Source organism: Thamnophis sirtalis, unplaced genomic scaffold (genome assembly GCF_051295495.1).
Source record: "Thamnophis sirtalis isolate CommonGarterSnake01/CBP01778 unplaced genomic scaffold, rThaSir2_p1.2 scaffold_1, whole genome shotgun sequence".
In the NCBI taxonomy this organism is placed as follows: domain Eukaryota; kingdom Metazoa; phylum Chordata; class Lepidosauria; order Squamata; family Natricidae; genus Thamnophis; species Thamnophis sirtalis.
The window spans coordinates 171701189-171844164 of record NW_028261381.1 but is presented as its reverse complement, the minus strand read 5'-3'; the positions used below and the strand labels follow the sequence as shown (position 1 = coordinate 171844164).

General features: G+C 45.9%; 4 protein-coding genes across 5 annotated transcripts; 3 read left to right on the top strand and 1 right to left on the bottom strand.

Moving 5' to 3' along the window:
- Positions 1 to 41505: 41505 nt before the first annotated feature.
- On the top strand, positions 41506 to 52423 carry MADCAM1 (mucosal vascular addressin cell adhesion molecule 1). Its single transcript, XM_087704972.1, has 5 exons — positions 41506 to 41514; positions 43714 to 44065; positions 46455 to 46781; positions 49304 to 49639; positions 52035 to 52423. The coding sequence occupies exons 1-5, from the start codon at positions 41506 to 41508 to the stop codon at positions 52421 to 52423; spliced, it is 1413 nt and encodes a 470-aa protein (XP_087561098.1).
- A 17045-nt stretch (positions 52424 to 69468) lies between these two features.
- LOC148049849 (uncharacterized) lies at positions 69469 to 77274 on the bottom strand. The gene is made up of 2 exons (XM_087703276.1): positions 77153 to 77274; positions 69469 to 70417 (listed from the first exon to the last, which is right to left on the bottom strand). Exons 1-2 carry the CDS (start codon positions 77164 to 77166, stop codon positions 69718 to 69720), a joined length of 714 nt encoding a protein of 237 aa, XP_087559402.1. The 5' UTR covers positions 77167 to 77274; the 3' UTR covers positions 69469 to 69717.
- Positions 77275 to 77762: 488 nt separating this feature from the next.
- Positions 77763 to 93503, top strand: TPGS1 (tubulin polyglutamylase complex subunit 1). Of its 2 annotated transcripts, XM_087703304.1 has the most exons (3): positions 77763 to 78179; positions 82871 to 83419; positions 92884 to 93503. In XM_087703304.1, the coding sequence occupies exons 1-2, from the start codon at positions 77836 to 77838 to the stop codon at positions 83400 to 83402; spliced, it is 876 nt and encodes a 291-aa protein (XP_087559430.1). In that variant the 5' UTR covers positions 77763 to 77835; the 3' UTR covers positions 83403 to 83419; positions 92884 to 93503. The 2 variants fall into 2 exon arrangements, with proteins under 2 accessions (XP_087559430.1, XP_087559429.1); XM_087703303.1 differs by lacking the exon at positions 92884 to 93503 and having other exon boundaries at positions 77764 to 78179; positions 82871 to 86242.
- Positions 93504 to 94333: 830 nt separating this feature from the next.
- On the top strand, positions 94334 to 132446 carry CDC34 (cell division cycle 34, ubiquitin conjugating enzyme). The gene is made up of 5 exons (XM_087703302.1): positions 94334 to 94735; positions 120393 to 120479; positions 122289 to 122386; positions 127464 to 127598; positions 130560 to 132446. The coding sequence occupies exons 1-5, from the start codon at positions 94559 to 94561 to the stop codon at positions 130768 to 130770; spliced, it is 708 nt and encodes a 235-aa protein (XP_087559428.1). The 5' UTR covers positions 94334 to 94558; the 3' UTR covers positions 130771 to 132446.
- The last annotated feature ends 10530 nt before the right edge of the window (positions 132447 to 142976 follow it).

Here is a 142976-nt window from a genome sequence, read left to right as displayed (position 1 = left end):
TGGGGCCAGCCAGAGGTGGTTTTTGCCGGTTCTCCGAACTACTCAAAATTTCCGCTACCGGTTCTCCAGAGCCTGTTGAATACCACCTCTGGCCACCACCATCTCCGATGGACTCCTCCTTCCAAACACCCCAAACTTTTCTCTTTTCAGAAGAGAATTAAATTGAATTGGGATATTGTCTGTTTGTTACTCCTGATTTTAATACTATGTTTACTTGTGGTTTGTAAGTAACACATTAAAAATACATGTACTGGCTTAGGATAAAGGATAGGAATTGATGGTCCCATTATATATAATGCAGTAGTGTTGATTTTTCTATTGGCTTGTGGTTGCTCACCATCATGATGCTAAAAGAGAATAATTTTGTTCCTGGCCCAACAGAAGTTATAAAAAGGAGTTGGGTGGACAATCTGTATTTTGGGAGGAGTGCCGCAGTATGCAACTTTGAATCAGTCTCAACTCCTGGCAATAGACAGCACATCCCTCCAATTTTCTTGGCAAGATTTGAGAACAGGTTTGTGATTGCTTGTTTCTAGGACTGAGAGAAAGGGACTGGCCCAAAACCATCCATTTCAGCGGTCACCAACTGGTGGCCCACGAAAAAACTTTGGTGGTCTGCAGAAAAATGTTTTGCATTTTTTATATTGCACTAAATCAGGGGTCCTCAAACTACGGCCGATGGGACGGATACATGCAATGAATGTTTGTGTTGCTGCAGAGAGTCTCGCCCTTCGGGGTCTTTTTGTGTGCATCGGAGGGGGGCAAAAATTCCAAGTTGGGGTCTGCTTCAGCCTCCTGGTGGGGGGCTTTGGGCAAAGGCTGGAGGGAAGCACCCTTAGTGGCGAAGAGCCGGTGGTCCTCGTTCCAGTGGGACCGCATCATGGCCTGGAAATGGCTGACCATCTCAGCCCACTGAGCCTCTATAGCAATAGCAATAGCAGTTAGACTTATATACCGCTTCATAGGGCTTTCAGCCCTCTCTAAGCGGTTTACAGAGTCAGCATATCGCCCCCACAGTCTGGGTCCTCATTTCACCCACCTCGGAAGGATGGAAGGCTGAGTCAACCTTGAGCCGGTGAGATTAGAACCGCCGAACTGCAGCTAGCAGTCAGCTGAAGTGGCCTGCAGTACTGCACCCTAACCACTGCGCCACCTCGGCTCTAGGCGCCAATACCTGGCCTTGCACTCCCACAGGTCTTCCCTCTGCTTGGAAAGCCTATGCTCCTAGTCCTCAGTGAGATGCTTCTGCTGAGCTTCCTTCTCGGTCAGATCCAATTTGAACTGAGCTGTTTTGACAATTCTTTCTCGTGGTGGCTGCTTAGCTCCAACAGCTGCTTCCTGTTGGGGCTCTAAGGAGCCCAGGTGGGCAGGCGAGGAGTGGCTGGGAGGGGAGGGGTGAGTAGAGGCTGGCGAAGCGCCCTTCGACGTGAGTGACATAGTTGGCCACACCCACCCAGTCACATGACCACCTTGCCACCCCCACCCAGCTGGTCATTAGGCAGATCATATTAGTGGTCAGTGGGATTTAGAATTATGAATTTAGTGGTTCCTGAGGTCCGAAAGGTTGGTGACCCCTCATCCATTTGATTTCATGCCTTAAGGCAGGACTAGAATTCGCAGGCTCCTAGTTTCCCGCCTGATACCTTAACCCCTGCACCAAGTCGGCTCTCCTCTTGATGCCTTGGAGTCAATGTTAGCAATAGCAATAGCAATAGCAGTTAGACTTATATACCGCTTCATAGGGCTTTCAGCCCTCTCTAAGCGGTTTACAGAGTCAGCATATCGCCCCCACAGTCTGGGTCCTCATTTCACCCACCTCGGAAGGATGGAAGGCTGAGTCAACCCTGAGCCCGTGAGATTAGAACCGCTGAACTGCAGATAACAGTCAGCTGAAGTGGCCTGCAGTACTGCATCCTAACCACTGTGCCACCTCGGCTCTTATGACCATGATTGAGTCCAACATTTCTGTTGCTAAATGAAACATTTGTTAAGTGGTTTTTTTTTGTCTTACCACAGGTTACCAAAAGTTGTTAAATAAATCACTGTAGTTAGTAACATGGTTGTTAAGTGAATCCAGCTTCCCCACTGACTGAAAAATGGGATCATGCAACCCCAGGACACTGCAACCATCCGGAGTCAGTTGCCAAGTGTCTAAATTTTGATCATGTGACCACGGAGGTGCTGCAAGGCTCATAAGTGGGGGGAAAGGTCGTTTTTTCCACGGTGCTATTATAACTTTGGTCACTAAATAAACTGTTGTAAGTTGAGGACTACCTGTTGTGGCCCGCTGGCGGCCAGCAGTGTTGGCAGCAGAGTCAGACAGTGAGGAGGTTGGGGAGGAACATGGGCTATCCTGGGGGCCGAGGAAAGCTCAGACGAGGGCTCTGCGTCAGAGGCAGAGAGGGAGTTAGACAGCAGTGAGGCAGAGGAACAGCTGGAGCCTGTTCCCAGTGTGCGCATGCTCAGGGCTGCCAGAAGACGAGAACAATTAAGAAAGCAGGGTCAGCTTGGGAGTAAAGCCACACCTTGGAGGTGATTGGCCCCTCCCACAGGAAACAAAAGAGGAGCGAATGGGGAGGGGGCTTTTGCAGGAAACAATTCGTTCCTTCGGTCGGTTAAAGAGTGAAGAGTTCTGTTTGTGACTATTAGAGACTCTGTGCCTTGCCCTGCGTTTGGAAACTAATTATCTGGCAGCTCTCCAAGCGAGATAAGGTGCGTGCGGATAAACATTCCTCTGAAAGACTGTTTGCTAAGCCTTGCTGACTGTGAATGAAAGGAATTACACAGTCGTGTAAATAAAAGGGGCTTTGTAGGGACCGAGACTTTGATTCTTGCTTTCTAAGGAAGCAGAACATCGTCATAAACGCATGCCAGTTGCCAAGCGTCCAAATTTCGATCCCGTGATCAGGGGGATGGTGCAATGCTTGTCAGTGCAAAAATGGTCATAAGTCGTTTTTTTCAGCGCCGTTGCAACATTGAATGGTCACTAACCAAATGGTTATAAGTCACGGACAATCTGTATATGTCGCTCATGGTTGAAATGAGGGGTCCTTGGTGTTCTCCGAATTTGTTTGATGATGATGATGTTAACTTAGTTGGGTAATGAAACATCTATAAGAAAGTAACCAAGCTCAGAGAGCACCAAGGAGCCCCTCAAACTAGATTAAACCAACCCACCTAACGTGTCTATGGAGGTTCTCAGTCTTCCAGGTCATGGCTGCCCCAAAGGTGCTTTCTCCAGAGGCAACTGGGATTTCTTTGTTTTTCCTTGAAAACGTTTTGCTTCTCATCCAAGAAGCTTCTTCAGCTTTGGAGCGAAATGTCTTCAAAGAAAAACCAGAAAGTCCAGTTGCCTCTTGAAAAATTACTTTTGGGCCAATCCACCTGTCTTATAAATCAGCAGCCTCTGCTTCAAGGGCATTCCTTGGGCCTTAATAGTGGCAGAGAAACAAAGAGTGAATCTCTGAATAAAACAATGAATCCCAGTTGCAATGGATGGCTGTGAAGGTTGGACCATAAGGAAGGCTGAGCGCCAAAGAATGGAGGCCTTTGAACTCTGGTGCTGGAGAAGACTCTTGCGAGTCCCTTGGACTGCAAGGCCATCCAACCGGTCAGTCCTAGAGGAGATCAACCCTATTGCTCTTTAGAAGGCCAGATCCTGAAGAGGAAACTCAAGTACTTTGGCTGCCTAATGAGAAGGGAGGACTCCCTGGAGAAGAGCCTCATGCTGGGAATGATGGAGGGTAAAAGAAGAAGAAAGGGACGACAGAGAATGAGGGGGCTGGACGGAGTCACCAAAGCAGCAGGCGTGAGCTTAAATGGACTCCGGAGGATAGTAGAAGACGGGAAGGCCTGGAGGAACATTGTCCATGGGGTTGCGATGGGTCAGACACAACTTCGCGACTAACAGCATCAAGAGCAATTCAGGTGGAAACATCGTCAGTTCTTCCATAGCAACCATCTCAGAGCCAGCCAAAATTTGGTAAACGGCTCTACCAGACTGACCACCTGAGACAGCACTTAACCAGTTGGTTTGACCGCAGAAGATTACAGCCTGCCTTTATATATACGGCTCCGACAGCAGATGATCTGTACCTCCCCGAGACCTTGGGAAAATTCAGGATTACTCAACAGCTCCACTATATGGGCCTCTCTTAATTGACTCGGGAGCAATGGAAATAAAAGCTGCCCGGCCAAATTTCAGCAGCTCAAGCCACAGGATACTCTGGGGGCAGCTGGCAGGCCATGGATTACTTGATGTATCTCTAAGCTAAATTATTCCACTCTGTTCACGAAGCAAATTGCCTTTTGTGCATCACCTGGGGAAAGCTTTGCTTTAAAGGGAAGCTGGAGATAACTTTCAATTTATCCATCGCATTTGGTTCATCACGGACACCGTGCCGAAGAACAAGTTCAGCATGATTGGAAAAGTAAAGAGTTGTTCACTTTGATTGAAAAGAAACCCGTTCAAGATACCGGCCCTCTGCGGTTTTGGGGCTTTCCACACACTGCCAGGGTACGCTGGTTCTCGTATGCGCGAAGAGCTGAGTAGTGTGTCAGGCCTGCAGCCATCTTTTCTTTTGGGTCTTGGGCTTGCCACACTTTCTATTATTCTGCCATGCATTTTCTATTGTGGGAAAAATGGAAGGGGGGATTGTATGGAGTTAGATGATATGTAGCCATAACAACATTCTTTCTAGAAAGCCAAGGTCATCTGTTGTCTTTGCACCTGACCAGAACTGGATGGGTGGACCTGCCAGCATGGCAGTGGGAGATTGGACCATGGGATGGGCTTGTGGGTGTGCGGACTTTCAACTGGGTGGGGAAAACTGGGAAGCTTTCAGATTTGGGTTTTCCCAGATGTGCCAACATGGCTCTCTTAATCAATTGGAACTTTGAGCAATACTTTGCCTTGGATTCTGATTTACTTCTGGATGCTATTTGGAACACTGACAAAGTGATTCTTCTAGATGTGTTTGTCAAGTTGTCTTGGAGCTTGAAAAACCCACCGAGATTTCCTCTCATTAGAAAGTGCCACAGAGGACATCTCACGCACTAGAAAAACAGACTACTTGGGACCAATAAAGGGGTATTATAATTTAGGGAAGCAATTCCACAAAGAAGTTTGCTTTCATGACAAACCATTTAAACATTGTAAAGCACAGTTAAGGGCAGGGATGAAATCTACTTACCTTCGCTACCTGTTCGCAAATGTGAGAATTCACCTCCGCGCATGCGCAGGACCTTCCATGCATGCGCAGAACATCAAAAACAGGGAATGAAGACGTCTGGATGGGTGAGTGGAGCCTGATACCAAGTGCGCCTGCAAAGCTAAGTAGAACAGCAAATTGTGGGGGGGGGGGGGGTGGAATCTGCTGTGCCACTCAATTTAGATTAGCTAGAAAGCAGGGAATTCTGTTTTCTAGCTAATATTAATTGTGTGTCACAGCTGATAATCAGAAATACCGGTTTGCCAGTAGCATTCTTTTTACTATTGCTTCGGGCTAAGCAGTAGCATTTTTTTTTTACTACTGCTTCAGGCGAACCAGTAGAATCTTTTACTATTGCTTCAGGCGAACCGGTAGCATTTGTTTACTACTGCTTCGGACGAACTGGTAGCATTTTTAAACTACTGCTTTGGGTGAACCGGTAGCATTTTTTCTACTACTACTTCGGGCGAACCGGTAGCATTTTTTATACGACTGCTTTGGGCGAACCTTGTAACATTTTTTTTTTACTACTGCTTTCGGGCGAACTGGTAGCATTTTTTCTACTACTGCTTTGGGCGAACCGGTAGCATTTTTATACTATTGCTTTGGGCGAACCGGTAGCATTTTTTAATATTACTGCTTCGGTAGCATTTTTTACTACCAGTTTGGGCGAACAGGTCCAAACCAGTAGCATTTCACCCCTGGTTAAGAGCCAGTTTGGTATAGTGGTTAAAGAAGTGGTAGTCCTTGACTTACAACTATTTGTTTAATGACAGTTTGAAGTTCCAATGGCACCGAAAATGGCTATTTTTCACATTTATGACCATTGGAGCGTCCCCATGGTCACATGATCAAAACTCAGATGCTTGGCAACTGACTCATATTTATGACAGTTGCAGTCTGTCTTGATCCGCTTTTCCAACCAACCGAGAAGCAAATTGAATGGAGAAGCCAGATGTACTTAACAACTGCACTACTATCTTTAGTAGCTGCCATGATTCACTTAACAAGTGTGGCAAGAAAAAGGTTGTAAAATGAGGCAAAACTCACTTCTGCTGCTTTCCTTAGCAACAGAAATTTGGGACTCAGTTATGGTTGTAATTGTAAGTTGAGGGCTTTTTGTACCATGCCATGGAAATGTGAATTCTAGTCCTGCCTTAGGCACGAAACAAACTGGGCGGCCTAAGGCCAGTCACTTTCTCTCAATCCTAGAAAGCAAGCAATGGCAAACCACTTGTGAAAGAAAAACTTGCAGGAAAACTGCAGAGACTATTCCAAGCAGTTGCCAGGAATCAACATAAGGAGCCGAGGTGGCACAGTGGTTAGGGTGCAGTACTGCAGGCCACTTCAGCTGTAAACCGCTTAGAGAGGGCTGAAAGCCCTATGAAGCGGTATATAAGTCTAACTGCTATTGCTATAAGTTGAGGATTATCTGTATAATGGAGGAAAAGTGAATGAGAAAAAAAACCTCCAAACCCTGAACTTTAATGTTAATGCCAGACCATGCAAGAAATAAATGGAAACAATAAAAGGACAACAGAAGGAATTTTAAATTAAGAGAAAGAGATTTAATCTTTTTTTTAAAAAGTATTAAGAAAGAGAGGGGAAATATTGCAAACATTTTAAGAAATGGACAAAAAGCCTTTAACACAAACCATTAAATCTCAAAAAAGCAACTTGGTTTGCAGCATCCAAAGAGTTGGCTCAGCTATATAGCAAGAGATTTCAGAGTCCAGCTTCCAACTCAATGCAGAAACCACAAAAAAGTCAAGTAAAAGCTCTCATTTTTGCTGGGGAGGGAAATATTCTTTATATGTCCTTTTATCTATAAATGCAGAAGCCCCCCCAAAAGGGGGGGGGGGCAGTCAAGTAAAAGCTCTCATTTTTGCTGGGGAGGGAAATATTCTTTATATGTCCTTTTATCTATAAATGCAGAAGCCCCCCCAAAAGGGGGGGGGGGCTTTTAATAACCACTTTAGAAAATGTAAAATATTGTGAAAAGCAACATCCAAGCTGAGGAAATGAACAATTGATTCCACTGATTTTTGAAAAAAAAAATTTAAATTTTACATAAGTCCCAGCTGGATTAGTAACAACAGGAGTTGATTTTGGAAGTGGAAGAGTCAGTTATAAGTTGGACTGAGCCATTGTGTGATCCTTCCTAGAGTGGTCTTTGTCTGTATTGCCTCAGGAATGGCATTCTGTGTGTCTTATACTCTGAAAAATACTGTAGTTACTGCTCTGGTTTTATCCTTGTTTTTATTGTCCTGTACCGTCTGCCAGATGGTAAAAGTTCAAAAAAAAATAAAAAAGGTGCCAGATGGTAAAAGTTCAAAAAAAATAAAAAAGGTGCCCGGGATGAGATGGAATTTTAAGAATGTTTGATGATTTCTGTGCTATCTGCAGGCTGGGCAACCTGATTCCTCTCCTCCTTTTTCTCATCTTTCCTTTTTTACATCTGTTTCTTTCTCTGAGATAGTTCAGAAGCAGTTGTTCTTGCTGTAAATCTCTCCAGACCGCTAACCTTTCCTCTGTTGTCTTTTTCCCCTCCCTCCCTCCCTGTTTTATAATTTGGCCTTTTCACTGGTGAAAGTTTCTTCCTTTTGGTGTCTGAATCATCCTTTATGTGATTAAGATCTTCCATCAGTATTGGACATACTGTTCCAACAATACTGTTGGAAGAAATGTCCTTCTGGGTTCAGTTCCAAGTGGGGAGAAAGACACGGGAAACATGGTGGCTCTTTGGAAAGATGGTTTTAATGGTGGACAGGACCACATGGTTTGAGATGCTGGGGGAAAAAGGGAAGAGATGCTGAGAGTGCCCCAGTTTTATGCCCTCTCTGGGTCCCACCCAGAGGTGGGTTTCTACCGGTTCGCACCAGTTCAGTAGAACCGGTTCGTCAAATCTACCGAACCGGTTAGAAGAGGTTCCACCAGTGGACCCGGAAAGCAGGCCACTCCTACAGAAGAGGTTCCAAAAATTTTTGAAACCCACCACTGGTTTCACCTCAGTGGTGGGTTCCGGGGGGTATGGCCCAGTACAGGCATATTGGGAGTAGCTAGGAGTAGCAGCCACCGTACCGGTATGGTGGCTCGTTTGGCCCACCTGCCCGCACACAAGCCAATTGCGCAAATGCGCACAGCATGCGATGCCTGCATGACCACTGCCAAGCAGCTGGGTGTCACAGGGCGGTGGCGTGCACAGGCGCACGCAGCCGTGTGCCCAACTAGAATGCCCAACCCCATGCGCATTAAGGCCTGAGCCAGTCTATTTTTTATGTGAGCCGCCCAGAGTCCTTCGGGATTGGGCGACATACAAATCCTTTAAAATTGAAATTGAAATACCAGTTGTGAACGGGATCCGGAAACCACCTTAGAGTTTCCTGTTTCTGTGTAAGAAATGTATTCTGATTGGTGGTCGGACTCCCAGGGGGCGGAGGTCTTAGCTAACTTTGTAGGCTGTCTGTCTCCCAGGCTTGGTTGAGCCTTGCTGGCTGATGTAATGGGTGAGATGGGTAGAAGGCTAATCCTATCATGCCCTGAGGGCCATGTCTTAATCCCATCACCCTGGAGCTGAAAGTGGTAGTTCTTTGTAATGTAGAAGAAGGCTAATCCTATCATGCCCTGAGGGCCATGTCTTAATCCCATCACCCTGGAGCTGAAAGTGGTAGTTCTTTGTAATGTAGAATAGACTGGCTCGGCCCTTAATCGCCGATTGTTAAAGGTGGGGGGGATTACTTTCTGCCTCCCTTTTAGGGGAAATATTCTGCCCTTTTAATATTTCCTAAAATATCTCATTTTTCTAGGAGAGGGGTGGGTGCTTACTTCCTACAGTACAATTAAAAACCCAACTCCTAGAAAACTCCAGCCTATGCAAGCCAATTCTAGATTAGTGTTAATCAACAATTTTCTATTTGGGGAATGCAAAATTAAATTAAAGTGATAAGATTATACTTTAAAAATCCCATGTTGTGTCATTAACTTCTGTGGTTCCTGCATTCCAGCGATTGCTGATTTCTGAATCTTTGTTTATTTATGTAGCCTTGATTCCAATGAAATGTTAATTTTTACTTTAACATTTTTTGATTCATGTGGATGGTTGGATAGGATGTGCTGGGTTATTATATAAAATTGCATTCTGATTTAGCATGATCCGTGACCTGAACATCATGTTATTGCAAACATAATTTGATTCCTTTGCATCTATATATACCGTATTTTTCAGAGTATAAGACACAGTGGAGTATAAGACGCACCATGGTTTTGAAGAGGCAAATTAAAAAAACAGTTTTTGCACTCTGCAAACCTCTCAAAAACGGTCCGTTTTTTGCAAAATAAATGGGCCCGTATTTTTCCCCAAAAAAGGGCATGAGTAGCCTTTAGGAGGCTTGTAGAATGCTCCGGGAGGTGGGAGGGGCCAAAAATGAGCAAAAACCGGCCCATTTTTCATGAAAACAGGCCTGTTTTTGTCCAAAAAAGGACATGGATTGCCTTTAGGAAGTTTATAGAGTGCTTCTGGGGGCTGGGGGAGCACAAAATGGCCTGTTTTTGCTCATTTCTGCCCTCCCTAGCCCCCAGGAAGCCCTCTGAAAGCCTCCTAAAAGCTACGCATGGGCATTTTGGTGAAGGGGGCAGGGTTTCGGGAGGCAAAAAATCCTGTATTCAATGTACAAAGACGCACCCATATTTTCAGCCTCTTTTTTGAGGGAAAAGTCTTACACTCCAAAAAATACGGTACATTAAAACCTCTCACCTTTAACTGAGCAAAACTGCCCCGAGGTACTTCAAGTGGGATTATAGAATGGATCCAAAATCAGGGACCGTGACAGCTGTGGGGTTGAAATGTGGAAAAGTCGTGGCTGCTTCTGTGCGACTGGTGGGCTGCTGGCGATGCTACGGTCACATAAATCCCTCTTTTCAACATTCCGCGAAGATTTCCCAGGAATTTCCTTTTCAACCCTATGGATTTTTGAGAAGGCTTGGAAAGCTATAAAGGATGCGTAGTTATCTTCTCCCTAGGACAGTGATGGCGAACCTTTTCGGCGCCGAGTGCCCAAACCAGAACACCTGGGCATGTGTGTGCCCACCAGAGTGCTGGAAACCCGAAGACCAGATGGCCGGTACGTATGGCCAGCCAGCTGATCTTGGGGTACACATCGGCCAGCTGATCTTTGCATGCCAAAAACCCAAACAGCAGCTGGCCGGCATGCATATGCCTGTTTTTGGCCATTTTTCGGGGCGTTTTGGGGGGGGGCATTTTCCAGCACTCCAGCGCTTGCAAAGACCAGCTCGCCAGAAACCAGAAGAGTAGCTGGCGAACGACATGCGTGCCCACAGAGAAGGCTCTGCGTGCCACCTCTGGCACGCGTGCCATGGGTTCGCCATCACAGTCCTAGGACAAATTGTCCTAATAGACCACAACTTAAGTGTGAGCCAACACTGCTGTAGCTTCCAGAAAAGCCAGTGCCGTCTTGGGCTGCATCAACAGAGGGATAGCACAGCATCAAGATAATCCTGCTTATTACTGCACTGGTGAGACCACACTTAAATACAGCATCCAGTTTTAATCATCCCAATACAAAATAGATGGGGAGATCCTAGAAAAAGTGCAGAGAAGAGCAACAAAGAAGATCAGGAACCTGGAGACTAAACTGTGCAATGAGCAATTGAGGAACTAGGTATGTCTAGTCCGGGTATAGGCAACCCACGGCTCCAGAGCCACATGCGGGTCTTTTGTCTCCCTGCTGTGGCTCTCGGTCGGCTGAATCCATCACTGGCTGGCCCTGCCCCTCGCCCTCCCTTCCCAGTCACTCCTCGCCTGGCCAGAGAAGGTAAGGGTGATGGCAAGGGATGGAAACTTGCTCCATATTCCAGAGCGGGAGCAAAGCTCCCTTGTACTTGCCTCCTCTCACAGGCACTTCTTCTGGCCCTTGTTGGTGCTGCGCGCACCTCGATCACGCAGGAAGAGGCGCGACTTGCTCACCGCCCCAAGACACAGGCCCGGCCCGACTACGGCTGATGCTCCGCATCGTAATGGGCTACGGGAGGAGGAGGGGATGCCGTCTCCCCCATTGTGAAGTGCGCTAAATTTAACTGCTGCACAAGGCGCTGCAAGAGCTGCTTTCGTTGCCTCCATGGCTTGCCTGCTGCATTACAACACAGAGCATTGGAGATAGCGAGAGAGAGACAGACAGACAGACAGATAGACAGACGGGGAAAGAGAGAGGGAGGGAAAGAGAAAGAGAGGAAGAGAGAGAAAAGGAGAGGGGGAAAGAGAGAGGGAGGGAAAGAGGAAGAGAGAGAAAAGGAGAGGGGGGAAGAGAGAGGGAGGGAAAGAGAAAGAGAGGAAGGGAGAGAAAAGGAGAGGGGAAGAGAGAGGGAGGGAAAGAGAAAGAGAGGAAGAAAGAAAAGGAGAGGGGGAAAGAGAGAGGGAGGGAAAGAGAAAGAGAGGAAGAAAGAAAAGGAGAGGGGGAAAGAGAGAGGAAGGAAAGAGAAAGAGAGGAAGGGAGAGAAAAGGAGAGGGGGAAAGAGAGAGGGAGGGAAAGAGAAAGAGAGGAAGAGAGAGAAAAGGAGAGGGGGAAAGAAAGAGGGAGGGAAAGAGAAAGAGGAAGGGAGAGAAAAGGAGAGGGGGAAAGAGAGAGGGAGGAAGAAAGAAAAGGAGAGGGGGAAAGAGAGAGGGAGGGAAAGAGAAAGAGAGGAAGAGAGAGAAAAAGAGAAGGGGGGAAATAGAGAGGAGGGAAAGAGGAAGAGAGAAAAAAGGAGAGGGGGAAGAGAGAGGGAGGGAAAGAGAAAGAGGAAGAAAGAAAAGGAGAGGGGGAAAGAGAGAGGAAGGGAAAGAGAAAGAGAGGAAGGGAGAGAAAAGGAGAGGGGAAAGAAAGGGGAGGGAAAGAGAGAAAGAGAGGAAGAGAGAGAAAAGGGAGGAAGAGAGGAAGAGAGAGAAAAGGAGAGGGGAAGAGAGGGGAGGGAAAGAGAAAGAGAGGAAGGGAGAGAGAAAAGGAGAGGGGGGAAGAGACAGAGAAGGGAAAGAGAGACAGAGACAGTGATGTGACTGGCTGGGAGTGAGTGGCATCAAGTTGGCCATGGCCGCCCAGGTTTTGTGGCTCCCAGTGTTTTCTTTTCTGTGGGACACAGTCCAAATGGACCCTTTGAGTGTTTAAGGTTGCAGACTGGTTTATCTAGCCAATCAAAGAGAAGGAGTGGGCAGGGAAGCAACACTGTGATAGCTGTCTTCTAGAGCATGAGTCATTGTTACAGAGAAGAGAGGTTCAATCTATCTCCAAAGCACCTGAGAGCAGGACAAGAAGAAATCAGCAGAAGCTCATTAAAGAGGATCCAACCTAGAAACGAAGAAGAAATTTCCTGGCAGAACAATTAACCAGTGGAAGGTCTTGCCTGCAGAAGCTGTGTGTGCTCCAACACTGGAGGTTTTCAAGAAGAGACTGGAGAGACATTTAGCCAGAGTGCTATGAGGTCTCCTACTTGAGCAGAGGATTGAACTAGAAGACCTAACAGCCTTTACACAAGACAAACCAAGGCTTCTCCAAACCAAGGAACAGACTCCTTATCCCGACAAAAAACTGTTTTTGTGAAGTTACTGTGAATTCCTCTCGTTCACATTCAGCAAAGCCTTTCAAGGGTGGATTTACGGTCACAGACCTTATCTGGCTTGGAGAGCTGACAGGCCGATGATATCTGGCAGAACTTGGCAAGGAGCCTCGGAGAGTCATGAACCAATTAAGGGAACTAATTGTCTCCTGCAAACTCCACTCCCCTTTCGCTCCTCTTTTATTTCCCCTGGGAGGGGCCATTCATCATCCACCTGTGCCTTACTCCCAAGTCGACCCCTGTTTTTTAGCTCTTCCCTTCCTCTGGCAACTCTGCGCATGCGCATACTGTGAATAGGCTCCAGCTGTTCGTCTGCCTCACTGATCTCTGACTCCGAAGGCAGCTGATAACTGGCATACGGCTCTGGCCCCCTCTCTGCCTCCGACACAGAGCCCTCATCTGAGCCTTCCCCAGACTCCAGGACTGGCCCATCTTCCTCCTCAACCTCCTCACTCTTCGAATCTACCACCAGCTCTGCTGGCCACTGGTGGGCCACAACAGGATGGCCCAGCACAGGAGAAGCAACATCACAGGAATCAGCAAGTTACCTTCATTTTTAAAAATCCTGTACCTATTTTTAATGCAGTTCTTGTATCAATTCCCATGAAGATCAGGACCACTTCTCAGATTCACCAGGGAGGCCACACTTGATGACCCCCCCTAAGGACTTAGGAATATTTACATCCCAATGACTCTCTGCTTATAAATCTATCCAGAAATAAAACCTCCCCCAAGGACATCCATAGGGTCCACCCAGTGGTGGGATTCAATTTACCGGTTCTCGGGTCGCCCTCAGTAGAGGAAAATATGTAAATGCAACAAAGGTTAGACTGGGAGGAGGGAGGGGTAGTAGGAAAGACAAGATGGAGAGGAGAAAGGAGAGGAATAGGAAAAAGGGAAGGGTAGAAGAAGGGGGAAGGTTAAAAAAGGAGGAAGAGAAAGGAGAGAAGGGAAGGGAGAGGTGGAAAGGTGAAAAGAAAGAGAAGAAAGTGGGATAGGAAGGAGAGAGGAAAGAAGGCAGGGAAGCAAGGAGGGCAAGAGGGAGGGAAGGAAGGAGAGAAGGAGAGTAGATAGGAAGGAGGGAAGGAGGGAAGAAAGGAGGGAACTTAAGAGAAGAGAAAGGAAGGAGGGAAGGAGGAAAGGAGGGAGGGAAGATATGAGAGAAGGAGGGGGGAAGAAGAGAGGAAAGAGAGAGGGAAGGAAAGGTAGGATAGGAAAAGAAAGAAGGGAAGGAAGGAGGGAAGGAGAGAAGGAGGGAGGGAAGGAAGGGGAGTGGGAAAGAAGAAACAAGGGAAGGAAAGAGGGAGGGAGGGAGAAGATACCTAACTCGGATGTTATAAGGATTTTGATATTATGGGAACGTCTTGAAATGCAGTTCAAATGTTAAAGCGAAACAGTGAATGTTGTATTGTTTTTTACCAGTTATTGGTTGTTGTATTTTTCTTTTACTAATAAAAATATTTATTAAAAAAAAAAATTACCGGTTCTGTGGGCGTGGCTTTGTGGGCGTGGCATAGATTTGTGGGAGTGGCTTTGTGGGCACGGCAGGGGAAGTTTACTGCAAAAATCCCCATCCCCAGTTCTCCTGTTCAGGGCAACAAAAGAAGATCGGCTGGGGGGCAGCAGGGGCATGGCCAGCCTATTTCCCAGTTCTCCGAACTACTCAAAATTTCCACTACCAGTTCTCCAGAACTGGCTGGAAACCACCTCTGGGTCCACCCCAACCTGCTCAGACTGAAGAAGCTGCTCGAATAAGCAGCGAAACCTTTCGAACCAACAAGAAAAGCAATCCCATAGCCATATCTCAACTTCTAGATCCCAACCCAATTGTTCTATGTTCTGCAGAATTGCACAGAGTGGAGAGTGTGTCGGGCCTGCAGTTATATCCCTTTTAGGATCTTGGGCCTGCCACGCTCTCTCTTATTTCATTATGCTGTTTCATTAGCGTAGTAGTTGGGAGGGGGGGGAATAGAAAGGAGTAGAATTGTGGAATGTATTGTTGTCATTCTTTTCTAGAAGCCCAAGGTCATCTTTTGTCTCCGCACCTCTACATTTGACCGGAACCAGCTGGGTGGAGATGCCAGCGTGGAAGAAGAAGAAGATTGGACCATGTGATGGATTTGTAGCTGTGGGGACAAGATCATGAACTTTCAACTGGGTGGGAATCCTCGGTAACTCCCAGAATTGGGATTCCACAGATGTGCTAAGATGTCTGACTTATTAAATTGGAACTTTAAGGATCATTTTGCCTTGGACTCTGATTTAATTCTGCATGATACTCGGAACGCTGACAGAGTGCTGCAAAGAAAACCATTTGGAGAAAAGACATTTGACATGCCCGTTTTTTCCCCCTCAGCCGTCACTGCTTCGGCAAACCATCCCAATTAAAATGGTATCCGGTGCCTTCTCCTGATAATTGCCATGCTTGGGTTTTCATGTACCAGCCGTAAAACCTGTGGTGCTCTTGAGAGTCGCCTGTTGAGGTGAAGGCTTTCCTTCCACATCATCCCTTGGCTTGGCTCTTTTAGCTCCGCCAGCTAGCAATGAATCATGGGACTGGCCTTGCATCTCATATATGCTGTCCATTGTTGACCGAAGGCTGGGGACCTCTTCACAAGCCTGTCCAGGCTTGGCGAGGAGCGGGGGAAGCAAAATGACAACCCCTTTCCCCTTCCCAAAAGCTCCAGAGCCCTGTGACTCAAATCTCTCCCAATTAGTATTTGTCCTAGCGTTAATGGAAGGGCCTCCAGCTGGAGGAAGCATTTGGGTGATGTTCTTGTCAAGTTTTTTCTCCTCCTCCTCCTAAGCCGTTCATTAAAAGTTATAAAATACCTTGCTGGAGTGAAATGTTTTTTTCCCTGCTCCTCTTGATTTTGGCTTTGGGCCTGGAACTGCTGCCAATTTAGCTAATTGGGAGTCTCAAGGCTTGACAGGCATCTTAGATTTCCTGGTGGCATTTTTGGAAACAGCCGGCCTGATGTAGCACTTAAGGCTGTAACTTACTCCTGGTGCTACCGCTGCACATTCTGCTTCTCTTCCCCTGTCTAGATAGATAAATAGGTATCTGTTCTGACCCCACCCCCCTTCTCCGTTCAGGAACGAAAGCCACAAGCAAACGTAAATCAGAATAGTTTTAGTTTAGTTTTAGTTTCACTTTATTTGTATGCCGCCCTTTTCCCTGGGGGGACTCAGGGCGGCTCACAGTTCAAAAGGACAAACAATTTACAACATAAAAGCACTACATCATTTAAGAACTCAACAGTCATACAATTCGAGTAGGGGTTAGAGTCTTTAACCCCAGGCCAGCCGGGATAGCCAGATTTTAAGTGCGGCGCGGAAGGTCTGGAGGGTGGTGAGGGTCCGGATCTCCACGGGGAGTTCGTTCCAGAGGGTCAGAGCAGCCACCGAGAAGGCTCTCCTCCGAGTAGTTGCCACTCTACCTTGGCTGGCTGATGGAATTTGGAGGAGGCCTAATCTATGCGATCTTATCGGTCTAGTGGAGGTGATTGGCAGTAGGCGGTCTCTCAAGTACCCAGATCCAATACCATGAAGGGCTTTGTAGGTGATAAGTAGCACCTTGAAGCGCACCCGGAGATCAACAGGCAGCCAGTGCAGCTCGCGGAGGATAGGTGTTACGTGGGTGAATCGAGGTGCACCCACGATCGCTCGCGCGGCTGCATTCTGGACCAGTTGAAGTCGCCGAATACTCTTCAAGGGCAGCCCCATGTAGAGCACATTGCAGTACTCCAGCCTAGAGGTCACAAGGGCACGAGTGACTGTTGTGAGGGCCTCCCGGTTCAGGTAGGGACGCAACTGGTGCACCAGGAGAACCTGGGCAAATCCCCCCTGGTTACAGCTGAATACTTTTAATCAGTTCAGACTCTTGTTGGCTGCAAGCCTAAAATAAACAGAGATAAGTATTCTGGCAGCAAGTTAGGCAGCAAATGCAAAAACAAACTCTCACAGCAAACCACTTCTCCAAGTTGGTTTCTCTGAATCATGAACGTGAATGAGAACGTTGACTTCTGCAACCAGGGTGTGGCACCAGCAGTCTCTTTTATCAGCAGGAGGGGATCTTAATGAGCAACAGCTGCTTGTAATCACCTCCTACAATTACGCAAGTATTCCTTCTGTTGAGTAGCCCTGCGCCTGCATGCATCCTGATACAACTCCCAAATGCTTTCCTGAACATTCCCTTTGATCCAATGCTCTGCCGCCACCTGGTGGCCAACCAGTCTCTCCTCGCCCTGCTCGGAGTCTACACCCTGTCCAGGGTCCTCCACCTCCTCCAAGGCCGACTCATAAGACCCCCTCACTGTCGGAATCTGGCGGCAGCTCCAACAGCTCCTGCCAGGCCACAACAGGTATCCTTCCAAAAAAAGATGGCACATATATCACTGATTTTTTTAAAAATCAGATACAAGTCCAAAGAGGATACTCTGCACTCACACATAGTTACCTTTTGAGGCCCAGCAGGAGCCGTTGGAGCTGTCGATGGACTCCGATAGCGAGGGACCCTATGAGTCGGCTCTGGAAGATGGGCAGGGTTCAGACTCCGAGCAGGGACCAGAGAGGCTGGTTGGCCACCAGGAGGCACCTGAGGCATGGAGCAGTGGTGAAGATCAAAGGGAGTTTGTCCCTGATTCCAGGCAAAGAAGGGCGGAGAAACGGAGGCAGCAGTTACGGAGACAGACTCATAAGAGATAATCAAGCCCAGGTGGTTGTGGCTTGGCTCCTCCCAAGAGAGTATATAAGAAGAGACTTTGGGAGGAGACCTTTTGGAGGACACAACCGTTCATACCAAGCTGGAGAAGCTCTTATGTGTATTGTATCTCTTATCTGTGGGAGTCTGGGTTGCTGTCAACGTCTTGCCTGTGAGTAATTGCTGTGAATAAAGCGTGGCTAACAGTAAACTTGTGTCGGTGTTAATCACCAGACGGGGAGGGGTCAGAACAGTTATCTGTCAAAATGATTCCAATTAAAAACTAATGCCACACTATAAAGCCCTAGTAAGACCACACCTAGAGTACTGCATCCAGTTTTGGTCACCACCCTATAAAAAAAGATGTTGAGACTATAAAAAGTGCAGAGAAGAGCAACCAGGATGATTAGGGGACTGAAACATACAATGAATGGTTGAAGGAATTGGGCATGGCTAGTCTAGTGAAGAGAAGGACCAAGAGCGACAGGAGAGCAGTCTTCCAATATCTGAGAGGCTGCCACAGAGGAGGGGGACAACCTATTTTCCAAAGCACCTGAAGGCCAGAGAAGGAATCATGGATGGAAACTGACCAAGGAGAGATTCAACCTAGAAATAAGGAGGAACTTTCTGACAGTGAAAACAATCAACCCATGGAACAGAACCTTTGGAAGTTTTGGGAGCTTCATCACTTGAGACTTTCAAGAAGAGATTGGACTGCCATTTGTCAGAAATGGGGTACGGTATCCTGCTTGAGTAGATGACCTACAAGATCCCTTCCAACTCTGTTAATCTGTTAAAAGGAATATTGAGTGTCCAATTTATGTGATCCATTTCCATCCTCAAAATCTATACACTATTAAAACTCTCATTTCTGAAACCTTTAACTGGGAAAAACAATGCATAACAAGGCAATGAGAGACCGCCTGCTGCCAATTACCTCCAATAGACCGATCAGATCCCACAGATTAGGCCTCCTCCGAATTCCATCCGCCGGCCAATGCCAACTGGCGACTACCCGGAGGAGAGCCTTCTCTGTGGCTGCTCCGACCCTCTGGAACGAGCTCCCCGTGGAGATTCGAACCCTCACCACCCTCCAGGCCTTCTGCAAAGCCCTTAAAACCTGGCTGTTCCGACAGGCCTGGGGCTAAAGAGTTTTTGCCCCCCTTCTCGAATGGTATGGTTGTTGTGTGTTTTTAAATTTTGTATTGTTATGTCTTGTCTTTTTTTATCCCCCTGTCTGTACCCCCTTCCCTGATTGAATTGTGAGCCGCCCTGAGTCCCCTTCGGGGAAAAGGGCAGCATATAAATGTAATCAATCAATCAATCAATGGTTTTTGGGCCAAGTGACTCAAACAAATTCTCTTACAGAAGGTCTCCAAAGTCCAGGACCCATGACTCCCAAGGGAATGACATTTGGGGAAATTGTAGTTGCTTTTAGCACTGCCAGGTGCTGCCGTAGTCCTTTGATGCTCATTTTCAACATTCCATGACAGTTTCCCAGCCACTCTCACAATCCCTCACTCCATCCCTCATCCAGCAGCAGCCATTTACTTGCTTACTGGGAAGGGAAGAGAAGTGAAGGGAAAGGAGGAATAGGAAAGGAGGAAAGAATGGAGGGAGAGGGAGGAAGGAATTCCCACGCATCTTTCTTGGTCCACACTGTCCCACCCACATTTTCCCCCGACCCAAAGATCACCTCTTGTACACTCACACACACACACCCTTCCCAACCCACACCACCCAGTGTGCTTCCCTGATCTGTGCAGCATTTCTTGTACAACCTCATGCACCCCCATAGACCAGCCCTGGCCCACACAGCACTTCTCCCAAATTGCAGACACTCCGTTGCACCCTTCCTGCCACATTCTGCCCATCTGCGCACTCAGTTCAGTTCAGTTCAGTTCACTTTATTTGTATGCCGCCCTTTTCCCTGGGGGGACTCAGGGCGGCTCACAGTTCAAAAGGGGTGGGGGAAGGACAAACAATTTACAACATAAAAACATTACATCATTTAAGAACTCAACAGTCATACAATTCGAGTAGGGGTTAGAATCTTTAACCCCAGGCCAGCCGGGATAGCCAGATTTTAAGTGCGGCGCAGAAGGTCTGGAGGGTGGTGAGGGTCCGGATCTCCACGGGGAGTTCGTTCCAGAGGGTCGGAGCAGCCACCGAGAAGGCTCTCCTCCGAGTAGTTGCCAGTCTACACTGGCTGGCTGATGGAATTCGGAGGAGGCCTAATCTATGCGATCTTATCGGTCTAGTGGAGGTGATTGGCAGTAGGCGGTCTCTCAAGTACCCAGATCCACTCTCCCCCTCATGCCCTGGCCCACTTCTCCCAAATTGCAGACATTCCGTTGCACCCTTCCTGCCACATTCTGCCCATCTGCGCACTCTCCCCCTCCCACATGCCATCTCCCATACACCCTTTCCTACCCTTTCCACACTCAGCCTCCCCCATGTAGCCTGCCACTCAGTTCCCTACACAGCACCAGCAGCGGCAACTTACCTGCCTGCTGATCTTGGATTTTCAAATTCCTGATGGCTTTTTCACTGACTTTCTCCTAGCAAGCTTCCTATAAGCAAAATAAATGGGGGAGGTGGATGGAAGGATGGATGGATGGATGGATGGATGGATGGATGGATGGATGGATGGAAGGAAGGAAGGAAGCAAGGAAGGGATGGATGGATGGATGGATGGAAGGATGGAAGAATGGAAGGGAGGGAAGGAGGGAGGGAAGGAAGGAAGGAGGAGATGGATGGATGGAAGGATGGAAGAATGGAAGGGAGGGAAGGAGGGAGGGAAGGAAGGAAGGAAGGAACGAAGGAACGAAGGAACGAAGGAAGGAAGTGATTCACTTAACAACTATGGCAAGAAAGATCGTAAAATGGGACAAAACTCACTACACAATTCAAAAAGAGGGCTGTGAAAATATCTACATACCCCTCACATCCTGGACATAAATTGTTTCAACCCCTACCCTCAAAACGATGCTATAGGACACTGCACACCAGGACAACTAGACACAAGGACAGCTTTTTCCCAAATGCTCTGCTAAACAAATAATTCCCTCACCACTGTCAAACTATTTACTAAGTTTGCATTACTGTTACTATTAATCTTCTCATCATTCTTATCACCCATCTCCTCCCACTTATGACTGTATATCTGTAATTTTGTTGCTTGTATCCTTACGATTTATATTGATTTTTTCCCAGTATGATTTGATTGCTTATTTGTACCCTAGGACTATCATTAAGTGTTGTATCTTATGATTCATGACAGATGTTTCTTTTCTTTTATATACGTTGAGAGCTTATGCACCAAAGGCAAATTCCTTGTGTGTCCAATCACACTTGGCCAATAAAGAATTCTATTTTTTTCTATTTTGTTCTGTTCTATTCTGTTCTGTTCTATTCCATTCCATTCCATTCTATTCCTTTCCATTCCATTCCATTCTATTCTGTAATTCTATTCTATTCCATTCCATTCCATTCTATTCTGTAATTCTATTCTATTCCATTCCATTCCATTCTGTAATTCTATTCCTTTCCATTCCATTCTATTCTGTAATTCTATTCTATTCTATTCCATTCCATTCTGTAATTCTATTCCTTTCCATTCCATTCTATTCTGTAATTCTATTCTATTCCATTCCATTCCACTCCATTCTATTCTGTAATTCTATTCTATTCTATTCCATTTCATTCCATTCTGTAATTCTATTCCTTTCCATTCCATTCTATTCTGTAATTCTATTCTATTCCATTCCATTCCATTCTGTAATTCTATTCCTTTCCATTCCATTCCATTCTATTCTGTAATTCCATTCCATTCTATTCTGTAATTCTATTCTATTCCATTCCATTCCATTCTGTAATTCTATTCCTTTCCATTCCATTCTATTCTGTAATTCTATTCTATTCCATTCCATTCCATTCTATTCTGTAATTCCATTCCATTCTATTCTGTAATTCTATTCTATTCTATTTTATTCCATTCCATTCCATTCTATTCCTTTCTATTCCATTCCATTCTATTCTGTAATTCTATTCTATTCTATTTTATTCCATTCCATTCCATTCTATTCCTTTCCATTCCATTCTATTCTGTAATTCTATTCTATTCTATTCTATTCTATTCTATTCCATTCTGTAATTCTATTCCATTCCACTCCATTCTATTCTGTAATTCTATTCTATTCCATTCCATTCCATTCTATTCTGTAATTCTATTCTATTCTACTCACAGCTGTCTCACTTAGCAATGGAAATTTTGGTCAATGGTGGTCATAAATCGAATACAACCTGCATTTCCTCCCCCATCATCCAGTCATTACGGTCAATCAAAGGTAGAATAAACACAACTTTAAATGGTGCTCTTTACAATATCTTCACTCCAAGGCATGTTTGCTGGCTTTCTACACATTTCAGCAACCGTACTCCATTACGCCTTCCTTCATTGACATCAAAGTTTGGAAATTTAGGGGTTGAACCATGAGCAAATCCTGGGAATTGAGTCATTTCTTGGAAGAAAACAAAACCCCTTATTCTGAAAAGGGAAAGTTTTCTGTTCTAGATGCCAAATAATACGGGAAATCAAATGGCAAATTCACCTTCTTAACCTAATAGATAAGCAACAAGACCGGAATGGTGTAGTTTTTACGTTGGCCAAGACACTCAAGGGACAGGAAAGTGAAAATATTATCCTAAATGGGGGGAAAAGAAAAATTCCCTGGAGCCATCTAAGAATTTAAATTGCTTTGGCCTACCACTACCCTCCGTGTGCGTGGCTCAAGGCCGAATTGTATGCACAGGGCTTCCTGTTCCCGTTAGGGAAGGATTCCATAGCTAAATGATCCATAAATCAAGTTGGCATTTCCCAAAGGAAAAAATAAGATAGCGTGGCCCCCCGTTTCTTCCTCCATGGGAAATTTTATTTCTGCCCTGTTCCTTCTGAAGAGGAAGTGAGGAAACCAACGTTGTATTTCGCTTCATTCATTCAAACTCTTGAATTGGAAAAACATCCTTTTTGCTACATTCTGAAGAAACTGGAGAATAGGTGCCTTTTTTTTATAGCCCTCACAGAAAGTACCAAAAATAAAGATACATGCTGAGTAATAGCTTTGTTGATGTAGAGCAGTGTTTCTCAACCTTGGCGACTTTAAGTCCTGTGGACTTCAACTCCCAGAATTCCCCAGCCAGCCAGAGCTGGCTGGGGGATTCTGGGAGTTGAAGTCCACAGGACTTAAAGTCGCCAAGGTTGAGAAACACTGATGTAGAGTATCTGACCATTCCGGCTGATGATACCTTGATAGACTTAAAACATAGAACATAGAGTTCGAAGTCTGGATCTTAGAGGTCTTCTAGTCCAACCCTCTGCCCATAGTAGTAGACCCTATACAAGGGGTGTTCAAGCTTGGCAACTTTAAGATATTATTATTAGGGTGATGTGGTTAATCTTTGGTGATATTCACAGCCTTTGGGGCTGGTTGGTAGCTCAACAGCTCGAGTCCTAACCTAGGAACTGTTAAGGTAACGTCGGAGGATATAAGCTGTTCCAAGTAGGGTGGTTTTTTGTAGAATCAGAATGTTCAAGTCCGATAAATTTAGAATTTCCAAATAGCGAGGTAGCCCTTTGAGTATTGCTCCAAGGGCTCCAATTACAATCGGGACAACACACAATTTCTTTTTCCACAGTCGCTCAACTTCAATTTTCAAGTCCTGGTACTTTGTGATTTTTTTTCTTGCTGTTTATCTTCAATTCGTGCATCTCCAGGTATTGCAATGTCAATGAATCATGCTTTTTTCTTTTCAACTATTGTTAAGTCAGGTGTGTTGTGGGCCAAGTGCCTGTCAGTCTGAATTGCGAAGTCCCACAAGATCTTGACTTTCTCATTCTCTAAAACCTTTTCAACCTGATGGTCTCAGTGGTTTTTGCTGTACTCAAATCCAAACTTTTGGCACAATTTCCAGTGAATGATCTTAGCAACACGGTCATGGCGTTGTAGGTAGTCAGTTTGTGAAATTTTGCTGCACCCACTGATCAAGTGGTCAACTGTCTCGTCTTTCTCATTACAGAGGCGACATTTCCTGTTGGTGGTAACATGTTGAATTTTTGCCTTCATGCAGTTTGTGGCTAAGGCTTGTTCTTGAGCTGCCAAAATAAAGACTTCTGCTTCTTTTTTCAATGCTCCTGATCTTAACCAGTTCCAAGTTAGCTTTTGGTCAGCTTTCCCTTCAATATTTTTCAGGTATTGGCCTTGCATAGCTTTGTTTTTCCAATTTTCAGCCCGCTTCTCAATTACTTCTTTCTTATATTCAGCTTTTGACTTAGTTGTCTTTAAAAGGCCTCCTTTATTTACTTCCTTAATCATTGGTTCTTCACTTTTCTGGATGTAATCATTCAAGCTGCGTTTTTCTTCTTCCACAGTCTGTTTTACTTGTAGGAGTCCTCGACCACCCTCTGCTCTTGGTAGATATAATCGGTCAACGTCACTTTTAAGGTGCAAAGCATGATTCATTGTCAAAAGCTTCCTTGTTTTTCTGTCCAAATCGTCCAACTCCATCTGGGTCCAGTCAATTATTCTAATCCAATCCCCTGCTCAAGCAGGAGACCCTACATCAATTCAGATAGGTCACTGTCCAGTCTTTTCTTAAAAAACTCCAGTGATAGAGCACTCACAATGTCTTAAGGCAGGTCATTCCATTGGTTAATTGTCCTGGCTGTCAGGAAATTTCTCCTTAATTCCAGATTCATTCTCTCCTTGGTTAAAAGGTAAAGGTAATGGATCCCCTCGCACATATGTGCTAGTCATTCCAGATTCTAGGGGGCAGTGCTCATCTGCATTTCAAAGCCGAAGAGCCAGAGCTGTCTGAAGACATCTCCATGGTCATGTGGCCGGAATGGCTAAATGCTGAAGGCTCACAGAACGCTGTTAACTTCCCACCAGAGGTGGTCCCTATTTTTTCTACTCACACTTTTACAAGAGCCAAGGTGGCGCAGTGGTTAAAAGCAGCACTGCAGGCTACTGCTAGATCAGCAGGTCAGCGGTTCAAATCTCACCGGCTCAGGGTTGACTCAGCCTTCCATCCTTCCGAGGTGGGTAAAATGAGGACCCAGATTGTTGGGGGCAATATGCTGACTCTCTGTAAACCGCTTAGAGAGGCCTGAAAGGCCTATGAAGCGGTATATAAGTCTACTGCTATTGCTATTACATGCTTTCTTACTAAGTTGGCAGAAGCTGGGACAAGTAATGGGAGCTCACTCCGTTACACGGCGCTAGGGATTTGAACTGCTGAACTGCCGACCTTTCTGATCTACAAGCTCAGGGTCTTAGTCACTGAGCCACTGCATCCCCTTGACTAGTTTCCATCCATTGTTTCTTGTCCTCCCTTCAGATGGTTTGCGGAATAAGTTGAATTCCTATTCCTTGTGGCAGCCCCTCAAGTACTGGAATACTGCTATCATGTCATCCCTGGTCCTTCTTTTCTGTAGACCGGCCCAGGGGTGGGTTCCTGCCAGTTCTAACCTCTTCTATAGTAGAGGTTCCACAAATTTAGAACCGGTTCCAGCTCCCTCCCCCCGCCCATCCCCACATCATCAAGATGAAGAGCGAGAGGAGGAATTCTGGGAGTTGAAGTCCACGAGTCTTAAAGCTGTCAAGTTTGAACACCTCTGGAGGTTTTTTTTTCTAAAGGGTTAGGGCTGCAAGGGTCTTGTATCTTGACAGCTTTAAGACTTACACACTCCAATGCCAGAGTTCCTGAGCCAACATGACTGGAGGAGGAATTCTGAGTTCTTAAAGCTGTCAAGTTTGAACACCCCTGGGTGTTTTTTTCTAAGGGGTTAGGGGTGCAAGGGTCTTGTAACTTGACAGTTTAAGACTTGCGTGCTTCAAATGCCAGCGTTTCTGAGCCAACATTTTTCGTTGCTAAGCAAGAGCGTTGTTAAGTGAGTTTCACCACATTTTACAAGTTGGCCACGTCCACCCAGTCAGATGGCTGGCAAGCCACTCCCACCCAGTCACATGGCCAGCAAGCCACTCCCACCTGGTCACATGGCCAGCAAGCCACTCCCACAAAGCAGGCCACACCTACAGAAGAGGTTCTAAAAAATTTTGAAACCCACCACTGGACTGGCCATCCCCAATTCCTGCAACCGACATAAAGTTCTTAAGGTTGCTAAAGCTGGACATACCAGTCGTATACTATTACACACGAATAGCTGTCATGTAATGATGTAGCTCCCACTTAATTTTGGAGGAAATCCATTCCACTTAGTAGCCAGTCCAGTCGGCCAATCATGCAGAACGGCATCTCCCAAAATATTATCATTTTTAGGTTACAGTTCTAGTTTCCACCGAAGCAAACTGTAAGCTTTTTTTCTCTCTTCTTTGCAAAAGTGGGAAAAACACACTTGGCTCTGGGTTACCGTATTCCTTTTATCAGAAACATATTCCTTTTATTGGGAAGCAGTGGCTTGGTGGCTAAGGCACTGAGCTTGTCGACAGAAAGGGCGGCAAGTTGGCGGTTTGAATCCCTAGTGCCGCGTAATCGAGTGAGCTCCCGTTATTTGTCCCAGCTTCTGCCAACCTAGCAGTTCGAAAGCATGTAAAAATGCAAGGGTCAGGCCTGCAGCCATATTCCCTTTTGGATCTTTGGCCTGCCACACTTTCTATTATTCTACTATGCCGTTTCTATTGTGGGAAAATGGGAGGAGGGATGGTACGGAGTTAAATGCTATGTAGCCATAATAACATTCCTCTCCAGAAAGCCAAGGGCATCCTTTGTCTTTGCACCTCTGCACCTGACCGGAACTGGATGGGTGGAAGCTGCCAGCATGGCAGTGGGAGATTGGACCATGTGATGGACTTGTGGGTGTCCATTGTGGGGGCAGGATCCTGAACTTTCAACTGGGTGAGAAAACCGGGAAGCTTTCAGATTCGGGTTTTCCCAGATGTGCCAACCTGGCTCTCTTAATAAATTGGAACTTTGAGCAATACTTTGCCTTGGACTCTGATTTAATTTTGGATGCTATTTGGAACCCTGACATTAACCCGAATCTGACAGCAAGTAGGAAAATAGGAACTGCCTTTGGTGGGAAGGTAATAGCGTTGTGTGCACCTTTGGCATTTAGTCATAATGGCCACATGGCCACCAAGACGTCTTCGGACAGTGCTGGCTCTTCGGCTTTGAAATGGAGATGAGTACCGCCCCCTAGAGTCGGGAACGACTAGCACACATGTGCGTGGGGAACCTTTACCTTTATTCCTCTTATTAGAAATTCTCCATCATATAAATTGTAAATTGGGACAGGGAAAAAAACCTATAAATTTTATTAATAAATTCTTGTCTAGATATTGCTATAAAGGTATAATTTCTTTTGGGCCTGATGAGAGGAGGGGTGATATAAATAGTAAATAATTTTCAGTTAATTACAATAATAACAAGGAAATGTTGATGGATAATGTTTAATTATATATGTGTGTGTGTGTGTTGTATTAGCAAAAGCAAATTGGATATAAGCTTTAAATTGTGAGTTGGGGGGAAAGGGGGGGGAAATGCTTAGATATCTTATTAACTGATTTTGTTTCAGAATATTTTATAAAGGTGTAATGTTATTGGAGGTTTATTGAAACTGCGAATGAATGCCAGTAGGTGGTTGTGTCTTTAAATACAAATGATTTCAGATAAAAACACATTTAAATAATGGTAATTAAATGAGAATTGTGGTACAGTGATAGTAAAATACATAAAAAATTTTGATTTAAAATGTACAATTCAATTTGAATGAAGTATATGTAGTGATTGTGGAAGAAACACACGAAATGTATTTGTAACCAACCGACACGCTTTCTACAAGATGTAATGAAGCATGATTCTTTTTTTGTGTTTTTGTTTTAAAAAATCAGGTGGCCAACACATTGGAAACCAGAAGAGCAGCGGACAATGGTGTGTGCCAACAGAGAGGACTCTGCATGCCATCTCTGGCACTCATGCCATAGGTTTGCCATCACGGCCCTATTCTATAGCTGTGCACTTGATTTTTCTTGCCTAAGTGCAAAACCCACGCTGCATTCAACTACCCACAAAAGAACTACATCCCTTTGTGCATCCTACAGTTTTCCTCACCGCGTGGAAGCACCTTCTTCCAGCGCAGCGGCTCAGCTCTTGGTGAAAAGTCAGCTTTTCTGGGGAAATCTCTCCCTCTGACACACCGGTAGAAATCGTCCATCGGCACCGCACCGAAGGATGTGAGTCATAATGAGATTTTTGTTCTTTGTTTATTTAGCGTGCCCTCGGTGGTGCCTCGTTTCTGATTCTGAAGAAGTTGAGGTCAGGGGGGTTCCTTCTCCTTTCCTTTCCAGGGGACGGCGAGTGCCGGAGCCGAACGTCGGCGATCCTCTTAATGGTGCTGTTTTTGGCATTCTGCAACCTTCATCTCCGGCTCTGAAATAGCTCATCCTTCTCACTCTTGCCAGATGGCTATTGTTTGCACAAGTGGGTCTCAGATGCTCTTCCCTGGGACAGAAGTTGCCTTCCCTTCCTGTGGGATGAAGCGAGGGTGCCACATAAGCATTTTCTCCAAAAAAAAAAAGAGCTTAATCCAGACATAGTGGCAGTCCTCGACTTAATGACCACAACCGAGCCCAGTTAACCCTAAGCGAGACAGTTGTTAAGTGAGCTTTGCCCCATTTTAGAACCTTGAACTTAAGACCACAGTTGAGCCCTAAATCTCCATGGCTAAGCGAGACAGTTGCTACATGTCTTTCCCGTTTTACAACCTTTCATGGCACAGTTGTTAAGTGAATCGCTGCAGTTGTTAAGTCAGTAACACGGTTGTTAAGTGACTCTGTTTTTCTCATTGACTTCTGCTTGTCGGGAGGTTGTAAAAGATGATCACATGACACCGGGACACTGCAACCGTCATAAATACGAGTCAGTTGCCAAGCATCTGAATTGGGAACGCATGGCCATGGAGCTGCTGCAATGGTCGTAAGTGTGAAAAGCAGCCATGAGTCCCCTTTTTTGAGAGCAGTTGTGACTCCCAACGGTCACTAAATGAACTCTTGTAAGTCGAGGACAACCTGTATTCTGTTTTTACCTTTTCTGAAATAAATTGTCTCGGGGCAGTGAGGGTGAACCTATCCCCATGACGGCAAACCTATGGCATGCGTGCCACAGTTGGCATGCAGAGCCATATTTCCTGGCACATGAGCCGTCAGCTCCAGCAAGCATGTGCACCCCAGCCAGCTGGTTTCCCCCGCACTCCCAAAGGTTCGTTCCCCAACTTCCGGTTGGCCCGTTGGATCCGTTTTTCGCCCTCCCCAGACTTCAGGAAAGCCTCTGGAGCCGGGGGAAGGTGAAAACTTACCCCGCAGGTGCATGAGCGGGTGTCTTGCGCACGTGCACAGGGTCTAATGTGCATGTGCGGGGGTCTCGGGCATGTGCACAGGGTCTCGTGCACATGGGCAGGTCTCATGTGCATGCATGAGGTCTTGTGCGTGTGTGGGGGGTCTCGTGCACATGCATGGGGTCTAGTGAGCATGCGTGGGGTATTGTGCGCGTGCGTTGGGTCTCATGCTCATGTGTGGGGGTCTCATGTGCGTGCACGGGGTCTTGTGCATGTGCACAGGGACTCATGCGCATGGGTGGGGTCTCGTGCACATGGATGGGGTCTCATGTGCATGGGTGGGGTCCTGCGCACATGCATGGGGTCTTGTGAGCATGTGTGGGGTCTCATGCACATGTGTGGGGTCTTGTGAGCATGTGTGGGGTCTCATGTGCATGCATGGGGTCTCATGCACATGCGTGTGGTCCTGTGCACATGCGTGGTGTCTTGTGTGCATGTGTGGGGTCTTGTGCACATGCATGGGGTCTCATGCACATGTGCAGTGGTCTGTGCGCCAGCTGTTTTACTCACCGGCGCTGACATAGAAGGTAAGTTTTTAAGCTTCAAATGGGTGGTCTTTGAATGTGCTCCCCCAAACCAGTTGTTAAACGGGTTACATCCCACCACTGTCCTCAACGTATGACCACAGTTGAGCCCAGCAGTTCTGTTGTTAAATGAGCTTTGTCCCATTTTACCGCCATCATTGCCACAGTTGTTAAGTGAATCGGTGCAGCTGTTAAGTGAATCCTGCAGCTGTTAACAGCTGTGGTGGCGCAGGGGTTAGAATGCGGTATTGCAGGCTAATTCTGCCCGCTGCCAGGAGTTCGATCCTCACAGGCTCAGAGTTGACTCAGCTTTCCATCCTTCTGAGATTGATAAATGAGGACTTAATGTCTTAATAGCCCTCCAAAAAGCTTGTTCCAAAGGATCACGCTTTGTTTTCAACTGTGACGCCCAGAAGAGGGAACAGCAGCCAAATAGGATCCAACCAGAACGGAGCAGAATGGCACAATGACTTCCCACGTTCTGGATTCCGCGTACCTGTTAACGCATTTCAAGGTACACCATAAGCTGTGCGTTCAAATGAAAGAAAGATGTGCCTGTCTGTTTAGATAGGAAGGGACACTTCGAGAAGTGGTAATTACTTCATTATTAATCTCCTCCTTTCCACTGCCAGGATGGGAGGTCACACGGCACCCCCACTTTCTGAATGTCAATTCCATTATCCAGCCCCTCTTCCTCTTCTCTTTAGGAATTGTTTCCCTAATATTCGTATTCCGGTAATTTAGCTCTGTCCTTCGGCATCCTGCAACCTGGAACAGGTGAAATAGGGTCAGCTCTTCCCTGGTGGTGGAGAAGGCAGCCTTTATCTCCACCCTCCTCGACCTAATCGTCCCATCTCAAGCCTCCTTCACAGGGATTAGTTTACAGGGCCTTGTTCATCCACAATTGTTCATCACTGCACGTATACCTAAGGTTTGTTTTTTTAATGCAATATGTGGTTTCGAGTCAGTTTTTTGTTTTTGTTTTTACTCCTGGTGGCTACCTGGAAAAAAGTCCCTGAATTGTTCTTGGAGAGATTTCAGAAGTCGTTTGCCATTTCTTTCTTCCTAGGGCTGAGAGAAAGTCACTGGCAAAGGTCATTCAGCTGGCTTCATGCCCAAGCCAGGACTACAACTCACTGTCTCCTGGTGACTGGCCCAAAGTCACCCAACCGGTTTTGATGTCTAAGGCAGGACTAGAACTCACTGTCTCCTGGTGACTGGCCCAAAGTCACCCAACCAGTTTTGATGTCTAAGGCAGGACTAGAACTCACTGTCTCCTGGTGATTAGCCCAGTCACCCAACCGGTTTTGATGTCTAACACGGGACTAGAACTCACTGTCTCCTGGTGATTGGCCCAAAGTCACCCAACCGGTTTTGATGTCTAAGGCAGGACTAGAACTCACTGTCTCCTGGTGATTGGCCCAAAGTCACCCAATCAGTTTTGATGTCTAACACGGGACTAGAACTCACTGTCTCCTGGTGATTGGCCCAAAGTCATTCAGCTAGTTTTGTTCCTATGGTGGGATTTGAAACAATCTCCTGATTTCTCAGCTAAGCACCTTAATCATTGCACCAAACTAGCTCTCTTTTCATCTTAAGGGGAGAAGAGACCAAAGGGAGAATGGCATTTGCAGCAGCACCAGTGAGGACAGGGTTAAACAGAGATGCTGGCTGTCCCCCTAGGATTCTGATAGGCTTAGCCTATTGATTAGTCAGTTAATTTGAATACAAGTAATCCTCAATCTACAACCATTCATTTAGCGACCATGCAAAGGTACAATGACATTGAAAAAAAGGCACTGATGACCAGCCCACACCCTTAAGACTGTCACAGTATCTACACCTGTTTCCAACCTTTCTGGCTTTGCGGACTGGTGGTGGGGGAGAGGGGAGAACGAATGTTTCTGTGTGAGCAGGAGGCGAGTTTGCAGACGTGCAGTTCCCTTGGTGCAAAAGGCAGGTACACATGCCCACCAGTGGTGGGATTCAAAAAAAATTAGTACAGGTTCTGTGGGTGTGGCTTTGTGGGCGTGGCTTTGTGACAATGATGGAATTCAAATTTTTTACTACCGGTTCTGTGGGCGTAGCAGGGGAAGGATACTGCAAAATCCCCATTCCCACCCCATTCTGGGTGGCCAGGCAGAAGTGGCATTTGCCAGCTCTTCGGACTACTCAAAATTTCCGCTACCGGTTCTCTGTCAGAACTGGTTGAATTTCACCCCTGTTTTGTGGGCATGGCAGAGGAAGGTTACTGCAAAATCCCCGTTCCCTCCCCACCCCACTAACCTGCTTTCCAGCTCCATTCTCCTGTGCAGGGCAACAAAAGAAGATCAGCTGGGAGGCTGGGAGGCAGCAGGGGCATGGCCAGCCTATTTGCCAATTCTCCGGACTACTCAAAATTTCCGCTACCGGTTCTCCAGAACCTGTCAGAACTGGTTGAATTTCACCCCTGCTTTGTGGACATGGCAGAGGAAGGTTACTGCAAAATCCCCATTCCCTCCCCACCCCACTAACCTGCTTTCCAGCTCCGTTCTCCTGTGCAGGGCAACAAAAGAAGATCAGCTGGGAGGCTGGGAGGCAGCAGGGGCGTGGCCAGCCTATTTGCCAGTTCTCCAGACTACTCAAAATTTCCGCTACCGGTTCTCCAGAACCTGCCAGAACTGGCTGAATACCACCTCTGGTGCCGACCACTCACACAAATGGAACTGTGTGTGTGTATGTCTGCCATTTCCATGGCCCAGAGGTTGGGGACCCCTAATCTACACAACATCTACACCTCATTTACGATCACATAAACAAAATTCAGGTACTTGGCAACCGACGTGTATTTATGATGGGTTGCAGCATTCCAGAGTCATTTGATCCTCAATTGCGGCTTCCTGATAAGCAAAGCCAATTGGGGGGGGGGGGGTAGGTGTTTGTTTAACGATCACATGATTCACTTAATGACTCCAGTGATTTGTTTAACAACTGTGGCAGAAAGGTTGCAGAATTGGGCGTGACTCCCTTAACAACCTTGCTTGGCAATGGAAACGCTGGTCCAGATTGTGGTTGTAAGTCCATGACTCTCCTATAATATGAAAATTATATTAGTTATTTCTGAATGCCATCACTCTGCTTAACAATTAATTCCCACAACACTGTCAAATAATTTACTAAGACTGTATTAGTATTATTATTCTCTTCCTTCCTCGTATCTATCTCTCCCCACTTATGACTATAACTATGTTGCTTGTATCTTTAAAACTTAGTTTTATTTGTTTCCTAGTACGATTTGATAGCTTATTAAGTAACATTGACTATCACTAAGTCTGACATCTTTTTATTCTTATGTATTTTATTCTCCTTGAGAACAAGCTTGTTCTCAATCCGGATAAGACCAAGTGGCTGGTGTGTTTCCCTCCTACTAATTGGCCAAGTTTTCCATCTCTCAGGCTGGGGGGGTCAAACAGTACGCTCCTCAGACAGGGTTCGCAATTTGGGAGCCCTCCTGGACCCACAGCTGACTTTCGAACACCACCTGTTGGCTGTGACCAGGGGGGCATTTGCCCAGGTTCGCCTGGTGCACCAGTTGCGTCCCTACCTGAACCGGGAGACCCTCACTACAGTCACTCGTGCCCTTGTGACCTCTAGACTGGACTACTGCAACGTGCTCTACATGGGGCAGCCCTTGAAGAGCCTTGTCCAGAATGCAGCCGCGCGAGCGATCGTGGGTGCACCTCGGTTCACCCACATAACACCTATCCTCCGCGAGCTGCACTGGCTGCCTATTGGTCTTCGGATACGCTTCAAGGCGCTAGTCGTCACTTATAAAGCCCTTCATGGTATTGGACCTGGGTACTTGAGAGACCGCCTGCTGCCAATCACCTCCACTAGACCGATTAGATCCCACAGATTAGGCCTCCTCCGAATTCCATCCGCTGACCGGTGTCGACTGGCGACTACCCGGAGGAGAGCCTTCTCTGTGGCTGCTCCGACCCTTTGGAACGAACTCCCCGTGGAGATTCGTACCCTCACCACCCTCCAGGCCTTCCGCAAGGCCCTTAAAACCTGGCTGTTCCGACAGGCCTGGGGCTAAAGAGCTGTTGCCCCCATCTCGAATGGTATGACTGTTGTGAGTTTTAAATTATGTATTGTTATATATCATTTTTATTTTTTATTTTTTGTCTGTACCTCCCCCCCCCCTTCCCTGATTTGATTTGTTAGCCGCCCTGAGTCCCCTTCGGGGGGAAAGGGCGGCATATAAATATAATAAATGAATGAAAATGAATGAATGATATGTACACTGAGAGCATATGCACCAAAGATAAATTCCTTGTGTGTCCAATCACACTTGCCCAATAAAGAATTCTATTCTAAATTCTATTCTATATGAAAATCATATTTGTAACCTGCCATAACCTTCCAGGTAGAGCCAATTCAGCGTGACATTCTTGGAACATGTTGCCGCTTGAGGAAATTGTATTATTAAGTGTACTATTAATTGTACTATGAATAGTACAATTATTGTACTATCCTAATTGTACTATTAACAAAACATGGATGAAATGGATCCTCCTTATTAGCATAATCCTTTCCCCCACCCCTTCCAATGTGCTGCCTGATTAAAATAGTGAACAAATGGATAAAATCCATTTTTAAGCATTCCAACAGGAATCAAGATTGCAATTCTGGCTTCGGATGCCTGAGAAAGGCTAAAGGTCTGGGTGTAAAAAACTTTCTGCCAGAAAAGCAAGGCTGCCCGCCAAAATTAGGGGATTTCCCCCCCTCACTATTGAAAAATGTAAATGCTGGGAGCCTAGACAATAGCAGGGAATTTTGTGACATTTCTCTAATTCTATTTGTGGTTGGCTACTAAGCCTTTTCGCTTGAAATGGGCATGGAATCTTTTCGGAATCAAAACGGAGCATCCGGGAATTTGAAGTAAGGAATACTTTCAAATAACGCTTCTAAGGAAACCCCCGCAAAAGAGAAGTTCAAATATTTAGCCTGGGCAACTTTCATAGCTAATATCTGTGAATTGGCGTGCCCCCTGCTGGTGAGCTTTGGGCATGACACTCAAGAGTTCAAGATGGGACAATTTTAGCCAGCGTTTGTAGAGATTCTCCATCATCCAGGTCAGTGGTCACCAACAGGTGGTCCGTAAACCACTGGTGGTGCATGAGAAAATGTTGGGGATCCGCAGAAAAATCTTTGCATTTCTGCATTTTTTTATATTGCACTAAATCAGGGATCCTCAAACTACGGCCCCTGGGCCGGATACGGCCCGTCAAAGCAATGAATCCCGCTCGCTGATGGGATGGGGTCCTTCAGGCACTTGTTTAGTCACTTCAGCCCCTCCCTCCCTGGGAGTCCAGGCGCTTCAGCGAGCAGAGTGGGAAACTTTGGCCGGGCTCCTCAAAAGACATAGTTTGCAGGGGGCCAATCTGGCTACAAGACAAACATTCATTCTTGGCCATATTTGAGATTCCTAGCTGCAATGGGCAACACACCTAGTGTTGTCTCTCCGGGCGCTTCTCTCCGCTAACAGGCAGCCAAGCTAAGTGCCTGAAGGACCCCGTCCCATCACTAATTCATATTAGTGGTCCACGGGATTTAAAATTATGAATTTAGTGTAAGGTGGCCAGATTTTAACATTGGTAAAGCCAGACACCATTGACCGGGGGGGGGGGGAGGTGTCTTGATTTTTAAAAAGAATCGGGACTTTTTTTAAACGCCGCGGGATGCTGGACAAATTGTTAAAAATTGGGACTGTCCCGCCAAAAGCGGGACGTCTGGTCATCTTGATTTAGTGGTCCCTGAGGTCTGAAAGGTTGGTGAGCCCTGCTCCAGATCATAGTTATCTCCAAAATGTTTTTTTTCAAAAGTCAACTGGACTGTTTTGTTTTCCTTGAGGAAGAAAATAAGTTTTTTTTTCCTGAAGGGAGAGCGGGAAAAACAGTCCAGTTGTCTTTTGAAAAAGCACCTTTGAGGATTTTAGCCAGTGTTTCTCATCCTTGGCCTCTTGAAGATGGACGGACATCAGCCAGCATGGGGAATTCTGGGAGTTGACATCCACCCATCTTCAAATTGAGAAATGCTGAGTTATATGTTATACACCCCTGTTGCATCTGCACAGGTGATTCTCCCAGCCTCTTAAGGAAATTGAAGATACTGCAATGCAAGATCCATGTTAAGTCTCCATATCCTTGAATAAAACTAATAAAGAGATCTCCAGAATTCCAAAATGGTTCTATTTGGTGCCTGCCGTTTTCCCAAGGGGCAGAAGGCAATGCAGACTAAGAGATCTTTCCTTAATCTTTCCCACCCTCTTCCTTCCCCGTCTCATTTTTTATCTGCACATCAACCTTGTGAGGGAGCTTGGGATGAGGGAGGGAATCGGATCAAGGAGGAGAAGGAATTGAAATGTCCTCATTTTAGCTGCTATACATATCAATGGAAAACATTTTTATTTTCAGCGTATAGCTTCCACCAAGCCCAACCAATTGTCCTGCGCCCCCAAACATTACACCAGGCTAAAATGGGATTGGTAGCTTGGGATTCCCACATGTTGTGGGAATTTATACATACTTTTAACCTTACACGGTCTGCTGTTGACCTCGCCCCACTTCTAAGAGACATTCCATCATAAAGCACAGTCTCGTCACCGCAGGACACTGCAAATGGCATGAATGCAGGATAATTGCTGAGCACTTCCTGAGCATGTGCGAAGGCTGGGACCTGTGTGTAAAAAGGTAAAGGTTCCCCTCGCACATATATGTTAGTCGTTCTTGACTCTAGGGGGCGGTGAACATCTCCGTTTCAAAGCCGAAGAGCCAGCGCTGTCTGAAGATGTTCTCCGTGGTCATGTGGCTGGCATGACTAAATACCGAAGGCACACGGAACGCTGTTACCTTCCCACCAAAGCTGGTCCCTATTTTTCTACTTGCATTTTTTTACGTGCTTTCGAACTGCTAAGTTGGCAGAAGCTGGGACAAGTAACGGGAGCTCCCTCCGTTACGCGGCGCTAGGGATTGGAACTGCCGACCTTTCTGATCGACAAGCTCAGCGTCTTAGCCACTGAGCCACCCTGTCCTCTATATGTACTTATTTATTTAACCACTGGCACTGCCAGCAACCTACGGGGGATGTTATTACTTCGGCAGTCTGTTTTTTACATCAGGTTAATCGACAGAAGAAGAAGAAAATGGATGGCAGAACAAGCAGCAGATTGCAGCCACAAAATTAATGATGACAGTAATTAGGGAGAAAAGTAATAAATGGGGAAAAAACAAAGGGGGGGAAACTTGGAAAGTGTTGTTAAACAGCTCCAAAAATAAAATAAAAAATGTAACCATGTCGATTTCCTCGCCTTTTGTCAAAATAAGAATATTTTTCTTCAACGGGTGACAACCAACGCATATTGCCGCAGATCAAATGTAGATTTTTTTTTTCCCTTCCAAAATTGGATAACAATTAGTTTAACCTGCACTCCTTCATTCACCCTAAGGCTGAATGTGGGTTATTGCCACATTGGAAGCTGAAATGAGCAGCATTAGCAGTGCGAGTTTGCAGTCTGTTCCTGCGGGGGAATGAGGCATACGTTCTTGGCTAAATCCCTCGTACAGGCAGTCCTCGACTTACAGCAGTTCGGTTAGTGATCTGTTGTGACTCAGCAGAAACCTGTGAGTTGTTTCAGGATGCAGGATAATGAGCAGCATCTCCTGCAGATAAAAGACTGATGGTGCCCCGCCTGAGTGGCAGAAGTCAACGTCCTTCGTTTGTTTGCGAGTTCAGTTCCGTTCCTGTTTGAGTTAGTGATTCAAAGAGGCACTTGGATAAGTGATTTGCTTTCTGTAAACCTGGTTGGCTGTAAGAGTTTTGTTTTTGCATTGGCTGTGTAGCTTTTTGCCAGAGACTTTATCTATGTTTATTTTGGGCTCGCAGCCAGCTTGAGCCGGGACTGATAAAGATATTTCCTTTGAAGTTCTGTCTGGCTATCGTTGTGAACAAGCAAGGAGGGGGGTCAGAACAGTGACCATTCAAATTACAACAGCGCTGAAAATGACTGTTTTTCACACTTTAAGACCGTTGCGGCATCCTCATGGTCACATGACCAAAATCCAGACACTGGGCCACCCTGCCACCCCGCGCTCCCCCCACCCACCCCCGTGCATGCACACAACACCACCACCACTGTGCTTTGTTTTGGGCCTAGCAGGTATGGAAAGTTATCACCCAGCCCTCTCCCAGAAAAATGAAATACCCTAGGAAATATTGAAAAGGCAGAATATTACATTTCCCTGGATGTGAAAAGGAAGAAACATGTTTTAAAGAGAGAGTAGCTCCCTGCAGCTTCCTGCCCCCACCCCCTTTGTCAACGGGCCATTATGATTGCCAAGCCAGTCCCTTTACATAATAAAGAGTTCTCCCCTTCAGGTCCAGGGGGGATGGGATTAAGGCATGATAATATTGGCCCTTTACCCAACTCACCACATGGCATCTGAAAACTCAACCAAACCTGGATTCAAAATGCAGCCTAGAGGGGCCCATGGGAGTCTGACAACCAATCAGAATACAAGCTCAAGATCAAAGGCCAGAGAGGGCATAAAACTAGGAACTCAGCATCTCAGTTGGCCCTTCTCTTTTTCTCCACCAACATTGAAGCATGTGATCACCTTTTCTGTTCAGGGCTCAAGCCATGTGGTCCTGTCCACCATTAAAACCATCTTTCCAAGCAGCCTCCATGTCTCCGGTGTCTTTTTCCCCACTTGAAGCCGAACCCAGAAGGACGTTTCTTTCAACACAGGCCTCCCTGAAGTCCCCCTTGCATGCGTGAACGATCCCCCCCATGCATGTGTGTGTACCTCCCGCATGTGCAACAGAGACCCGAAAATCAGCTGGCCGGCATGCGTGTTGGAACTGAGCTGGGCAAGAGGGCTACAGGTTTGCCATCCCGGTTATATATGATTGTTAAGATGACCATACCCAATACAATATTATGCTTTCATTAGAAGATACGTTAAGAGGGAGAAATGCATAAAGTTATAATGCTGATTGTTAATATTGTGAGGCTAGAGAATTATCGTGAATGCAATGATGTAAATCTTGATGGTAATCGTACCCAGACAACACACTGTTTAAAGAAAGATGATATGTTCCAAGTTTAAAAAATATTAATCAAAATAAAAAAGAATTGACTCTCGGGGGCACGGGAGAGGGTTACCTTTAACACACACCCCCTTCAGTTTGAAAATAAAGCAAAATATCTAAGAAAATGCTACACTGTGTGGTTTAAGTTTTATTATAAGGGAGGAGACTAAAGGACAAGAAGGAAGTTGCTCCCCCTATGAGCAAGGTGGGCTGTCACACCCCTTTTAGATTTAAGCTGTTGGTGTGAGAGTTTTGGAACAGATGAAGAATTAGCCTCACCGCTGGAAGGAAGGAAGGAAAGAATTAACTCAGAGCAGGATTGGCTTCTGTGAATAGAGATAATCCAGGAGGGAAAGAAATGGCTGTGATTTCTTTGGTATTCCTGTTCAGTTTGGTCTCCTACGGCTGCAGTAAGTCAGTGTGTGTGTGTGTGTGTGTGTGTATGTGTTTGTGTCTGTGTCTGTGTGTGTCTGTGTGTGTGTTTATAGCCACATATAATGTTTATAAATCTCTTCCAAAAATTCAATTCGTAAATGCATCCATACCTGTGTATAGCTAATCTGAGTTTAGTTATGGGGAGATGTGGGGTAGGAGACTTAAAAAAAACAACCCAGAATTGCACAGATAGGGAACTGGAGGGGGGGATCGATTGCCATTGGATCTGCAAGCTTTTTTTTTATCCTCCTAGATACATTTTTGAAAACTGGAGCGAAAAAGTGATAAAGAGGTGGTACTTGCTGCCTTGATTGACCGTGCCGTTTTATTCTCTCCATCCTTTCTCTTTTTTTGCTTCAAGTTTGGAAACAGAATCAGAAAGTTTTAGATTGGCTTTGCACAAGATGCTGAACTGGATTATGTCTGTGGAGATTCTCAGTCAACCAGGTCTTGGTTGCCCCAAAGGTTCTTTTTCAAGACCCAAGTGGACTTTCTTGTTGTTGTTTTTCTTTGAAGCAAAATATCTTCAAAGAAATACCAGAAAGTCGAAAAGGCGCCTTTGAAAAAGCACCTTTGGGTTAACTTGATTTTAGAATAAATCCATCTTCTGTTTGTTTGTTTGTTTGTTTATTATATTTATATGCCGCCCTTTTCCCCCGAAGGGGACTCAGGGCGGCTCACAACTCAAACCAGGGAAGGGGGATACAGACAAAAATAAAAAAATGACACATAACAATGCATAATTAAAAAACACGCGACAGTCATACCATTCGAGTGGGGCAACAGCTCTTTAGCCCCAGGCCTGTCGGAACAGCCAGGTTTTAAGGGCTTTGCGGAAGGTCTGGAGGGTGGTGAGGGTTCGAATCTCCACGGGGAGTTCGTTCCAGAGGGTCGGAGCGGCCACAGAGAAGGCTCTCCTCCGGGTAGTCGCCAGTCGACACTGGCCGGCGGATGGAATTCGGAGGAGGCCTAATCTATGGGATCTAATCGGTCTGGTGGAGGAAATTGGCAGCAGGCGGTCTCTCAAGTCTCCGTAGTTCGTTAAAGTATTGATTCATTCTTCCCAGGACCTATTCCGCTGTGATTTCATCCCCAGGTCTGTCCTTGGGAACAATGGAGAATCGGTCTTTGCTTTTATTTTATTTAGGTGGTTAGTTTGTCAAGTGTGTACGAGATAAGAGGTATAAGTGTGAATATGGCCATGGAGAAAGGAAATGAGTACAAAGAAATGGGGACAGTAGGACAGAGACGGTAGGCACGCTGGTGGGCTTATGCACGCCCCCTTTACGGAACTCTTAGGAATGGGGTGAGGTCCACGGTGGACAGTTTGAGGTTGAAGCTTGTGGGGGTTTAAGGATGTAATAACGGAGTCAGGTAGAGCATTCCAGGCGTTGACAACTCTGTGGCTAAAGTCGTATTTTCTGCAATCGAGTTTGGAGCGGTTTATCTTGAATTTGCATCTATTGTTTGCCCGTGTGGTTGAAGATTTGCCATAGTAGATAACAGAGTTGGAGGAGACCTTGGAGGTCTTCTAGTCCAACCCCCTGCTCAAGCAGGAGACCATCTACCATTTCAGACAAGCGGTTGTCCTATCTCTTCTTGAAAACCAAAAATGTAAGTAGAAAAATAGGGACCACCTTCGGTGGGAAGGTTAACAGTGTTCCGTGCGCCGGCCACATACGGAGATGTCTTCGGACAGCGCTGGCTCTTCAGCTTTGAAACAGAGATGAGCATCGCCCCCTAGAGTCGGGAACGACTAGCACATAGGTGCAAGGGGAACATTTACCTTTACTAGTCCTTGTTTTGATTAGGCTAAAGTACCCCAATTATTGCAACAGTTCTTCATACATCTTCATGGAACGCCTTGACTCCAGAAGTTGTGAATGCATCCAACACTGGAAATTTTTAAGAAGATGTTGGATAGCTATTTGTCTGAAATCGTATAGGGTTTCCAGCCTGAGCAGGGATTGGACTAGAAGACCTCCAAGGTCCCTTCCAAATCTGTTATTCTGTGCGCATATTTCAAGACAGGAAGGCAGGATGTAAGGAAAAAAAGAACAAGGAAATGCTGATAGGTTTATTTTATTTTATTTTTATTTATTTTATTTCTACGATTTATAGGCCGCCCAATCCCGAAGGACTCCGGGCAGCTTACAACGAAGAAGAAAAAAGTAATAAAAAATGAAAATAAAAACAGGTTAAAATCAACACACATACATTCGTTATGATCGGGGCTGGACCTCAACAATGAGGTCAACAGCCCCAGGCCTGCTGGAATAGCCAGGTTTTAACAGCTTTTCTGAAGGCCATGAGAGTGGGTAAGGTCCGGATTTCTGGGGGTAGCTCATTCCAAAGGGTCGGAGCAGACACAGAGAAGGCTCTCCTCCGGGGAGCCGCCAGCCGACATTGTCTGGCTGATGGCATCTGAAGGAGGCCCATCCTGTGGGATCTCACCAGCCGTTGGGAGAAATTTGGCAGTAGGCAATGTCGCAGGTATGCTGGCCCTAAGCCATGTAGGGCTTTAAAGGTAATAACCAACACCTTGAATTGCATCCGGAGACCAATAGGTTCACCCAGGATCTCTCCTGTACTGTAAAGCAGGGGTCTCCAACCTTGGCAACTTTAAGCCTGGAGAACTTCAACTCCCAGAATTCCCCAGCCAGCAGGCTGGGGAATTCTGGGAGTTGAAGTTCTCCAGGCTTAAAGTTGCCAAGGTTGGAGAGCCCTGCTGTAAAGGATCCTTCTTGTAATAGAAGGCAGATTGGAGGTACAGTTGTTGGTCCTTGGTTTACAACCGCCACTGGGACCAGAATTTCTGTTGCTAAGCAAGGCAGTTGTTAATGGAGCCACAGCCAATTTTACAATCTTTCTGACCACAGATGTTAAGCCAATTGATGCAGTTGTTAAGTGAATCATGCTGCCGTTAAGCAAATCCAACTTTCCCCCTTCGGATTTGCTTGCTGGAAGCTGGCGATCGCACGATTCCAGGATGCCGCAATTGTGATTAAAACCTACTGGCTGCCAAGCACTCAGATGGTAATCGTGTAACTGTGAGGATGCTGCAGTGGTTGTAAATGCGAGGACCAGTCACGAGTCACTATTTTCAGTACTATTTTTCACTTGGATTGGTTGTATATGTTACTCTGTCCAATTTTGTGTGACCACTGTGAGGATGCAGCAAGGGTTTTAAGTGCGAGGAGCAGTCCTAAGCGACTTTTACCAGTGCTGTTGTAACCTCAAATGGTCACTGAATGAATGGTTGTAAATCAAAGACAATCTGTAATTTGGGAGAGGGAGGGAGAATTCAGGAAGAATCTGTGTTGAAACCTTGTAATAGATTTAAAAATCTGAGCACCTTTTACATTGAACTGGATGGAAAATGATGGGATGGAATGGAATAAGGAATAAGAACAGAATAGAATAAGAATGGAATAAGGAATAAGGAATAAGGAATAAGGAATAAGGAATAAGGAATAAGGAATAAGGAATAAGGAATAAGGAATAAGGAATAAGGAATAAGACTAGAATAGAACAGAAATAGGAATAGGAATAGGAATAAGAATAGAATAGAATTAGCATAGAATAAGGAATGGAATGGAATAGAATAAGGAATAAGACTAGAATAGGAATAGGAATAGGAATAGGAATAGGAATAGGAATAGGAATAGGAATAGGAATAGGAAAAGAACGGAATGGAATAAGGAATAAGAAATAAGACTAGAATAGGAATAGGAACAGACTAGAATTAGAATAGAATGGAATGGAATAGAATGGAATAAGGAATAAGACAGGAATAGGAATAGGAATAGGAATAGGAATAGGAATAGGAATAGGAATAGGAATAGGAATAGGAATAGGAAAAGAACGGAACGGATGGAATAAGGAATAAGAAATAAGACTAGAATAGGAATAGGAACAGACTAGAATTAGAATAGAATGGAATGGAATAGAATGGAATAAGGAATAAGACTGGAATAGGAATAGGAATAGGAATAGGAATAGGAATAGGAACAGAATAGAATAGAATAGAATAGAATGGAGTGGAATGGAACGGAATAAGACCAGGATAGGATAGGATAGGATAGGATATGGAATAGGGAATAAGGAATAAGACTAGAATAGGAATAGGAACAGGAACAGAATAGAATAAAATAGAATTCTTTATTGGCCAAGTATAATTGGACATACAAGAAATTTGTCTGTGGTGCATATGCTCTCAGTGTACACAAAAGATATTATGATAAATCATGATCATAGTCATCACAAATACATTCATCGTGAACCATAAGATACAACACTTAGCAATAATCATAGGACACTAAATAAGCAATCAACAAAAACCATACTAGGAAACTAAATAAAACACTATAAATCATAAGGATTCTGGCAACCAAGTTATAGTCACAAGTAGAACAGGAGGTAGGTAATAGGAAGGATGAGAAGAAGAATAGTAAGACAGTGTTTGACAGTGTTGTGGGAATCAGTTGTTTAGTAGAGTGATGGCATTCAGGGGAAAAACTGTCCTTGTGTCTAGTTGTTCCGGTATGCAGTGCCCTATAGCGTCGCTTGGAGGGTATAAATTGAAACAATTTATGTCCAGGTTGTGAGGGGTGTGTAGATATTTTCACAGCCCTCTTTTTGACTCGTGCAGCATACAGGAAGGCAGATTGGTAGCAACTGTTTCTTCTGCAGTTGCATTCATGTTGCAGCACAGCCGGGGAAGACTCCTTGGTGCCTAGAGCTGAGGAAGTTGTCCATTTGCCCCAAACAGGTGCTCCAACTGCTAAGCCCATCATCCATCCTCTGAAACCACTGGTGGAACTTGGAGGCACTATTCAGCTGACCTGTTCCATGCAGTGCCCTGATGCTGAAGTGCAGTGGGAAGGCCTGGACACCGACTTGGGGAACATCATTTCAAACCACACGCAGAGCATCCTAACGCTGAGCAATGCGACCGTCAACACGGAAGGGACGAAGATGTGCTCAGGACGGTGCCAAGGGAAGTCTCAGGCCGAGATGGCCATGGTGAAGCTGAATGTATATTGTAAGTTCAAAAAGCATCTGCTCAGTTGGTTCTCTTCAATCTATTCCCGGGGGAGGAAGGGAGAGGGGGAAGGGAGTAATTTAAGACAGAAAAGAGAGTTAGAAGAAGGGAAGGGAAGAGAGGGGAAGGGGAGGGGAGGAGAGGAAAGGAAGAGGGAAAGGGGAAAGGAAGAAGAGGAAGAGAAGACGAGGAAGAGAAGGAAGAGGGAAAGGAAAGGAAAAAGAAGGAAAGGAAGAGGAAAAGAAAAGGGAACGGAAAGGAAAAGAAAAAGAAGATAAAGGAAAGAAAGAGGGAAAGGGGAAAGGAAGAAGAGAAAGAGAAAGGAAGGAAGAGGGAAGGGGGAAGGAAGAAGAGAAAGAGAAGAGGAGGAAGACAAGGAAGAGGGAAAGGAAAGGAAAAAGAAAGGAAGAGGAAAAGAAAAGGAAAAGGGAAGGAAAAGAAAAGATAAAGGAAAGGAAGGAAGAGGGAAAGGAAAGGAAAAAGAAGGAAAGGAAGAGGGAAAGGGGAAAGGAAGAAGGGGAAGGGAAGAGAAGGAAGATGGAAAGAAAGGGAAGAAGGAAAGGAAGGGGAAAGGAAAGGAAAGGAAGGAGAAAGGGAAAGAGGGGGAGGGGAGGGAAGAAAAGGAGGGAGGGAAAAAGGCAAAAAGGAGGAAGGAAAAGAAAAAGAAGAAAAAAAGGAAGGAAATCACTTTTGTATACTTGTGTTTGTAGTCACAGAGACTCAACCTTGTCTGAAGGGCATCTCTAACATTTTGGGGATAGACAGTGATCGAGTGAATCTCTTTGGGAGCTTGTTGCTATTGTTCTTCATAACGGGAGCTATAATTACAGGCCTAATCCAGTAATGCCAGTCCTCTGGGTAGATTCCAATATTTCCTGAAACAATCAGAAGAATGAACGGCCCGAGAATATCATTACAATTAACACAACGCACTGCAATTAATCAATGGCCCAGAAAGGGACCCTCTTCCCCCCCCCCACATCCCCCACTCCAGGGTGAAGCTGGCACGTAACTACCAAAAACAAAGCTAATCTGTTTCCTTGAAAATAAGCCCACCCCAGATTATAAACTCAATCGGGCTTTTGAGCGCATGCGCTAAAATAAGCCCCTCCCACAAAAATAAGCCGTCCCTGAAAATATTGCAACAGAGCAGCATCCATGAGGTGACCACACTCTCCGCCTCCTGCACCTCAAAAATAATAAGACCTCCCCCAAAATAAGGCCAAGCGCTTATTTCATGGGATCAAAAGAAAATAAGACCCTGTCTTATGTCAGGCCTGCAGCCATCTTTTCTTTGGGGTCTTTGGCCTGCCACACTTTCTATTATTCTGCTATGCATCTTCTATTATGGGAAAACAGGAGCGGCGATTGTACAGAGTTAGAGGATATGTAGCCATAACAAAATTCTTCCTAGAAAGCCAAGGTCATCTTTTGTAATTGTAATTGTAATTTAATAAATTTATATGCCGCCCAATCCCGTAGGACTCCAGGCAGCTTACAAAAGACAAGATAAAAATAAAAAGTTAAAAAAGGGAAAGAGAAATACAAATTTAAAAAGCAACACACCATACACTCAATCTAGGTGGGGCTGGACCTCGTTCACGAGGTCAACAGCCCCAGGCCTGCCAGAATAGCCAGGTTTTAGTGGCTTTTCGGAAGGCCGAGAGAGTGGGGAGGGTCCGGATCTCTGCAGGTAGATCATTCCACAGGGCCGGAGCAGCTACAGAGAAGGCCCTTCCCCGAGGGGTCGCCAGCCGGCATTGTCCAGTCGACGGCACCCGGAGAAGGCCCAGCCTGTGAGATCTTATTGGCCATTGGGAGGTATGTGGCAGGAGGCGGTCTCTCAGATATCTGGGTCCTAGCCATGTAGGGCTTTAAAGGTGATAACCAGCACCTTGAAGCGTGTTCAGAGACCGATAGGAAGCCAGTGCAGCTCGCGGAGGATGGTTGTAACATGGGTGTATCTAGGTACACCCGATATCGCTCACGCGGCTGCATTCTGGACCAATTGTAGTCTCCGAACACTTTTCAGGGGCGGCCCCATGTAGAGCGCGTTACAGTAATGTCTTTGCACCTCTGCACCTGACCGGATCTGGATGGGTGGAAGCTGCCAGCATGGCAGTGGGAGATTGGATCATGTGATGGACTGGTGGGTGTGGGGGCAAGATCTTGAACTTTCAACTGGTTGGAGAAAACCGGGAAGCTTTCAGATTCGGGTTTTCCCAGATGTGCCAACATGTCTCTCTTAATAAATTGGAACTTTGAGCAATGCTTTGCCTTGGACTCTGATTTACTTTTGGATGCTATTTGGAACCCCGACATCTTATTTTCGGGGAAACACGGTACAAAAATACACAGCAGGTCTTCACCCGCATATCCTTTTTCTCAGCTTTTCCAGATACTCTGCAGCTGGACTCCCAGCCCAAGATGCTGACCGTTGGGCAACCAGCTCGCTTGCTATGTTCCATGAGTCACATCTATCCTCACGGTGCCCTTACGTTGAGCTGGTTCCAGGGAGAGGAACAACTGGAGGCTTCCAAGGAGACAGAAGAGGAAGAAATGGAAGACTCAGAAGACCAGATGTTTGTCTACCACTCTGAACTGGAGCTCCCCAGGGTGGCAGAAGACGTAACTTACAAATGCAAAGCAACTTTGGAGGTCGAAGGAGAGATCTTTGCCAAGGAGAGGACTGCTATCGCCATCACCAGCGCCACAAGTAAGTTTCACGAGGAGTCAGTGGTGGGATTCAAATTTTAGAACTACTGGTTCTGTGGGTGTGGTGTGGCTTGGTGGGCGAGGTTTGGTAGACAGGGCTTGGTGGGCGTGACAGGGGAAGGATATACTGCAAAATCTCCACTATAGGGCAAGAATAGTGTAAAATCCCCATTCCCTCCAGGGCAAGGATACTGCGGAATCTCCATTCCCACCCCACTACAGGGCAAGGATAGTGTAAAATCCTCATTCCCTCCAGGGAAAGGATACTGAAAAATCCCCATTCCCATCCCACTCCAGGGCAAGGATAGTGTAAAATCCTCATTCCCTCCAGGGCAAGGATAGTGTAAAATCCTCATTCCTTCCAGGGCAAGGATAGTGTAAAATCCTCATTCCCTCCAGGGCAAGGATACTGAAAAATCTCCATTTCCACCCCACTCCAGGGCAAGGATAGTATAAAATCCTCATTCCCTCCAGGGCAAGGATACTGAAAAATCTCCATTTCCACCCCACTCCAGGGCAAGGATAGTATAAAATCCCCATTCCCTCCAGGGCAAGGATACTGAAAAATCTCCATTTCCACCCCACTCCAGGGCAAGGATAGTATAAAATCCCCATTCCCTCCAGGGCAAGGATACTGAAAAATCTCCATTCCCACCCCACTCCAGGGCAAGGATAGTGTAAAATCCTCATTCCCTCCAGGGCAAGGATACTACAAAATCCCCATTCCCTCCAGGGCAAGGATACTGCAAAATCTCCATTCCCACCCCACTCCAGGGCAAGGATACTATAAAATCCCCATTCCCTCCCAATTAGCTGGGACTTGGGAGGCAGAGAATAGATGGGGGTGGAACCAACCATAGGTGGTATTTGCCAGTTCTCCGAACAACTCAAAATTTCTGCTACCGGTTCGCTAGAACCGGTCAGAACTGGCTGAATACCACCACTGCAGCCAACCCAGACTTTGAAATAGGGCCTGTGCCATATCAGGATTACGGGTGAATCTTTTCTTTGATAATCCTTTTTTTTAATTCATTTTCATTTTAAAATAAAAATAAAGGAAAAAAGTAAGAAAAATGGCAGAGGGGAGGAAAGGGAAGATTTTTAAGCTTTTTTTTCATTGCAGTAAAATACAAAAAAAGGACACACAACCTTAATCTTTGGCTTTAGATTTCTAAATATTTCTAGACTAACAAAATCATTCCAAATAAAGTAGAATAAAATAAAATATAAGAATGAAGGCGTGGCATAAAAAAGATAGTTAGAAGCTTGCTTAAAGGAAATGTCATCAGCCTCTAAACCACAAGATGTTTTAGCCAACGTCCCTATGTCAAAAGTCCAAACCACAAGGTTCAGATAAAGTTCATTAATGACACGTAAGCCATACCTGAAACAAAAGGAGAAGTAAGACCCTCATCTCCTTATAAGGCTTTCTCCTCAAGGGAACCACTAGGAAATGAGTTGAGTGTTTCCGTGTTACGCTGCCTTTGAGAATGTATAAGAACGCGTGCTTCGATAATGAAAGTTGTTCAGAACTTGCAATGCTAAGCCATGGGCTAGCTTTCTGAACCTGGCTGCCAAATAAACTTTTCCTGTATCCTGAGAAGTCTAAAGCCTGTCATTTTCTGCAACACAATCATCAAATTTTCATTTTTTTTTCACTTGCGAGCAAAAAGCCAAGAAGCGGTTTCCAAAGGGAACCAAAAGCTAGATAAATACTTATCTTATCTTACTTATCTTAATTAAAACAGTTCGGTTATCTCCATAATTACAGACAAATCTTATACTTGGAGAATTTTATTTTAAATATTTTCGTTTGCATCCCGATTTCATTAGTCAGTAACTTTGAAAGTAAAATATTATTAATGTACAATTTTGGTTTTTTTTTTTCTTTAAAAAAAAAGACAGCCAAAAATGAACTATATAAATCTAGTTCAGTTCTACTTTTGAAGAGCTGGCAATATCTTTGGCCTTCAGCCCCATTTTTGGCGTCTTGGCTTGGGCGCGGGGAGTGAAACAGGACCAATGATGTTTTGACTTCGTTGGTAATGAGTGTTTGTTTATTTCATTTGTATGTTTATTTCATTTGTATGCCGCCCTTTTCCCCCCGAGGGGGACTCAGGGCGGCTCACAACTCAAAAAGGCCAATCTTTCAGGGCTGTTTTGTGCCAAGAGCAGAGATCTCCAAACTTGGCAACTTTTAAGATTTGTGGACTTCAACTCCCAGAAATCCTCAAACGTCCATGCTGGTTGGAGAGTTCTGGGAGTTGAAGTCCACAAGTCTTAAAGTTGCCAAGTTTGGAGACTTCTGTGCTAGCCAGGTGGGGAAAAACAAAACTGTCTCAGGTTTTACTGGTTTGTGGACGCCTTAATTTTATGGAGATCATTTTGCCAATTAAAAATTCCCTTTCCTGTCGTTCTGGAGGATTTTGGAGGTTGCCAATTGACTCCCGCCCCTCATCTAACAAAGGAGACTTAAAGTCTTGAAACAGTTTCTCTTAACAATTCTAAATACTTGGTTTACAGCTACGCAGGAGATTCTCGGTGCTACTGCTACTGACGCCCTTACTCCCACGTCTACTGCTACTGACGCCCTTACTCCCACGTCTACTGCTACTGACGCCCTTACTCCCACATCTGGAAGGACAAGTCAAACATCTGCTTTGGAGCTACTCACCACGGCTGATTGGAAGTCCTCAGGTGCGACAACCACTAGCCTTCTCCGCCTTGTTTCCACCAAGCATACCAGCTCTGGGACATCTGTGGTTACACCAACAGCTGCCCCCACGCTGGAATCCCTAACGGAAGATCACAACTCCATCACGGTGGTCAACAACTCCACTGAAACTTCTTATCCAACAGGTAACTCTCTAGCAGAGCTGGGGACCACTTCTCCAAAATTTGAGACATGGTCCATCACACCGTTGTTAGGTAAGCTCCCCGTTGGGAGAGCGAGTATGTTCAGAGAAGCGTTGTGAGAGTTGCGTTGGAGAACACACAAACCAGCATACAGAGACACTGTGGTTTAAATAGGCTTTTACTTTCATGGAAATAGAGGTATCAGAGTCCATCAAACAGTCCAAGTCATACACGGATAAGACAGTCAATGTCTTTCAGTTAAGGGATAATCCAAATAACATAGTCCATAAACATACAAGCAGGCCGGTACTTAAAGTTTGCTAGCAGTTGCAAAACTTACAATAGTTCACAGCACTTTCTAACAGTCAGCTTCCAAAACACTCAGATCAGATCAGGCCAGCATCTAACAAACAGAGAGCTAACAGTCATTCTAGCTCCCTCTTATGGCCGATTGAGGAAAACAGCAACCAATCACATTTTACAGTATGATTTAAAGAAACAGGTACAGCTTGCTATACGATTTATATATTGCCAACTCAACCATTAGATTATATTCCTAACAACCATGCACAATTCCATCTTGAGATGTCACTAGGTTTAGGTCAGGGGTCAGCAACCTACAGCTCTGGAGGCACATGTGGCTCTTTCATCCCTCTGCTGTGGCTCCCTCTCGCCTGTCGACTCCCCAATTGATTGGGCTTTCGGTTAGGACAGGTAGAGGAAAAAGGATGCTGCTCTAGGAGGAGACTCTATGGTGGGGGGAACCAGACTTCCGTTCGGCTCCAGAATTGAACGGGGGGCTTCCAGGTTAGGACCTTTGTGGCTCCTGGTGTTTTCTTTTCTGTGGGAAGGGAAGGAGAGAGGGTAGGAAGGGGAAGAGGAAGAGAGGAGTAGGGGAGAGATAAGGGAAGAAGGAAAGGGAAAGAAGAGGAGGAAGGAAGTAGAGAAGGGAGGGAGAGAAAGGAAGAGAGGAGAGAAAATGAGAGGAAGAGGAAGAGGAGAGAAGGAAGAAAGAGGAAAGGAGAGGAAGGTAGGAAGGGAAGGGAAGAGAAGGAGAGAGGGTAGGAAGGGAAAGAGGAAGAGAGGAGTAGGGGAGAGGTAAGGGAAGAGGAAAGGGAAAGGAGAGGAGGAAGGAAGTAGAGAAGGGGGGAGGGAGAAAAGGAAAGGAAAAATAAGGTGGTGTTAATTTTATTTAGGTGTATGATAAACAAAGCAACTCAGAAGGTATATTCTAACCTTTTATATGAAATAATAAATGTATAAGAATGACAAATGTAAAGAAGAACAAATAGGTGAATGTATACCTATAATTGTATATAAGAGAATAAAAAATAAAAAATAAACTTTAAAAAAAAAGAAATATAGAGAAATTAGGAGAGCAATGAAAGGTAGGGGTAATTATCATTCCTGGGCATTAAACTGAACACATTCCATTCATGCAGTTCATGCCTAACAAAGCCATAAATTGCAAATGGTACGTGAGTTGCAGTGGTGGGTTTCAAAAATTGTTCGAACCTACTCTGTGGGTGTGACCTCCTTTGTGGGAGTGGCTTACTGCCCATGTGACCGGATGGGAGTGGCTTGCCGCCCATGTGACCGGATATGAAGATGCCGACGACACTTGTCAGAACCACCTTAAATTACCTCACACACAACACTGGCATGCATGAGAATAGGATGTAAACCTGTTTTTTAAAAGGCATCTTTGGTTTGCGTTAAAACAACTTCAACACACGCAATGTTCTGATTGCACCACAAATGCAGCAGTCATCCTTACCTTTCACAGAGGCCCTGAGTTTTATAAATAGGAGCATGATAGTGTAGAATAATCATATCCAAGGACCAGTGGTGGGTTTCAAAAAAATTTGGAACCTCTTCTGTAGGTGTGGCCTGCTTTCCGGGTCCACTGGTGGAACCTCTTCTAACCGGTTCGGTAGATTTGAGGAACCGGTTCTACCGAATAGGTGCGAACTGGTAGGAACCCACCTCTGGTGAGTTGCTACAAAGAAGAGGGAGTCAAGCTATTCTCCAAGGCCCCTGTGGGCAGAACAAGAAGCAATGGGTGGAAACTAATCAAGGAGAGAAGCAACTTAGAACTGAGGAGAAGTTTCCTGACAGTGAGAACAATTAACCAGTGGAACAGAAGTTGCCTCCAGAAGTTGTGAATGCCCCAACACTGGAGGTCTTTAAGATGTTGGATAGCCATCTGTCTGAAATGGTATAGGGTTTCCTGCCTAGGCAGGGGGTTGGACTAGAAGATCTCCAAGGTCCCTTCCAACTCTGCTATTGTATTGTATAGTATTAGGACGTTTTTGGCTCTTTGAGTGTATAAGGTTGCCGACCCCTGGTGTAGGTCTTTCAACCAAACTCAGGTTTTATCTTGTCCCTTTCTTAACAGACCAAGAATTAACTGCAAAGCCTCTTTCCACGACAGAAGGACCAACTACCAAGCCGGTTTCCCCGACTGGCGGTTTCTCGACAGAAGGGACCACAGGAAAACCAAAGGACCACTGCCGACCCACGATCGTGCCTGTGCCCACCCAAGGGACCCTGGGAGGCACCCTTCGCATCACCTGCCAAGCTGCCAAGTGCAGCCGAGATGTCCGAATCCAGTGGGTGGAAACTCCAGTGGCCCAATCGCGGTACCGCCTGGAGGAAGCCGAGGGCCGGTCGACCCTGATGGTTGAGGATCTCAGCTTGGAGCACCAGGGGGTCTATCGATGCGTTGCGATCGCCAGCCAACCCCGAATAGCCACCTTGCGCGTCATGGTGTCTGCTGGTGAGTGAGACGAAGTTGTGCGTTCAAAATAACAATAGCAATAGCAGTTAGCAGTTTTTGGGAAGTCTGCAGAGTGAACTTTTTTTTTTAATTTGCCTCTTCAAAACTTTGGTGTGTCTTATACTCTGGTGCGTCTTATACTCTGAAAAATACGGTACACGAGTAGATGAAAAATGTGTAAAATTAGACATATATAGATATAGATATATAAAGGTATAAAAGGAGTATAACCGATGTTTAATAATGTAGAAATGTTGCAAAGATGATATCTATGTTTAAAAGAATGGGGGGAAAACCCTAATAAAAAAAAAATTTTTTTTAAAAAGGAGGTGGATGCACCACTCTGTTTACAGCACTAAATAGATGGTTTGCGCCCCTTTCCTTTTGCAGATGTGGTCAACACAGATGCCCTTTTCACCATCGGAGTCACTGGATCCCTCTTCGGGCTGATCCTCACAGGCTACATCACCCATCGATGGCGGCAACGGCAGCGATGGTGAACAAGCAAAAGGCCTAAAAAACATCCGTCCATCTCCTTGGTTATGCCCCCTTCTGGCTTCTGGACTTCTGGCCAGACTGTGAAAACTATTCTCTGGCTTTTTAAGGGCTATCAGGCAACCCAGGGGGACTTCACCAGACACATCGCCAGGATTTTCTGCCCTGGTCAAGATCATAAGCGGTGGAAATGAAGAGGCCGTTTCCAAGGTCATTCCCGCTATCAACGGGGCAGTGAGCATTCGCTGCAGAACTAGTGGCCAGATCCTTCTTCAGTTTTGATGTGAAGTCGGTGGAACTGTAGGTTTGAGTGCCACTGTTTATGTCAGGCGCAGAGAACCAGAGCCCCTCGTGAAAAGTCTAAGCCAGTAACTCTATTGACTTCTTCCTATACTACGAGAATCTCCCAGAGAAGGTTCCATGTGACTAAGGGGGAGTCAAGCTTATGCAACTCGTGACTGCAAGGACTCCAGGCTGGGTCCCCGCCTGATCCTTCCTCCCGGCCTGGCTGGGACTTTCCCAACAGTTTAGGATGGACCTATAACCGTGATGGCAAACTTATGGCACACGTGCCAGAGGTGGCATGCAGAGCTCTCTCTGTGGACACGCACGCCACCGCCTGCTGCTCTTCTGGTTTTCGGCACGCATGCTGATCTTCGCGGGTGACGGGACACTTGGAAATGGCCCGAGGAATGGCCCAAAAAAATAGGACGTTCTTTGGGCTGTTTTCCAAGCCATTTTCAGGCTGTTTTTAAGTGGTTTTCAGGCCATTTTAGGTCATTTTCAGGCTGGTTTTGGGGGGCCATTTTATGCCCGAAAAACAGCGAAAAAACAGGCCATTTTTCGGGCTGTTTTGGGCCGTTTTGGGGTCATTTTCGGGCCAAAAAACAGGCATGCGCACACCAACCAGCTGATTTTCGGGTTTTCGGCACTCTGCCATGCCACAAGCATGAGTGTTCCAATTTGGGCACTCAGTGCTGAAAAGGTTCGCCATCACTGACCTATAAGGATGCCAGCCAGATCAGCTGCTACGGTTTTGAACATTGCAGGGAGAGTAAATCAAAAGATCTTTTTCTCTCTTTCTTTTTTCTGCACATCCCGAACCTACAAGGGCCGGTTCTCAAATATGTACTTTCTGAAAGTTTCAGGGATTTTGTTTTTCACATCCTAGCCAGCAGGAAGTTTATTTTATTACCTTTGGGGCTGGTGAGTATACTGGGGATTTGGAGAGCACGATGTGGGTGCTCTGGCCAAATGGCTTTAACAGAATAACAGAGTTGGAAGGGAGTTTGTTGCAGCAATCAAATCCAGAAAGCACACACAGATAACTGATGCAGCAGGATTATAGCAGTAGACTTATATACCGCTTCATAGGCCTTTCAGGCCTCTCTAAGCGGTTTACAGAGAGTCAGCATATTGCCCCCAACAATCTGGGTCCTCATTTTACCCACCTCGGAAGGATGGAAGGCTGAGTCAACCCTGAGCCGGTGAGATTTGAACCGCTGACCTGCTGATCTAGCAGTAGCCTGCAGTGCTGCATTTAACCACTGCGCCACCTTGGCTCTTATGGATGGATTCATTAACGTCTCTTTATATTCATAATAACACATAAGCCATATATACAATATCAAGAGAGGTTCTTCCAACGTGATAGAGAGAAGAGGTTGGTTTCAGTTCCAGCAGCAGACTAGTTTCAGTTTCAGTTCTCAGAGCTTAGCACAGCTAAACCACGCCCAGGCTCCTTACTGTCTCAGCTCCCATTGGCTGAGACAGTAAGCCCTATTCATTGGCCGACCTTGTTACCACATCTCTGCCAGTCATGAATTCTCTTGACAGGCTTCTAGTCCAACCCACTGCTCCAACAGGAGACCCTATACCATTTCAGACAAGTGGATGTCCAACATCTTAAAGACTTCCAGTGTTGGAGCATTCACAACTTCTGGAGGCAAATTGTTCCACTGATTAATTGTTCTAATTGTCAGGAAATTCCTCCTTAGTTCTAGGTTGCTTCTCCCCTTGAATGGTTTCCATCTATTGTTTCTTGTCCTGCCTTCAGGCGCCTTGGAGAATGGGTGGACCACCTCTTCTTTGTGGCAGCTCCTCAAATACTGCATTACGGCTATCATGTCACCCCAGTCCTTCTTTTCATCAAACTAGGCCCGTGATGGCAAACCTATGGCACGTTTTTGGCTGGTTTTTGTGGGTGCCGGAGCACCGGAAAACAGCCTGAAAGTGGCCCCAAAACAGCCCCAAAATATACCATTTTTCAAGCTGAGGTGGCGCAGTGGTTAGAGTGCAGTACTGCAGGCTACTTCAGCTGACTGCTAGTTCGGCAGTTCGGCTGTTCAAATCTCACCGGCTCAGGGTTGACTCAGCCTTCCATCCTTCCGAGGTGGGTAAAATGAGGACCCGGATTGTTGGGGGCAATATGCTGACTCTGTAAACCGCTTAGAGAGGGCTGAAAGCCCTATGAAGCGGTATATAAGTCTAACTGCTATTGCTAAGCTGTTTTCAGGCTCCGCTTCCTGCTTGTTAAGAGAGCCTGGGTCAGAACACTCTGCTTAAGCCATCCTTGCAAGGATGTGTTTGTGAGAGTATAAAAAACAACACAAAGGACCCGCAACACTGAGCAACGTTCATCCAGTATTTTATGCTGGGCTAGCTGGAGAGACACAAAAGGGATCTCTGCATAGCCTCCTGCCTCAATAAATCTCGCTAGAGACCTGGAATTTTTTTTTTAACCACTTTCCATTTAAGGAGGCTGCCAAGGAGCCTGATGTACCATGTAGAATCTTAAAACGCCTGGCATAACAACTCATCCCCCCCTTCATCTTTTTCCTCATGCAGTAGATGATTGATTGGGTGTTGTTGACTCCCAGCAACCACATAGATAGATTTTCTCCATGACAATCTCTTCCTAACCTGGTTTTTCAGGTCCTCCAGGGTTGTTCCCAGTGATGGGATTCAAATAATTCAACAACAGGTTCTCTGCCCTAATGACCAGCTGGGTAGGCGTGGCTCAGTGGTCATGTGACCGGGTGGGCATGGCCAACTCAACATCGCTCAGGTCGATGGGCGCTTCATCTTAGCTGTTACAATGTCATAAGGGTAACCGGAGAGGCAGTTTCTATAAGCAGGGCAATAAAGATTAGGCAAGAAACAACACCAGAATGTTTCCTTCCTGCCTTCCTTACAGGATTAGCCCTGTAAAGTGGAAAAAAACCAAATGAGATTTCTTCCAACAACCGGTTCTCCGAACTGCTCAGAAAGTTAACAACCGGTTCTCGTGAATAGGTGCGAACCGGCTGAATCCCACCACTGGTTGTCCCCATTGCCACTGTTACTCATCCCCTCCGGCGGCTGCTGATCCTTCTCTTTTTCTCTTTTCCTTCCCCCTTTCCCAACCTCGAGCCTTCTGCGGGAGAGTTGGGTCTTCCCATAATGTGTTTGGTTAATTTAAGCCTGATCGTTGGTGCCTTGAATGACAATTTTGGATTGATTTGTTCTTTTGGTCTATTTATTTGTTTTCTTGGCTGTCTGTGGTATTCTTTAGCACAGTCAGTAAAAATATAATAAAAATCTTGATTTTTCAGTTCGTTTCCATTTCAGTCTCTAGGTATGCATTTTAATCACTGCCTCTTTCTCCTCCTACGTTAACAATTGTGTATATATATTTTTTTAATAGAATAGAATTCTTTATTGGCCAAGTGTGATTGGACACACAAGGAATTTGTCTTTGGTGCATAAGCAGTGTACATTAAAACAGTGTTTCTCAACCTTGGCAACTTGAAGATGTCCGGACTTCAACTCCCAGCATTCCCCAGCCAGCGAATGCTGGCTGGGGAATTCTGGGAGTTGAAGTCCGGACATCTTCAAGTTGCCAAGGTTGAGAAACACTGCATTAAAAGACAAGATACATTCCTCAAGAATCCTAGGGTACAGTACTTAATGATAGTCATAGATTACTAATAAGCAATCAAATTATACTAGGAAACAAATAAAACAATATAAATGTTAAAGATACAAGGTATAAGATACAAGGTTATAGTCATAAGTGGAAAGAGTTACTAGGAAGGAAGAGAATAATAGTAGTAATACAGCCTTAGTAAATAGTTTGACAATGTTGAGGGAATTAGTTGTTTAGCAGAGTGAGGGCATTCGGGGAAAAAATCTCATTGTGTCTGGTTGTTCTGGTGTGCAGTGCCCTATAGCATCGTTTTCAGGGTAGAGATTGAAACAATATATGTCCAGGATGTGAGGGGTCTGCCAAATTAACCAAGGAAATTTGGTGCTTAAGAAATTAGATTAGGATGTTGTGAGTTTGGTTTCAAGTCCACCTTGAGCCATGATACCCTCCCTGGGCAATTTTGGGCCCTTCTCTCTTTCTCTCTTCCTTGGCCTGACCTACTTTTCAGGATTGTTGTTCAAGGAAAAAATGGAAGGACAAAATGCTAGATATATAGGTAGTCCTCTACTTGTGGCCGGAATTGAACCCTGAATTTTGGTCGTAAGTCGAGGCATCATGTGACTGGATTCAAAGTTACAATTGGCTTTTTTTTGCAATGGTCATTAACGGAATGCTCCGGTGTTACACAAATGCCACAGTTGCTAAACAAATCCATTTTCCCCAAGATATTTTTTTACTGGGAAAATAGGAAATCACCCTCAGAAACCAGCAAAAAATTTCCCAAGCCACAGTCATGCAATTGCATAAGACTGAAAAAAGCCAAAAAGATGAATTAGTTGCCAAGCGCCCAAAATACAATCACATGATTGTTGTGTAGATGATAGATAGATAGATAGATAGATAGATAGATAGATAGATAGATAGATAGATGATAGATAGATAGATAGATAGATAGATAGATAGATAGATAGATAGATAGATAGATAGATAGATAGATAGATAGATAGATAGTTTGGTTTAACAGCATATGCATATATTCTGTTAATGGATGGATGGATGGATGGATGGATGGATGGATGGATGGATGGATGGAAGATAGATAGATAGATAGATAGATAGATAGATAGATAGATAGATAGATAGATAGATAGATAGTTTGGTTTAACAGCATATGCATATATGCTGTTAATGGATGGATGGATGGATAGATGATAGATAGATAGATAGATAGATAGATAGATAGATAGATAGATAGATAGATAGATAGATAGATAGATAGGTTTAACAGCATATGCATATATGCTGTTAATAGAGATGGATGGATGGATGGATGGATGGATAGATGATAGATGATAGATAGATAGATAGATAGATAGATAGATAGATAGATAGATAGATAGATAGATTTAACAGCATATGCATATATGCTGTTAATAGAGATGGATGCATGGATGGATGGATGGATGGATGGATAGATGATAGATAGATAGATAGATAGATAGATAGATAGATAGATAGATAGATAGATAGATAGATAGGATAGATAGATAGATAGATAGATAGATAGATAGATAGATAGATAGATAGATAGATAGATAGATAGATAGATAGATAGATAGATAGTTTGGTTTAACAGCATATGTATATATGCTGTTAATAGATGGATGGATGGATGGATGGATGGATGGATGGATGATAGATAGATAGATAGATAGATAGATAGATAGATAGATAGATAGATAGATAGATAGATAGATATAGACACGTACATATATACATACATACTGACTGACTGACTGACTGACTGCACGGATGCTGTCCAGTGCAGGAAATCAGGAGTCCAGGCAGTTGAAATGAATATAGAGGTTTACTGTACATTAATGCTCTCTACAAGAATCTGAACAATGATCAAAGCAAATTGGTAGTAGATAAGGGTCAGCAGAATTCAAGATGGGCTGGACTTTGGTCTCTTGTGGGTGCAAAGGTATTCGAGACTGATGACATATATGACCCCTCCCTTGGGCTCAGCCTGGTCATCTCCTACACATGCAATGCTGTCATAACTCCAAAAATGGATCATACGTAGCTATTTCTTTCACTTTGAATTGTCCTTAAGCCACCGGTTGTAAATCGAGGACTACCTGTACTACCTTGAGCTCCTTGTAGGGAATCGACATCCCCGGACATCCCTTTAACAAATAAAGTTTATATAGCACACCTTTTGGGGCATACCTGGAGCTGCATTGCTTGCAGGCAAATCAGACAATTTTTTTTGTGCAACATGCAGTTAATAGATGGACTTTTGTTACCAGAAGGTGTAGACTTCCGAAGTCACTGAAGCAGAGGTGGTATTCAGCAGGTTCTGACCAGTTCTGGAAAACCGGTAACGGAAATTTTGACTACCAAATTTTTCGGAGTATAAGACGCACCTTTTCCCCCCAAAAGAGGGTGAAAATCTGGGTGCGCCTTATACACTGAATACAGCATTTTTGGCCTCCCGAAACCCTGCCCCCTTCACCAAAATGGCCATCCAGAGGGTTTGGGAGACCTGCGAAGTGCTTCTGGGGGCTGGGGAGGGCAAAAACTTGTATTGTATTGTATAAAATGAGCGAAAAATGATCCGTTTTTTGCTCGTTTTTGCCCCCGCAGCCCCCAGGAACACTCTGGAATCCTCCTAGAGCAGTGTTTCTCAACCTTGGCAACTTGAAGATGTCCGGACTTCAACTCCCAGAATTCCCCAGACAACACTGTCCTAGAGGCGATGCATGTCGGGGTTTTTTTGGAAAAAAATGGCCCGTTTTTTGCTCATGTTTGCCCCCCCCCCTCCAGCTAACAAGAGCGCTTTGACTCTCAAACTCTCCGCATGCCCCGTTTTTCACAAAAATGAGGCGTGCAGAGGGTTTGGGAGGTCTGCAGAGTGCAAACTTTTTTTAAAATTTACCTCTTCAAAACTTTGGTGCGTCTTATACTCCGAAAAATACGGTAGTTCCAACTGCTAGGTTGGCAAAGCCAGCTTATGCCAACCTAGCAGTTCAAAAGCATGTAAAAAAAAATGCAAGTAGAAAAATAGGAGCCACCTTTGGTGGGAAGGTAACAGCGTTCCGTGCGCCTTCAGCGTTGAAACGGAGATGAGCACTGCCCCCTAGAGTCAGGAACGAATAGCACATATGTGTGAGGGGAACCTTTACCTTTATCTTGGATACCCAAATGCAGAGGGCATTCAAAGGACAGCAGAGAGTTAAAAGTTTCCGCAGCACTTGGTGTTTCTAGAAATTGCAGGGTGGATTCCAAAGAAAAACGCCAAGAGAGATGCCAGGACTTTAATAAAACTTTTTTAAAAAGTTTATTAAGAAATTGCCCATAAATATTTACAACTCCGGGAGGATATGACCCCAGTCAATCGTGTAAGTCCTAACTGGCGGGGAAAGTTCATGTTCCTGAACTTGAGTCACAAGGAAGCTAGGAAACATGAGCCTTTTATCTTTCATCCTGGCAATCTTATAGCTTTTCCCCACTCCTGGTTCAGGAATAATTAGAAAGGGGAAATCAATGTTAGCATTCGCCCTCAGTGGAAAGGAAGATAATAAGTAAGCACGCAATGAGGAACAGGCACGGGAAGGAATATCTTGGCACTAGCAAGCTCCTGGACTGGCCCTTTAAGATACAAAAGCAATGAAATTGATTAAAATTAGACAGCATACTAAAAAGCAGAGACATCCCCCTGCCAATCAAAGTGTGTCTAGTCAAGGCTCTGGTTTATCCAGTTGCAATGGATGGCTGTGAGAGTTGGACCATAAGGAAGGATGAGCGCCAAAGAATGGAGGCCTTTGAACTCTGGTGCTGGAGAAGACAAAGGCTAAAATTTCTTCCCCCAAATAGGTGGTATTCAACAGTCTCTAAGCCCGATGGTAGGTTCGTTTCGCCATGGTTAGGGCTTAGCTTCAGCAAACTGCAAAAATGTCTGTCGAGATTTTCAGAAAAAGCTCCTTTGGGACAAGGTACAAAAATTTACATTTGAGACCAGGATTGTATCATTGGGAAGTCTAAGCCAAATTCCTCATCATCTTCATCAAATTTGCTACACCCTACTAAAAGTGAATCCAGTTAAGAATGAGAATTACTACACAATTTCTTCCTTGAGCATAAAAAAGAAAATTCCTACATTTCCTTAGAATGCAGCATGGAAACCCCCAGTTTCTCAACCGTGGCTACTTTTAAGATACATGGATTTAAACTCCCAGAGTTTCCTAGCCAGCATGCTGGGGATTCTGGGAATTGAAGTCCACACATTGCATCTTAAAATGCCCTGTATTTTGAGACACTCCAGACTTTGGAAAGAAACTTCCTGAAGCCCTCCAGATCTGTCTCAATAAGTCAAATTTCGGCTTCTGGGCCGCTGATTTTCAAATCTGCCAAAATACTGGCCATTGCTGAGAGATTCTGTTTCTTGGATTGGTTTGATTAGCTCCTGTTTTATATTAAAAACAGAATAACAGAGTTGGAAGGGACCTTGGAGGTCTTCCAGTCCAACCCCTTGCTCAGGCAGGAAATGAACATTTCAGACAAATGGCTGTCCAATCTCTTCTTTAAAAATTTCCAGTGTTAGAGCACCCACAACTTCTGGAGGCAAGTTCTTCTACTGATTAATTGTTCTCACTGTCAGGAAATTTCTCCTTAGTTCTAAGTTGCTTCTCTCCTTGATTAGTTTCCACCCATTGCTTCTTGTTCTACCCTCAGGTGCTTTGGAGAATAGTTTGACTCCCTCTTCTTTGTGGCAGCCCCTGAGATATTGGAAGACTCTTTCTCCTTATTTTCATTAAACTAGCAATAGCAATAGCAGTTACTTATATACCGCTTCATAGGGCTTTCAGCCCTCTCTAAGCGGTTTACAGAGTCAGCATATTGCCCCCAACAACAATCCGGGTCCTCATTTTACCCACCTCGGAAGGATGGAAGGCTGAGTCAACCCTGAGCCGGTGAGATTTGAGCAGCCCAACTGCAGAACTGCAGTCAGCTGAAGTAGCCTGCAGTGCTGCATTTAACCACTGCGCCACCTCGGCTCTAGACATACCCAATTCTCTAGCAAAGGAAAACACTCAGTTTTACAAAAACCGTATTACATATTTTTGGGGTGTGTGGTTTAAAAAGGCACAACATGGTTGTAGACCGAAGGAAGAAGGCATCGTAAAGTATTCAAAAGCTCACTACAGCTCAAATTTGACGTGACATTTACCGTGGCCAAAATGGAGAGGTAGTTCTCACGACTGTTTGTTGAGTGACTGTTCAGTTACAACATCACTGAAAATAAGTGACTTATGACCGATTCTCACACTTATGATAATTGCAACATCCCCATGAGCCCTGTGATTAAAATCACAGGCCCTTTGCAACTGACATATATTTATGACAATGGCAGTCTCCCGGAGTCATGTGATCGTCATGTATAACTTTCCCAGCCAACTTCCAATAAGCAAAGTCAACGGAAGAGAGATTTGCTTAACAACCGTGTGATTCGTTTAACATCTGTAGCGATACACTATAAACGATGGCAAACAAGGACGTAAAATGGGGCAGAACTCATTTAACAATCTTTGTTGTGGTCCGCCAGAGGCCAGCCTAGCTGGCAGCAGATTCGGAAAGTGAGGAGGTTGGGGAGGAACCTGGGCCAGTCCTGGAGTCTGGGGAAGGCTCTGATGAGGGCTCTGTGTCGGAGGCAGAGAGGGGGCCAGGGCCCTCTGACAGTTATCAGCTGCCTTCAGAGTCAGACATCAGTGGGGCAGATGAACAGCTGGAGCCTATTTCCAGTGTGCACATGGACAGAGTAGCCAGACGAAGGGAACAGCTAAAGAACAGGGGTCAACTTGGGAGTAAGGCCACAAGTGGATGATGAATGGCTCCTCCCATAGGAAATAAAAGAGGAGCGAAAGGGGAGTGGAGCTTGCAGGAGACAATTAGTTCACTTAATTGGTTCGTGACTCTCTGAGACTCCTTGCCAAGTTCTGCAGATCTCGGCCTGGCAGCTCTCCAAGCCAGATAAGCTCTGTGACCATAAATCCTCCCTTGAAAGACTTTGCTGGATGCGAATGAACAGAATCCACAGCAAATCAATAAAAAGGGGGTTTTGCCGAGACAAGGAGTTGGCTTCATGCTCTTTGGGAAGCCTCGGTCAGAATAACCTTGCCTTATTTAGCAATAGAAATTTGGTGCTCAATTGTGATCGTAAAGTCGCCGGCTGCCTCTAATGTATTTCACTCAATAGCAACGCGAGACCAGAAACCCATCTGAATTGGAAAACAATGCAGAGAACTCACCTAGACCTGGCCGGGGGAAGGGAGGAGAGTGGGGGGGGGGGGGAAATAGGAAGAAAAAGTTTTCACTTCCTGCTCCCAGTTCATGGTAATAAGTACCTCCGTCCAGACTGGGCCCAGCGCCAAAGGAAAAAAAGAACTGAACCAACCCCATTGTACTTATCTTGACGGGAACACAAACTCTTTTAATTAGAAGCAGCGACAGAGGTCGGCACTCAAGTCCCCCAAATGACCTTTTTTGTGTCATTGCTGATTGCACACCAGGGTTGTGTGGAATCAAGAAGGCAGGACTCAAAACAGATAATCAAGACCGACTTCAGAGTGGTTTATAAATGGAAACAAGTCACGTACCGGAGGGCATCTCCTAAAAAAATAAAAATAGTGAGCACCACTCCTCTAAACCAAGATAGATTTATACATTTAAGGAAAGGTGTTTTGGGGTGGTGAGGAGAAGCGTGCCTACATTTAGGGTGTGTCAAATTTTTCAACCTTCCATTTCCGGACCCGCTTCAAGGTGCTAGTCGTTACTTTTAAAGCCCTACATGGTATTGGACCTGGCTACCTGAGAGACCGCCTCCTGCCATTCACCTCCCAACGACCAATAAGATCACACAGGTTGGGCCTCCTCCGGGTGCCGTCGACCGGACAATGCCGGCTGGCGGCTCCCCGTGGGAGGCCCGACCGCCTCCTGCCATTTACCTCCCAACGACCAATAAGATCACACAGGTTGGGCCTCCTCCGGGTGCCGTCGACCAGACAATGCCGGCTGGCGGCTCCCCGTGGGAGGGCCTTCTCTGTAGCTGCACCGGCCTTGTGGAACGAGCTACCTGCCGAGATCCGGACCCTCACCACTCTCCCGGCTTTCCGTAAAGGGACCAAGACCTGGCTGTTCCAGCAGGCCTGGGGCTGTTGATTTTTCCAGCCCCACTTGATGGAATAGATGTTGTATTGTTTTTAATTCTGTATTTTTAAATATTTTAAATGCTTTTATTTTTATTTGTATTTGTTGTGAGCCGCCCAGAGTCCCTAGGGAGTGGGTGGCATACAAGTCCTATTAATAAATAAATAAATAAATAAATTTCCAACATTAGCGGCATTCAAAAGTTGTGGTATGACTTGGGGATTGTAAAGATATTTTTGGTTCCTTTAATATAATTTAGACTGGCTCAGTAAGTAACTATCGAAGTGTCGTAACTTTTTAACATTTTGTTTTGTTTCATTTCATGAATTAATAAAATTAATATTAAAATCAAGGTGGCGCAGTGGATAGAGTGCGGTACTGCAAGCTGATCACTGGCTGCCGAAGGTTTGGCAGTTCGAATCTCATCAGGCTCAAGGTTGACTCAGCCTTCCGTCCTTCCTCGGTAGGTAAAATGAGGACCCAGATTGTTGGGGGCAAGAGGCTGACTTTGTATACCACTTAGAGAGGGTTGTAAAAGCACTGTAAAGCGGTATATGTGCTAAGTGGGAAGACAGGGAGGGAGGGAGGGAGGGAGGAACCGTGGTGGCACAGTGGTGAGAATGCAATATTGCAGAATGACTCTGCCCACTGCCAGGAGTTTGATCCTGACCAGCTCAATATTGACTCAGCCTTTTGTCCTTCCGAGGTGGGTAAAATGAGGACCCAGATTGTTGGGGGCAAGAGACTGACTCTAAACCACTTAGTGAGGGCTGTAAAAGCACTGTGAAGTGGTATATAAGTGCTAAGTGAGAAGATAGGGAGGGAGGGAGGGAGGGAGGGAGGGAGGGAGGGAGGAAGGAAGGAGGGAGGGAGGGAAGGAAGGAAGGAAGGAAGGAAGGAAGGAAGGAAGGAAGGAAGGAAGGAAGGAAGGAAGGAAGGAAGGAAGGAAAGACAGCAGGCAGGCAGGCAGGCAGGCAGGCAGGCAGGAAGGAAGGAAGGAACCATGGTGGCCCAGCAGTGAGAATGCAGTATTGCAAGGTGACTCTGCCCACTGCCAGGAGTTTGCTCCTGACCAACTCAAGGTTGACTCAGCCTTCCATCCTTCCGAGGTGGGTAAAATGAGGACCCAGATTGTTGGGGGCCAGAGGCTGACTCTGTAAACCGCTTAGAGAGGGTTGTAAAAGCATTGTAAAGCGGTATATAAGTTCTATTGCTAATAGATCTGAGGTCACCTTCTGCCTTTTCGTGCCGTTTGCTGTCAGTCCTTGACTTACAACCATTCCTTTAATGACCATCAAGGACTACCTATATCAGGGGTGTCCAAACTTGGGAACTTTAAGACTTGTGGACTTCAACTCCCAGAATTCCCCAGCCAGCAAGTTTGGAGACCCCTGACCTATATTGTTTGATTACTTTCTGCCTGATGCATTACATATACAGGTAGTTGTCAACTTACCACCATTTGTTTAGTGACCATTCAAAGTTACAACGGCACCGAAAAGAGTGACTGAGGTCCATTCCTCACACTTAAGACCGTTGCAGCCTCCCCATGGTCACGTGATCGAAATTCGGATGCTTGGCAACTGGCCTATATTTGTGAAGGTTTTTTTTTAGTGATTTTTTTTAGTGATTTTATTGAGATTTGTAGGCCGCCCTTTTCCCTGAGGGGACTCAGGGCGGCTCACATAAAATCGGGGAAGGGGAAATACAGACAATAACAAAGACACATATAATAAAAACAGTAGCCAACATGCATTCATCATTCGGGGGGGGGGGCAACTATCTTCATCCCCAGGCCTGACGGGCTAGCCAGTTCTTCAAGGCTGTGCGGAAGGCCTGGACGGTGGTGAGGGTACGAATCTCCACGGGGAGTTCGTTCCAAAGGGTCGGGGCGACTACTGAGAAGGCCCTCCTCCTTGTAGTTGCCAGCCGACACTGGCTGGCCGATGGAATACGGAGGAGGCCCAATCTGTGTGATCTTATTGGTCGCAGGGAGGTAATTGGCAGAAGGCGGTCTCTCAAGTATCCAGATCCACTACCATGTAGGGCTTTATGGGTGATTAACAGCACCTTGAAGCGCATCCGGAAGTCGACAGGTAGCCAGCGCAGCTCGCGGAGGATAGGTGTAATGTGGGTGAACCGCGGTGCACCCACTATCGCTCGCGCGGCTGCGTTCTGCACTAGCTGAAGACGCCGGATGCTCTTCAAGGGCAGCCCCATGTAGAGCACATTGCAGTATTCCAGCCTAGAGGTCACGAGGGCCCGAGTGACTGTTGTGAGTGCCTCCCGATTCAGGTAGGGTCGCAACTGGCGCACCAGGCGTACCTGGGCGAATGCCCCCCTAGCCACAGCCGTCAAATGGTGGTCGAATGATAGCTGTGGATCTAGGAGGACTCCCAAGTTGCGGACCCTCTCTGAGGGGTATAGAATTTGGCCCCCCAGCCTGAGAGATGGAATATTGGTGGAATCCTTGGGAGGGAAACACAACAGCCACTCGGTCTTTTCTGGGTTGAGCACAAGCCTGTTAGCCCTCATCCAGTCCATAACCGCCTCCAGACCCCGGCTCATCACGTCTACCGCTTCATTGAGTTGGCACGGGGCGGACAGATACAGTTGAGTATCGTCCGCATATTGATGGTATCTAATCCCGTGCCTGCGGATGATCTCTCCCAGCGGTTTCATGTAGATGTTGAATAGTAGGGGGGATAAGACCGAGCCCTGAGGCACCCCATATGTTAGGGGCCTAGGGGACGATCTCTGCCCCCCCACTAACACCGACTGCGACCTGTCCGAGAGGTAGGAAGAGAACCACCGCAACACGGTGCCTCCCACCCCCACCTCCCGCAGTCGTCGCAGAAGGATACCATGGTCGATGGTATCGAAAGCCGCTGGGAGGTCAAGGAGAACCAGGATGGAGGAATGTCCTCCATCTCTGGCTCTCCATAGATCATCAGTCAATGCGACCAAAGCGGTTTCAGTGCTGTAACCGGGTCTGAAGCCTGACTGGAAGGGGTCGAGATAGTTTGCTTCCTCCAAGGACCGCTGGAGCTGAAAGGCCACCACCTTCTCAACAACCTTCCCAAGAAAGGGAAGGTTGGAGACTGGACGATAGTTATTAAGGACAGCTGGATCCAAAGATGGCTTCTTTAGGAGGGGTCTCACCACCGCCGCTTTCAGTGCGGCGGGGAAGTTCCCCTCCCGAAGAGAGGCGGTCACGACCGCCTGGATCCAGCCTCGTGTCACCTCACTGCTGCTGGTAACCAGCCATGAGGGACACGGGTCCAGTACGCAGGTGGAGGCACTCACAGCCCTCATGGCCTTGTCCACATCCCCGGGGGTAACATCCTGAAACTCAACCCAGAGGTGATCCATCTGATCCTCTTGTGCCTCGGCTGGAACTGCAGGGGTGGAGTCCAAGTCCGACCGAAACCGAGCAATTTTGTCCGCTAAGAATTGGGCATAATCCTCAGCTCTGCCCTGTAAGGGTTCCCCCGCCTCCCTTTTATTTAATAGGGAGCGGGTTATCTTAAACAGGGCGGCTGGGCGGGACTCAGCGGACGCAACCAAGGTGGCTATATGGGATCTTTTCGCTGCCCTAAGCGCTCTGGTGTATTCCTTGGTGCAGGTGGTTACCATTGCTCGGTTCGATTCGGACTTATTGGACCTCCATCGGTGCTCTAGGCATCTCCTCCGGCGCTTCATCTCCCGGAGTTCCTCGGTGAACCAAGGAGGTCTCCGGGATCCGCCGCCTCGGAGGGGCCGTAGTGGCGCAATCCGGTCGAGGGCCTCTGATGCTGCCGAATGCCAGGCAGCAGCCAAAGTCTCTACCGGATTGTGGGCGAAAGAATCAGGAATGACCCCAAGTTCCGTCTGGAACCTTAATGGTTCCATGAGTCGCCTGGGGCGGAACCACCTGGTCGGTGTCCCGGGTGGGGGGGGGGCATGTGATCCCCTTTTGTGACCTTCCGACAAGCGAAGCCGACAAGGAAGCCAGATTCACTTAACAACCGTGTCATTGATTTAACATTTTATTCATCTGAAAATGTGATGTTCCTCACAGTCAAAAGACAAGAAAAGCCCCTCCTAGTTTGATTGGCATTTGGAATTCTTCTTGTGCTGGTTCCTCCCTTCTTTGTACAATTGAAGACAACACGCTAATTTTGGCAGAGGAGTGGGAAAAAGGATCAAGGAGGGATCCTTGGTGCTTGTTAAGTAAGCTCCCCGTTGGGAGAGGGAGTACGTTCAGCGAAGTGTTGTGAGAGTTGTGTCGGAGAACACACAAACCAGCATAGAGAGACACTGCAGTTTAAATAGGCTTTTACTTTCGTGGAAATAGATTTATCAGAATCCATCAAACAGTCCAAGTCATGTACGGATAATTCAGTCACCAACATCTCTCAGTAAAGGGATAATCCAAATAACATAGTCCAGTAATCATATAATCAGTTCAGTATTCAAAGTTTTCTAACAGTTGCAAAACTTACAATAGCTCATGGCACTTTCTAACAGCCAGCTTCCAAAACACTCAGATCAGATCAGCCCAGCATCTAACAAAACAGAGAGCTAACAGTCATTCTGGCTCCCTCTTATGGCCGATTTTACAGTATGATTTAAAGAAACAGGTACAACATTGTTACATGATTTATACATTGCCAACTCAACCGTTAGATTATATTCCTAACGGTGCTCTCTGATCTTAGTAGTTTCTTTGTTGATGCCTCATTACCCTACTAGGTAACATCATCCATCAAAGGGAACAGCTCCATTTTTGCCTGCTAGTTCTACAAGTCACTTAGGAATAATTGTCTCATTTGAGCTTTTCTCAATGAGAGAACGTTTGCTCCTGGGGAGGAAAGCTATGACAAATCTAGACAGCCTACTAAAAAGCAGACAGCTCACCCTTCCAACAAAAGTGCGTATAGTCAAGACTCTGGCTTTCCCAGTTGCAATGGATGGCTGAGAAAGTTGGACCATAAGGAAGGCTGAGTGCCAAAGAATGGAGGCCTCCGAACTCTGGTGCTGGAGAACACGCCTTCGAGTCCCTTGGACTGCAAGGCCATCCAACCGGTCAGTCCTAGAGGAGATCAACCCTGACTGCTCTTTAGAAGGTCCTAAATCCTGAAGAGGAAACTCAAGTACTTTGCCCACCTAATGAGAAGGAAGGACTCCCTGGAGAAGAGCCTCATGCTGGGAACGATGGAGGGCAAAAGAAGAAGAAGGGGACGACGGAGAATGAGGAGGCTGGATGGAGTTACTGAAGCAGTTAGCGTGAGCTTAAATGGACTCCAGAGGATGGAGAGCCGAGGTGGCGCAGTGGTTAAATGCAGCACTGCAGGCTACTTCAGCTGTTCAAATCTCACCGGCTCAGGGTTGACTCAGCCTTCCATCCTTCCGAGGTGGGTGAAATGAGGACCCAGACTGTGGGGGTGATATGATGACTCTGTAAACCGCTTAGAGAGGGCTGAAAGCCCTATGAAATGGTATATAAGTCTAACTGCTATTGCTATTGCTATGGTAGAGGACAGGAAGGCCTGGAGGGACGTTATCCATGGGGTCGCGATGGGTCGGACATGACTTTGCAACTAACAATGAGAAGACGGCCATTGCAAATCTCGCAAAGTCTTTGGGGACCTTGAGAAAGGGAGGGGAGGGTCATTTATAAACGCACACCTTTTCCCCCACCCTCTGGCCCTAAGAGTGCAACCTGCGGACATGCTTCAGCAGGTTGGACTTGTGATTGAAAGACTTGGGGCAGTGCTCGCAGCTGAAGGCGGGGTATTTCTGATGGGTGCGCTGGTGCTGCAGGAAGGTGGAGCGATGCGTGAAGGCTTTGGGACACTGGTCGCAGCGGTGGGGACGCTCGCCCGTGTGAACCCGCTCGTGTTCCTTGACCGAGGTTTCCCACTTGAAGCGCCGGCTGCAGTGGGCGCAGGCAAAGGGCTTCTCCTGGGTGTGAATTCGCAAGTGTTTGACCAGGCAGGAGGTGCGCTTGAAGCGCTTGGGGCACAAATGGCAGGGGAAGGGGGCCTCGTCCGAATGCACCTTGGCATGCTTGTCCATGTCGGCCCGCAGCTTGAACCGTTTCCCGCAGATCTGGCAGCGGAAGGGCCGCGCGGCCGAATGCACCAGGCGGTGCTTAATGAGGTCGGCACAACGGGCGAAGGTCTTCTGGCAACGCTGACACTGGTACGGGCACTCCCCCGTGTGGATGCGCTGGTGCTCCCGGAAATTAGACTGGTATTTGATGTCCTTCCCGCAGATGTCGCAGTGGTGGAGCTCCAGGTTGGGGGTGACCGCTTGGGGACGCTTCCTCTTCGGCTTCCAACCGGCCTCCTTCCTCCTTTTCCGCAGCCTGGTTTTGGGAGGGCTCACCAGGGGGTCCATGAATGGCCTGGAGAAGCGGGACAAAGGGCCACAGTGCACCATTAAAGCCTTTTTCACAGAATTCTTTCGGCCAAAATCTTTGGTGGACGGGATTCACATTATCAGGTACACGTTCACTGAAAATGAGTGAGTGAATAGGGGTAGTTCTCGACTTAAAGTTCTCGCATATGTGTGCTAGTCGTTCCTGACTCTGAGGGGCGGTGCTCATCTCCGTTTCAAAGCCGAAGAGCCAGCGCTGTCCGAAGACGTCTTCGTGGTCATGTGGCCGGTATTACTCGACACTGAAGGCTCACGAAACACTGTTACCTTCCCACCAAAAATGGTCCCTATTTTTTTACTTGCATTTTTTACATGCTTTCGAACTGCTAGGCTGGCAGAAGCTGGGACAAGTAACGGGAGCTCACTCCGTTACACGGTGCTAGGGATTCGAACCGCCAAACTGCCGACCTTTCTGATCAACAAGCTCAGCATCTTAGCCACTGAGCTACCACGTCCCTTTGGTGTTTAGTCATGCCAGCCACATGACCATGGAGACGTCTTAGGACAGCGCTGGCTCTTTAGCTTTGAAACGGAAATGAGCACCGCCCCCTAGAGTCAGGAACAACTAGCACATATGTACGAGGGGAACCTTTACCTATTGATTAAATTGGGGTTCCCAACACCCAGGCCACAATCTGTTCACAACCGGACCGCAGAAGCGGCGGGCGAGTGTGCACACAGCTCCACTTGTGGGCCACAGCGGGCCACACCGTTTGTGCGAACGGCAAACTCACATTCCCGCCGCTCCACAAATGGAGCTCCACATGCATAACTTTCATTGCATCAAACAGAAAATCACGTGTGCCTGTGGAATCAACATTTATGGCCACAGAAAGTCCCTAAAAGTTTGCACTTCACATGTGACACTTAATGATGTCCTTTACTGAAAATACACACCCTAAATTTGACTTTGTTCAAAAACAAAGATTACGTCCTTTAGGGCACTACACAACGAAAGACGACACTCAGCATTAGAAAGAAAGGGGATTTCCTTCCCAAGCTTGTACATACTTCCCTACTGACCTAAAGTTATTTCCAAGCTTATCACCTCCCCGTTTCTGATTTTGTCAACCCAGCTTATACATAGCAGCCGCCTGTAAATCCACATTTCAAAGGCTCCTGGTCTCTTCAAGTGGTTTTCTGTTGGAGACCAACTCTCCACAGCAGGATAGAATAGATGTAGCATCTGACAAGCCTGATTTTCAGCCTCAGGCTTATGTCGTGACTGCAGAAGACCTTTACCATTTCTCAAGAATGCTTGTTCGATTGCAATGCATTAAGCTATATTGCAGTTTCCGCCCCCAACGGACTTAACAGTTCCGATTCTCATTTGAACTTTTAGCCTTTGTCTTTTTTTTCTTTCAAAATAGTTTTTGTTAAACATTTCTACCTTTAAAAACAGAAAGAAAAACACAACAAAAAGAAGGAAAAAACTAGACTAACATAACAATATAAAGCCTTCTGTATCGGAATTCATGTTTAGTCTTTGCAGCTCTCCATTCTACATTGTCTTCCTATCGATGTTAACTCCTCTAATAATGTAATAACAGTAGTACTAACACTTGCAATAATATTAGTTGTTCATATGTCCATTATATATACACTGTAGTCAATACTTTAAGCTTGATAGTAATTAGTAACTTTAGATAATTTTTATTCAATAGTTTAGAATTTAGAATTCTAACTATTTAGAATAGTTTAGAATTTAGTTTAGAATTTAGTTTAGAATTTAGTTTAGAATTTAGTTTAGAATTTAGTTTAGAATTTAGTTTAGAATTTAGTTTAGAATTTAGTTTAGAATTTAGTTTAGAATTTAGTTTAGAATTTAGTTTAGAATTTAGTTTAGAATTTAGTTTAGAATTTAGTTTAGAATTTAGTTAGTTTAGAATTTAGTTTAGAATTTAGTTTAGAATTTAGTTTAGAAAAAAACCCCACTGTTTTGGCTTCTGTTTTCTAGCCTCTTATAAATTCTATTCCATATTTTATAGAAATCTGATTCTTCTTTCTTTTAATTCCAGGATCATTTTGTCCATCTCTGCACATTCGAGTACCTTTCTAATTATTGCTTCATCTGCGGGTGTATTGATTTGTTTCCCGTTTTGTGGGAGAGCAATTCTAGCTGCAGTGAGTATGTGTAGTATTATGTATTGAAGTCTATTTCTGATTCTTATTTGAAATTTTAGCCTTTATCATTTTTTTTCAAAGGCGATATTAGTATTTTTAACATGGGCCTCTTGTCTAACTGCAGTAAGGTATGTTTTACTTCTTAGCCAAGGACATTTCTTTGGGTAGGCGATAACGGGATTTATCGGTCACTAAACAATAGGGTGTATTTTGAGAAAGTCCTTGAATACACTTGTAAGGCTAAAAGCCACCAACGGGGAAATGGGGAAAACCCATGAATTTGCCACTTGTGGAATGTTATAAAGAATCACTGTTTCCTGTTTGTTCAAGTCTCACATGTACTCAACATTTTATTGTTTGATCACCTGCTGTCCGATGCATTACATCAGGGGTAGTCAACCTTTTTATACCTACCGCCCACTTTTGTATCTCTGTTAGTAGTAAAATTTTCTAACCGCCCACAGGGACAGAATCAAACAGGTTGTGTGGGAATCGGCAAGATTATCTAAATGACCTGATCTCCCCAAAACAAAGAATAGCTTTCTTCAGAGCCAGATTTAATATTCTTCCTTCAGCACTCCTCCAGGGCAGGTATAAGAGAACACCTATAGTCGAACGCGTTTGTATATGTGGTAAAGGAGAAGTGGAAGATAATTCACATGTACTATTACACTGCGAGCTATACAGAGCTTGTAGGTCTGCATATATTCTCCCCTTATTGGAGAGATTGCCAGGGAGGGCAGACAATTTTTATCTAGGCTTTCTCCTTCAGGACACTAACCCGGCTACCACATATCCAGTGGCAAAGTTCTGTGCTGCTGCAATGTCCATAAGAAAAAAATTGGCTACAGTATAGTACCATCTTGTACCAATTATCTGGACATACCTTTAACAATCTTTGGACCATAATGTTATTATCCACTTTTAATGTAAATACTTTTAATTATATTTTAATGTATTTTTAATATAGTGTAAAAACAAATGTATATTGCTGGTCTTTGACCGTAATAAAGATCTAACTTACTTACTTACTTACTTACTTACTTACTAACCGCCCACCGGTTCCACAGTAATGGTGATTTTATGAAAACATAATGAAAATGTTTTTAAATAATGCTATGAATTTTTTTAAAAAAGTCAATTAAATTTTAAAAAAGGAAAGTGCTTCAGTATGGGACAAAACCCCTACCGCCCACCATGAAAGCTGGAACGCCCACTAGTGGGCGGTAGGGAGCAGGTTGACTACTACTGCATTACATAAAGAAGTCGTTGTCGACGTACAATGATTTATTTAGTGACTGTTCAAAGTTACAACAGCACTGGGGGAGAGAAATGAATTAGGACCGCGTTTCACACGACCGTCGTACTATTTCCCAGGGTCATGTGATCAAAATTCGAGCGTGCTGGGCATGTATTTACGACACTTGCTGTGTCCCGGGCTCCGTGCGATCCCCTTTTGCGACCTCTGGACAAGCAAAGTCGAGGGGGAAGCCGGATTCATTGAACAACCATGTTACTAATTTAACAACTGCGGTGACTGTGTTAGCGACAGTGGCCGAAAAGATGGTAAATTGGGGTAAAACTTGCTTAACAGAGCTGCGGGGGCGCAGTGGTTAGTGTGCGGCACTGCAAGCTCCTTCTGCTGACTGCAATTGGGTAGTTCGAATCTCACCAGGCTCAAGGTCGACTCAGCCTTCCGTCCCACTGCCATCAGTTTGATCCTGACCAACACAAGGCTGACTCAGCCTTCTGTCCTTCCAAGGTGGGTAAAATGGGGACCCAGATAGTTGGGGGCAAGAGGCTGACTCTGTAAAATCGCTTAGAGGGGGCTGTAAGAAGCACTGTAAGTCTAAGTGCTAAGTGGGAAGGAAGGAAGGAAGGAAGGAAGGAAGGAAGGAAGGAAGGAAGGAAGGAAGGAAGGAAGGAAGGAAGGAAGGAAGGAAGGAAGGAAGGAAGGAAGGAAGGACCGTAGTGGCACAGTGGTGAGAATGCAGTATTTGAGGGTGACTCTGCCCACTGCCATCAATTCGATCCTGACCGGCTCAGGGTTGACTCAGCCTTCCATTCTTCCAAGGTGGGTAAAATGGGGACCCAGAATGTTGGGGGCAACATTCTGACTCTGTAAACCGCTTAGAGGGGGCTGTAAAAAGCACTGTAAGGCTAAGTGCTAAGTGGGAAGGAAGGAAGGAAGGAAGGAAGGAAGGAAGGAAGGAAGGAAGGAAGGAAGGAAGGAAGGAAGGAAGGAAGGAAGGAAGGAAGGAAGGAAGGAAGGAAGGAAGGAAGGAAGGACCGTAGTGGCACAGTGGTGAGAATGCAGTATTTGAGGGTGACTCTGCCCACTGCCATCAATTCGATCCTGACCGGCTCAGGGTTGACTCAGCCTTCCATTCTTCCAAGGTGGGTAAAATGGGGACCCAGAATGTTGGGGGCAACATTCTGACTCTGTAAACCGCTTAGAGGGGGCTGTAAAAAGCACTGTAAGGCTAAGTGCTAAGTGGGAAGGAAGAAAGGAGTGTGATGGCACAGTGGTGAGAATGCAGTATTTCAGGGTGACACTGCCCATTGCCATCAGTTCAATCCTGACCGGCTCAGGGTTGACTCAGCCTTCCATTCTTCCAAGGTGGGTAAAATGGGGACCCAGAATGTTGGGGGCAACATTCTGATTCTGTAAACCGCTTAGAGGGGGCTGTAAAAAGCACTGTAAGGCTAAGTGGGAAGGAAGGAAGGAGTGTGATGGCACAGTGGTGAGAATGCAGTATTTCAGGGTGACACTGCCCATTGCCATCAGTTCAATCCTGACTGGCTCAGGGTTGACTCAGCCTTCCATTCTTCCAAGGTGGGTAAAATGGGGACCCAGAATGTTGGGGGCAACATTCTGACTCTGTAAACCGCTAAGAGAAGGCTCTTAAGCACTATGAAGTGTCATATAAGTCTAAGTGCTTTTGCCATTAACAACGGTCAGAGCTGCCAGCCTTCCATGTACTGTGAGGAGGGGCAGGGAGCCTGGCAGAGAGGAGGAAAGTGAAACTGAGGAGTTGTGGGAAGAAACCACCCCTTCGCAGAGACACTGAGGCTGGTCCTTCACTGCTTCCAGGGCAGCCCTTGGGCCAGGTCTAAGCACCCCGCAGGCCGGATCCGCCTCCCCCCCCCCGGGGCCTTGAGTCTGACACCCCTGCTCTAGAACAAAACTTTGGCGAGGTTCAAGTGCCTGGATCCACCCCTAAAGTTGCTTTTTCAAGAGGCAACTGGACTTTCTGGTTTGTTCTTCGAAGATGTTTCGCTTCCCATCCAAGAAGCTTCTTCAGCTCTGACTGGATGGTGGGGAATGGAAGGATTTGTATTCAATGTTCTGCCCCGAACAGCATGTGCATTTTACGCTGGTCTCTTTACTGCTTCTGGTTGCTAGGATGACTCATGGACAAGGTTCAAAGGAGTGGGGGTGGGTGGGTTTCGGCTCTGGTTAAAAGCCGAGGTGGCGCAGTGGTTAGAGTGCATCACTGCAGGCTACTTCAGCTGACTGCAGTTCTGCAGTTCAAATCTCACCAGCTCAAGGTTGACTCAGCCTTCCATCCTTCCGAGGTGGGTGAAATGAGGACCCAGACTGTGGGGGCGATATGCTGACTCTGTAAACCGCTTAGAGAGGGCTGAAAGCCCTATGAAGCGGTATATAAGTCTAACTGCTATTGCTATTGCTATTACTGACCTCTTTCTCATTCAAATTATTGCTTCAGCTTCTCTTTGTTAGATTGGGACAGAAAGGGGGAGGTGGGGGATGGCATTCCGGCAGCCTTTCTTGCTGAAATGGGAAGTTTTTCTCTGCTCCCAGAGGGGGGGGGGAATCCCCAGCAACTGTGCTCAGTTAGAATGAAAACGGAGATTTAAGCTGAACTTTAAAGTCTTTTTACTCCGAGGAGGTTCAAGGATTTTTAATTGTCTTTTTACTGTTCTGCCCCAGGCGTTGTAGGCTTGCTCGGGGCACGCAGTTTAACTCCACACTTAGAAATCTCTTTCAGATCAAGTTTATTTATCAGGCATTCTTAATAGCAAAAATTACAGTTCAGTGTTAAGATACTTCTGACCTTTCATGATCTGTCCCATCACGTAGTGTAAAAAGACATTAATTTCCTCTTACCCATGCTGCTGGCGCAAAGCTGCTCTTCTTTTGGACAAAGGCTATTCAGAGAATGACCCGTAATAAATCACATTTCCCGGGCAGAGTACCCCGCTGCCCAATCAGGGAGCACAGATGTGATCACATGTTACGGAACTACATTTCCCACAAGGCAGTTCTGCCTACATTTCCCATGAGGTAGTCTCTTAAAGGAGACAGCTCTTAATTCCTACATTAGCTATATACTGTTGGGACAGCACAACAAATGTCATTGACTGGTGCTAATGCAAATACGGGTTGCTGCCAGCGCCCTATTTAACAATAAAATTATATTATTATTGTTATTTGCCGCCCATCTCGTGGCAAGGTGAGATGGTCTGCAAAGACTCTCCCAAAGGGCTCCCCTGCTCATTTCTTCCGGGAGGGAGGAGACCGTTGCGTCGCAACCCGCCACCCCAGCGACCTCACCTACTTTCCGGCATCCAAGCGCTCCAGAGTCTGTTGGTCCCGGGAGCCTTAACTCTCGCGAGACTTCCTTCGCGAAGGCAAGCCGACACGGGAAGAGAGTCGAGACGGCGAAGCTAGATGGGGAAACGTCACGTGAGGGAATATTTCCCACCCACCCCATAGGTTTCCCGGCGAAACTTCCGGGTTTAGAGACGTTAGAGCCCTAGAGCGGTTTGATTTCGGAAACGGAAATGCGTCTGCACTCCCGCTGGAGACGGAAACAGGATGCTGTCTACTTTGCTTTATGGGCATGAAGGGCCACTCTAACTCTTTATCTCTGTGACTGCCCTTTTTTAAAATCTCTATGGCTGAAACGCTTGGCAGCTTTCACAATGAGGTGTGCTCGCGCCTCACTTTTAGGTGGAGAATGGCAGTAGGTTTGGAACGCGCCCTTCTTTCCTCCCGCTGAAAATTAATCTCCCTCTTGCGGCTTTTAAAGCCGGTCACGAGACAAATTCTTGCCTCGGCGCAGATTCATGACCTCATACGGGTCTCTGATTGGCCACTAGGAAAAAACTATAGAGGCCACACCCAGGGAGGGAGGGAGGGAGGAAGCGTCGAAAGAGGGGGCCCTTACTTAAGATGGTGGTCGAATGGATCTCAGTTGAGATGGAAACCTGTAAGAAACACTGCCCTCAACCAAAATGGCGGCCAATGAAAAGAGACGGTCTTCCCCCGCGGCGGCGGCACCGGCACCCGGGACCGATCAGGGCCGGTCGGCCTTGTCAACGAATGGCGTCGCCGAGGGCGAGGCGGAATTCCTCCTGCAATCCGGCGTGACCGGCATGGTGCGAGAGGCTCTCCTAAAAGTGCTGGAAGCCCGGCCGGAGAAGCCCGTCGATTTCTTGGCCAGCTACTTCGAGAAGCTGACGCAGTGTAGCCCCGAAGCGGCGGCGGCGGAGGCCTTGTCGGACGGCGGGGACCCCCAGCGGCAGCTGCGTCTCGACCGGGCCTTGTGGTATCTGGGCCTGGCCCACCATTCTCACAGGTGGGGGCGCAGAATCCCGCTTGCGAGGGACGGGACTACGACCCCCACAATGCAACGGGTCGAGCCACGGGCAGTTCTAAGGGACTCCGCCCGCGGGGCTCTCTGGGAAATGTAGTTTTTTTTTCTCTACAGCGGCCGAGTATGGAGGTGTGGGGGACACACAGCAAGGAAATGGAAATAATGGATTTGTTCTTGGCCGCCTCAGGAACTTTGACAGCGCTTTAATTGTCGGTTTGGGCTAACATGGGGAGGCCCTTCTGGAGCCTGGTAGACAACAAACCTCGGATGCTGCGTAGCCCATTTTGTCCAATTTAAATCCTCCCTCCTCACATTCTCCATATCTGATAAAGGGAGCTTCATCTCACAAAAAGCTGGCGCCTTTATACAATAAAATTTGTTACTCAGAAAAGATGCTACCAGAGCCCTCCTGATTTTTTTTTATTTTGCTACAGCGAGGCAATCACCCATTTCACAATTATAGTTCATTATCAAACATTTATTTATTTTATTTTATTTATGTAGTTTGTCACCCATGTTCAAGGTAACAGCAATAAGAATAACTATGAATAAAAGAATACATGAAGTGGATATAAATAAATGGGGACACTAGGGCAGGGACATTAGGCATGCTGATGCACTTATGCATGCCCCCTTTACGGACCTCTTAGGAATTGGGGTGAGGTCCACAGTAAGCAGTTTAAGGTTGAAGTTGTGGGGTTTTGGGGATGTAATAACGGAGTTAGGTAGAGCATTCCGGACGTTGACCACTCTGTTGCTGAAGTCGTATTTTCTGCAGGCGAGTTTGGAGCGTTTACCTTGAGTTTGTATCGATTGTTTGCCGGTGTATTATTGTGGTTGAAGCTGAAGTAGTCGTTGACAGGTAGGACACTGTAGCAGACAATTTTGTGTACTACGCTTAGGTCAGACTGTAGGCAGCGTAGGTCCAGATTGTCCAAGCCCAAAATTTGAAGCCTGGTGGCATAAAGGATTCTGTTGTGAGCAGAGAAATGGAGTGTTCTTGTGAAATACATCTGGACTCGCTCAATTGTGTTAATGTCCGATATATAGTGTGGATTCCAGGCAGATGATCTGTATTCGGGGACTGGTCTAGCAAAGATTTTGTATGCCCTGGTTTGCAGTACAATGTTACCGGAGAAGAAGCTTTGCCAGATTAGGTTAACAGCTCTTAATGCCTTTTTGGCAATGCTGTTACAGTAAGCTCGGGCACTTAGATCATTTGAGATGAGTACCCCAAGGTCCTTGACAGAGTGGGAGTCATCTACGAGGTCGTATCCGCCTAGCTTATATTTGGTGTTCAGGGGTTCGTTTTTTTGGCAGTGTGTAAGACAGAGTATTTGTTGGTTGAGATTTGGAGTTGCCAATTCTTTGACCATTCAGACACATAATCAAGGTTGTTTTGAAGGGCAACAGCATTGTCGTTGGTGTTGAATAATTTTACATCATCAGAAAGAGGACGCGGTTGCTTTGGAGATGATCACAAAAGTCATTTATGTAAAGTATAAAGTATAAAACATAATTCATAATGATTAAAACATTAAAATAATGTATAGTGTAATGCACAATTAATCATAAGAAAGAATTGCAATTTCATCCACTAAAATTATTACATCTTAATAAACGTAGAAACAGGAAGCATAGTCAGTGACTAAGAATATTTTACTTCACTATTCCGTATGCTGAATATTTTTTGAGTATAAAGAGGGGAAATAAGACTCTGAAGACTTAGATGGTTTTCAAGACTAAAATTATTTAAAAAGCATGAGGAAAAGTGGGAAAATAAAAGATAACTTGTATATTAACAAAGGAAATTTACAGAGTAAAAGATCTTGCTTTTGCATCTTATAGGAAAAGCTAAAGATTAGTTGGAAGAAATTCAATAGGTTGTGTTAGCCATCACCCAGAAATATTCCCCTTTATCCCACCACCATTTATAAACACCAGTATCCATCAATGAAATACTATATTTCATGAACCATGACCACAAGATCTATGAATAATATTAATTTTCATTGATAGCCACCTCTCTGGATGAAATTATTACACTAATTTCTTTAATCCTCTGCTTTTTACTTTATTTACTGCAAGTCACAAATAGTCCGAGCATATTTTTCTTGGCACAAAGCAAATTTGATGTGTTTTCCCAGGGCAGTCTTCCATTTTTATGTGTAGAAGTAACAAAATAATTCTACCATATGTTAATATATTTATAAAATGAAATATATAAGACTTTTGTCGCCTGAGATGTATAGATGTTAGTTGTCACATAAAGTAAACAGAAGTTTTATTGGCAAATCTCTGGTGTGTATGTGTGTGTGTGTGTGTGTGTGTATATATGTATGTATTATATTTGTGCTGATAAATAAATAAAGGGAGACTAGTATAGATCTATTTCAAGCTATTTAGCTCTCATCAGCTAGCCATACCCTTACCGGTATTCCACCCATAATTGGGGCATACCTGGGGTTGTGACTTTAAATAAATAAATAAATAAATAAATAAATAAATAAATAAATAAATATGTGTTTGTGTGTGTGTGTGTGTGTGTGTGTGTGTGTGTGTGTTTTATTTGTATTAATATAACAAAGGCAACAGTAAAAATATTGGGTTTCTGTCGTGATGGACTCTTGTGACGAGCCGATTGACAGATGATGGAAGCAATTAGCTTCCTCCCATAATTGGGGCTTACCAGGGGTTGTGACACTAAATATATATATATATATATATATATATGTATGTATGTATGTATGTATATATATGTATATATATATTTGTATATATATATTTGTATATATATATTTGTATATATATATTTGTTTTCTGAGGTTATATATATACATATACCAGAGATTTATATATATGTAGTAGTCCTCAACTTAACAAACACAATTGGGACCAGAATTTCCACTGCTAAGCCCACAGTTGTTAAATGGGTTGTTTCTGATATTATGACCTTTTTGCCATGGTTGTTAAGCGATCATTGCAATTGTTAAGAGAATCATGATGTAGCTAAGCAATTGTAGCTTCCCCCATTGATTTTGCTTGCGGAAGTCACTTATCGGAAGCCAAATGTGGTCGCAAATGGTGATCACATGACCCCTGGAACGCTGCAGCTGTCCAGTGCATACCAGTTGCCCAAATTTTGATCACTTGATCATTAGGATGTTGCAGTGATTGTAAGTGCGAGAATTGTTGAAAGTCACTTTTTTCCATGCTGTAATTTTGAATGGTTATTAAATGAACGGTTGTAAGTCACTACCTGTATGACACTTCTTAGGAAGAAATACAGAACTGTTTTGCCAATGCTTGATCCTATTTACGGTAATTGTTTGAAATTGATTAGAATCATTGACACCTAGAAAAACTCAGCAAAGCCAATGCCATTTTCTAAAGTTAAAAGAAAGCTATAATTAAGTTCACAATCTCTTGCTTTTCCTAGGTAAAATTAAATTGTCCTGCATTAACAACAATACTGTGGGAGAAAAACAATAACGGTGTAATAATCATACAACTTTAAATGTTTTCGTCAACAGTGTTTTAAAAAATTTAATTTCCAACCATTTCAAACTCAAAACGCCTCACTTTGAGTCTGAAATATCTCTTACTGGGTACAGAATGACTGTCTGGAGGGTTTCTTTTGGAAATTTTCTCTCCAAAATACTGAAAACATTTGTTTTACATCCGATACACTTTCAGACACCCCAAACCTTTTCTTCACTTTTGAATTAGAAATAGCTGAAACTAAAACAGTTAGCCTAGCCCCAAGTAAGTTCTTTAATTCTTTTTTTCTCTTACTTGTCCTAATAAGATTTTTTACTTCAAGTAAGACCCAATATGGAGCACCAATCAATTCAGCCTATTGTTTCTCAAAGTAATACAGTACAGTTCATCTTTCAGCTTTAACGTGATCTAGGCCAGGGGTGTCAAACTCGTCACATGGCATATCACCATTTTTCCCCCCTTTGCTAAATTGGGCGTGGGCATGGCCAGCGTGCGACGCTACTGGCCCGTGGGCCACAAGTTTGACAACCCTGATCTAGGCTCTGTTTCAGGGTAGGCATTTTGGATCACCAGTTAAAGATGCTGGGCTTATCCCCTGTAAATCTGACAGCCCAGGTTTGAGACCCAAGTGCTATGCAACAGGGTGAGCTCCCGTTATTTGCTCCAGCTTTGGGCCAATCATCAGGAGACAGGGAGTTCTTGTCCCGCCTTCGTCATGAAAGCTGGCTTGGTGGCTTTGGGCCAATCCTCAGGAGACGGGGAATTCTAGTCCCGCCTTAGTCATTGATGCTGGCTTGGTGGCTTTGGGCCAATCCTCAGGAGACGGGGAATTCTAGTCCCGCCTTAGTCATGAAAGCCAGTTGATTTCCTTCACTCTCTCAGCCCAACTCACCTCACAAGATTCTTGTGGGGAAAATAGGAGAAGGGAAACATACTGGAAATATCCACCGGTTATTTGTAAAAATAATACAGGTGGGATGCAAACAAATATATCAATATAAATCCAGCTTGGGGGCCATCTAGCAGTTCCAAGTGCCTTACTGTCAACAACCCATCGTGACCAAAACTCACACACGCATGCACACACTCACCAGTCTGTGAGTTAGGACTTTGCTGCTCCAAGACCATCCCTTAACGTTGTTAATTTTCCCCCCACCCTCCTCTTCCATTAGGACGGCCTTTAACAACAACGTCCACTCCACCTACGATGCCCTCAGTGCTGGGGGCAAGGGCAAGAAACCCGGCGTGGACGGGAAGACCTACAGCGAGCTGCTGCAACAGCTGTGCCAAGAGAGGGGCGCCTCTGAGGAGACCTTGCAGCCCCTCCTGCAGAAGGTCTCGTGCCGAGACCACGAGGCGGTGCCCTTCGACATCTTCCGCTACGGCGTCCTCACCTGCCTGATCCTCCTCGAGTTCCTGGCCAAGGCCGACGGTCTCTACGATGCCCTCGACGACGGTTCGGGCGCCGCCGATAAAAGGGTCTGCACGGCCGTGCTGGGCACCCTGGAAGATGCTCTCCACGTCACCGACATGTCGCCCCCCATCCGTTGCTTGGAAGCTGGATCCAAGCTCAGGCCGGACTGCTTGGCGATGGCGATGGACCGGGCGCTGTTGGAGAGGAAAGCCAGCGCAGCCATGGAGAAGGACGAGTTCCTCAAGAGGGCCTCCTCCATCTTTGTGACAAAAGTGAAGTCCGTCCACTGAGCCCCCTGCAAGGAAAGGTGGGGTTCTCTCTGGCTTTCCTGAGGGCCAGAAAGATCTGTGATGCTACAGGGTACAAATGGACATGGGCGTGGTCTGTTTTGGGGGTGCGGGCAAGGGGGATCCCCAGAATTGGTTTGCTTTCTTCCGTTCAGCAGGGCAGCTCCCCTCTAGGGGCAGGGGTGGCGAAATGTGGCCCCTTGACGACCTGTGGACTTCAACTCCCAGAATTCCCGAGCCAGCATGGCTGGCTCGGGAATTCTGGGACTTGAAGTCCACAGGAGTTGAAGTCCACAGCATGGCTGGCTCAGAAATTCTGGGACTTGAAGTCCACAGGAGTTGAAGTCCACAGCATGGCTGGCTCAGGAATTCTGGGACTTGAAGTCCACAGCATGGCTGGCTCAGGAATTCTGGGAATTGAAGTCCACAGGTCCTAAAGTTGCCATAGTTGCTCACTCCTGCTCTAAGGTATGTCCAAAGGCTGGCCCGCCCTCTTATTATTTGTTTACTTATTTATTATTGGTTCTTATTTATTTACTTGTTGAATTATTGACCAGATTTCCTTCAAGAGCTCAACATAATAGATGGAGCACTTCTTCCTCCTATATTTTCCCACAGTGGCAACTTTATATTATTGTTTCTTATTTATTTACTTGTTTACGTACTGATTAGATTTCCTTCAAGAACTCAAGGCAGTAGATGGAGCACTCCTATATCTTACCACAGTGTCAATTTTAGAAGGCCGATTAGGCTGGGGGTGAGATAGGCTGGTCCAGTCACCCAGGAAGTTTTTGAAGACAAAGTTTGAGTTCTTTCCTGCAAGGGCTTCCCCGCTGCCTTTAAGGCACCCAAGTCCTTGGGCATTCACGATCCAGGGGTGATTTGAGTCTTTTGTGGGACCGGGTGGGTTCTTGGCTGTGCCTGCAATGGGGAAGGGCAGTAGGATTAGGACTGTGTATCCAGGCATAGGAAGGGTGTCCAACCTTGGCAACTCCCAGAATTCCCCAGCCAGCCATGGTTGGACACTCCTGTTATAGGACACCCGTCAAGGATCTGGTGGGCAATTTGGCCCTAGTTGCCATCTGAATGGGGCAGAAGGTTGTCCTCAAGTGGCCTCTCCCTGCGTGCTAATCCTGGATCACACCTTGGTATTCTGAGGAGCTAGACATAGAATAGTAGAGTTGGGAGGGACCTAGGAGGTCTTCTAGTCCAACCTCCTGCCTAAGCAGGAGATCTCACACCATTTCAGACAAATGGTTGTCCGGTTTCTTTTTGAAAACCTGCAGTGATGGAGCCTTCACAACTTCTGAAGGCAGGCTGTTCCACTGGTTGATTGTTCTCATCGTTAGAAAATTCCAGAATATGCCAGAAGGGACTCCTGGAGTGCTATTGGGAGATGACTCTGAGTGAGTCTAATTGAACCTGGGCAAGGACCCATATTAGAGATTCCCTTGTGAGTGGAGAAGCATCAATATTTCTCCATCTTTGATTGCATTGATAAGATAACCATCCAGTAGATGCTGTGATCTTTTCTGAATTGGGACAGGCCAGAGGACCTGCAGGTCTGTGAAAAATATTCTAGCTGCCTGGTAGATAAAGTCACTCAAATATAATGTAGATATACAGTTTGGGTGGCTTTGTTTACCATCCCTTCCTCCTGTTGTAACGCCACCTTTTTTTCCCTTTCTTCTCTCCCTCCCTCCCTTCTCTACTTTTCTCCTTCCTCCTAGCCTTTCCCTTCCTTCTTCCCTTACCTTTCTCCTACTCTTCCTCTTCCCTTACCTACCCTCCTTCTCTTCCTCTCCCTTCCATCCTCTTCTCCTTACCTCTTTCTTCTTTCCCCCATCTTCCTTTCATTCTCTCCTACTCTCTCTTTCTTTTCTGTTATTATAGGTGTCTCTTTCAGGTCTCAGTTTATGGATGTTGGACTCAGAAATCCATCATAGCAGGTGTCCAAAATATCTGTCTGCCTTATGCAGAGTTTATTTGGCTTTTATACAGTTTTAACAAGCAAAGCAAGAGCATAGGTAGCAACAGGATTATCGTTGGCTTACTCTCCTTGTCAGACCATCCCAGCCAGGGTAGAATCTCACGTAACTCCATGGTAGTCCCTGGTTCTACTAATTAGGTGAGCTCATAGACAGTTGAGGTAATCGGTTACTAAGATATGGCAGTTTGCTGCGCATGTCTGTACGTAACCTTTTTATAACCTCTACAATGTTTCCTTGGATGGTATTTCTGTTGATTCTTGAGGACATGGACAGGGTACTCCGTGGTGTTAGCTCAACCACCTGTCTGCTGGCTCTGGAGTCCCTTGGGTCTTGAAAGTGGCAGGCAGGCCTTGCTGTAGTGTTTTTCACATTGATGGAGGGATAGGGGCCCTGACCTCAAAAGAGATGGTAGCTTGCCCCCTCAAGAGGCCCAACACTTAGATAACCACCAACCATCTCCAACCTTTGAGAGGATGGTTGGACCGTAGCTGCGGAGAACCTTGGAGGAAGAATATTATGTAGACCTGTATCAGCGGGATTTAGTATGAAGAGGGTCTGGTGATACTTGTAGATGACTTATGGCAAAGCTGGGATGGTGGTGGCCCATCCATTCTTGTGCTCCTTGATTTCTTGGCAGAGTTTAATCTCATCAATCACAGTATCCTTCCACACTAGAGGTTGGAAATTGAGGGCACTATTTTATGACGATCATCTTCCTTCAAGGCTATTGTTGGTGATCAGCGGTCTCTCCCAAGGCCCATGGTCTCCTCTCCTATTTAACATCTACATAAAACTTGTAGATACGGTGATCCACTGGTGTAGTAATTGACGACACCCAATTATATTTTTCAATACCTGGAGGTTCTTACAGGTTTGGATAAGGAGGAAGTGCCTCCAACTCAGTCTTACCAAAACTGAGTAGCTGTGGGCATTAGTGCCACCAAGATCCTGAGATACCTTAAATGAGATCACGCTTCTCTTTTTTGAGGGTCAGGGGCAATCTGGAGGTCTTTATGGATTCACAGCGGCTGCCCAATGAGGAGGTGGCCAAGAAGGACTTGGCCACCTCCTTATCTGGTCCGGCAACTGTGCCCTTTCCAGGATCAGGAAGCTTTTCAAATGGTCACTCCTACCCTAGTCACCTCTTGACTACTGCAAAGTGTTCTCATGGGGCTGCCCTTGAAGACGACTTGCCAGCTTCCTCGGGCCCAGAATGCAGCGGTGCAGATAAGTGACATGGCAGCTCCGCTCCATCAGCTGACCCAGTCTCATCCCGTCTTATATCAAAAATGCAGGAACTAGAAAAGAGGAAGTTATTACTTTAAATTGAAAAAGATTTAAGAACTTTTAATAAAGTGTATTAAACACACAGGATATCTATACCATTCTAGCCCAATGCCAAGATATTTCCAAGCAGCAAGTCATTCAGTGTGCATGTCAGTCCCAGGGGGGCACTAGAAAAGTTGGGTAGTTGTTGAATAGTGCCACATTTGCAGAAAACATTCTTCTCTTCTGGAGGGAAACCTCCATTTTTCCATGTGGTCTTTAGTTAAAAAGGATGTTTTAATTAAAAAAAAATAACAATAAAAAGGAGGTTGAGATTCTGGAAAGAGTGCAGAGACGAGCAACAAAGATGATTTGGCTGGAGATCAAAACATATGAAGAACGGTTGCAGGGATTGGGCATGTCTAGTCTATTGAAAAGAAGGATTGGGGGCGACATGATACCAGTCTTCCAACATCTGAGGGGCTGTCATAAAGAAGAGGGGATCAGCCTGTTTTTCAAAGCACCAGAAGGCAAGAAACAGTGGGTGGAAACTAAGCAAGGAGAGAAGCAACTTAGAACGAAGGAGAAATTCCCTAACAATGAGAACAATTAACCAGTGGAACAGCTTGCCTCCAGAAGTTGTGGGTGCTCCCATCACTTGGGGGAAGGCTTTTAAGATGAAACTAGACAGCCACTTGTCTGGAATAGTGTAGGGTCTTCTGCTTGAGCTGGGTGATGGACTAGATCAGTGGTTCCCAAACTTGGCAACTTTAAGACTTGTGGACTTCAACTCCCAGAATTCTCCAGCCGGAGAATTCTGGGAGTTGAAGTCCACAAGTCTTAAAGTTGCCAAGTTTGGAAACCATTGGACTAGATGATCCCCAACGTCCCTTCCAACTCTGATATTCTGTTTAAGTTCCAGCCAAACCAGTGCATAATCAGTGTTTCTCAACCTTGGCGACTTTTAAGTCCACAGGACTTAAAGTTAAACATCTAGTTAAACATCTCCAAACCATCCACTGCTCCTCCAGGCAACTCCTCCAGTGGTTCTGTCCCATTATGAAGCTGGCGTGTTTCTGGCTGCAACTTAAGGAGCTGGCTATAACTTGAAAACTCCTAAATAGCATGCAGGCTAGCAATTTGAGGAACTACCTATCTCCATGATTGGGAGCCATGTCAGCTGGTACTGCCCGGGCATGGCCCGTTCCTCCTCCACGTTTCTGGCGCGCATGCAGGTGTATCGATCAGCTGTGCTCCGCGCATGCGCCAGTGCCAGAAACCGGAAGAGCTGGTCTTCCGGTTTCCGTTGTGCGCATGCACGCCAGGTAACCGGAAGACAAGCTGACCAGATCACTTCCTAGATAGGCTGCCCGGTGGGCATGAGAAATGAGGAAAAATGAGTTTCCGGGAAATGAGTTTCCGGTTCCTGGCGCACACATGCCCACCGGGCAGCTTATCTTCCGAGTTGCGTCCCTGACAGCCGTGTGGGCGCGCACTCCCTTTTCAGCACTCGGTGCTGAAAAGGTTCGCCATCACTGACCTCTCTCTGGTAGCGTCTGCCTGGCCCTTACAAGCTGACATCAGATTCCACACATTCCAGCTTCTTTCTATCAAACAATGTCAGTTATCAGGACCCTGGAAGCGTGTCTTTTCTGTCATGGCTCCCCAGATGAGGTTATCCCCGAGTTCCATCCATATGGCATTCCAGAAAATGTGATTTTTCGTCCCTCCCAGGCCTTGGGGGCTAGAGTGACCGGAGATTGTTGGAGATTGTTGGTATCTATTCTTGCATTGTTGACCAATTTTGTCCTCGTTTCCTTGCTTGGTATCATTCCTATTTATATGTATTTTTTTTCCCATTCTGTTCAATGTATGGGAATCACCCAGAATCATTCTGGAATCGGGCGGCATCGAATTGAATCAAATAAATAAATCAGCATCATACAAAGACAGAATCCTCAGTTTTAGTATCTTCACCAACATCTACCCTACCCCGGTGCTTGAGCTGAGAGGGAGGAGCTGGCCCAATGCCAACAAATGGGCTTCTGTGGCTGTGGGGCGGACTCGAACCCAAGTCTTGCCACTCCTACTCCAACTTCCCTGCTACATCTGATTGGTTCTTAGGTTTAGAGGGCGGGATTTAGCCCAAAGTCGGCCAATGAGGTTCTGCGCCTGAGGGGAGATTAGAACCCAGGTCTTTCCAATTCCTACTCTAGCCACTGAATAAATAAAGTAATTTTTTTTTTAAAATGGCAAATGTCAACTTGATTTAAAAAAAAATATGGAGGAATTTGATTTGAATGTTTTTAAAGGACACCATAGAAATCATTTCCTTTTCACTGGAAAAGCCTAGCTCTTGTCTAGACTTTTCCAAGCTTCAAAAAGATTTCAGTGCATACAGAAGCAGAATTATTTATTCTCTTTGATCTTTTTTCCACCAAGATTATTATATTCCTGCCTGCAGCTTAAAATCCTCCCTGCTTAATCAAGAATTTGGGGTTCGGTAGCATTGTGACTCATCCTTTGGCCAGACACATCTTATTTTCTGACGTCTAGATCAAACAAAAGTTTTTATCTAGTCCAAACAGTCATATAGACCGTTCAGTGTCTCAGTCAGATAAGACCCTGTTGTTGTTTTTTCCCCTCCCAACTTTTTCTCCGCATTCCTTACTCATCTGAAGCCTGTTTAATCTTTCTCTTTTGTTGGGAAAAGTTTGTAGACTAGCTGGCGACGGTTAAGTGTCCATCAGCAGAACTCTAAAACAAGTGAGGTGAAAAAGAATTGAGACTGAAAGGGAAGAAGAAATTAGATAATTCAGCTTTCAGAGACTTCATCTTTTTAATCAGTGGGTGCCTTTAGATCTGGATTATGATCTGGACTACTGTTGAGCTTAGGACATTGTGTAACACCCCCCCCCCCCCACACACACACACACCAAGTGGGATAACACGGTTGTTAAATGAATTTAGAATAGGGATAGAATAGAATAAATTCTTTATTGGCCAGGTGCAGTTGGACACAAGGAATTTGCCTTTGGTGCATAAGCTCTCAGTATACATAAAAACACATTCATCAAGAATCATAAAATACAACACTTAGTGGTAGCCATGTGATACTAAATAAGCCATCAAAATTGTACTAGGAAACTAAAAGCAATATAAATGGTAAAGATACAAGCAAGAAGGTTATAGTCATAAGTAAAAAGAGATAGGTACCAGGAAGGATGAGAATAATAATGATACAGTATTAGTAAATAATTGGACAGTGTTGTGGGAATTACCATATTTTTCGGAGTATAAGACGCACCAAGATTTTGAAGAGCCGAATTAAAAAAAAAAAGTTTTTGCACTCTGCAGGCCTCCCCAAAATGCCCCATTTTTTGCAAAAACACCCCATTTTTTGCAAAAATGGGCCCTTTTTTTTTTAAAAAAAGGACATGAATAGCCTGTAGGAGGCTTGTAGAGTCCTTGTGGGGGTGGGGCAAAAATGAGCAAAAAATGGCCCATGGTTTGCTCATTTCTGCCCTCCCCAGCCCCCAGGAGCACTCTGCAAGCCTCCTAAAGGCTATGCACGGCCATTTTGGTGAAGGGGGTGGGGTTTCGGGAGGCCAAAAATGCTGTATTCAGTGTATAAGATGCACCCAGATTTTCAGCCTCTTTTTTTGAGGGAAAAAGGTGCGTCTTATACTCTGAAAAAATACAGTAGTTGTTTAGCAGAGTGATGGCATTTGGAAGTTGGGGGGGAAACTGTCCTTGTGTCTAGTTGTTCTGGTGTGCAGTGCCCTATAACGTCGTTTTGAGGGTAGACGTTGAAACAATTTATGTCCAGGATGTGAAGAGAATGTAGATAAAAGTCACAAAAGGTGATCATGTGACCCTGGGATATTGCAACCATTCAAAAATACATGCCAGTTCCCAGGAATCTGAATTTTGATCACATGATCACATGGGGATGATGTGACAGTCCCTTGAAAATGTTGTGTCTTTTTTTCCCAGTGCCATTGTAACTTTATGTGGTCACTAAATGAATCATTGTTAAGTCGAGGATTTTGAAGGTGAGAAAGGAGGAGTGTCTATGGGGGTTCTCAGCCATCCAGGTTATGCTTATCCCAAAAGGTTATTTTCTCCTGATGGCAATAAGGCTTTCTTTTTTCAGGAAAACGTTTCACTTCTCCAGAAGCTGCTTGGATTAAAAAGTGAAACTACGCTAAAAAAAATATAAAACAACGTCCTGTTGTTGTAGAAGGAAAACACCTTTGAGAAAAGCTTAGCACAGTGGTTCTCAACCGCCAATGTTATGATTTAAATCTTGAATTAAATTTTTGGGTCAGCCGTGGTCATGGTCCATGGCAGTGGTGGGATTCAAATAGTTTAACAACCGGTTCTCTGCCCTAATGATTTCTTCCAACAACCAGTTCACTAAACTGCTCAGAAACTTAACAACCGGTTCTCCCGAAGTGGTGCAAACTGGTTGAATCCCACCACTGGTACATGGCCACAAAATGGTATTGCAAGGGGAACTGTGGTGAAGAAAAGGTTGAAAACCACTGGCTTGGCACATTTTGGAGGCAGTCCCAAAAGGTGCTTTTGCAGGAGACAACTGGACTTTCTTAAGTTTTTCCTTGAAGACATTTCACTTCTCATCCAAGAAGCTTCTTCATCTCTGACTGGATGGTGGGGAAATGGAAGGATTTATACTCCTTGCAGGCAAGCTGGTCATTTGCATCCTTTTAGAGAGTCGGTGAGGCCACTTGGAGGTTTATCTGTGTCCTCACCCTAAGCTGAAGTTGGACTACAATACACCATCCAGTCAGAGCTGAAGAAGCTTCTTGGATGACAAATGAAACGTCTTCAAAAGAAAAAACAGAATGTACAGAATCTCCATAGACTTTTAGCTGTGCACTTTGGGACAAACACTTTTTGAATGGTGGAGTATGAGAGTATGAACGGATTTTCCAGAAAACATGCAGACTACAGGAACCATTTGCACTTCAGTTTGAGATGCGGCCAACACAGGCTCATCCTCAACAAGCCAGCTCCTGTCTTCAACAGGGGACGGGACACGGGGCAGAAAACATCCTGCAGTCAAGTAGGCACCCACCCACCCATTTGCATTATTCAGGTGACCAAGGACACAGATAAAGCTCCAAGCGACCTCAACAACTCTCTAAAAAGGATGCAAATGGCCAGCTCTTCTGCAAAGAATATAAATCCTTCCATGTGAAGTACCCGTGGTTCGCTCCTGGGGCCAATGTTGAGAAAAGACACGGACACGAGCTTTCTCGGGATGAGGCGACCCAGATTGGGGTCTGGGAGCCCCTTTTATTGAGATAGGACAAAGGCAGGAGGAGCAATCAGCATGTGATTTAAGACAGCCTGTCAAACTACAATTGCTAATCTACTGCTCAGGGAAGTTCTGTCTATATATGGTCATATCCTGGTCAGGGTGTTTTATCTTTTGGGACTTGTTTTTTCCTGTGTGGTTCAGCGTGGCTGCGCATGCCCTGTTATGCACTGGGCCATGGGTGACCGCTACACCTACACAAGGAGTTATATGACAACACTTCCATTCCCCACCATCCAGTCAAGAAGCTCCTTGGATGAAAAGTGAAACATTTTCAAAGGAAAAAAACAAGAAAGCCCAGTTGCCTCTTGAAAAAAATCATATTTGGGATGTTGGAAGAAATGTCCTTCTGGATTCAGTTCCAAGTGGGGAGAAAGACACTGGAAACATGGCGGCTGTTTGGGAAGATGATTTTCATGGTGGACAGGATCACATGCCTTGAAGATGTTGGGTGAAGAAGAAAAAAAGGAAGAGATGCTGAGAGTCCCTGGGTTTTATACCCTCTCTGGGCTTTTGAAGTTGAGCTTGTACTCTGATTGATTGTCAGACTCCCATGGGGCCATGCAGGGGCAACTCTGTAGGCTGTCCTGAGTCCCAGGCTTGGTTGAGCCTTGCTGGGTGATGTAATCTTTCCAGGTGCCATGTGGTGAGATGGGAAGAGGGCTAATCCTACCTTTGTTGGATTTTGGGGTGAGGGCATTTGCCTATGAATAGACCTAGCTATCCCTTTCTCTCTTCAGTGGGGACATCTGCTATGGGCTATTGAGGAGGGTGGGGGTTATTAAGAGTGAGTCTGCTTCCTGGCTAAAAAAACCATGTTTCTCCATTTCTCATCCAGGGAAATATAATATTCTGCCTTTTTAATATTTCCTCATTTTTCTAGGAGAGGGGTGGCTGCTAACTTCCTACAGGGACAACCATGATTTAGATGACTGAGAATCTCCAGAGACATTAAGAGAGTAACAAAGTTTTTTTCTCTCACAAGCGTAGACCTATGCACATATGAAGAAAATATGAAGAACAGTTGCAAGAACTGGGCATGGCTAGTCCAGTGAAGAGAAGGACCAGGGGAGACATGATAGCAGTCTTCCAACATTTGAGCAGGGGGTTGGACTAGATGACCTACAAGGTCCCTTCCAACACTGTTAATCTGCTAAAAGGAATATTGAGTGTCCAATTTATCCGATCCATTTCCATCCTCAAAATCTATATACTATTAAAACTCTCATTTCTGAAACCTTTAAAACGATGCATAACAAGGCAATGGTTTTTGGGCCAAGTGATTCACACAGGGTCACTTACAGAAGGTCTCCAAAGTCCAGGACCCATGACTCCCAAGGGAATGACATTTGGGGAAATTGTAGTTGCTTTTAGCACTGCCAGGTGCTGCCGTAGTCCTTTGATGCTCATTTTCAACATTCCATGACAGTTTCCCAGCCACTCTCACAATCCCTCACTCCATCCCTCATCCAGCAGCAGCCATTTACTTAGTTATGGGGTTAGTTATTACAAAGTTATGGGAGCTTCATCACTTGAGACTTTCAAGAAAAGACTGGACTGCCATTTGTCAGAAATGGTGTAGTAGGGTCTCCTGCTTGAAGTGCGGGGGGGGGGGGGTTGGTTGGACTAATGACCTACAAAGTCCCTTCCAACTCTTATTTAATCTGTCTGGCCCAAACTATGTCTGAATAAGCAACCCGGGTTAGGAAAATGTGGTGAAGTCAGCCGATCTTCGCGTGAAATGCACCAACGCAGAGGCACAAGGTGTGATGACGCACAGCAGCTACACAGGACCGGTGAAAAAAGGGAATTATTGCATTCCCCCCCCCCCCCCCCGCCTAAGGCTCCTCCGTTGTAACCTTGCTCAGCCTTTCGTGGTGCAAAACCATATCAATTAAACAGTTCAGCTGTTCTCAGGCGGTCTGGGTGAGCATTTGCCAACAGGTCTCTGTATGACACAACGCATCCTTGTGATACACTTATTGCACACGCGGGACACGTGTTTACTGTCCGATGCTGGGGGGGGGATCTAAATAAACAACTCGGACGGGCAATTGTCCAGCCCAGCCAACTTTCTCACGAGGGCGCACGCGTGCCCCGCCCCTTCCCCCCGCTCGCTGTCGGGAATGGTAGTCCGGCCTCAGGTGGGCGGGAGGAAGGAGGCTACTTGAAAGGCACTTGATCTCAAGTTTTGCTGGGAAATGTAGTCCTCTCCACGCCCCTCGGACCGCCCTCTCCGGAAATCCGTCTCTCATTGGTGGAGGAAGGCGGGTCTGGCGGCGGTTGTTTTTGCCCCCTCCCATCAAGAACTACGCGTCCCAGGGAGCACCGCGCGCGCGCTCTCTGTTGTCGTGCCGCCGCCTTCTCAGTGGTGCGGTTGTTCGTGGCGCTCTTTCGGGTCCGCAGCGCTTCCGTTCTTTCTCCTTTCCTCTGCCCGGCCCGGCGCTGTTTCCCCGCCCGCTTCCCCCCACCCCCTTCGCGGTCGGCGCATTCACGCGAGTCCCCGGCTTCGCTCGAGGCCTACGTCCTTTTTTCGCCTCCTCCGACGGCCCCGTGACATGGCGCGGCTGTCTGTGCCCAGCTCGCAGAAGGCCCTGCTGCTGGAGCTGAAAGGGCTTCAGGAGGAGCCCGTGGAGGGCTTCCGAGTCAGCCTGGTGGACGAGGGGGACCTTTACAACTGGGAGGTGGCCATCTTCGGGCCTCCCAATACGCATTACGAGGGTGGCTATTTCAAGGTAAGGAAAGGGGCTGCCTCTGTGTGTATGTGTGTGTGTGTTTGTATGTGTCTGTCTATTTGGGAGGGCACCCTTCTCTCTTTGGTGGTCTCTAAATGGGAGGTTGGATTACAGCTCCCATCCTCCCCAGCCAGGTAAGGATAACCAGGTAAGAGGCCAAGTCTGGACGGCTTATTTTGGGATGGTAGAGATTGTGCTGGGTGAGGTGAACACATTTTTGTGAAGCAGGGCAGAATAGAATAGAATTCTTTATTGTCCAAGTGTGATTGGACACACAAGAAATTTGTCTTTAGTGCCTATGCTCTCAGTATACTTAAAAGAAATACATTCACCTAGAATCATAAGGTACAACGCTTAGTGGTAGTCATAGGGTACAAATAAACAATCGGGGAACAATCAATATCAATATAAATCCTAAGGATGCAAGCCTCAAAGTTACAGTCCTGCAGTCCTAAGTGGGAAGAGATGAGTAGTAGGAACGATGAGAAGGCTAATAGTCATTGTCATGCAGGAAGAAAGAGGTGAAAATCCTGGAAAATGGGGAACCAGGAAACAGCATCTCCAAATGAGCCAGTTCAAAAAGGTGGAAACCAGGAAGGTTAAAAAAAAAAGAGACCAAAAGGGGGAAAAAGCACAGCTGGGGAAAAAGTAGACTGGAAATCTCAGTCTGGCCCCTTCCAATTTGGGATACCTGCCCTCCTCCTGGGTCCCCACCTGAGCATATGGAAAAAAAAAATAGAGGGACTTTTTCTTCCCAGGAGACACGTACCAGGCGACAGAAACGCTGCTATAAATCCCTCGGTCTAGAGAGAAGTAAACAAAGCACCGCAGTCCTGGCGGGGTTCCTGCTTGAGGAAGTGCCACCAAACTAGGGTAGATCCAACCCAGTTCTGAGAAATCGAGCTACTCGGAATAAATCCTGCTCTCCCCCCCCCCCCCTCGGGGATCTGATTACTTCTGCTAAACATGTGCTAAACATTTTAGTGTGGCTACTGCTCCTTTTTAGGTTGGGATTTAAATTAGTTCCTAAGAAGCATTTTTCAGCAGCAGCAGGAGAATTTTTTTTTTTTTGTTATTGTGTTAGCCAGAATGACTGTATAAGCCTTTGGGGTGAGGGGGTATTTCCACTCTTCCTCTTTTACATTTTTTTTTTTTTTTTGCTAGCTACTGCTCATTTTTACTTTGGATTAAATTGGGGTTCGGTTCACACTGTTAGCAATAGCAATAGCAGTAGACTTATATACCGCTTCATAGGCCTTTCAGGTCTCTCTAAGCGGTTTACAGAGAGTCAGCATATTGCCCCCAACAAGTGTTAGGGCACTTTTCACATGTTACAAAGGGTTTTTTTTGGGAGGGGAGGGGTGTTGTGTTGGGCACAATTACTGTACAAGCCTTTTGATTTGTTTCCCCTCTTTTTTCCAGAAAGGAGTTTAAAGGAGTCATGGTTATAAAGAATAGCATGAGCAAGTGTGTGTGTGTGTGTGTGTGTGTGTGTGTGTGTGTGTGTGTGTTCACATCACCATTTCCTGTTTACCAGGTTGCTTTCCAGATGTGTGGGTTTATAGTAGTTGCAGAAGTGAGAATTGAGAATCCCACATTGAGGGAATAATGTTGAGGAAGCATGGAAAAGCTCCCCTGTTTAAGCTTCCCTCTCCTCCCCTTTCTAGACCACAATTTCAATTATTGGAAGAGTCCTTTTGGATTACTGCAGCTTCTCCCAATCAATCTAGAAATCGAGTAGGATAACCCCTTTTCGCTTCTTACACACTCCCGAGTTTTATTTCTCCTCGGAGCACAATTCCTCTGAGGAGAAAGAAATCCCCAACCTTTCTTCAATAACAGAAACAAATCCTGGTAAAATAGATGTTTGGCTACATGTTCTCCCCCTCTAATAAATAAATAATTATTGATTTTTTTTTTAAAAAAATGTCTTCGAAATAATGAATTGGTGAATTCATCGTTGTGAATCGATGGGACTTTTCTCGTACAGCTTTAATAATGGGTTTTTATTGTTTTTAGATCTTGTTTATGGTTCTTACTGTTGACTATCTTGAATGTGGGTTTGCTCCGAAACCTGTTTTCAGGATTTTTCTTCCAGAGTGTATAAAATTTCAACCCTTTGTTCCCCACAAAGCAGTATCGGGTTTTCATACCATTTATGCATAATTTCAAATTCCTTTAGACAGGGGGCAGCAGTCCGTGGCTCTGGAGCCGCATGTGGCTCTTTCATCCCTCTGCTGCGGCTCCCTGTCACACAAAATATGCATCACAAGCACCAATGTGTGATACCCGCCGGCATGCAATTTATTGTGCTTTTCGACCCCTGGTAGGCCAACCATGGATAAATCCAAGAAAAGAAAAGTTTAGGAAGAAAACAGACTGTTTAATTCAACTACATATGCTAGTTTTGTGGCCGCTCAGGAAACAGTCAGGCATGGGAAGGGTTTTGTGACTCCCGGTGTTTTAGTTTCTGTGGGAAATGGGTCCAAATTTTAGTGTTTAAGATTGCCGAGCCCTGCTTTAGAGGAACCCGAATGACAGGATTTGATTACTTCAAATTAAATTAAATTTTTAAAAACAAAACAAAACAAAACCTCCTTTATTAGCAACCACATTAAGATAGCTTTGAATCACTGAAAGAATTGTTCATTCTAGACACCTTTTACAGGGTATCATGGTTTGTTCTGCTTGAGCTTTACATTTTTTAAAGATTAGGGTCAGTTGATTGATGGACAGAGATTCCTGCCTCAGTAGGGTAATGAATAGAAATTACAATGAGAGGAAGAGCTGCTGATGACTTCATGGACCAGCCGGGGTAATTTTCTTGGCAGCCCATCTGTCTTTTTCTGGGCTCTATCTGGCCTAAAACCTGAGATTTCCATTTCATTCTCCAACTTCCAACAGCTTGTTTAGTAACCAAAGTTACAGCAGCACTGCAAAATGTGACTTACGACCGTTTTTCACGCCTACGACCGTTGCAGCCTCCCCATGGTCACCTGATCAAAATTCAGACACTTGGCAACTGACTCATATTTATGACGGTTGCGGTGTCCTGGGGTCATGGGATCAGCTTTTGGGGCCTTCTGCCAAGCCAAGTCAACGGGAGAAGCCAGATTCCCTTAACAACGGGTTATTCACTTAACAAGTACAAGGATTCACTTAACAACTGTGGCAAGAAAAGTTGTAAAACGGGGCAAATTTCACTTCACAAATGTCTCGCTTAGCAATATAAATTTGGGGCTCGATGGTGGTCCTATGTTGAGGACTACGTCAAAGACAATTAAGGGCTACCAGTGCTATGGCATTTAGCTGATAACGGTAGAAAATGTTTGGTATTTAGGACAGCCTTTCCGAAACCTAAATGGTATTTCCGGACAATAATTTCCTTGAATCCCAATTTTTGACTAGAAAGGATTTGTAGAATGAAGTAAAAAAATAATAGAATGACTGTGGCCAACGGAAACAGTGACAGTACCAGTTGCCTTGAGTGCAATCCCAAACTGGAGCACCATTTGAATGGGATGCGGTGGCTCAGTGACTAAAACTCTGGGCTTGTCGATCAAAAAGTCGGCAGTTTGGCAGTTCGAATCCCTAGCGCCGCGTAATGGAGTAAGCTCCCGTTATTTGTCCCGGCTTCTGCCAACCTAGCAGTTTGAAAGCACCTAAAAATGCAAGTAGAAAAACAGGGACCACCTTTGGTGGCAAGGGAACAGCGTTCTGTGTGCCTTTGGCATTTAGCCATGCTGGCCACATGACCACAGAGACATCTTCCGACAGCGCTGGCTCTTCGACTATGAAATGGAGATGAGCATCGCCCTCTAGAGTCGGGAACGGCTAGCACATACGTACGAGGGGAACCTTTACCTTTACCTTAGCATTAACAAAATCAGTCAGTTGCAAAAGGCAATATTATTTGGAACAACATACATCCTCCAACAATACCTTTAGCACCAATCAACAGGAACATGTGCCTATCCTGGGTCCTTGGGAAGGACTTGATAGGTGAAGAAAAATGCCACATCCAGTCCAAACATCTGGATGAGCCAGTTGTCTGAAATGGTATTGGGGTTTCCTGCTTGAGCAGGGGATTGGACTAGAGGACCTCCGAGGTCCCTTCCAACTCTGTTATTCTGACCGTATGACAAACCTTAATCATACAACAGCCTGAAAAACATCACGTCATGTGCTCCGATACTGAACTACAGTGTGTTGGAAGTGTAAGCAGACGTGTCAAAAATGGTTGGCGAAGGTGCACCAGCAATCCGTATGAAGGGATCCTTTGTTTCATTACTGTACTAACTTGGTAAGAAGACTAAAATTATGAGCAAGGGAAGATTTGTTTCCTGGGTAAACAAATAAGAAGCTATAGATAAATCTAAGGGAAGTGAAATACAGGCTCTTCCGCCGAAGGAAATCTGACTACAGGGTTTCTCTGGATTTGGAGGCTTGTGTTGCAATTCCTGCTTCCTGCCATGGTCTCACTTCCTTGCTCCCAGGCCTAGGTGGAGTTGTGGATGAGTCACCCCAAAGTCGGTTGTGAGCAACCTTATAAAGGCAGCTGCTGTTTTCCCCACAACTGTCTCGGCTGAAGCCTTCGGGGCACGAAGTCACCTGTGGGGATCCCATCGGTCTCCTAATGGCTTCTCCCTAATGGCTGGGCAAGGAAGGTGCATTTTTGCACCTCAATATATTTTTCATGTTTTGAGGTGTTGCACCTGCATTGAAGAGCATTCACAGAGCCCTGTGATGTGGGCACATCAGGGACATCGCCCTGATGTGAGCAGGGGGGGAGGCTGAATCGGAGCCATAAACTTGCCCGAAGTCAAATAAACGATCCAACATTTGTTGCCGATCAATGGCTTTATTATAAACATAGAGTCGAGGTGGCGCAGTGGTTAAATGCAGCACTGCAGGCTACTTCAGCTGACTGCAGTTCTGCAGTTCGGCTGTTCAAATCTCACCGGCTCAGGGTTGACTCAGCCTTCCATCCTTCCGAGGTGCGTAAAATGAGGACCCGGATTGTTGTTGGGGGCAATATGCTGACTCTGTAAACCGCTTAGAGAGGGCTGAAAGCCCTATGAAGCGGTATATAAGTCTAACTGCTATTGCTATTGCTAACCAATATTTTGTTGTTGTTAGTTGCGAAGTCATGTCCAACCCATCATGACCCCATGGACAATGTTCCTCCAGGCCTTCCTGTCCTCTACCATCCTCCGGAGTCCATTTAAGCTCAGGCCAACTGCTTCGGGGACTCCATCCAGCCACCTCCTTCTCTGTCGTCCCCTTCTTCTTTTGCCCTCCATCTTTCCCAGCATGAGGCTCTTCTCCAGTGAGTCCTTCCTTCTCATTAGGTGGCCAAAGTATTTGAGGATCTGGCCTTCTAAAGAGCCGTCAGGGTTGATCTCCTCTAGGACTGACCGGTTGGATGGCCTTGCAGTCCAAGGGACTCGCAGGCGTCTTCTCCAGCACCAGAGTTCAAAGGCCTCCATTCTTTGGCACTCAGCCTTCCTTATGGTCCAACCTTCACAGCCACACATTGCAACTGGGAAAATCATAGCCGTGACAATACACACTTTTATTGGCAGGAGGATGTCTCTGCTTTTTAGTATGCTGTCTAGATTTGCTATAGCTTTCCTCCCCAGGAGCAAGTTTCTTTTAATTTCTTGGCTGAAGTCCCCATCTGCGGTGATCTTGGAGCCCAGGAAAATAAAATCTGTCACTCCCTCCATTTCTTCCCATTCTATTTGCCAGGAATTGAGAGGACCGGATGCCATGATCTGAGTTTTCTTAATGTTGAGTTTCAAGCCATCTTTTGCACTCTCCTTCTTCGCCCACATCAAGAGGCAATAGCAATAGCAGTTAGACTTATATACCGCTTCATAGGGCTTTCAGCCCTCTCTAAGCGGTTTACAGAGTCAGCATATTGCCCCCAACAACAATCTGGGTCCTCATTTTACCCACCTCGGAAGGATGGAAGGCTGAGTCAACCCTGAGCCGGTGAGATTAGAACTGCCGAACTGCAGAACTGCAGTCAGCTGAAGTAGCCCGCAGTGCTGCATTTAACCACTGCGCCACCTTGGCTCTTATATAAGGCCAATATAACTAATAAAAACAACCCCAAAGATGTAGAAAACTACACAGGGATGGCCATTCTCCAAAAACCCCTCCGTGGTTGGGCACCAGGCTAGTGGGAGACCGTGAGTTCTAGTCGTGCTGAAAGCCAGGTGTGTGACTTTTGGCCAATCACCAGGAGACGGGGGAATCTAGTTCCATCATAGAAATGAAAACTAGCTGGGCGACTTTAGGGCAATCACCAGGCGATGGGGAGTTCTAGTCCTGTATTAAGTATGAAAGCTAGCTGGGCGACCTTCGGCCAATCACCAGGAGACTGGGGAATCTAGTTCCATCATAGAAATGAAAACTAGCTGGGTGACTTTAGGGCAATCACCAGGCGATGGGGAGTTCTAGTCCTGTATTAAGTATGAAAGCTAGCTGGGCGACCTTCGGCCAATCACCAGGAGACGGGGGAATCTAGTTCCATCATAGAAATGAAAACTAGCTGGGCGACTTTAGGGCAATCACCAGGCGATGGGGAGTTCTAGTCCTGTATTAAGTATGAAAGCTAGCTGGGCGACCTTCGGCCAATCACCAGGAGACTGGGGAATCTAGTTCCATCATAGAAATGAAAACTAGCTGGGTGACTTTAGGGCAATCACCAGGCGATGGGGAGTTCTAGTCCTGTATTAAGTATGAAAGCTAGCTGGGCGACCTTCGGCCAATCACCAGGAGACGGGGGAATCTAGTTCCATCATAGAAATGAAAACTAGCTGGGCGACTTTAGGGCAATCACCAGGCGATGGGGAGTTCTAGTCCTGTATTAAGTATGAAAGCTAGCTGGGCGACCTTCGGCCAATCACCAGGAGACTGGGGAATCTAGTTCCATCATAGAAATGAAAACTAGCTGGGTGACTTTAGGGCAATCACCAGGCGATGGGGAGTTCTAGTCCTGTATTAAGTATGAAAGCTAGCTGGGCGACCTTCGGCCAATCACCAGGAGACGGGGGAATCTAGTTCCATCATAGAAATGAAAACTAGCTGGGCGACTTTAGGGCAATCACCAGGCGATGGGGAGTTCTAGTCCTGTATTAAGTATGAAAGCCAGGTGGGTGACTTTTGGCCAATCACCAGGAGACGGGGGAATCTAGTTCCATCATAGAAATGAAAACTAGCTGGGCGACTTTAGGGCAATCACCAGGCGATGGGGAGTTCTAGTCCTGTATTAAGTATGAAAGCCAGCTGGGCGACCTTCGGCCAATCACCAGGAGACTGGGGAATCTAGTCCCATCTTAGAAATGAAAGGCAGCTGGGTGACCTTAGGCCAATCACCCGGAGACAGGGAGTTCTAGCCCTGCCTTAGGCACGAAAGTCAGCTGGGTAGTCTTGAGCCATTTATTCCCTTAGCCTCATCAGAGCCTTCCCCAGACTCCATGATTGGCCCATGTTCCTCCCCAACCTCCTCACTATCTGAGTCTACCACCAGCTCCACTGGCGGGCCACAACAGTAGAAGAGGAATTGGACCAACAGAGGCAATTGCCTGTGAATTCCTGTAAACAACAACCTTAAATCTTCAGTGTCACGATCCAGTCGGCCATTGTGCAACGTTTACTAAGAAGCAGGACAGGAGGAAACTGGTTCTTGTTGTTTGTCTTCTCAAAAGATCTTTAGAAATGGACAGATCTTGTTTTCCTGCTGGGTCTCTGGCAAGATTTTTTTTTTTTTACCAACTGCAGTATTATTGTTTTTTTTAATTTATTGTGTCAGTTGCCAAGCATCTGAGTGTAAATCATGGGGATGCTGTAACTGCACTCAGAGCTGTGAAATACAGTCATAAGTCACTTTTTTCAGTGCCGTTGTAACTTTGAACAGTCACTGAATGAACTGTTGTAAGTTGACACATACCGTATTTTTCGGAATATAAGACGCACCGGAGTATAAGACACACCAAGATTTTGAAGAGGCAATTTTTTAAAAAAAAAATTTTTTTGCACTCTGCAAGCCTCCCCAAAACAACCCGTTTTTCGCAAAAGCAGGCCCGTTTTTTGTCAAAAAAGGGCATACATAGCCTTTAGAAGGTTTATAGAGTGCTCCTGGGGGTTGGGGGGGAATTGTTTGCCCTCCCCAGCCCCCAGGAGCACTCTGGAAGCCGCCTAAAAGCTATGCACGGCCACTTTGGTGAAGAGGGCGGGGTTTTGGGTGACCAAAAATGCTGTATTCAATGTATAAGACGCACCCAGATTTTCACCCTCTTTTTGGAGGGGAAAAGGTGTGTCTTATATGCCGAAAAATACAGTATGTACGTTTAAGTGCTGTTTCTATGATGTAGATGGCTCGGGAAGAGGTCCTTGCTCTCTAGGCACCATTGTGTGTCCGTGGGAAGGAGAACATTGAAGCACGTTCAAAATGTTCAAAGGCTTATAGGAATTCGATTGTTTAATCACACAAATCTGGTTCATGCACTGTAATGGAGTTTGGGGGGTGGGGGGAGGAATGCATTACATTAAATTAATGCATCCCTTAAAGCCAAAGCTTACTCCATGCCCCAGAGTTGGCAGCATCCACCCAGGCTCAGAGAGACCCAACCTGTGATTACAAGTGGCAGTGACCTATTAAAATGTTTTGTACGACTGCTCTTTTGAAACGGTATATTTAAGATTATTCTGTGCAGCTAACAAACAATCCATAAAGGGGGCGGAGGTGGGGGAACCAATATAATTTCATAAAAAGTCGTAAACTCACAAGATTCATTTTTCTTGCCATGTACATGCATATATCTAAACTAGTCTGTGCTGTTTCTCTGAATCATATAATATACCATATGTGGGTATAAGCATAATTTTATATTTATTTAGTCATGTAGTGCATATTGGTGGTGACCCTTTGAGAGCTCTATGCCATGAAATTTCACTTAAATGTATGCTGATTAGCATACATTCAAAGTGACAAAGATATTATTTTATTCTACTCTATTCTATTCTGCATTCTATTCTCTATTCCTGTGATGGCGAACCTATGGCACGCCTGCCAGAGGTGGCAAGCCAAGCCCTCTCTGTGGGCACGCGCGCTGTCACAAGCTGCTTTTCTGGTTTACAGCACGCAAATGTGCGTCGGCCAGCTGGTCTTGGCGGGTGCTGGGAAAACGTCTCGAAAACAGCTCAAATAAACGCTCTCCAAAAAGGGGAGTTTTTCACGACGTTTTCGGGAAGATCCAGCTCAGGGGTGCTTAAAATTCGTGACCCGACAATTGCGCGCATGACAAAAGCGTGCCGACAAAACCGCGGTGCTAAAACCACGATGTCATCAACGGCGCACCGACAGAAACGCGATTTAAGGTTAGGGTTACAGCGCGCTTCTGTCGGTGCGCTGTTGTCGGTGTGCTTCAGCGCTCTTTCGTCAGCGCGCTTTAGAACTTGTGGTTTTGTCACCGCGGTTTAGTCAGGCCCGCTTTTGCCGTTCGCCCTTTTGTGGGTGAACCCTTAAAATTAATAGTAGCAGCAATTATACACTGCTTCATAGGGCTTTCAGCCCTCTCTAAGCGGTTTACAGAGTCAGCATATCGCCCCCACAGTCTGGGTCCTCATTTTACCCACCTCGGAAGGATGGAAGGCTGAGTCAACCCTGAGCCGGTGAGATTTGAACTGCAATAGCAGTCAGCTGAAGTGGCCTGCAGTACTGCATCCTAACCACTGTGCCACTCGACCTTGGAAATATCAAAGGACCAGCCCAGGGTGCCCCTGCTTCCCGGAAACATGCAGCCCCTTTTCGGTCGGGAGAGTGATGCAGGAGGCCAAAAATCATTTTTTTTAGTCATTTTATTAAGATTTATAGGCCGCCCTTTTCCCTGAGGGGACTCAGGGCGGCTTACAATCATGAGGTGTAGGTAGCCCTGCGCAGCCATTTTGGCTGGCAGGGTGCTATAGGAAGCATCCATCCCATCTCCCCCCCCCCCCCCACTCGCTCCCTGCTGGCCTGTGAAGAACTACAATACTGATCCGGCCCTCGAATGGCTTAACACCCCTTCCCTAAAGCAATTGGAGGCTAAAACATATGAAGAACGGTTGCAGGAACTGGGTAGTTTAATGAAAAGATGGACATGGGGAAACATGATAGCAGTCTTCCAATATCTCAGGGGCTGCCACAAAGAAGAGGGAGTCAAGCTATTCTCCAAAGTACTTAAGGGCAGGAGAAAAAGCAACGGATGGAAACTAATCAAGGAGGGAAGCAACTTAGAACTGAGGACAAATTTCCTGACAGTGAGAACAATTAACCAGTGGAACAGCTTGCCTCTAGAAGTTGTGAATGCTCCAACACTGGAAGTCTTTAAGAAGAGATTGGACAACCATTTGCCTGAAATCAGGGGTGGGTTCTGGCAAGCACTACTGCCGTTTCGCTTGTTTGCGTGTTTTGCGTGCAGTGCAATTAAAATGGTTCTGTGCAGAAGCGAAAAACAGGATGGCGGTGCCTACGACACCCCCAGAGAACCAGTTCGGGGGCGTGGCAAGCCTGGGTCGCTGCCGGTTCCAGCGACCCAGTCCACTAAACTACTACCAGTTCAGCCGAACTGGTCCGAACCAGTAGGAACCCACCACTGGGTGTAATGTTTCCTGCCTAAGCAGGGGGGTTGGACTAGAAGACCTCCAAGGCCCCTTCCGACTCTGCTATTCTATTCTAAATGAGAAAAGAACCAACTCTCTATTCAGAAAACTTAATAAACGTTTGGCCGCTTCAATTCGTTGTGTCCATGGTGATAAAACTTGGGGCAGTGTCTAATTGACAGAAGGCGAGAAAGCCCCGGGTGTTTGCTTGAAACTTAAAAATACCGAAATAGGCTAGGAGGAAGTCAGAAAGTGTTGTGTGGATGTTTGCTTTGTGTGACTCACTCGTGTTTTTGAGTTTCGGATCTCGGTCCGATGATAAGCTTAAAAAACAAGGAGGGCCTCTGGCATGATATCCATACGTTGCACCCTCTGTGATGTCGTGAAATGTTTACAAATATACCAGCATATAGCGTAGTTTGCTTTCAGAGAGGTGTGTCACAAGCCCCGATAACAGATGTTGTCCACACAAAATTTAGGTGCTGGGTGAGAGGTGTTGAGACCTCTCGGCAATACGAGGACAAGTTACACAGTGCACTCAAAACAAAATCTCAAGTCGTTTTATCTATTTATACAGTTAGGATCATTCCTTTCATTACCATTTGAAGTTACAAGAGCACTGAGAAAAGTGACTTATAGCAATAGCAATAGCAGTAGACTTATATACCGCTTCATAGGGCTTTCAGCCCTCTCTAAGCGGTTTACAGAGAGTCAGCCTCTTGCCCCCAACAATCTGGGTCCTCATTTTACCCACCTCGGAAGGATGGAAGGCTGAGCCGGTGGGATTTGAACCGCTGAACTGCTGATCTAGCAGTAGCTTGCAGTGCTGCATTTAACCACTGCGCCACCTTGGCTCTTATGGCCATTTTTCACACTTAACGACCATTGCAGCTTCCCCATGGTCGTGGACAAGTCATCCTCGACTTACGACCACAGTTTTGCAGCCCAAAAGTTTCTGTTGCCAAGTGAGACATTTGTGAAGGGGGATTTGCCCCACTCTATGTCATTCCTTGCCGAAAGTTTTTAAGTGAATCGCTGCAGTTGTTTAATTAGGAACATGGTTGTTAAGTGGATCTGGTTTCCTTGTTGGCTTTGCTTGTCAGAAGGTCGCAAAAGGGGAATCACGTGACCCCCGGGACATTGTAACCGTCATAAATAGGAGTCGGTTGGCGAGCATCTAAATTTTGATCACATGATCATGGGAACAGGGGTACTACTACTAAGGTCATAAGTCTGAAATTATTTTTCAGTGCTGTTGTAAGTTTGAATGGTCACTAAATGAATGGTTATAAATCAAGGACTACGTGTAATCAGAATTTGAGTGGTTGGTAGCTGGCACGTATTTATGTCCTGGGCAACTGTCCCGGGATCATGCGATCACCTTTTGCAGCCTTCCCTGTCAGTTTCCAAAAACTAAATTCAGTGGGGGGGAGTGGGATTCACTTAACGACCGCATGATTCGCTTAACAGCTGTAATGATTTGCTATAACAAAAATGGTCATAAAATGAGGCACAATACATTTAATAACTGCCCTTGCTTAGCCATGGAAATTTTGGGCTGAATTGTGGTCGTAAGGACTACAGCTAGTTCTCAACTTAAAAACAGCTCATTTAGTGACCGAAGTTACAACGGCACTGAAAAAGTGACGTATGGTCGTTTTTCACAATTACGACCGTTGCAGCAAACCCCTCGATCACGTGATCAAAATTAAGACATCTGGCAACTGACTCGTATTTATGACCTTTGCCGTGTCCCAAGGTTCGGTAATCTCCTTTTTGCGATCCTCCTGACAAGCAAAGTCAAGGGGGAAGCCAGATTCACTTAACGACCGGGTTGCTAACTTATCAACCGCAGTGATTCACTTAACAACCGTAGCAAGAAAGGTCGTGAAACGGGGCAAAACAAATCTTTCACTTAACCACAGAAATTTTGGCTTACGTTGTGGTCGTAAGTCGAGGACCACCCGTACCGGTATTTCAGTTATTCAAAAAGATGTTGTCAGTCTTTCAAGGAAGGTAAAATCAGGACACAGCAAAATAAATACTCACATACGCCTCTTGTTTTGATACGGGCTACAACAACAGTGTTTTGAAAGTGATGTTTTTCCTATCCTCCCTCCCTTATATGTCGACGGAAATTCTCAATCATCCAGGTCACGGCTGTCCCCAGGGTTCTTTTCCAAAAAGCAACTGGATTTCCTTTGTTTTTTTCTTTGAAGAAGTTTCGCTTCTCATCCAAGAAGCTTCTTCAGTTCTAAAGACAGTACTGAAGAAGCCTCTTGGATGAGAAGCGAAATGTCTTCAAGGAAAAATAAAATCCAGCTGTCATTGGGGAAAAAACATCTTTGGGGCCTCCTCCATCTTACACTCAAGAGCAAAGGTGTCGAACTCAAGGCCCGGAGGCCGTCTTCAGCCCGCCGGGTGCTTAGATCTGGCCCACAGGACTGGCCAGGAAACATTGGGAATTGGCCTCTGCCAGTGAAAACGGAGCAGCCCTCCCGAGCTCCGTTTTGACTGGCAGAAGGTTGCAGGAAACCATCGTAATGCCAGGGTTCCAAATAGCATCTAAAAATAAATCAGAGTCCAAGGCAAAGCATTCCTCAAAGTTCCAATTGATTAAGGGAGCCATGTTGGCGCATCTGGGAAAATCCAAATCGGAAAGCTTCCCGGTTTTCCACACCCAGTTGAAAGTTCAAGATCTTCCCCCCACACCCACAAGTCCATCCCATGGTCCAATCTCCCACTGCCGTGCTGGCAGCTTCCACCCATCCAGTTCCGGTCAGGTGCAGAGGTGCAGAGACAAAGGATGACCTTGGGTTTCTAGAAAGAATGTTGTTATGGCTACATAGCATCTCACTCCGTCCAATCCCCCCTCCCATTTTCCCATAATAGAAAAATGCATAGTAGAATAATAGAAAGTGTGGCAGGCCGAAGATCCAAAAGAAAAGATGGCTGCAGGTCTTACAGGTAGCTGGAAACGGAGCTCGGGAGCCCGTTTTCTCTGGCAGAGTGCTCGGGCCACCATAGGTACCCTGACATGAGTGATGTCAAGTTGGCCCCACCCACCCTGGCCATGCCCACTCCATCCCTCCGAGGTGAAACAAAACCCCAATGCGGTCCTCAATAAAATCGAGTTTGACACCCCTGTTCAAAAGAATCAAGGCCCGGGGCAGCCTTGATTTTTCTCTCTCTCAAACTTTCCTGCTTTCCCGAACGAAACTCGTATTTTAACTTAACAGCTGCTGTAGATCTTCTTCATGGTCATCTGGGCTCATTTACTCATTTTTTTTAAAGAAAATCTGTTCGTAAAGGGATTACAATACAATACCATGGCAGAGTTGGAAGGGACCTTGGAGGTCTTCTAGTCCAACTCCCTGCCTAGGCAGGAAACCTTACACCGTTTCAGACAAATGGCTATCCAACATCTTCTTAAAGACTTCCAGGGTTGGGGCACCCACAACTTCTGAAGGCAAGTCGTTCCACTGGTTAATTGTTCTCACTGTTAGGAAGCTTCTCCTCAGTTCTAAGTTGCTTCTTTCCTTGATTAGTTTCCACCCATTGCTTCTTATTCTACCCTCAGGTGCCTTGGAGAATAGCTTGACACCCTCTTCTTTGTGGCAGCCCCTGAGATATTGAAAGGCTGCTATCATGTCTCCCCTAGTCCTTCTTTCTATTAAACTATACATACCAAGTTCCTGCAACCGTTCTTCATATGTTTTATCCTCCAGTCCCCTAATCATCTTTGTTGCTCTTCTCTGCAGTCTTTCTAGAGCCTCCAGAACTTTTCTACATTGTGGCGACCAAAACTGGATGCCATATTCCAAGTGTGGCCTTACCAAGGCCTTATAAAGTGGTATTAACACTGGCTGGTGGCTCTCTTTAACAGCATTAGAGCCAGAGGTGGTATTCAGCCGGTTTGGATCGGTTCAGCTCAACCGTTAGTAGAAATCTCCGGTGTCCGTCCCTACCTGAGCCTCTATGCCGGCCTATTTAGGCACATTTTCAAGCCAAAGCGCAAGCGTTGGAAGGCCGAACACATGCGTGGAGCACACATGTGCTCATATTTGAGAACCAGTAGGGAATGTAAGTGAATACCAACCCTGATTAGAGCTGACATCTTTTTTCCACTAATCAATTGATAGTATCATCTGCTGGATCCATTTGTGATTCACTGTACAGTTCCTTCTTACTGTATATAAACTCATTGTTCCCTGACAATATACTGTAATTAACAATATAGTAGAAAATCTGGTAGTTTGATCCTGGGCTGTGAATATATATTTTTTCTCCACAATTTGTTGTATTTAAGGTGCAGGTAGTCCTCGACTTAATGGCACCACAACGGAGAGCCAAATTTCTGTTCTGCAAAATGAGACATTTGTGAAGTGGGTTTTGCCCCATTCTGCGTCCTTTCTTGCCACAGTTGTTAAAGGGAATCGCTGGAGTTGTTAAGTTAGGTAACGTGATTGTTAAGGGAATCAGGCTTCCCCGACCGACTTTGCTTGCGGGAAGGTGGCAAAAGGACACTGCAACCGTCATAAAGGTGAGCGTCTGGATTTCGATCACCACGATCATCGGGGTGGCTGCAGCGGTTGTAAGTGTGAAAAACGGTCATAAGTCACTTTTTTCAGTGCTGTTGTCCATAAAACTGTTGTAAATCAGAGACTAACTGTATATTTGATAGATAAATTCCGGAAAAGAAAGGACACCACCACTGTTTGTGAACTGCATTCATGCTGTATCTGAATTATAGAGTACAAGTAGATCTTGAGTTACAACAGTTTGTTTAGTGACTATTTGAAGACATGGCAGTTAAAAAACTGACTTTTATCACCCTTTTTCACACTTACGACTGCCGCGGTATCTCTGTAGTCGCGTGATCCAAATTAGGATGCTTGGCCACTGACTCATATTTGTGACGGTTGCAATATGCCAAGGTCACACGTTCCCTGTTTGTGACCTTCTGATAAGCAAAGTCAATGGGGGAAGCAAGATTCACTTAACAACCGTGTTTCTAACTTACCAACGGCCGTCCTTAATATTTAGAACGATGGGGTTGGGGAGAGGGAGCAAACATTCGTGAAGTGGGTTTTGCTCCGCTTTTAAGACCTTTCTTGCCGCAGTTGTTAAGTGAATCACTGCCATTGTTAATTTAACGACAGAAATTTGGGGCTCAGTAGTGGTCATAAGTCGAGGACTGCCTGTACAACCTCCCCTCCCCCACCATTCTAAATATTAAGGATTGGCGTTGTGGCTCGTGCAATTTAACCCTTTTTGAACAGGTATATTTTTCTACCCGTCCAAGAATGCAGAGTACAGTTCCCTTTCGGCAAACATTTCAACACATCCTGATTGGGAACCAGTTCGGCGTAGTGGTTAAAGCCACCAGGCTAGAAACTCTCTGATTCGGCGTTTTAGCCTTCCCTTCGGCCCAAGACCAAAACCGGATAACTTTGGACCGGTTCCTCTCTCGCAGCCCTAGGAACAATGTCAGGACAGACCACTCCCAGAAACATGGCCCCTCCAAAAAAATCGCTGCAGGGAGCTGTCTTTCTTCGGGTTGCCCTCAATTTACGATGACTCGTTCAGTGTCCGTTTGAAGTGACAGCGGCACTGAACAAAGGTGACTCGTTGCGGCGAGCCCGGCGGTGTTGAAGCTGCTGAGGACTGTTATTATCTTTGTGTAGTTTCCATTGTACTTTCGCTGCTGAGTAACCACAACGCAAAGTGCGGTTTGCAGATCATTCTTCAGAATTTAATTGCTGCGATAGGATGGTTTTGGGGGTGGGTGGGTAATTGCTCCATTTCTACCGTGTTTCCCTGAAAATAAGACAGGGCCTTAATTTTCTTTTGCCACCCCCCCCCCAAAAAAATAAGCACTTGACCTTATTTTCGGGGAGGTCTTATTATTATTATTATTATTGAATTTTTTAAAAATTGTTTTAATTAAACAAAAACACACAAAAAGGATCATCTTTCGTTACATCTTGTAGAAAGTGTATCGATTGGTTACAAATATATTCCGTGCGTTTCTTCCACAATCCTTACATATACTTCATTCAAATCGAATTGTACATTTTAAGTCAAGAAAGAAAAAATTATGTATTTTACTATCCCTGTACTACAATTCTCATTTAATTACCATTATTTAAACATGTTTTTTATCTAGAATCGTTTATATTTAAAAACACAACCACCTACTGGCATTCATTTGCAATTTCAATAAATCTCCAATAACATTACACCTTTATGACATATTTTGAAACAGATTCATTTAAGTAATATATCTAAGCATTCCCCCCTCCCCCCATAACACACCTGTATGTATCATTAAATATTATCCATTGTTTCTTTGTTATTGTTGTAGTTGACTAAAAATTATTTACTATTTATCTCACCTCTCCTCTCCACAGGCCCATTACAAGATTATACCTTTGTAGCCATCTTTAAACAATGATTTATTAATAAGATTTATAGGTCTTTTCTCTCAATCCCAAATTAGTTAATTACGTGCTAAGAAAATTAAACATCTAAGACAATCTAAGAGATGTTAACATTTCTACTAACCAGTCAGCAAAAGTATCCTTATTTGTATCACATCTCTTCTCTTCTGACTCAAATTATTTATATCTTCATAACAAGATCTAAACAAAAATTTATAAGATTTTTTCACCAGATCTCAAATTACAATTTGTGGCCCGGTTATTTATCCTAACTAAGGTTATCATTTCACTATTGGTATCATAGTAAGGTCTTATTATTTTTGAGTGCAGGAGGCGGCAAGCATGGTCACATGGCTGTTGCAGCTGTGTTGCAATATTTTTGGGAGGGCTTATTTTTGGAGGTGGACTTGTTTTAGCGTATGCGCTCAAAAACCCAATTGGGATTATTATCCCGGGAGGGCTATTTTCTGAGATACCTTGAATTGGAATTGGAATTTATTGCATTTATATGCCGCCCTTTTCCCCGAAGGGGACTCAGGGCGGCTCACAATCCAAGTCAGGGAAGGGGGTACAGACAAGGGATAAAAAAGACGAACATAACAATACACAATTTAAAAGCACACAACAACCATACCATTCGAGGGGGGAGGCAAAAGCTCTTTAGCCCCAGGCCTGTCGGAACAGCCAGGTTTTAAGGGCTTTGCGGAAGGCCTGGAGGGTGGTGAGGGTTCGAATCTCCATGGGGAGCTCGTTCCAGAGGGTCGGAGCAGCCACAGAGAAGGCTCTCCTCCGGGTAGTCGCCAGTCGACACTGGCCGGCGGATGGAATTCGGAGGAGGCCTAATCTGTGGGATCTAATCGGTCTAGTGGAGGTGATTGGCAGCAGGCGGTCTCTCAAGTACCCAGGTCCAATACCACGAAGGGCTTTATAAGTGACGACTAGCGCCTTGAAGCATATCCGGAGACCAATAGGCAGCCAGTGCAGCTCGCGGAGGATAGGTGTTATGTGGGTGAACCGAGGTGCACCCACGATCGCTCGCGCGGCTGCATTCTGGACAAGCTGAAGTCTCCGAATACTCTTCAAGGGCTGCCCCATGTAGAGCATGTTGCAATAGTCCAGTCTAGAGGTCACAAGGGCACGAGTGACTCTTGTGAGCAGAAACAAGGAACTGTTTCAGTAGCATCAGATTTATTTATTGTTTCTATCCCTCCCTTATTATTTTTACAAATAACTTCAGGCAGTAAATATAACCAACACACCTTCCTCCCAGTTTCCCCACAACAACAACAACCCTCTGGGGTGGAGGCTTGGGCTGAGAGAAAGTGACTATTCCAAATTCACCCATCTGGCTCTCGTGGCTAAGGCAGGACTAGAACTCCCAGTCTCCTGGTGATTGGCTCCAAGTCACCCAGTCAGCTTTCATGCCTAAGGTAGCAGGATTTGAACTCACTGTCTCCTGGTGACTGTCCCAAGGTCAGCCAATTGCCTTTCACGCCTAAGGCAGGACTAGAACTCACCGTCTCCTGGTGATTAGTCCAAAGCCACCCAGTTGGCTTTCATGCCCAAAACGGGACTAGAACTCACCGTCTCCTGGTGATTAGCCCAAAGCCACCCAGTTGGCTTTCATGCCTAAGGCAGGACTAGAACTCACTGTCTCCTGCTGATTGGCCCCAAGTTACCCAGTCAGCTTTCATGGCTAAGGTGGCACTAAAACTCACTGTCTCCTGGTGATTGGCTCCAAGTCACTCAGCTGGCTTTCAGGGAAACGGGATATTTTTTTATTTCTTCGCTTTCTGGGTTAAGCATGGGAAGCATTTCACTTTAAACCTGTTTGCGCTGGGAACGTCAGAAAACGTCCCTTGGACCAGGGGTCTCCAACCTTGGCAACTTTAAGACCGGTGGACTTCAACTCCCAGAATTCCCCAGCCAGCTTTGCTTTCAAAGCAGGATGTTCCGCAAATGTTTTGCACAGACCTTGTGCAGAAACAAGGAACTCTTTCAGTAGCATCGTATTTATTTATTGTTTTTATCCCTCCCTTATTGTTTTTACAAATAACTTCAGGCGGTAAATATAACCAACACAGCTTCCTCCCAGTTTCCCCACAACAACAACAACAGCCACAACCCTATGGGGTGGAAGGTTGGCCTGAGAGAGAGTGGCTAGTCCAAATTCACCCAGCCCAACTTTCATGGCTAAGGCAGGACTAGAACTCACTGTCTCCTGGTGATTGGCCCCAAGTCACTCAGCTGGCTTTCATGCCTAAGGCAGGACTAGAATTTACTGTCTCCTGGTGATTGGCCCCAAGTCACTCAGCTGGCTTTCATGCCTAAGGCAGGACTAGAATTTACTGTCTCCTGGTGATTGGCCCCAAGTCACCCAGCTGGCTTTCATGCCTAAGGCAGGACTAGAACTCACCGTCTCCTGGTGATTGGCCCCAAGTCACCCAGCTGGCTTTCATGCCTAAGGCAGGACTAGAACTCACCGTCTCCTGGTGATTGGCCCCAAGTCACCCAGTCGGCTTTCATGCCTAAGGCAGGACTAGAACTCACTGTCTCCTGGTGATTGGCCCCAAGTCACCCAGCTGGCTTTCATGCCTAAAGCAGGACTAGAACTCACTGTCTCCTGGTGATTGGCCCCAAGTCACCCAGCTGGCTTTCATGCCTAAGGCAGGACTAGAACTCACCGTCTCCTGGCGATTGGCCCCAAGTCACCCATTCGGCTTTCATGCCTAAGGCAGGACTAGAACTCACTGTCTCCTGGTGATTGGCCCCAAGTCACCCAGTCGGCTTTCATGCCTAAAGCAGGACTAGAACTCACCGTCTCCTGGTGATTGGCCCCAAGTCACCCAGTCGGCTTTCATGCCTAAGGCAGGACTAGAACTCACTGTCTCCTGGTGATTGGCCCCAAGTCACCCAGCTGACTTTCCGGCCCAAATAATCCTCATTGGAACCACGTGCCCCATCCCCCAGTTGCCTGATTAAAGGATTTGAGAGCGGGTGACATCCATTCAGATGTGTGGCGTTTCTCCAGAGGTTTTCTCAAAGGCCTCCTTGTGAGCGCAGAGGCAAGGAACGAGGTTCTTCCAGGGTGTGACTAGACAAACTGGAAGCTGGGCTGCTGGAACTCAAAAAAAAAATAAAAAATAAAAGAAAATAACCCTTTCTAACATGTGATGATGAGTGGCAGGATAAGCAGTTGGGGAGAAATGGGTGCAGCCAGCTCGACAGGCCAAACACGACCAGCAAAACTTGCCAGATTTTGCTGAAGGTTCGGCTTCCGAGGGTGGCCGCTGGGGACGAGCAGTCGTCAGTGACTCATTTGTGGTCTACGATGTTGGCAGACGAGCAAAATGTGTCCTTGGTTTGAAACCTTGCCCTGACTTGGTTAAACCGCCACTTCCAACCACAGTTGGCATCAGGACGTCCCAATTGCTATCCGTCAGAATAGAGCCGGAAGGGACCTTGGAGGTCGTCTAGTCCAACCCCCTGCTCAAGCAGGAGACACTATACCAGGGATGGCGAACCTTTTCAACAACCCAGAGCCCAAACCGGAAGGTATGTGCGTGTGTTAGACCAGTGGTCTCCAACCTTGGCAACTTTAAGACCTGTGGACTTCAACTCCCAAAGTTCTTTGCTGGCTGAGGAACTCTGGGAGTTGAAGTCCACAGGTCTTAAAGTTGCCAAGGTTGGAGACCACTGTGCTGGACCACTGGGAAGACCAGCTGGCCAGCGAGCGCATGCCTGTTTTTTGGCTGTTTTCAGGCTGGCCCTGGAAACTGCCCCAAAAAGGAAGAAAAGCCCCCCCAAAACAGCCTGTTTGGGGGGCATTTTTAAAGCCATTTTCCAGAGCTCTGGTGCCCGCAGACCAGCTGCCTGGTGCACAAAAACAGCCTAAAAATGGTCCCAAAACAGGCAGAAAATGTTCCCCAAACAGGCAGAAAACGCCCCCCCTCCCAAAAAAACCAGCCTGTTTTGGAGGCCGTTTTCAGACCCTTTTCTGGGGCTCTGGCGCCTGTGAAGACCAGCTGGCCAGAAACCAGAAGAGCAGCTGGCAACAGTGCGCATGCCCACAGAGAGGGCTCTGTCTGCCACCTCTGGCACGCGTGCCATCGGTTCTCTATCACGGCACTATACCAGTGGTTCCCAAACTTGGCAACTTTAAGACTTGTGGACTTCAACTCCCAGAATTCTCCAGCCAGCAGAGCTGGGAGTTGAAGTCCAACTCTGGGAATTGAAGTCCACAAGTCTTAAAGTTGCCAAGTTTGGGAACCACTGCACTATACCATTCCGGACAAATGGCTCCCCAATCTCTTCTTGAAAGCCTCCAGTGATGAAGGACCCAAAACGTTTTTTTTTCAGTATATTTTTATTATTTTTACATTTAAAACAATGCAGTTATCGCGAAGTCGGAGTGACTATACATTCACATTATATACAGCTAGTCTCAACCATTGACAATTAGCCTACTTAATACATTATCAATCCTTCTGTCCATTCACAATATATACAGTTTGTTCCAGTCTTGTCACCTTGTCTTATACCAGTCATAAAATCTATTCCAGACTTCAAAACATTCTGGTTTCCCTTTATTTTTAAGTTCAAGAGTGAGCCTATCTGCTTCCGCACAGGCCAACACTTTTCTGATTATATCTAGTTCTGATGGTGTATTTTCTTTTTTCCAATATTGTGCATAAGTTATGCGCACCGCAGTTAGTACATGAATAATTAAATAAAGTGTATCTTTCTTATACCCCTCTGGTATTATACCTAGGAGAAAAATTTCGGGTTTGGTCTCCCACCATTTGTTCTAACCATGATTGAATCATGTTCCAATAATTTTTTGCCTCAAGTTTTCACCCAAAACTTCTGAAGGCGAGTTAATTGGTTAATTGTCCTCACAGTTAGGAAGTTTCTCCTTAATTCCAGGTTGCTTCTCTCCTTGATTAGTTTCCATCCGTTGTTTCTTGTCTTGCCTTTTGGTGCTTTGGAAAATAATTTGACCCCTTCTTCTTTGTGGCAGCCGCTCAAATATTGGAATACTGCTATCATGTCATCACTAATCCTTTTTTTCTCTAGACTGACCTTAATCAGTTCCTGCAAATATTCTTCAGGTTTTTTAGTGTCCAGGTCTTTAATCGGTTCCACCACAAAACTGCGGTAGACTAAAGCGCGCTCGACGAAAGCGCGTACCTGACGTCATCACAGCGCGACGAAAACATCACGCTGTGAGCGGTAAAGTTAAAATTAACGCGAAAACCTTACCCTAACCCCCCCAAACCTAACTCTAAACCTAACCCTTAACCTAACCCTAAACCTAACCCTTAACCTAATGCTAACCCTTAACCTAACCCTAACGCTTAACGTAACCCTAAACCTAACCCTTAACCTAACCCTTAACCTAACCGTGAATCGGCTTGCTTTAAAAGCGCTTTTTAAAGCGCCCTTTTTTCTCCGCGGTCGTATTTGTCGCGCTGCTGATGACGTCAGGTACGCGCTTTAATCGGGCGCGCTTTAGTGGACCACGGTTTTGTCGTGCCACGCTTTAATCATCCTAGTTGCTCTTCTTTGCACTTTTCCCCAAAGTCTCAACATCTTTTTTGTAATGTGGTGACCAATAACTGGATGCAGTTATTCCAGGTGTGGCCTTACTAAAGATTTATGAAGGGGTACTAAGACTTCACGTGATTTTGATTCTATGCCTCCGTTTATGCAACCGGGGATTGTGTAAGTGAGTTGTGCATGATTTTTACCACCTTTTCCCCCCCTGTGGTTGTTATGCGAATCAGTGCAGTTGTTAAGCAAATCATGCCATTGTTAAGCAAATCCAGCTTCCCCCCTGGACTTTGTTTGTGGGAAGCCGGTTGGGAAGGTCACAAATAGCGATCACGTGACCCTGGGATGTCACAACTGTTGTTAATACTGGTTGCCAAGCGTCTGAATTTTTATCATGCGACCATAGGGATGCTGCGATGGTCGTAAGTGTGAGGACTGCTTGTAAGTCTGGTTTTTCTTTCCGGTTTTTAACTGTAAATGATGACTTGTATGCACAAAAAAAGTTAATACGATCCTTGGTTGTATAAACAGAGGCACAGAATCAAAACCGCGTGAAGTCTTAGTACCACTTTATAAATCCTCAGTTAGTAGTTAGTGCCACTTTATAAATCCTCAGCCTGGAATCCTGCATCCAGTTTTGGTCACCACATTACATAAAAAGATGTTGAGACTTTGGAGAAAAAGTGCCAAGAAGAGCAACTAAAGATGATTAAAGGCTTGGAGACAAAAAACATGTGAAGAACATGTTCAGTAACTGGGTATGTCTAGTCTAGAGACATGATAGCAGTATTCCAGCATTTGAGGGGCTGCCATAAAGAGGAGGGGGGTCAACTTATTTTCCAAAGCACCAGAAGGCAAGACAAAGAAGCAATGGATGGAAATTAATCAAAGGGAAAAGCAACCTGGAATTAAGGAGAAACTTCCTAACAGTGAAGGTAATTAACCCGTGGAACGGCTTGCCTCCAGAAGTTTTTAGTCCTCCACAGCCTTCAGGGAAGCCTTCTGAAGGTCCCTGAAGGCTCCGGAGGACTAAAATCGGCCCTACGAGCAACCCGGTTTGCTCGTAGGGTCGTTCTTTGCCCTCCAGAGGCTTCATGGAAGCTCCTGAAGCCTCCGGAGGGCCTCGGGGGGGGGGCTGTTTTCGCCCTCCCCAGGCTCCTGTAAAGCCTCTGGAGCCTGGGGAGGGCGAAAAAAGCATGCAAAAAATGGGGAGTGCCTGTCATGTGCGCTGGGGCGGGTCGTGCATTGCATTATGAGTGTGGCACACCCGCGCACGACCCCCTTGCTCTCTCCCCCACTTATGGCACGTGAGCCAAAAAAGGTTCGCCATCGCTGGTATAGGGTCTCTTACTTGAGCAGGGGGTTAGACTAGAAGACCTCCAAGGTCCCTTCCAGCTCTATTTTGTTTGAGAGATTAGTCTGAGTTACAGGTTTTACTAGCAAGTCCACTGATCAGAGACACATTCAGACTTTGTTGTGTGCTATTTACACTGTGAATAACCCCTGTGTGTGCGCACACAAGTGTTTATATTAGTATGGTCAGGGTCTAAATCTGGGGGGGGGGGACAGCATCAAAAAAAGGAGCACGTGTTCCTTAACTTAGATTGGCACATTACAATAAACCATAATGGGATGATTCCTTTGATTCTGGCTCAGCCTGTTGCCTGGATCCAGCCCGTTTCCTTTTAAACTCTGATTCATGGCTTAGCATGGCCCTTTTCTATGTGGCCACTAGGGGGCCTTGACAGAACGTAAAGCTCAATCAGGGTAAGATAAATCAGTCAACTGAATTTATTCAGCACCCTTTGGTTGAAATGCTTATTGTGTTGTATGAATCTAGCAACAGCACGGAGCCACAGCTGCCTCTAAACACAACTTGGTTTCTCTGACCTCAGTCTTGGTTCTCCTGCCCACCCTTGCCCCATTTAAGCGGGGTTCAGAGCTGGAAGGAAGCACCTTAAATTTGTGTCCCTGCACTTTACAACTTTAAGACCTGTGGGCTTCACCTCCCAGAATCCCCCAGCAATTCTGGGAATTGGAAGTCCAGACCCCTTCAAAGTCACCAATATAAAGAAAACCTGTATAAAATGTTTTATAGATAGCACTTCGCAGCAGCAAGATTGACTAAAATGTATAAAAATAGATCTGCTAAATGTTGGAAATGCAATCAATGGGTTCATTTTATTATATGTGGGGGACAAGGTAAGAAAAAAGCTAAAAAAAAATGGATGACAATACATACTTGTTAGGAAAAAAATGATAAAGGAGCACATTGATTTGAAACCTGAAATGTTTTTGTTGGGCATCCTACCAGAAAAATAGGATTTGTATTTGCGCAGCAATGGAAACATCGTCAGATGAGACTGTCGCTAAGAAAATATTAGATTGTGCAGAAATGGATAGACTAACACTGATTATCAGAGATAAAGGAGAAACTTGAGTATTTCTTGACGTGGGTTTTACCAATGGTTAGATAATAGAAATAGAAGTTCCATTTGTAGCACTGATATTGTTACTTAGTTGGGTCATGAAACATCTGCAAGAAAACGGTTCACCGACAAATGCGCGCTCAACAAAAGCGCGCCGACAAAACCGCTAGGAAAAAAACGTGAGTTCAAAATCGCCCCAACGAATGAGCGCAGAAGCGCGCCGACAACAGCACGCCGACAGAAGCGCGCTCTAAACCTAACCCTAAGCCTTACCCTAACCTTTACCTTAACCGTAATCGCACTTCTGTCGGCGCTCTTTTGTCGACGCGCCTTTGTGGGCGCACTGTCGACATTGCGGTTTTGTCGCTGCGGTTTTGTCGGGCGCGCATTTGTCGAGTCACGCAAGAAAGCAGCCAAACGCAGAGAGTTCCAGGGCGCCCTCGGAGTCGTCTTTAGCAAGATTTATTGACGGAAGAGGGAAGGCATTAACAAAAAAACAACAACCTGTCATTACAATGCCTGGTGTTGCTATTCAGTTCTTGACACATCTTCTCTCTTCCTTCCTTCTCCCTCCCATAGGCTCGGCTCAGATTTCCCATTGATTATCCTTATTCGCCGCCTGCCTTCCGATTCCTGACCAAAATGTGGCATCCCAACATATATGAGGTATGTTCTTGTGCCAGGCCTGGACGTTAGCCTGACATCAGCCACGGTCTTCTCTTGCAAAGGGGATAAAGGACGCCGGTCCCTTTTGGTTCTCCTTATGCTCAAGCATCACAGCAGAATATTTGTCAGTATTCATTTCAGTCTTTCTTATTGGGTCTCTCCAGTGCCCAGAGGATCGATCCCAAAGGAATCCTAGGCTATATCAACAGAGGTTTACTATCAAGATCATGCTGTGTTAATACCACTTTATAATGCCTTGGTAAGGCCACTCTTAGAATACGGCATCCACATTGGGTCTCTGCGATATAAAAAAAGAAGTTGAGATGCTAGAAAGAGTGCAGAGAAGAGCAACAAAGATGATTAGGAGACTGGAGGCTAAAACATACGATGAACAGTTGCAGGAGCTGGGCATGCCTAGTCTAGTGAAGCGAAGGACCAGGAGAGACATGATAGCAGTCTTCCAATATTTGAGGGGCTGCCACAAAGAAGGGGGGGGGGGTCAATGTATTCTCCAAAGCAGCTGAAGGCAGGATAAAATGCAGTGGATGGAAACAAATCAAGGAGGGAAGGAACCTAGAAAAAAGAAGAAATTTCCTGACAAGGTGAACAATTAATCAGGGGAATGTCTTGACTTCAGAAGTTGTGGATGCTCCATCACTGGAGTTTGTTAAGAAAAACCATTTGTCCAGAATGGTATAGGGTTTCCTCCTTGGACGGGGGATTGGACTAAAATAACAGAATAACAGAATTGGAAGGGACCTTGGAGGTCTTCTAGTCTGTGAAGTACCTGTGGTTCGCTCATGAGGCCAATGTTGAGAAAAGACATGGACACGAGCTTTCTCGGGATGAAGCGACCCAGATTGGAGGCTGGGAGCCGCTTTTATTGAGATAGGACAAAGGCAGGAGGAGCAATCAGCATGTGATTTAAGACAGCCTGTCAAACTACAATTGCTAATCTACTGCTCAGGGAAGTTCTGTCTATATATGGTCAAATCCTGGTCAGGATGTTTTATCTTTTGGGACTTGTTTTTTCCTGTGTGGTTCAGCGTGGCTGCGCATGCCCTGTTATGCATTGGGCTATAGGTGACCGCCACACCTACACAAGGAGTTATATGACAACACTAGTCCAACCCCCTGCTTAAGCAGGAAACCCTACACCACTTCAGAGAAATGGATATCCAACATCTTAAAAACTTGGAGCATTCACAGCTTCTGGAGGCAACTTCTGTTACACTGATTAATTGTTCTCACTGTCAGGAAACTTCTCCTCAGTTCTAAGTTGCTTCTCTCCTTGATTAGTTTCCATCCGTTGCTTTTTCTCCCGCCTTCAGGTGCTTTGGAGAATAGCTTGACTCTCTCTTCTCCTGAGATATTGGAAGACTGCTATCATGTCAACCCTAGTCCTGTCTGCCGCTACTCCAAATCTGGGTCCTAGGTCTCCTTTTTGAGCTCGGTCAGAAGTCAAGAACTAACTGTATAGCCTGGTCTATCTCCTTAAGCCAGGGGTGAGGAGCTAATGCCCTTTTATGACGGTTGGACTTCAACTCCCAGAATTTCTCAGCCAGTCTTGCTGAGCCATGTTGGCTCAGGAATTCTGGGAGTTGAAGTCCACCAGTCATAAAGGGCCCATAGCTCCTCACTTCCTCCTTAAGCCATGATATGGTGCATTTCTTTGACCCGTGTAACGTTTTGGTGCACACATAGTTTATTTACCCTTGAGGTAAATCACCTGGATTTTGAGCTAACGCTGTGTGAACTCAGCCTGTGCCAGCCAGCGTACATAGGAGACACATGATTTATCCATTCCAGACGGGGGACGTTTGCATTTCAATTCTACATCCTCCAGTGGATGACCCACAGAGCGGAGAGTTACCGTCCGAAAGGTGGAACCCTACCCAGAATGTAAGGTGAGTTTTCGTTCCTTCCCTCTTAGCCACATTAAACATATTATTTTTAAAATAACAGATCCCTCCCTTTGCTATAGGGCAATGAATCAGAAACGGCGGGATATTAATAGCTGGAATGCAACAGCAGAAATGAAAGATCTAGACACGATTTTTTCATCCCTGATTTAAATTCCTTTTAGTTTAATACAGATACGTCTCGACTTACAAAGGGATTCGTTTAGTGCAGCGTTTCTCAACCTTGTCAACGTGAAGATGTCTGGACTTCAACTCCCAGAATTCCCCAGCCAGCGAATGCTGGCTGGGGAATTCTGGGAGTTGAAGTCCAGACATCTTCAAGTTGACAAGGTTGAGAAACACTGGTTTAGTGACTGTCCAAGTTACAACAGCATTGAAAAGAGAGGCTTATGACCGTTTTTCACCCTTACAACCGTTACGGCATCCCCCATAGTCACATGATCAAAATTCAGCCTGCTTGGCAATTGACTCACATTTTTTATGACGGTTGCTATGTCCCTGGGGTTAGTTGATCCCCTTTTTGTGACCTGACAAGCAAAATCAATGGGGAGGCCAGATTCACTGAACGAGCGTGTGATTCACTTTAACCACTGTGGCCGGGAAGGTCGTAAAATGGGGCAAGACCCACTTAACAAATGTCTCACTTAACAACGTAAATGTGGTGCTCCGTTGTGGTTGTAAGTTGAGGACTGCCTGAACTTTATGTCAAGAAGCATGCAAAGCAGAGGGACACAGCTTTGATGGGCTGAGCATCCAAAGTCTCTTAGGTTTATACATTGTGTAGGAGTCACAATCCAGAAATTAAGCAGGGCTGGAGAAAGATTTAGCTTCCATTTGCATACTCAAGTAGTCCCCGAGTTATAACCATAATGGTGCCTGCCCATTGCAGTCGTAAGTCATGATGTTTGTAAAGCCAGATCACCATCTGACTTGGATTCGTTTTTACAGTCCTTTTTTTTTTTTTGCTGTGGTGGTTAAAAAGAACACGGTCATTAAGCAAGGCCATTGTCCCAAAGATGCTTTTTTTTTCAGGACTTTCTTGTTTTTCTTTGAAGACGTTTCCCTTCTCATCCAAGAAGCTTCTTCAGCTCTGACTGGATGGTGAGGAATGGAAGGATTTATACTCCTTGCAGACAGCTGGTCATTTGCATTTTTTCTATAGAGTCCTTGAGGCCACTTGGAGGTTCGTCAGTGTCCTCAGGGCCACCTGAGTGGTGCAGATGGGTGTGGAGTTTTCTTGGAACAGCTGAAAGGACCGTGTTGTAGACTGGAGATAGAGGATGTGGTATCCCTCCTCCTCCGTTGAGAGAGGACTGATCAATTTTTTTTTCTCCCAGTACACTCCCTCCCTTCCTTCTCACCCTCCCTCCCATCCTCTCTCCCACCCTCTCTACCCCTCTTTCTTCTATCCCTCTACTCCTCCCTTCGGTGTATTTTTACTATCTATTAATATATTCAGCTTGTCCTATTTTTACAGTGAAATTAAAGAGCGACAGTATACAAGTGCAGTCGCGTTACTTTAAAATCTAACACATACTATATATCCCCCTCCCCCCTAACACCCCACCTCCCTTCCCCCCCCCCTGACTTCCCAGAGCCCGTACACAGTATAGGTTTTTAACAAATACAGTCTAAAATATATTAAGACAAAGGAAATTAAAAAAAGAAGTTAATAACATCTCTGCATTAAACTCAGCTTCTTCCTGTTGCACTAACTTTAAGCAGTTTAGATTATTCCTAATCTTAAGCATAGGCTATCTGTAATTTCTTAGTCCCGTATTTGTTTTGTATATAGTCAATCCATTTTTTCCAGTCTCGTTTATATCTCTCATTTGAATGGTCTTTAAGATACGCCGATATTTTAGCCATCTCGGCTAGGTTTGTAACTTTCAATGTCCATTCTTGAGTTGTAGGCAAGTCTTCCTTCTTCCAGTATTGTGCCACCAACAGTCTTGCTGCCGTTATTAAGTGCAGAACCAAATTAGTCTCTACCGCTGTAAATTCAGTACATAAGGACTGTTCAATTTTGACAGGTGGCCTCAATGACTTGCTAAAAGAATGCAAATGACCAGTGATCCGCAAATAACTCCTTTCATTCCCCATCATTCAGTCAGAGCTGAAGCTCTTGGATGAGAAGCAAAACGTCTTCAAAGAAAAAAGAAGAAGAAAGTCCAGTTTCCTTCTCATCTAAAAAGCTTCTTCAGCTCTGACTGGATGGTGGGGAAAATGGAAGGATTTATCCTCCTTGCAGACAGCTGGTCGTTTGCATCCTTTAGAGAGTCCTTGAGGCCACTTGGAGATTTCTCTTGTGTCCTCAATATCATCTGAATGGTGCAAATGGGTGTGGAGCCTTCTTGGAACGGCTGAAAGGACCGTGTTGCAGACTGGAGATAGATGATGTCGTATCCCTCCCCCTCTGTTGAGAGGGGGCTGTTCTATTTTGACGTAGATGGCCTTTTTGACCCCTCTTTCAATCCAATGGTCCTCTCTGTCCAAAAGGTGGACTTTACTGTAGTCTTCAAAAGAGCGGGCCTTTGTCTTTTAAATCTCCCAGTCTACAACTCGGTCCTTTCAACAGTTCCAAGAAGGCTCCTCACCTGTTTGCACCACTCCGATGACCCTGAGGACGCTCCAGGTGGCCTCAACGACTCTGTAAAAGGGTGCAAATGACCAGCTGTCTGCAAGAAATATAAATCCTTCCGTCCCCCACCATCCACTCAGAGCTGAAGAAGCTTCTTGGATGAGAAGTGAAACGTCTTTAAAGAAGACACAAATAAAACCTCCAAGTGGTCTCAAGGACCCTCTAAAAAGGATGCAAATGACCAGCTGTCTGCAAGGAGTATAAATCCTTCCATTCCCCACCACCCAGTCAGAGCTAAAGAAGCTTCTTGGAGGAGAAGTGAAACGTCTTCAAAGAAAAAACAAGAAAGTCCAGTTGCCTTTTTTTAAAAAAAGCACCTTTGTGGCAGCCACGACCCTAGTGGCTAAGAATCTCTATAGGCACAAGAAAAGTCCTTTTTTTTTTTTTTTTTTTCCTATGGGGGCGTTTTGGGCAAAAAGTAAACGATTGTTTTCAGCAAAAATATCGTAAATTACAGTCACGTGACCAGTGGTGGGATTCCAAATCTTTTCCTACCGGTTCTATGAGAGAGTGTTTCGTGCGCGCAGCACTCAAAGGCCGCCTGTCGGGCCTGCCTCCTTCAATATCTAAGAAAGAGAAACCTCAACTCCGTTTGAACAGAGATAAGATTCTTTTGCTAGATATGAATTGAAAGCAGCGAAAGAAAAGCAAGATCTGAGCCAAAAAGGCGCAAACATGCACATATCAAACGTTTCCCAGCACCCTCCCTCCAATTACCCCAACCCAATGTCCAATCTGCAACTCCTTAAGGTTTCGTGCGGGGTCCATCTTCCAAATGCCTCATTCAGTTGGTGCGCAAAGACGGTTGACCTTGACCAAGACCAAACACAAGCCATCAGCATGCACAGAAGATGGTGAGAACAAAACTCCCTTCTTGATAACTCCTCCAGCACCAGTAATTCCCCCTCCCAAATACCTCAAACCCCCACCCTCCCCGTTTCTATGGCAGCCGATAGCAAGCAAAGTAGAGGCTGACACCACCCTCGTTGTCAGCGCTGGTCAGTGGTGGGTTCCGGATCCCGGTGCAACTGGTACGGTGCAACGGGGCCGGGCGTCCACCACATGAACGTGCGCACATATGCGCAGCACTCACATGAGTACTTACCGCCTGCGATGCAGCTGCTCAGCGGAGCGTCACGCATGCGCCGTACGCTGTGTATGCGGAAGCCCTGAAAACCTCAAATATCGGTAAGGAGGGCGGGCAGGTGGGTCCTCCAGAGCACCGTATCAGAACGGTACCTGGTACTTCTGGCAGGAACCGGTATGCCCGTACCAGGGTGTACCGGTCGTAACTCACCACTGGCGCTGGTAAGCTGCGCTGTTTTTTAGCTCTCTGCTCACGCACGGCAATCCACTCTGCCATGCGAATCAGCTGAGCTAAAAAAAACAGGAATATAGGACAGGGGACGATCAGGGCGGGGCCAACCAGAGGTATTTGCCGGTTCTTCGGATTACTAGCACAATTTTTCCAGATGCTCATAATATACTGTTTTTTTTCCATGTATGACGATACTTTGTCTTTAAAATATTTACCGTATTATTCGGAGTATAAGACGCACCAAGATTTTGAAGAGGTAAATTAAAAACAAAGGTTTTTGCACTCTGCAGGCCTCCCAAACCCTCTGTACACCTCGTTTTTTGTGAAAACGGGGCTGGCAGAGAGTTTGAGAGGTCTGCAAAGTGCTCCTGGGGGCTGGGAGGGGCAAAAACGAGCAAAAACTGGGTCCATTTTTGCCCCCAAAAAAGGCTATGCATAGCCTTTAGGAGGTTTGCGGAGTGCTCCTGGGAACGGGGAGAGAGGGGACAAAAAACGAAGAAAAAGCAGTCCATTTTCCACTCATTTTTGCCCTCCCCAGGCCCCAGGAGAACTCCGAAAGCTTCATAGAGGCTATGCACAGCCATTTTGGTGAAGGGGGTAGGGTTTTGGTAGGCCAAAAATGCTGTATTCAGTGTATAAGACGCATCCAGATTTTCACCCTTTTGGGGGGGGGGGAAGGTGCATCTTAAGCTCTGAAAAATACGGTACCTAAAAATGGAACGGCATTTTATACGTAGGGGGAGCCTTATCTCTGCAAACTAGCCTCACAAGTGAAACGTCCAATTGCTTAAAATATTGATTTCTGAATTTTGGGTACGAAAAGTGGGGGGGGGGGGAAACCTATACACGGTATCTTAATACTGTAAGCCTTACCCCCCCCCAAAATAAGCCCAGTTAAGATAATCAGCCCAGTGGATGCATTATGTACGGTACGTCCCCAAAAACAAGACCTAACCGGCAAATAAGGCCTAATGTGTCTTTTGGAGCAAAAAATTAATATAAGACCCGGTCTTATTTTCGGGAAAACCCAGGTATCTCTACTTAAATTAAGCTGCATTATTTTAATACGCTATTTTTTTCCCCCAAATGTTTTCCCACATCAGAACAATTCTTCTTAGTGTCATCTCACTCCTGAATGAACCAAACACTTTCTCTCCTGCAAACGTCGACGCTTCGGTGATGTACAGAAAGTGGAAAGAGAGCAAAGGGAAGGATCAAGAATACACGGACATCATCAGGTTGGTAGATCACCCAGCTTTGGAGATGAGCTTTGGTCATTCTGCACGTCTCCCAGGCCTGCATTTACTACAGTTAGTCCTCGACTTACGACCCTAATGGATTTGCCCATTACGGCCATAAGTTGTGACCGAACTGTTTTTTTTATTATTATTATTACTTTTTTTTTGCAGTGGTTGTTAAACAAATTGCCATGGTCATTAAGTGAATCGTTAAACGAACCCATTGTTTGCCATTGGGACATTTTTTACTGCAAACTTTGGTTTTTTTCCGGGTTGAAGAAAGTGACCTTACAGTTGCCCGGAAGGGATGCCCAATTGGGGGCACCTTTCCTGTTCCCAGCAGGGCCTGGAGCTCACTCCCTCCCACAGCAGCACTCAGGTCCAATGTCCCCCTCTAAGCTGCGCGGCCGCGCATGTAACAAGAAAACTCCGTGCAGCAGTTTTTTAATGTCTTAAAATATGACTGAAAATATCCCCCCTCCCTTCCTCCTCTCTCTGCACCGAACTCTTCTCCAGCGGGTGAAGTCAAGGAAGGCTCTGCCCGGAGACCGATGACGCTGCAGAAGGGAGAATTCCCATTGGTCCTCTGTGGCTTCGTCAGTTCCTGGGAAAACGTGATTCGCTGGTTGTAGCCTGCATTTCTCTGCACATCCGGCGTATCTCAGGCATTGCGTCGTCTGAAGGCCGGTTGTGGCCTCGGCAGCCTTTCTGTGATCCCTTCGCTTTGCGGAGAGAGGGAAGCAGCGTGGAGTTGGACTGCCTGAGCCTATCTGCCTTTCCTTTTCCTTTTCTTTTTCCTTTCCTTTGTCTTTTCCTTTCCATTCCATATTTCTTCTTCCCTTCTTTTTTCTTTTCCCTTCCCTTCCACTCCCTTCTTCATCCTTTCCTTTCTTCTTTCCCATTTTCTTTCCTTTTTCCTTTCTTCTTTCCCATTTCCTTTCCTTTTTCCTTTCCTTTCTCTTTTCCTTTCCTTTTTCCTTTCCTTTCTCTTTTCCTTTCCTTTTTCCTTTCCTTTTTCCTTTCCTTTCTCTTTTCCTTTTTCCTTTCCTTCTTTTCCATTTCCTTTCCTTTTTCCTTTCCTTTCTCTTTTCCTTTCCTTTTCTTCTATCCCATTTCCTTTCCTTCTTTCCCATTTCCTTTCCCTCCCCTTCCCTTCCTTCCTTCCTGGGGGGTCTGAGGGAGAGAGAGGGGACCCTTTTCCTCCTTTCCCCCCTCCCCAACATCTGCTCTGATGGCAATTATGGCTAAAAAAAATATCAGGTGCTCAGGCATGAAAATGTGCCGCTCAAACACTATACTTTTCCGCACACCCTGAAAAAAAATTAGAGGGAACATTGCTCAGGTCTCGAACACAGGCTTGGGGGCCTTCAGCCAAGCGTCCTAACCACGAGAGCCAGCGTGCTCCTTGCGCCTGACATGAATCTCTAGAGACAGCAATAGCCATCGCACTTAGAACTTATATACTGCTTTACAGTGCTTTTACAGCGCTCTCTAAGCGGTTTACAGAGTCAGCCTATTGCCCCCAACAATCTGTGTCCTCATTTTACTGGCCTTGGAAGGATGGAAAGCTGAGTCAACCTTGAGCCGGTCAGGATCGAACTGCTTGCAGTGGGCAGTGTCACCCTGAAATACTGCATTCTCGCCACTGTACCATCACGGTCCTTCCTTCCTTCCTTCCTTCCTTCCTTCCTCCCTTCCTTCCTTCCTTCCTTCCCACTTAACACTTAGACTTACAGTGTTTTACAGCCTTCTCTAAGCGATTTACAGAGTCAGCCTCTTGCCCCCAACAATCTGGGTCCTCATTTTACTGACCTTGGAAGGATGGAAGGCTGAGTCAACCTTAAGGTGGTCCGGATCGAACTCCTGCCAGTGGGCAGAGTCAGCATGCAATACAGGCTGTCCTTGACTTACGACTGCAGTTGAGCCCAGAATTTATGTTGTTAAGTTGAGTTTTGGCCCATTTTACGATTTTTCTTGCCACATTTGTTAACCGAATCCCTGCAGCTGTTAAAACAGTAACCTGGTTGTTAAGTGAATCTGACAATCCCCCTTGACTTTGCTCGTCAGAAGGCCTCAAAAGGGGATCACGTGACCCTGGGGATTCTATAACCGTCATTAATACGAGCCAGTTGTCAAGCATTTGAATTTTGATCATGTGATCACGGGAGATGCTGTAATGGTTATAAGTGTGAGAAACGGTCCTGAAATCACTTTTTTTTCAGTGCCATGGTCACATCAGTCACTAATTGTTCTGACCGAGGCTTCCCCAAAAAGCACGAGGCAGAGTCCTGGTCCCGACAAAACCCCTTTTATTAAATGAATGTGAATTCCTCTCATTCGCATTCAGCCAAGGCCTGGCAAACAGTCTTTCAAAGGTGAATGTATGACCACAGACCTTATCTAGCTTAGAAAGCTGCCGTGTAAATATTTTCCCAAATGAAGTACTGTGCAAGGAAAGACTGGGCACAGAGTCTCTGAGATTCACGGACAGATCTTCACACTCCTGAAACAAACAAACTAAATGAATTGTTTCCTGCAAAAGCCCCCTCCCCTTTCACTCCTCTTTTATTTCCTATGGGAGGGGCCATTCACCATCCATCCACCTGTGGCTTTACTCCCAAGTTGACCCTGATTTCTTAGCTGTTCTTTTCTTCTGGCAGCTCTGCGCATGCGCACACCGGGAACAGGCTCCAGCTGTTCCTCTGCCTCACTGCTGTCTAGTTCCAAAGGCACCTGGTCACTGCCAGATGGCCTCGGCCCCGTCTCTGCCTCCGACGCAGAGCCCTCGTCCGAGCCTTCCCCAGCCTCCAGAACTGTCCCATATTCCTCCCCACCCTCCTCACTGTCTGACTCTGCTGCCAGCTCCGCCGGCTGCTGGCGGGCCAAAACACTAATCCCAACTGTCCTGCATTCTAACCACGGCGCCACCGGGATTCTATAAATGAACTTCTCCCTTTCCAGGAAACAAGTCCTGGGAACCAAGGTGGAGGCCGAAAGGGACGGCGTCAAAGTCCCCACCACGTTAGCGGAATATTGCGTCAAGACCAAGACGCCCGCCCCGGACGAAGGCTCCGACCTCTTCTACGACGACTATTACGAAGACGACGAGATGGACGACGAGGTGGAAAGCTGCTACGGGGATGAGGACGACTCCGGCAACGAGGAGTCTTGACGAGGGATTCCCTGCCCCCCGCCCCCCTTCTTCTTCTTCTTCCGCCGCCCCCCCTTCCTTCTCCCCCTCTCCCCCTCCCTCCACCGCTGCCTCCTGCTGCTGCACCTGATAGTAGCAATAAATTACCTGACTCATACTTGAACCCTAGGATGCAAACGGCTGAGACCTGGAAACCCCATTCAGCCCCGAGACGAAAGGACCCAAAAACTCTACCTCAAAAGGAAGACTCAGCTTCTGCTTGACTGGGGAGGGGGTGGGAGATCTCCCAGGGGGCTTCAAGTGCTGTGTGTTTTTTGGGGCTTCTGATATTATTATTATTTTTTAAATATCCTTTTATTCGGGGAGGATTTGGGTGGATGGAAGCGACTCCTGATTCATCCTGAGCTGTTTCTCGGGACCGTCTGGCGGGGAGGAGTTCGGGACCGAGTGCGAGGTTTGGAACAGCTTTCGTGATGTGGGTGGGGTTTTTTTTTCCCTTTAAACAAAAAAAAATGCAGGATTTGGGGAGAATTTCTAGGGAGGATTTCCTAGCTGTACCAGCCAGGTTGGGGTGACCTATTAGGCCAGCCTGTATGGCAGAAGCAGGTATCGTGAAGTGGATATTTCCTCTTGGCTCACCCTTGGAGACAAGGCCAGAGAGTCTCCGGAAGTTTCTTCCACAGGAGAAAGATGGTTTCCTTCCTGGAGCCAATTTTGGAGCCCGATCTCTCCAAACCACAGTTTGTCTCGGTTCCAGCGTTCCGCCAAAACCCACCATTTGACCAAGATGGTTTCCATGATGGTTTATCTGGTTGCTTTACCTCTTTAATTGGCTTGACTTTCTTTCAGGGAGAGCCCCCAATTCCCCAGCGAGCAAAGGAACAACAGCGGATGGTGAGGGGGGGGTGTTCCCTGGACTCACAGGGAGTAAAGGAGGAATTGGGCTGTCTATTGTGCATTGTCACTTTGGTGTAGAGCTAAAACACAGCCAAAAACAATACAGTTCCTCAGTTCCTAGAGAGCTCATTGCTGGATGTGGGGCAGGCACTGGAGTGGGGCAGAAGGTAGTGGAGTGGAGCCCGCTTTCTATGCCCGCTTCACCGTCGCGTCCCTTTCTGAAGCTTATCTCCCTCCCCTTTTTCCAGAGATCCTGAACAAAAGTTGGGTGTCTCCATAGGAGGCCACAGCTCTTACCGAGAAGGCTCATATCTGCAGCCAAGACGGGGGTCCTTCAGCCGGGACAAATTATGGAGGGAAGCATGGACGAGAAAGGCCCTTGGTCTTCCCCTTCTCGCCTTCTCCTCCAGGGCCTCCCTCTCCTGATTTTCATTATAGAGAGAAAACAAAGAAACGTTGCTGATGGAAGCAAGAGACTCTGTCCAACCTGGAGGTCTCCCCTTGAAACCAGAGAGGGGAGGTAAAGAGGGGATTATTAACAAGACCAGCAGCCAATCCTTGAATTCCCTCAGAAGCCTCAAAATCCAGATGTTCCACGCCTGCCCAGAAAAATCTGAAGGATCCCCAGCTCTAAAAGGCTCATCTAACACGGGGGAATCTCCAAACTTGGCAACTTTTAAGACTTGTGGATTCCAACTTCCAGAATTCCCCAGCCAGCCTGGGAGTTGAAGTCCACAAGTCTTAAAAAGTTACTAGGTTTGGAGACCCCTTGCTCTAAATCAGGGCTGTCCAAACTTGGGAACTTTAAGACTTGTGGACTTCAACTCCCAGAATTCCCCGGCTGGGGAATTCTGGGAGTTGAAGTCCACAAGTCTTAAAGTTCCCAAGTTTGGACAGCCCTGCTCTAAATGGACCCACTGATGGCAAAGGTGTTTAATGTAGGCCAGTGTGTGGCCATAGCCATAATCTCAAAGCTCACCTTAGTATCTACCAGGACTTCCATCCTCTGGGCCAGAGAACTTGCTCAGCTCACCCCTCCAGAAGTTAGGAAATTCGGACGGGGTGAACAAGCTAGCTGAGATCCCCTCATAGCTGCTTGTCTGAATGCTTCAAGTCTCAGTCGGAGGCCTGGTAAATAGCATAACCACTAACAAGCCACGATAGTTGAAGACCTGAAGAACGTTCTCCTTTGGCCTGCTTGAGGAAAAACAAGCCGTCTCAGAGCCTTCGGGGAAGGTGTAAAATAGTAAGCAGCATATGAAAGCAAGGGTAGCAGGACAAGCTATGATTGAAATCTCTTTGAATATTAATAGCTCGGGTTGGTAATTATTGTTGGTTTGATCTTGGTGATTTGGTTGCAAACGTTTTGTCCCCATTCGAGGTGACATATTCAGTGTGCGTTGAAGTTGTCTCCTCGAACGGGGACGAAACTTTTGCAACCAAATCACCAAGCTCGTAGCTCAAACCAACAACAGAACAAACCATGATTCCCATTCCTTTCCGTTGCTACCTCAAATCAGAAACAACTCCGGGGAAGACCAAATACCCCAAAAGAAGCCGCATCAAATCCCTCCCGATTGGAAATCTTTTCTCAATCGGCGGGGGTGGGGGTGGGAGGTGTCCTCATAGGAGAAAGTGGGAGTAATGATTGCCTCAGCCTCTCTGTGGGTAAGAGGACCGGCCCACAAACCCGTAGTACCTAAAGACAACCTTAAACTCGTTTTCCACCATGCAATTCTTCTGCTTTCACCTCTTTCAGATGACACAAAGTGACCAACTGCTGGCTTATGGGAACCTTCTCCACACATTCTAATCCGGCCATTCCTTGCTTGGGGTTCAAGTGCCAAAATGGCTGTTGCCCAATCAAGGCCCTCCCATGTTAGAGTCTTATAATCACAAATGTGTTTGGGACTGTTGTGCTCAGACTGCGAAGGGATGTGCCATGATTTGGTCATTTTAAAGCACATTTGGCCTATTGCAACTGGAAGGTATTTCCCCCCCCCCTTTTGCAAACAGAGACTGACTCAATGCAATGTCAGATGGATGATCTCAAGATGCACCTGAGCAGGAATTTGGCGTCTGGGATGGCCTCCTAAATTCCTAATGGCAGCCACCACTGAACCCCACGGCCTTCCCCATCATGTTCTCCAGGAGGAACTGAGCCCAGTGTACCAGATTCGTCCGTTCCGAAATAGCCCATGGAAGATGGAAAGGTGGTGTAGGAACGCAACCACCCACCACAGCTGTCCTCAGCACTAAGGTACCCCCACCCCCGGGAAGATCTGTAGGGCTCCCACGATGTTCTCCCATGTCTTCTAAAAGTAACGGCTGCACTTTGCTTTTGAAAGTTTCTCTCAACAGGAGTTTAGCACAGAGAAGAGCATCCAGAAGAGGTAAGATGCCTTATAGGATGGCGTTTCCCCAACCATGGGAACTTTTAAGATGGGTGGACTTCAACTCCCAGGATTCCCCCAGCCAGCACGGGAATTCTGGGAGTTGAAGTCCACCCATCTTTTAAAAAGTTCCCATGGTTGGGGAAAGGCTGCCCTAGGACAGAAGTCTCCAACCTTGGTAAACTTTGAGATTTGTGGACTTCAACAATGGCTGGCTGGGGAATTCTGGGAGCTGAAGTCCACAAGTCTCAAAAGTTGCTAAATGTGGAGATCCCGACCCTAGGAGATAAGATCCCGCCCCAAAGAGATCTCTGCACAGGTTATGTTGCTCACTTCCGTGACTCCAATGCAGGACAATGTCACACCTGACTTAGCCAGGAAGGTGGTTCTACGTATAGTGGAAAATAAATCCGCCAGCACCAGCAAGGTGTATAGAATCTGTTCCCTCTCTCTCTCCTGCATTCCTGCCTTTGGAAATTTTATTCCTTTGCGCTCGCTTTCTTTTTTGCCGATTCCCTCCCCAAGGATGTGACATCCATCTTTTAGAACGGGAGGTGATTGCCCACTTCAAAATGGCTGCCTTTTTCTGCTGTAGAAAAAAAGGACTTTGCTAGATCCAAGTTTTCCTTTTCACAAGTGTGTCCGTGTGGGAGGGAAGGGGTTTTTTTTATTTTAATTTATTTTTACCTGGGTCCCATGTGTCTCCCTGAGCACTGAATGGATATCCACTCTGCTTGCCTTTGATGTCGCTTTCCTGATTTTTTGTGAGATTATGCCCCTTTCTCCAGGGTGGAATTTGCACCTGGGCAGGGCGGGGGACTGTTAGGAAGCAGGGGGGGGGGAGATCTAATGGGTAAAAATCGACTGTTTTGTAGAATTGGGGGTGGGGGGGAATGGGTTGGCAGGGGATGGGATATATATATTTTGCTTTTTTCTGTTTTTTGTTTTGTTTTTCTGGATTTGAAGCTATTTAATAAAAGGATTTTGAAAGGAAGTGGGAGTTGGTCTTTTTGTTTACCTGTTCCGCAGCATCGCAACCTCTGGAGGCCGGGAGGGAAAATTGGTCTAAAATGATAGTGGAGAATCCATTGTGAGCGAGGGGGTTTTTGCCAACTCAAAACTGAAAGAGTGGATGTTAGTCCCTAGTCCAGTGATGGCAAACCTTTTCCGCAGCAAGTGCCAAAAAAGTCATGTGGAAACATCACGAGTGATCAGGGCCGGGCTCCAGAAAAGCTGGGCTTCCGGAGTACATGTGTGCCTGACAATCAACCAACTGGCATCCATGCGCAGGCCGGTTTTCAGCACTGCCGCCTGCGCAAAGGGATCACACTTCGAAAAAGCTGAACTTCCGGGTTCTGGCGCCCATGCACACCCAACAATCATCTGGCCGCCAAGTACGCGCACACTGGTTTTCAGCACCGCCGCGCATGCCAAGGATAGCTGATCATCGAGTGTGCATGCATGCCAGAAACCCAGAAGACAAAGAGGCAAGGGTGTGCGAGCCGGGCAACACGGCTTCGCATGCCACTTTGGGCACAGATGCCATAGGTTTCCCCATCATGGCCCTAGCCTCTCAAAAGCCTACAATCTTGGAAGGCTGCCAAGTCTCCCCACTGGGTTCCACCACAAAACCGCGTTCGACTAAAGGGCGCTCGACGAAACCGCGTAGCTGACGTCATCACAGCGCGACAACAGCGCGGAGAAAAAAGCACGCTGTAAACGCTAAACCTAAAATTAACTCCTAAACCTAACCCCCCTAAACCTAATCCTAATCCTAAACCTAAACCTAAACCTAACCCTTAACCTAACGCTAAACCTAATCCTAACCCTTAACCTAACCCTAAACCTAACCCTAACCCTTAATCTAACCCTAAACCTAACCCTAACCCTTACCTTAACTTGAATGGCTTGCTTTCAAAGCGCTATTTAAAGCGCCCTTCTTTCTCCGCGCTCGCTGTTGTCGCCCTGTTGATGACGTCAGCGACGCGGTTTAATCGGGCGCGCTTTAGTCGAGCGCGGTTTTGTCGTGCCACGTCCCCACTGGGCTTGGGCGCATGAAAGGTTTTGCAAACATTTGACATTCCTCAACCCCGTGAAATTAACTACAGGTGGTTCTCAACTTGCGGACCACACGTGAACCCAAAATGTCTCTTGCCGAGACATTTGTTGAAGTGTGTTTTGCTCCATTTTACCATCTTTCTTCCCACAGTTGTTAAGCGAATCGCTGCACCTGTTAAATTAGTAAACTTGGTTATTAAGTGAACCTGGTTTTTCCATTGAATTTGCTTGTCCAAAGGGCCCGGGACACTGCGATGATTATAAATATGAGTGAGTTGCCAAATTGTGATCACGTGGCCATAGGGATGCTGCGGTCGTAAGTGTAAAACCCAGTAATAGGTTCCTTTTTTTAAATGATGATGTAACTTCGAACGGCCACTAAAAGAATTGTTGTAAGTCGAGGACTACCTGTACTTTTGGAGGGCATTTGTGTTGTAGGAAGCTCAGGGTTTTCTTCAATACCAATGGAGACTCTAAAGCAGTGTTTCTCAACCTTGGCAACTTTAAGTCCATTGGACTTCAACTCCCAGAATCCCCCAGCCAGTACAACTGGCTGGGGAATTCTGGAGTTGAAGTCCACAGGACTTAAAGTCACCAAGGTTGAGAAACACTGCTCTAAAGTCCTGAGTGTAATGAAGCTTCCTTTATGCAAAAGTGAAAAGGAATATCTAAAAAAATCAAGATTGGCGAGATTCACCGAGATGGAAAAAAGCTGGAAATATTATCCTGTTCAGTCAACCAATCGATGCGGAACTGTCACCGCAGGACTACACATTTATTTATGCCTCACAATTATTTTTACAAATACGTAACTCAAGCTGGCGAACACACCTTCCTCCTCCTATTTTCCCCACCACAACAAGGTGAGTTGGTCTGAGACTGGCCCAAATTTACCAGCTGGCTTTCATTCCTAAAGTGAGACTAGAACTCTCTGCCTCTTGGTGATTGATCCAAAGTCACCCAGCTGGCGTTCACACCTAAACCATCTCCTGGTTTTCTAGCCTAGTGCCCTAACCACTGGATCAAACTGGCTTCTAATGAATATATTTGAAAGGTGTCTATCCAGGATATTGGTGGCAGCTAGAATCTGAACACATTTTCCACTTCTCTGAACATTTTGCTACGGTGTGCAGAAATGTTCTGACCTAGGCTTCCCCAAAAAGCACGAGGCAGAGTCCTGGTCCCGGCAAAACCCCTTTTATTAAACGAAAGTGAATTCCTCTCATTCACATTCAGCAAGGCCTGGTAAACAGTCTTTCAAAGGTGAATTTATTATCACAGACCTTATCTAGCTTGGAAAACTGCCATGTAAATATTTTCCAAATGAGGTGCTGTGCAAGGAAAGACTGGACATAAGAGTCTCTGAGATTCAGGGACAGATCTTCACACTCCTGAAACGAATCTAATGAACGAACCAGTGGTGGGTTTCTGCCGGTTCGCACGGGCTCGGGAGAACCGGATGGTGAAATTTACCGATCTGGTGAGAGGAGGTTCGACCGGTGGACCCGGAAGTAACTTCCAGAACACCTGCCCCAGCCCTGTCGCTCACTCGCTCACCCCAGCCCGTCCACACTATCCTAACCCAATTCAATGTCAAGTCCCATACCTGGGACTGGACGTGGTAAACGGAGAAGCATGGAGAGGTCCAGCGGCACAATCCAGCAGACAGCAGCGGCAAGCTCAGGAGTTTTCTCTTGGATTCCTCTTTGTCCTGTCTCCTCCGATCTCCCGAAGTTCTTTCCCCAGCGTGTGATAGCTTTCTACTGGATTCCCCTCTGTCCTGCCTTTTTTGATCTTCCTAATTTCGGCCCTTAATCCTCCAGTTGTCTATTTTTGGAAGGTTTTCCCCTCTCTTCCCCCTGCCCTTCATAGGAGTCCCCCAAAAAATTGCCACATGTCTTGGTGTGTGTGTGTGTGTCATGTGACTGAGTGTGCATGAATGATGTCAAGTTGTTCATACCCGCCTGGTCACATGACTGCCAAGCCACACCCACAAAATAGGCCACACCCACAGGATAGGTTCTAAAAAAAATTGAAACCCACCACTGGAACGAACGAAGAAATTGTTTCCTGCAAAAGCCCCCTCCCTTTTCACTCCTCTTTTATTTCCTATGGGAAGGGGCATTCACCTTCCACCTGTGACTTTACTCCCAAGTTGACCTTGATTTCTGAGCTGTTCTTTTCTTCTGGCAGCTCTGCACATGCGCACACTGGGAACAGGCTCCAGCTGTTCCTCTGCCTCACTGTTGTCCAGCTCCGAAGGCAGCTGAGAACTGCCAGACGGCCTTGGCCCCATCTCTGCCTCCGATGCAGAGCCCTCATCCGAGCCTTCCCCAACCTCCAAGACTGGCCTATGCTCCTCCCCAACCTCCTCACTGTCCGACTCTGCTGCCAGCTCTGTTGGCTGCTGGCAGGCCACAACAATTTAAAAAAAGAAATGATTTGCCAATCTGGTCATGTGCTGATCTGGGGTATTGCAGCCTCTGAATGATCAGGTTTTTTTGAGGTTTACCGATCCATAGAGGAGGAGGGGGAAGCTTGGCAAAGAAGAAATAAAAGCAATAAATTCAGATAAAATGGAAAGTCAGCTGGAGCCCTTTGAATGCTTAGCACAAACACAAGTCCTTTAAAGACTTGTGGACTTCAAATCCACAAATCTTAAAAGTTTTCAAGGATGGACACTCCTAACTTAGCATCTGCAACTCTTCACCCGATTCCCGATGTGACTGGAAGTGATCAGTTCAGATTTCTGTTAAGAGAGATTTCTTCTGTTGATACAACAGAAGAAATGGATACCTGTGCTTCGCAACAAAACTGTGTGATTGGGCTATGCAGGAGAAATTCAGTTCACAATCCGTTGGCTCAGTGGTAGTTGGTGATTGAAACACATAAGGGAATATCGCTCCCAATGCCTTGAGTCCAGAAGCAGTTCCATAGGTGGAAGGCGTAGACATTTTGGTGAAGTACCGACATTTTAGTACTGTAAGGAGCCCCAAGCCACTCCTGAGTGAAGGAGTTGAAGGTCTGCCAGTTTGAACTGAGGTAATGGAATGTGAGGCAACTGACAGTTGGAACAGAGTTCTTTTCAGGTGGGGAGGGGAAGTAGAACTCCTTAGCAACAGAGCGTGTTAATTACTGAATAAGAAATACTAATGATCTGTTGGTCATTTCGAAAAATCCTTTCTTAGTGAGCACCTAGAAACCAAGAGGAATATACATGCCAAATTTCAAATGTATAGGTTTTACAGTTCTGGAGATTTCATGATGAGTGAGTGGTATTTGCCTTTTATATATATAGATTAGAACTATTCATAATTTTAGGTAACAGGCAAAAAAGGCCCTTTTGTGGACACTGAGGATAACAGTGTTCTGTATTGGAGTTTCTCTCTTCCTCCATTTAATAGGCTTATAAACCTTAAAGAAAGTGCAGTTAAGTTGGGAATACAGGATTTGGAACATGGACAAGAGGTGTTTGAAGGTTTTTGAAGAATTTCCCCCTTTTGAAGAATTATGATACTAAGGCTTATGATATCCAGGTATCCTGCCGCCAACAGCTATGATTTTATGTGGCATGAAAAGCACATGTTTTCAGAGAGTGAGGTCTCTGAGAGACTGAGCTACTTCAGCCTCGGCAAGGATATGTGCATTTTGCAATGCCTGCAGCACAAAATAAGAGAGTTGGAAGGGATTTTGGAGGTCTTCTAGACCAACCCCTGCTCAAGCAGGAGACTATAAGGCTTTCAAACAAAGAACTTCTGTGTTTAGGAGCAATCTACCCCTACCCACCTGCTCTTACAGAGACTGCTTCCAGAGACTGACTAGTTTATGAAGGAATCCAAATCTTGTTTGCAAGAAAAGCACGCAAGAGCTTTTATCCCTTTTGCCTCTGCTGAAGTTAAAGAGATTAAGCCAACACATAGATTACCGTATTTTCACGCATATATCCCGCCCACGCAAATAACCCGCAGGTTTTCAAGATTTATGTAAAAAAGTTTTTATACACCCCGCCTTCTTATATAACCCGCAATCACAGCACGTCCCTTCCCGATCTCAGCACTTTCCCTCCCCAGCGCCCAGGCTTTCTCCTCCGTTCCCGCCTCCCGTCCCTTCCCCGATCTCAGCACTTTCCCTTCTCCTCCGTTCCTGCCTGTTCCTGCCTCCCGTCCCTTCCACCATCTCAGCAGTTTCCCTCCCCAGCTCGCTCAGGCTTTCTCCTCCGTTCCCGCCTCCCGTCCCTTCCCCGACCTCAGCACTTTCCCTTCTCCTCCGTTCCTCCAACCCCTCCCCAGCTCGCCCAGGCTTTCTCCTCCGTTCCCGCCTCGGGAGGAACGGAGGAGAAGGGAAAGTGCTGAGATCTGTTAACAGATTAGTTAATCTGTTAATCGCTGTCGTGTAAAATATTTTCCGTATACCCCGCCCACTTTTATACCCCGCGGGGGGGGGCATGCAGGGTAGGTAAAAACGCACATTATCCGCGGGTTATATGCGTGAAAATACGGTATATATTTCTGCACAAAATTAAGCCCTGTTTGTACAGCGGATCCACGACTCAGGGCCACAATTGAGCCCCAAATTTGCGTTGCTAAGTGAAACATTTGTTAAGCGACTTTTGCCCCATTTTACGACTTTTCATGCCACAGTTGTTAAGTGAATCACTGCAGTTAGGTTAGTCACACAGTTGTTAAATGAAACTGGCTTCCCCATGGACTTTGCTTGTAAGAAGGTCTCAAAAGGTGATCACATGACCCCGGGACACTGCAATGGTCATAAGTACGAGCCAGTTGCCAAGAGGCTGAATTTTGATCATGTGATCCTGGGGATGCTGCAATGGTTATAAGTGTAAAAAATGATCATAAGTCACTTTTTTCAGTGCCTTTGTAACTTTGAATGATCACCAAGTGAATTGTTAAGTTGAGGACAACCTGTACAGGTGAAACTCGAAAAATTAGAATATCATGCAAAAGTTCATTTATTTCAGTAATGCAACTTAAAAGGTGAAACTAATATATGAGATAAGACTCATTACATGCAAAGCAAGATAGTTCAAGCCGTGATTTGTCATAATTGTGATGATAGCAATAGCAATAGCAGTTAGACTTATATACCGCTTCATAGGGCTTTCAGCCCTCTCTAAGCAGTTTACAGAGTCAGCATATCGCCCCCCACAGTCTGGGTCCTCATTTCACCCACCTCGGAAGGATGGAAGGCTGAGTCAACCTTGAGCCGGTGAGATTAGAACCGCTGAACTGCAGATAACAGTCAGCTGAAGTGGCCTGCAGTACTGCACCCTAACCACTGCGCCACCTTGGCTCATGATTATGGCGTACAGCTCATGAAAACCCCAAATCCACCATCTCAGAAAATTAGAATATTACATGCAATCAATAAAACAAGGATTGTACATAGAACAATATTGGCCCTCTGAAAAGTATAACCACGCATATGTATTCAGTACTTGGTTTGGGCCCCTTTTGCAGCAATTACTGCCTCAATGCGTCATGGCATGGAAGTTATCAGCCTGTGGCACTGCTGAGGTGTTATGGAAGACCAGGATGCTTCAATAGTGGCCTTCAGCTCTTCTGCATTGTTCGGTCTCATGTCTCTCATCTTTTTCTTGGCAATGCCCCATAGATTCTCTATGGGATTCAGGTGAGGCGAGTTTGCTGGCCAATCAAGCACAGTAATCCCACGGTCATTGAACCAGGTTTTGGTGCTTTTGGCAGTGTGGGCAGCTGGAAAATGAAGTCAGCATCCCCATAAATCTCATCTGCAGAAGGAAGCATGAAGTGCTCCAAAATCTCCTGGTAGACGGCTGCGTTGACCCTGGTCTTAATGAAGCACAGTGGTCCAAAGTCCTGTTGCTCCTTGGTCCAAAGTCCTCTTTTCTGATGAGAGCAACTTTTGCCAAAAGCACCAAAAACTGGTTCAATGACCAGTGGGGTTACTGTGCTTGATTGGCCTCTCCATTCTTCCTCCATACTCTGGGTCCTTGGTTTCCAAATGAGATGCAAAAGTTGCTCACATTTGCATCTCATTTGGAAACCAAGGACCACAGGTTTTACACATATACATTATGATTGAGCATGGTGCATGGATCCAGCCCATAACACACTTAGAATGCTGCATCCAGTTTTGGTCACATTATAAAATAGATGCCGAGACTCTGGAAAGAGTGCAGAAGACAGCAACAAAGACGATTAGGGGCCTGAAGACTAAAACAGTTGAAGAATGGTTGTAAGAATTAGGTATGTCTAATGAAAAAAAAGGGTGGCTCAGTGGCTAAAATGTTGAGTTTGTCAGTCCAAATGGTCAGCAGTTCAGCGGTTCAAATCCCTAGCGCCACGTAACGGAGTGAGTTCCCGTTACTTGTCCCAGCTTCTGCCAACCTAGCAGTTTGAAAGAACGGGGGAAAAATGCAAGTAGAAAAATAGGAACCAACTTTGGTGAGAAGGTAACAGTGTTCTGTGCGCCTTCGGCATTTAATCATGCCAACCACATGACCACAGAAACGTCTTTGGACAGCGCTGGCTCTTTGCCTTTGAAACGGAGATGAGCACCGCCCCCTAGAGTCGGGAACAACTAACACATATGCACGAAGGGAACCTTTACCTTAGTGAAAAAAAGGACTAGGGAAGAAATGATAACAGTCTTCCAATATTTGAGGGGTTGCCACAAAGTTGATAGGGTCAAGCTATTATCTAAAGCACCTGAAGGCAGGACAAGAAACAATGGTTGGAAACTAATCAAGGAGAGAAACAACCTAAAATAAGTATAAATTTCCTAACAGTGAGAACAATTAATCAGTGGAAAGGATTGTCTTCAGAAGTTGTGGGTACTCCATCACTGGACTTATTTAAGAAGATATTGGACAGCCAGTTA

What these genes read in the sequence shown, in the direction of transcription:
- CDC34 (XM_087703302.1), top strand. Translation starts at nt 94,559, where the DNA reads ATGGCGCGGCTGTCTGTGCCCAGCTCGCAGAAGGCCCTGCTGCTGGAG. An exon ending in GGCATCCCAACATATATGAG is followed by an intron (nt 120,480 to 122,288) that starts GTATGTTCTTGT and finishes TATCCATTCCAG; the next exon opens with ACGGGGGACGTTTGCATTTC. An exon ending in AACCCTACCCAGAATGTAAG is followed by an intron (nt 122,387 to 127,463) that starts GTGAGTTTTCGT and finishes TTCCCACATCAG; the next exon opens with AACAATTCTTCTTAGTGTCA.
- TPGS1 (XM_087703304.1), top strand. Translation starts at nt 77,836, where the DNA reads ATGGCGGCCAATGAAAAGAGACGGTCTTCCCCCGCGGCGGCGGCACCG. An exon ending in CTGGCCCACCATTCTCACAG is followed by an intron (nt 78,180 to 82,870) that starts GTGGGGGCGCAG and finishes CTCTTCCATTAG; the next exon opens with GACGGCCTTTAACAACAACG.
- MADCAM1 (XM_087704972.1), top strand. An exon ending in GGTGAAGCTGAATGTATATT is followed by an intron (nt 44,066 to 46,454) that starts GTAAGTTCAAAA and finishes CCTTTTTCTCAG; the next exon opens with CTTTTCCAGATACTCTGCAG. An exon ending in TGAAACTTCTTATCCAACAG is followed by an intron (nt 49,640 to 52,034) that starts GTAACTCTCTAG and finishes CTTTCTTAACAG; the next exon opens with ACCAAGAATTAACTGCAAAG.